The 140580-nt window shown below is 42.8% G+C and overlaps 11 protein-coding genes and 2 pseudogenes across 12 annotated transcripts; 7 read left to right on the forward strand and 6 right to left on the reverse strand.

Moving 5' to 3' along the window:
* The first annotated feature begins 7694 nt into the window (after positions 1–7694).
* On the forward strand, positions 7695–18655 carry LOC115249803 (ornithine decarboxylase-like). The gene is made up of 11 exons (XM_029835971.1): positions 7695–7742; positions 9199–9214; positions 9515–9642; positions 9717–9890; positions 9982–10154; positions 10374–10590; positions 12331–12411; positions 12512–12674; positions 17451–17619; positions 17702–17864; positions 18131–18655. The coding sequence occupies exons 2-9, from the start codon at positions 9199–9201 to the stop codon at positions 17471–17473; spliced, it is 975 nt and encodes a 324-aa protein (XP_029691831.1). The 5' UTR covers positions 7695–7742; the 3' UTR covers positions 17474–17619; positions 17702–17864; positions 18131–18655.
* A 378-nt stretch (positions 18656–19033) lies between these two features.
* LOC115249799 (cytosolic phospholipase A2 zeta-like) lies at positions 19034–24141 on the reverse strand. Its single transcript, XM_029835963.1, has 14 exons — positions 24039–24141; positions 23738–23787; positions 23331–23441; positions 22909–23051; positions 22462–22648; positions 22205–22310; positions 21843–21983; positions 21381–21443; positions 21155–21292; positions 20889–21041; positions 20721–20804; positions 19977–20131; positions 19576–19747; positions 19034–19388 (listed from the first exon to the last, which is right to left on the reverse strand). Exons 2-14 carry the CDS (start codon positions 23765–23767, stop codon positions 19144–19146), a joined length of 1728 nt encoding a protein of 575 aa, XP_029691823.1. The 5' UTR covers positions 23768–23787; positions 24039–24141; the 3' UTR covers positions 19034–19143.
* Positions 24142–28855: 4714 nt separating this feature from the next.
* LOC105419602 (ornithine decarboxylase-like) lies at positions 28856–39483 on the forward strand. Its single transcript, XM_029835967.1, has 10 exons — positions 28856–28917; positions 34481–34520; positions 34827–34954; positions 35029–35202; positions 35294–35466; positions 35685–35901; positions 36403–36483; positions 36584–36746; positions 37865–37965; positions 38246–39483. The coding sequence occupies exons 2-10, from the start codon at positions 34505–34507 to the stop codon at positions 38486–38488; spliced, it is 1296 nt and encodes a 431-aa protein (XP_029691827.1). The 5' UTR covers positions 28856–28917; positions 34481–34504; the 3' UTR covers positions 38489–39483.
* A 2889-nt stretch (positions 39484–42372) lies between these two features.
* On the forward strand, positions 42373–48453 carry LOC105419254 (leucine-rich repeat-containing protein 15). Its single transcript, XM_029836623.1, has 6 exons — positions 42373–42401; positions 43281–43449; positions 43532–43689; positions 47481–47649; positions 47732–47894; positions 48161–48453. The coding sequence occupies exons 1-6, from the start codon at positions 42373–42375 to the stop codon at positions 48451–48453; spliced, it is 981 nt and encodes a 326-aa protein (XP_029692483.1).
* A 336-nt stretch (positions 48454–48789) lies between these two features.
* LOC101073653 (cytosolic phospholipase A2 gamma-like) lies at positions 48790–54168 on the reverse strand. Its single transcript, XM_029835962.1, has 14 exons — positions 54073–54168; positions 53772–53821; positions 53364–53474; positions 52942–53084; positions 52495–52681; positions 52236–52341; positions 51874–52014; positions 51412–51474; positions 51186–51323; positions 50920–51072; positions 50752–50835; positions 50007–50161; positions 49606–49777; positions 48790–49418 (listed from the first exon to the last, which is right to left on the reverse strand). The coding sequence occupies exons 2-14, from the start codon at positions 53799–53801 to the stop codon at positions 49174–49176; spliced, it is 1728 nt and encodes a 575-aa protein (XP_029691822.1). The 5' UTR covers positions 53802–53821; positions 54073–54168; the 3' UTR covers positions 48790–49173.
* Positions 54169–58529: 4361 nt separating this feature from the next.
* On the forward strand, positions 58530–64713 carry LOC115249800 (ornithine decarboxylase-like; annotated as a pseudogene).
* A 646-nt stretch (positions 64714–65359) lies between these two features.
* On the reverse strand, positions 65360–71514 carry LOC115249801 (ornithine decarboxylase-like). Its single transcript, XM_029835966.1, has 10 exons — positions 71379–71514; positions 70519–70558; positions 69545–69672; positions 69297–69470; positions 69033–69205; positions 67814–68030; positions 67213–67293; positions 66951–67113; positions 66260–66375; positions 65360–66066 (listed from the first exon to the last, which is right to left on the reverse strand). Exons 2-10 carry the CDS (start codon positions 70532–70534, stop codon positions 65824–65826), a joined length of 1311 nt encoding a protein of 436 aa, XP_029691826.1. The 5' UTR covers positions 70535–70558; positions 71379–71514; the 3' UTR covers positions 65360–65823.
* A 5439-nt stretch (positions 71515–76953) lies between these two features.
* On the reverse strand, positions 76954–78866 carry LOC115249804 (ornithine decarboxylase-like; annotated as a pseudogene).
* A 2164-nt stretch (positions 78867–81030) lies between these two features.
* LOC115249802 (ornithine decarboxylase-like) lies at positions 81031–87496 on the forward strand. Of its 2 annotated transcripts, none has more exons than XM_029835969.1 (10): positions 81031–81129; positions 81780–81819; positions 82124–82246; positions 82321–82494; positions 82586–82758; positions 82978–83194; positions 84863–84943; positions 85043–85205; positions 86327–86427; positions 86708–87496. In XM_029835969.1, the coding sequence occupies exons 3-10, from the start codon at positions 82154–82156 to the stop codon at positions 86948–86950; spliced, it is 1245 nt and encodes a 414-aa protein (XP_029691829.1). In that variant the 5' UTR covers positions 81031–81129; positions 81780–81819; positions 82124–82153; the 3' UTR covers positions 86951–87496. The 2 variants fall into 2 exon arrangements, with proteins under 2 accessions (XP_029691829.1, XP_029691830.1); XM_029835970.1 differs by having other exon boundaries at positions 85043–85118.
* Positions 87497–93719: 6223 nt separating this feature from the next.
* On the reverse strand, positions 93720–103591 carry LOC105419362 (cytosolic phospholipase A2 gamma-like). The gene is made up of 12 exons (XM_029835973.1): positions 103533–103591; positions 96956–97005; positions 96548–96658; positions 96125–96267; positions 95677–95863; positions 95398–95503; positions 95036–95176; positions 94694–94756; positions 94468–94605; positions 94271–94354; positions 94018–94189; positions 93720–93830 (listed from the first exon to the last, which is right to left on the reverse strand). The coding sequence occupies exons 2-11, from the start codon at positions 96983–96985 to the stop codon at positions 94128–94130; spliced, it is 1065 nt and encodes a 354-aa protein (XP_029691833.1). The 5' UTR covers positions 96986–97005; positions 103533–103591; the 3' UTR covers positions 93720–93830; positions 94018–94127.
* A 9784-nt stretch (positions 103592–113375) lies between these two features.
* Positions 113376–132595, forward strand: LOC101065967 (ornithine decarboxylase-like). Its single transcript, XM_029835974.1, has 6 exons — positions 113376–113474; positions 113566–113737; positions 113957–114173; positions 115665–115745; positions 115845–116007; positions 132448–132595. Exons 2-6 carry the CDS (start codon positions 113679–113681, stop codon positions 132468–132470), a joined length of 543 nt encoding a protein of 180 aa, XP_029691834.1. The 5' UTR covers positions 113376–113474; positions 113566–113678; the 3' UTR covers positions 132471–132595.
* A 22-nt stretch (positions 132596–132617) lies between these two features.
* LOC115249936 (leucine-rich repeat-containing protein 24-like) lies at positions 132618–133400 on the forward strand. The gene is made up of 2 exons (XM_029836624.1): positions 132618–132801; positions 133108–133400. Exons 1-2 carry the CDS (start codon positions 132618–132620, stop codon positions 133398–133400), a joined length of 477 nt encoding a protein of 158 aa, XP_029692484.1.
* A 564-nt stretch (positions 133401–133964) lies between these two features.
* Positions 133965–138931, reverse strand: LOC101070784 (cytosolic phospholipase A2 zeta-like). Its single transcript, XM_029835964.1, has 14 exons — positions 138840–138931; positions 138539–138588; positions 138131–138241; positions 137708–137850; positions 137260–137446; positions 136981–137086; positions 136619–136759; positions 136277–136339; positions 136051–136188; positions 135785–135937; positions 135617–135700; positions 134956–135110; positions 134557–134728; positions 133965–134367 (listed from the first exon to the last, which is right to left on the reverse strand). The coding sequence occupies exons 2-14, from the start codon at positions 138566–138568 to the stop codon at positions 134123–134125; spliced, it is 1728 nt and encodes a 575-aa protein (XP_029691824.1). The 5' UTR covers positions 138569–138588; positions 138840–138931; the 3' UTR covers positions 133965–134122.
* Between the last annotated feature and the right edge of the window lie 1649 nt (positions 138932–140580).

Consider the following 140580-nt stretch of genomic DNA (forward strand, 5'->3'; position numbering starts at 1 on the left):
CAGGAAATATCTTTACTGAAATCTGCAGCATACCAGAGCTTTATAGTAAAAAACCTGCTGGGAAAGTTCAAGCCATCAAGGGTCTTGGGCCTCAGTATCTTCTTCGTTTTTTTTTTTTGTTGTAATTGGTGCTATTGCAACTATTATTGAAATCTTAACTGTGAAGCTGACCTTTGATTTTAAATTGTAAATAGTGTTTAACTGTTGCATAGATGTACTGTAAAGTGTCCTTGGGTGTCTTGAAAGGCGCTTTGAAATAAAATCTATTATTATTATTATTATTATTATTATGCTAAACTGCTACACTAAATGATGATGAAGTACTTGGAACACATCATGAAATCAAATTGTGCATGTCAGGTTTTCTGCTTACAATAATTGTGTAAGAAAAGATAAAATCCTGACATGACAACAGCATTCATCACCGGTGTCAGAGTCCTCAGTAAAAGGGAATTTATGAGGTCATTGTGGAAGAGTGAGATAAATAAACTGATAATTCAGTGTGCAGTTATCATGGAGGACACACAATGTTTCAGCAACGGACTGACACAACAGGTGCATCACATTTTATTGATTTAAAACAGCATTAGTAATGAAAAACCATATAGTCTGTGTCTACCGAAGGCTGATAGGAGGTACCTGCGGTGTCCTCCATTCGATATCGTTGTCTTCTGCTTAATGTGTGTGTGTGTGTGTGTGTGTGTGTGAGACCTGCTTACAGTGGCTGTGGTCCAGGTGAGACTAGGGATGTTACAACATTTGAGTAGTTTTGATTTAAGTTTTGCATTTTCTCAACTCCCCCTCCTGACTGTAACTGATACTCTTTCTCACAGCTGTCTCATTTCCAAAGTGCCTGCCAATATCCAAAGATATTGCTTTTATGGAATTCTCCATCTGGGAATGAGTTCTGTTGGAAAATCATTTGCCCCTTTTGAAGAGGTGGCGTATTTTGTGATGGCGGTGGTAGCTCAGTCTGTTGGCAGCTGTGCTGAGAAGTAGAGGGGTCCCAGTTCAAGCCCCAGTGCAGACAAAACATGGACAGTGTTCTGCTAGTAGGGGAACATGCCAGAACACTTTCAGAGCACTGCCAAGGTACTCTTGAGCAAGGTACCGAACCCACAAATTCTCACATAGACTCCTACCTTCGCCCATCATGTATTCTCCCCATGACTCCGAAAGAAGATCAAGCAGTTAAAAAGATGAGGAGGCATGGTTGGTAGGGAAAAGCTCCAAAACAATTATATAACATGTCAACAATTGCCAGGCAGGACCTCTTCCCTTCACTGGGAGTTAGCTAAATGAAATTCATCATGACATGTTGAAAAGGTCTGTGTGGAGGTGTATTTGCAGAAGGTTCACATTTGTTTAGGTAAATACTGAAAATGGTTTTGTGAACCAATTTTGTAGAACTAAACACAATCCTTCTTTTGGCGGATGGTTCAACCCATGGGTCATCTTAGCAAAATAAGGGAAAATGCACATGGCAGACAAGGATTGGTATGAGGGTCATACCAGACATTATGAGAACAACCCAAAGTTTTCCATCAGAGGGAGAAGACAGAGGAGAGATTAAAAAGAGGGGCAGGAGGGGAAAGAGGAATGGAAGGGTTAGGAATGGTATGTTTAGGGAGAGCTAAGAGAGGGGGAAGGAGGGCAAGCAGCTGCTTTATCCGCAACATTCAGCTTTGTGTTGCCCTGAGAAACAGACGCACAAGAGGAAGCGGGAACTGGACACTTACAAACATCAACCTGAGAAGTGAGAATGGTGTCAAGTAGGGCGACTTACTTGTTGCAATAGAGGATGCGTTTGCGGTCAGATTTTAGGAAGTTTTAGTCCATCTAATGGGAACCAAAATCATCAATCTCACCTCCGCCATAACTTTAATTGAAACAGGAGTCACTTTCAAAATTCTCAGAAATTCTCCATGGTGATAAATAAATTGTGCAATTGTGTTCTTAACTTAGCATGACCTCAAAGGCTTGAATTGTCTCAGCAGTGTGACGTGTTGGATATGGACCCAATAGCAGTACACTTGAGCTCAGGATCAATTGGTAAAGTCTTTATTAGAATACAGCAAACACAGTAGCAAACTCGGATTTGATCGACGACTTCAGGAAACAGCCCTTTCTTCAGACCAGTGGCCCAAAAGGAGTCTCTGGGTTTAGGATTTGGGGAAGGGAATGGGCTTACTCTTGGTGGAACGGTCGAGGGGAGGGGTCCAGAACCGGACGGCAAGGCAGAGGAACCGATGAGGGGCAAGCGGCAGGCGTGGTCAGAGACAAGAAGCAGGTAGGTTTTCCGGGGAACAGGTGAGGGCAGAACAAAGGCAGGGTCGGAAACAGGAAATCAGGCAGGAAAATAATGCTGGAAAGTATTGCATTGTAGCTGAAGAACAATCTGGCAAGGAGTGTGAGTGGCAGGTAAAGTGGAAAACTACTGAGGGCAGGAGGGAAACGGGTGGAGGGAGCTGTGACAAGCAGGTTTGTTTCTTTTTAACCTGGTAGGCTCTCAGAAAGTTTCCACTGAATTTCGACACTAAATGACTTCTACATTTGTAAATTACTTCTACAAGCCAGCGAATGAGAATCGCTCCAAATGTGAGGTACCAACTGTTTTCAGAGTAAGAGCAACCAACTCATGTCCACATGCAGCCACCAAACCTGCTACTCAACTTCTGTAAATCGGTTACTAGGAGACGACAGTGTAAGTTAGTTTCTTCCTTGTCCTCTACTTTTGGCTGGTTTAATCTGGTGCTGAAATGCAAAACAACTTCTGTCTTAGGGAACACAGAGATTTTAAGTCACACATAAAGGCAGTCGCGATAGTTAGCGATTTACAGTGTTGTGCAGCGCACAGAATTGGTGAGCAGGGACATGAGTTACTTTGATGATAGAAAGAAACACAGCATTATGTCATCTGAATAATTGACTTGTCACTACATAGCTTACTTCTCCAATTTTAGCCATGTCTCATCTCCATATTTATGGTAGGTGTAAGTTAGCTCCCCTGTACGTCAGTCCGTATGTCTGAAGAACCCCTGAAGATCTCCTTTGGGCCAATATTCAAGTGAACAGACATTATTTGTCTAGAAAGTTCAATAAAGTAATAAAGTTTTCTTTATATATCACCGCCATGATAAGGGGAGCACTAGTTTTTTCCACTTAAAGTACTTTAATAACCCCTCCTGAGACACGTGGTAAAACTGACTCAGTGAACAGATACCCAATAAGATAAAACCCAATGAGATCAGGATCTCTTTCACAAGAGTGACCTGGCCAAGAGGTCAGCAGCACATGTCATAGGGACAGTTACAAGAAAGTGATAATATAGGTTAAAACATACATATTAGATCATAGAAAGCAATATATAATGCAGAAGAAAGAGTCAGTAAAGTGTCTCGAGAAAAATGCAGAGAATGAATACTGAGAGATGAAGAACACTGATCTTGTTCAAGGCACTCTGAGACTGCTGAACTGAGTTCACTTCCTCATTCTTTGGACCTCTCATTACCTCATTGTCACAGACAAAAAGAAATGACACTTAACTGGAAGTACAGCACTTCCTGAGACCATGATTGGTAAGAAGACAACCAATGAATAATTGTTGATCAGTTCAAGGAATATGGCCTAAAAGCTCGAGGGGCCTGTAGCACCTCTGACTGGAAGTCCCTGCAGAGGGTGGTGAGGACAGCGGAGAAAATCATCGGGACTTCACTTCCTCCCATCCAGGACACTGCTAAAAAAGGCTGTCTGACAGGGCCAAAAACTTCACCAGAGACTCCTTCCACTTCCACCATGGACAGTTCTCACTGCTGGCCTCCGGGAGGAGGTTAAGCAGCCTACAGAGCAGAACAGCCAGGTTCAAAAACGGTTTGTTCACATATGCCATAAGATTCCTCAACACAGCCTAACATTCCTAACTTTCCCCCACTCCTCACCACACACACCTAAACACAGGACTGCTCTTATTAGGACCTCTGTGCCTAATTGTCGTTATATGTATATTCATACTTTTGTAAATACTATTGTCATTATTCCTGTTGTGCACTGAGCCATTGTATCGTACTTTCATTTTGATGTAAATCTTAATGGCAAATAAAGTCTGTCTATGTCTATATCAATTGTTGTTTTCTAGGAACTCGATTCATTCCCTCTTCCTCTTCAGTGATGTTTACATCGAATGAAAAGGTCAAACAAAACATCCACAGTAGATTTGCAGAATTACAAAATAGAGAACTGATACACAAAACCACAATAAATGACCATCTGCTACCTGGAAACTTTCACAGCAGCATTTGTAGAGATTACTTTCACATTTACATGTAGAATGTGTATAATTTTACTTGGGTGTGTTGTTGTTAAGATGCTGAGCAATCGTGCAAGTCACCTGGTTCCAATAATCTGCTGGTTGGCAGATTTCTTTAGCAGAATGTTCAGCTCTCCTTTCAGCTCCACATTGATTGTCCATCAAAAACATACACACTTGAATAAATTTGAAGCCAGTATCAATTAGAATGTTCTAGAATGTTTGTTGGACCAACCAGCCTTCCTTAAAGGCAGCAGAGGCTTCAAGATCTCACTGAAGACACCACACATAGTAAGCTCATTGATGGTGGCAGAAAACCTTGAACATGATGCCAGTTTGTTACATTCTATGAGAAACTTCCTGGATTTAATGATGTTTGCTGAACATGGATCACAGGTAGCTTCCACAGATAGAGAGAGAGTGAATCATCAGTGGCCTCTCCACACACAGAGGCAAAAACAAACAGCAACACTAGTTGTCGCTGATCTGTAGCGCCCCCTTCTGGATGAGATGACTTGTGAAAATGTTCAACATGTTCACATTTAGGAAGAAGTGGTAGATAATGGATGAATGCTCACATTCCTTCTCTTGCAAGAGCATTGTGGTCAAGTGTCAACTAAGTGCCACTTCTCAAAAATGTGTATTTAATGTTTTTATAGTTTGTGAAATGATCACGTGGATAAAAGACATGACCTGCTGGCTGGCCACTGCTGAGCTTAGCAAATGTTTGGAGGTGAGAAAGCACTACAGTCCTCTATGGCCAGTTTCTGCCGCCTGGTGCCTCCACAGCAGAGAAATGGTACAATTAAAAATGAAGTCTTTTTTTTAAAGTGTTGTTTCTAGTTGACATTGTCGCTGGATACACATCAGATGGAGAATTGGCAATGTTTTTCGGATATCTTCCAATCATGTTTTCCGTCATGTTTCCAATCATTTGTTCCTTATTTGGATAGAACACACTTTTCTTCTTATCCTTGCAGCGATTATGTCAAGTTGGCACAGTGGCAACTTTTTCCATTTTATGGATATTAGAATGGTGGGCGTCTTTCTAAGCATTCTGTTTTTTTCTTAACAATATCAGCATCTATTGCTTTTTGATCATGATGTAAAGCTTTATCACACCCTTGAGTGACTTTAATCACTTTCAACAAAATTAAATGTAATATAATAATCATATGCTGTTGAACCCTGCTGTCTTACAGCTGTATATATTGGCATATATTTATTGATTTTAATTCAGTTTGTTTGTGATGTGCTTGAAAACTCTGTCTCATGGATCTGTCACTACCTGCTCTTCTGCTGAGGTGGAGAATTCCACTCACTCTGCTACGCCCCTCCACCACCCCCATCTGATCAGCTTTCATCATTTTTACCTGTTTCTCCCTTTTAGGCCTAATTAAGCAACTTCTGGACATTCATGCCTTGCCAGATTGTTATTGCTCTATGCCTGACTCTCCAGCACTTTGTTTGATCGGACTTATTAGTTTTGACCCTGCCTGCCTTGGACTTTTCCACCACGTCTCTGCCCTGGTAAATCTGACAACCTTCTGTCCCCGATTAAGGGTTAGGGTTAGGGTTAGGGTTAGGGTTAGGGTTAGGGTTAGGATTAACCTAACCCTAAGTGTGGACTTTTGCACACTTTTGTTCCCTTTGCTGGTCCCTCCTCCAGCCTCCACCCACTCTGCTGATTGTCTGTCTTGACTCTCTCACCTGCTCTCATCTTCATTCTGCTTCATGTCTTCGTGGCCTGACAAGGCAAAATAAGACTCCTGGAGCCATGATGTTCTACACTGTAAGTGTTGCTTTTTTGGGGAAGGGAGATGGCAAATCATAACATTGTTTTTGCTCATATTTAAGAGTGTAATTTTAGAATGATGGCAATATAGCAATGCCAGGATGGACAAAACAGCCATAATATTTTGTTTTCCCTCTGTTAGCAACTTATAGACACACTTCAGAATTCAGAAATGTTTACATATCAGTTTCAGCCAAAAATAACTCAGAAACAATATACTGCAGGTAATATTTTAGTGTCAGATTGACTAGGACCTAGGATGACATGACTTCTTCCTGTGGAGAAAGTTCAAGTACTGTTCTTCTGGGAAATCTTGGTTCCTGTCAGTCATATGGAAGTTCCTGTCACGTTCCTGTCAAAAATCGACGGTGCGCCTTATAATATGGAGCGCCTTGTGTGTGGACTGAGTTCCAAATCTGCTGTGTGCCTTTGGTGGGTGCACTACGGTAAACGCTCTGCCAATTGATTAGCGGCACACCTACGCGTAAGGATCCCCTAAAATGGCGCCGGTCAAGCGAGACACGTATGACTGAGGCTGAAAATGGCAATCGAGCAATCTTAGTGTTTTCGCTTTATGAGGAGGCGGCATCTCTCCATACGCGCGAGGACAACTGTTGCGCAGCGGCTGCCCGCGGATTACCAGGAGAGGGCGGCCATCTTCCCTAACCCTAACCAGGAGAGGGTGGCCATCTTCCGCACCTACTGCTGCGACAAGATAACCGCGCCCAGCCACATCTCCAACATGGATGAGATCCCTCTGACTTTTAACATCCCTTTGACCCACAAAGTGGAGAAAAAGGGACCGGCACGGTGGCGATACGCACAACAGGGCACGAGAAGGTGTCATTCACCGTGGTTCTCGGCTGCCACGGAAACGGACAGAGCGCTGGATGACGGAAGGCGAACACTCCTTCACAAAGACTATGAGGCAGCGGCGGGCAGGTTATGCCACCATATGTGAGTGGATTGTAGACGCGTGGGCTATGATACCGTCTTCATGTATTGTAAGAGCTTTCACAAAATCAACGCTGAAGCGGAACCGGTCGGTGAGTCCGATTCAGATGATTAAGAAGAGGAATTCGGGATGTTGGACATTGAAATAGTGCAGCTGTTTAATTCAGATACAGAAGATGAAAACTTTGATGGTTTTGTGGCGGAAGAATAAATATTTTGTTCAATAAATGTGTCGAAACTCACTGTTTTACTTCCGCTGTCATTTTTTACTGTATGTTTCAGCATGCGCCTAATAATACGGTGCGCCTTGTGTATGTTTTAAATACAGCAATAGCACCCATAACTGAGACTGCGCCTTTTGATACAGTGCGCCTTATGGTCGTGAAAATACGGTAGGCTTAAAATGACAAAGTCAACTCCATCAGGTTGTGCTTGCCTGGTAATCCATTGTTGCTTTTAACAGTCCTATATATAGATACAATTTTTATGGATACAAACTTCCACTTAGTTTGTAAAAATATAAACAGTTGAGTGAGCATTTTGGTCCAAATATAATATAAATATAAATATAATAGATTTAAGTTTCTTTCTTTCTTTCTTTCTTTCTTTCTTTCTTTCTTTCTTTCTTTCTTCTTCAAGAGTCATTAACTCTTGGTGTTGCAGGAGGAAAACTGTCCCATTGCAGAAATGCAGTCCCTGTCCCCAAGAAGCCACGGATCACTGGGCTTAACGACTACAGACCTGTGGCGCTCACCTCTGTAGTCATGAAGTCCTTAGAGCGCCTGATCCTGCCACACCTCAAGTCCATCACCACCCCCCTCCTGGATCCACTGCAGTTCGCCTACAGAGCTAACAGATCTGTGGACGACGCGGTCAACCTGGCCCTTCACTCCATCTTGCAGCACCTGGACTCCCCGGGAACCTACGCGAGGATCCTGTTCGTGGACTTCAGCTCTGCGTTCAACACCATCCGCCCCGCTCTGCTACAGGACAAGCTGTCCCAGCTTAGTGTGCCTGCCTCCCTCTGCAGGTGGATCACTCACTTCCTGACGGATCGGAGGCAGTATGTGCGGCTGGGGAAGACTGTCTCGGACTCTGTCACCATCAGCCCTGGATCACCCCAGGGCTGTGTACTTTCCCCCCTGCTCTTCTCCCTGTACACAAACTGCTGCACCTCAAGCCACCAGTCTGCCAAGCTGATCAAGTTTGCGGATGACACCACCCTCATCGGGCTCATCTCCAATGGCGACGAGACTGCCTACAGGAGGGAGGTGGCTCGACTGGTGTCCTGGTGCGGACACAACAACCTGCAGCTGAACGCTCAGAAGACAGTGGAGATGATTGTGGACTTCAGGAAAGTCACAGCCCCTTTGCCCCCCCTTGCCCTCATGGACTCCCCCATCACCATCGTGGACTCGTTCCGCTTCCTGGGCACCACCATCACCCGGGACCTTAAGTGGGAGCCAACCATCAGCTCCCTCATCAAGAAGGCCCAGCAAAGGATGTTCTTCCTACGGCAGCTGAGGAAGCTCAAACTGCCTCCCAGGATGTTGGCGCAGTTTTATACGGCCATCATGGAGTCCATCCTCACCTCCTCCATCACCGTGTGGTACGCTGGCGCCACCGCCAGGGACAGACTGAGGCTGCAGTGCGTCGTGCGCGCTGCCGAGAAAGTGATCGGCTGCAGGCTTCCATCCATCCGGGACCTGTATATCTCCAGGACCCGGAGGCGTGCAGGTCGGATCACGGCCGACCCTTCCCACCCTGGTCACGGACTGTTTTCCCCCCTCCCCTCAGGCAGGAGACTACGGTCCATTCGGACCAAAACCTCCCGCTACATGGACAGCTTCTTCCCCTCTGCCATCAGGCTACTGAACACCAAGTGACTTATCACTTAAGCACCATGTACAGCAGCCAGTCGGACTCACGAACATCACATTTCTCCTGCATTGACCTGCACTATTTCTTACTATTTATATATATACTGTACATATGTCTTATTTTATTTATCTTATTCTAATGTTGTCTTTTTTATTTTGAATGTCGCAGCGTCACACCAGGACAAATTCCTAGCTTGTGTAATACTGTGTATTACATGAACAATGGCAATAAACCTGATTCTAATTCTAATTCTAATTATAAAATGCAGCATCAGTTGGGTGAGTATGGAACAGAGGCCAGTACCCCCTGCAGGTGCAATGCCTGAATAAATGTTAATCTCTCCCGTTTGTTCCATTTTCACAACAATGAATGAAGGAAATTTGAATGTACTGGGCACATTTTTGAATTCTGAATTACCAGTTAATCAACAGCTGCCCCTTGATTAAGTTTTTCAAGATGTAAAAAGAATGGAATACCTTCCTTTTTCTATCTTAGAGCACAGCTGTGAACACAATTTTTTTTTAATGTAAACTGTGACTTAATCTACTTATGTGTGTTTTGTTTTTCTTCTTTTGCAGCACAATTAATGTCAAAGAGACCAACCATGAATGACGTTTGGCCTGATAAGTGTGGTGTTTACATTTTAGACAATGAAAGTACTGCCACACGATTCATAGACAAGAAAATTAAAGAGCTTGACTCAATGGTGAGTGAATCTCTAGATTGAAGTTTAATATTAAAATGCAGTTTTCAAATGTAGGCTTTGCTTTACCAATTTAGGACAGTGAAGAACCTTTCCAGGTGCTGAATTTAGACACTCTGATCCAGATGCACCTGAAGTGGCTCTCCTACTTGCCTCGAGTCAAGCCTTTCTATGCTGTCAAGTGCAACAGCACAGAAACAGTCCTGAGGACGCTGAACGCTCTGGGAACTGGCTTTGACTGTGCAAGCAAGGTTCCCGAAAATATTTTCCACAATTAAATGCTCTCTCCATTTGTCAATGTTTCTTTTCAGTTTGCTGACCTGAAATATGTTTTCTTAACAGGGTGAGATCAGTCAGGTTCTGTCCCTTGGAGTAAAACCTGAAAACATCATCTATGCACATACAACAAAACCGCAGTCACACATTAAATATGCCTGCGCTCAGGGAGTTAATTTAATGACTTTTGACGATGAAGAGGAATTACGAAAAGTTTCCCGTTGTCACCCCAAGGCCAAGTAAGTGAAATAAATTGTCCAAAAACATTGTATGACAACCCTTTTTATTTACATGTATTCAGATGATCTATTCACCTTTATTTACTGCAAGAATGGTTATTCTTTCATGATACTAAGCTACATGTTTTTTTATGGCCAAGTCTAAGCAAAAGGTTTAATATGTCACAATTGATAAATTGAATACACACAGGAAATGGAGTTTTGAATATATCATTCCAGACTAGTACTCCGAATTGCAGTGGATGACTCGTCATCCTTCTACAGACTTAGCTCAAAGTTTGGAGCAGGACTCAGCACAACTGGTAGGCTGCTGGAATGTGCTGCAGAGCTGGGCCTAGAAGTTGTTGGCGTGAGTTTTCATATTGGCTCTAAATGCAGTCAAAGTTTGGCTTTCAGACAAGCCATTGCTGATGCCCGAAGCGTTTTTGACACAGCGGTAAGTGATGTCAAGTTTTAAGTCATAATTTATCACATGAGTTCCATTATGTATGAAATACAAGTGAAAGTGGGTAATTTGGTCTGGAGGTAGTATAAGGTATATTTGAATTTAATGTTAATCTATGTAAGAGGACATAGTCGAAACGAATTAAACCTTAAAACTAAACTAGGTCAAAGTAGGACTACTATAGGAGACCCATAGTTACGTGCATATCTTACATTCTGCATTGCACTTAACCTGTGGCAAATCCCAAGTCTTGAGCTGCTAGTGAGTTCAGGAGAAGGCTCGGTGGATCCTGCTATGAGAAGCAGTTTTGTCTGAGATGATATGTTTTGACCCTATTTTTTAAAGTAGTGGTATTTTGTTGAGGCAAAAATGGGTTGTAGTGGCTCCTATTGTCCACAAGGAATATAAGATGTCTATTGGCTCACTGATCTATTCATCTGTTCTTCTCATGATAGAAATACATCATCTGAATGTTTGTCCAGCACTTTTTGACTGCAACTTCATGATTAAACATTAAACTGTGGACAGTTACATTAAACTTGTTTCACCTTTAACATGAAGCATTTGTCTTTTGCTAGTTCTTGTGAAATGTATTCACCATTCCACTGCATGTACAGTAAACTTTTACTATAAAGTAATATTTCCAGAAAGTCAGGCTAACTGCACAGACTATGTTATGTAAAAGGGTCAAAGGTTCAAACTGCCTTTATTTGTGACCCTTGACATCGACATGGGTCGGTATGTTTTTGTCTGTCTCTCGACAGGCTTGGTCTGAAATTGACATGTCATTTGTGTCACTGTAAGGGCCTCATTAACCTAATGTTAGGCTTTTAGGGACACTGTCCTATCCCCTACATTTACTGACTCTCTTTGTAAAAAAAATAAGTGTAAAGTAATCTGGACTCCAGGAAGCATTAGTTCATTTCAAAACATATATCATATTTTTATTAATTTATCAAAAAGCCCACTTAACAACACAACTTATGATTATAATATAATCAAGATGGGTGTAAGTGGGTGTAACACACACACACACACAGATAAACAGATATGAATTCTCGTTCATAGTGAAGACTTCGTAGCTGTACAAATTAGAGTTGTATTCATAAGAATTTGGACTCACTGTATAGACTTTTATAGATTCAGACTCACATATAAGCAATCCTCTTCTCTCCTGTTTACTTCTCTTTATTCACATTTTAATGCTTATTCATGGACTTGAAATACAAACATTAAGATTAGGAATTTATTAATTTTATGGAAACAGATTTGCAAGTCACCGTACATCATACATTCCTTATTGACAACACAAGCCAATCAATCTCAATTTTGGTCTCAAAAAATAACCACTATACCATTAATACGACAGTTTAAGGTTTCTTCCCAATCTAGATGGACTTCAAATATCTGAGGAAACTGTTTAACCCACGGTTTAACCCACACAGCTTTATCTGCATATTACTTAATGCACATATAGTAATGATCAGTACTTTAGTCAAAGGTAACATAATTCTTTTAAGGCCTTTCATCCAAGAAGGGTTTTTCTAAAAACTAATGAGGACAATTAAAGAGTAAAGCTAATGCCATGTATTGTGTTCAAGGAAAAATATTGCTTGAATTGGTTTATATTTATTTAACATCACTTTTAAGATGTGTTATTCTTTATGAAATTGGAACAAGTCCATTGGAGTTTCACTGAAAGCTGTTGTAAGATGATGACATTTCCTTCAGAAACTGTTGGGCTTCCAGTTCAGTCTGTTGGACATTGGTGGAGGTTTCTCAGGGAAAGACTTTCCAGCGACTCTTCAAGAGGTACAGAAAGATCCTGTTGATGTAGCTGGACATGGTCTTGGTCCTCGTGTCCAGGACATCTGATGAAATACCTGAAATATTTGGTGTTTTACCTTTCTAGTTTTCAGAAGTCATCAATGGAGCACTTGATGAATATTTCCCATTTGAAAGTGGAGTGCAGATTATTGCAGAACCAGGTCGGTACTATGCGGAAACAACCTTCACACTTGCAGCCAACGTCATTGCTAAAAGGGTCATCATGGAGGATATGAGAAAAGAGGGAGGTATGTTTTTAGTTGGCCTTTGAGCCAACCTAAACACGCTGCACATCATTATAATTGACTATACAAGTCTTCTTTTTTCTTTGCATTAGAATACAGTATATTTGTGCAGTTTAAGTTGGTCTTGTTGAATTGGCTTGCATTAAAGCCTTTATCAGTCACAAAACTATTCCCACTGTTCAGAAACATACAGTTATTGCCGCCGCATTAAAAAAGAGCCCCAATCAAGCGCTTAGACTTCAACAGCTCAGTGGGTTTTACTCTGGATATTTTCTCATCCCAAATAAAGGTGACAGTCTGCTTCCAATCTTGGACTTAGGGTGGATAAATATGTTTTTGAAGGTTCTGCTGTTCAAGGTGTTAAATACCCAGCAGGTTCGGACGACTATGGGTTAGCAGGCACGATGATCCTGTGTCTAAGCAATGTCTGGCACACTGGGTAGTTGACACCATTTCTCAGGCCTATGCTGGCTTTAGTCTCCAAATTCCAGATGATATGGCAACACACTCCATCAGTAGTGTTACCTCATGGGCTGCATTGAGAGGTTTCTGTGCAACTTCCTTTTGGGCTACATCATGCATGTCTGCACAATCCTACAGGGTCACTGTAGCACCACAAGCCCCCATGAGCTCAGGAGTACTCTCTGTGGCCGGCGGTGTTTAAGATAGTAGGCCCTTTGTCCCTTGCGACACTGATGGTGTGACTCATCTAAGGTGCAGACCGTGTTGATGGTCTGAACAAGGTTGAAATAGATCAGCAGTTAAAATTGTGGATCTATGAGACCAAATGATGATCATCACCATATTTTGTTGCTCTGAACAGGCTGAGGTATTCCATGCAAGAGGAGGCGGCTTGGTCACATTGGTGCTTATGTACACAGAGGGCAAAGTCCTGTCACCAGGCACATGACTATGTTGCCATAGGTCTTGGGGATAGGCAGAAAGATGGCATCGTTCAAGGTGTAGACCATAGTGACGGTCATTATTCGATCTCAAAGACCTATAGTTATGTGCATAACTTACATTCATTGCACTTTGTTACGAGCGGTTGTATCAGGACCCGAAAGCAGGCAGGACACAGTGGCGTATCGTTCCGAGAAGCTTTATTAAAGTTTATAGAACTCAAAAAGAGGCGTGGAGACCACGACTCGGTTCTTAATCAAAACAGGGAATGTAAACCTACGACAAAAATCCCGAGCGGGGCCGAAAGCAGTCCATGAAGGATTAAGACAAAACAATAATCCGATAACGGGTTCAAAAGTTATCCACGAAGGAAAAAGTCTCACAAAAGTCCAGGAGGGTATAGCCGGGGTTTTCCGAAAAAGACAAAACACGCACCATAAATAGGTGGCTTGATTACGATAGTCTGCAGGTGCACCAGTCCCCGGCACCACCTGCGGCTGAGGCATGGCTCCACCACGCCCCCCGCAGGAGAAACCCTGCAAAAGAGTTCCCAGAAACTGGGAACCTGACACACTTACCTGTGGCAAATTCCAAACATGCTTGGAATGTATACGTGGAAAACAATGTTTAAGATATTTATTGGATTCTCCCAAAAAAAGAAGTTCCTGAGAGACTGATGATGTACTACCTGAGTGACGGTGTGTATGGCTCCCTAAATTTTCTTCTAATAAATGGGCAAGTTTCACCCTACCTTCACAGAGTAAGACTAAATCATTTCTCTATGTAAAGAGTAACCACATTTGTTATCTTGTTTAATAATATTGCCTTTAATGATGCCTAAATACATGCCAGTTGTGCCAAAATTTATTTAATTATTTCATTTAGGATTACACTTTTACCTCTTGAAAAAAGTACTTTTGTGTGGGTGACTCTTAAAACCCATCTATCATTCCTTGCAAGTTCTTAAAACAACACGAAACAGCTAAATTATCACATGATTCCCTTTTTATGTCTTTGATGTGAGCAGGCTGTGGAGAGCAGTGAGAAGAGATACAGGTCAGTCATCTGGGGTCCGACCTGCGATTGCGTTGACAAAATCGTTGACAACTACTTGATTCCTGAGCAATTAATATATTGTACCTTTTAATTCTACATCTCTACATCTGGGAGAAGGTTTTCTTATCCTTAAAATGCGTGATGGTTTTAGACTCTTTTTTTACTTAGACTGGAGGTAATCACTATGTGTGGGTTAATCCAACAGTTTTTCCAGATATGTTTGATGGCAAACATATATGATGTCTGTTGGATGACAGAGCTATTCATCTGTTCTTCACATGATAGAAATACATCATCTGAACGTTTGTCCGGCACTTTTTGACAGCAACTTCATGATTCAACATTTAACTGTGAACAGAATCAGAATCAGATTTATTTATTGCCATTGTTCATGTAGTATTACACAAGCTAGGAATTTGTCTCGGTGTGACGCTGCAACATTCAACAGAGAAGACAATAAACACTAGAATAAGATAAATAAGATAAGACATATATATATATATATATATATATATATATATATATATATATATATATATAAATAGTAAGGAATAGGTAGTGTGTATTCCTATAATGTGCAAGAGCAGCAGTTAAGTTAAGGTTAGAAGTCCACAGTGCAGGTCAATGCAAAAGTAGTGTATTGTTCATGAGTCCGACTGGCTGCTGTACATGGTGCTTAAGTGATAGGCAGTCTCGTCTCCATTGGAGATGAGCCCGATGAGGGTGGTGTCATCCGCAAACTTGATCAGTTTGACAGACTGGTGGCTTGAGGTGCAGCAGTTTGTGTACAGGGAGAAGAGCAGGGGGGAAAGTACACAGCCCTGGGGTGATCCAGGCTTCTTGGGGACAGGGACGATGATTGAAGTTTTGAGGCAGGCTGGCACCTGGCACGACTCCAGGGAGGAGTTGAAGATGTCTGTAAAGACAGGAGTCAGCTCCTCTGCGCGGTGCCTCAGGGTGGAAGGAGACACGCCGTCCGGGCCAGGGGCCTTGCGCGGGTTCAACCTGGCGAACTGCCTGCGACATCCTGTTCACTGATGGTGAGTGGAGGGGGGGGGGGGGGGGGGGAGGGGACTGCCTTTGATGGAGTGAGGTCCATGGGGGCAGTGGCACTGGGGGGAGGGGAGGTGTTGGGCATGGCTGACGAGGTATCAAAGCGGGCATAGTGGAGGGACAGACTCTGACAAAGGGCTTTGTCGTCCTGACCCTTTGAAGCCTGAGGCCTGTAGTCGGTGATCTGCCTCAGGCCTCTCCACACAGAAGCAGAGTCGTTAGCAGTAAACTGCTGCTGAAGTTTCTCCGAATACACAGATTTAGCTCTCCTCAGTTCCTTGCTAAACCGGTATTTGGCCTCTCTGTAGCAGTCTCTGTCTCCACTTTTCAGCGCTGCTTCCTTTTCTTTCCTGATCTGTCTGAGTCTCGGTGTGAACCAGGGCTTGTCATTGGAATAACTCACCCTAGTGCGCATTGGTAGAATGCACTCCTCACAAAAGTGGATATATGAGGTCACAGTGTCCGTGTACTCATCCAGATCATGTGTGGCCCCTTTAAACATGTCCCAGTCAGTTGTGTCCAAGCACGTGCGCAGCTCCTCCACAGCCTCACTGGTCCATCTCTTCGTGGTGCTCACGGCTGGCTTTGTTAGTTTCAGTTTCTGTCTGTATGTGGGGATCAGGTGGACCATCACGTGATCAGACAGTCCTAGCGCAGCACGGGGGACGGCCCGATACGCGTCCTTCACTGTGGTGTAGCAGTGATCCAGCGTGTTCTCTGCTCTGGTGGGGCATTTGATAAACTGTTTGTACCTGGGGAGCTCGTATCTCAGGTTGCTCTGATTAAAGTCACCAAGCACGATAACCAGAGCGTCGGGATGGGTCCGCTCCACTTGTTGAATACAGTCCGCGAGCGTGCGCTGAGCCTCGCGCGCGTCCGCGTCTGGCGAGATGTAAACAGTGGCCAGAATGAATGAAGCGAACTCACGCGGAGAATAGAAGGGTCTGCAGTTGATGAAGAGGTATTCCACAGCAGGAGAACAGTGCTGGGAGATCACAGTCACATCAGTGCACCAGTCGCTGTTGATGTAGAAGCAGACTCCACCGCCTGCTCTCTCCCCAGAGAGCGCCAGGTCGCGGTCGGCACGGAACAGCTGGAATCCCTCGAGGAGGAGCGCGCTGTCCGGTGTCTCTTTCCTGAACCAGGTTTCAGTGAAGCAGAGAACACACGAGGTGGAGAAATCTTTAATCCGCATCAGCAACTTCAGATCGTCCATTTTGTTACAAAGTGAGTTGGCGTTGGACAGAAATATCCCAGGCAGCGCCGTGCGCGAGCCTCTCCTGCGTAATCTCGCCAGGGCACCGGCCCGTCTTCCTCTCCTCCGCCGTCTCACCTTTTGGACCAAAAAGTGAACCAGGTCTGGAAGTAAGTCCGTGGGGGTGAGAGTCCTGATGTTTAATAGCTCTTCACGGGTGTAAGAGCAGGCAGACACACAATTAACAAACAAAAATAGACAAACAAGAACGCAGCGAGACGCCAAGGCGACCGCTCTGGGCGCCAGCAGCAGCAGTAGCAGAAGCAGTAGCAGCAGTAGTAGCAGTAGTAGTAGTAGTAATAGCAGTAGTAATAACAGTAGTAGTAGTAGTAATAGCAGTAGTAGTAGCAGTAGTAGTAGTAGTAATAGCAGTAGCAGCAGTAGTAGTAGCAATAGTAGCAGCAGTAGTAGCAGTAGTAGTAGTAGTAGTAGTAGTAGTAATAGCAGCAGTATTAGTAGTAATAGTTCTAGTGATTACATTTCCGTTTCTCCTTCCTCTGTCTTCTTCCCAGTCTGGAGCATCTGGACAGCATAGAGAAGCTGGACCTCAGCTGGAACCAGCTCTTGTGGGTTGGCTCTGGCGTATTCAGAGGCCTCTCTCGGCTCAGACAGCTTTACCTACACAACAACAGACTGTCTGTGGTGCAGCAGGGGAGTCTGGATCTGTTGCCTGGCTTAGAGGTATGTGACGGAAAGACAGCTATACGTATATTTACAGTGCTTCTGTCCCTCCATCCCTCTGATGTTCTGTCCATCTGGGCAGGTGCTAAACTTGAGTAACAACAACATCTCCTGGATAGACGGCGAGGCTCTAGCGCCTCTCTACAGCCTTGCTATCCTCGCTCTGGAGGGAAACAACCTGCATCATCTCAAGTTCAAGACATTCCTCAGCCTTCATACAACGGCCACACACATCACGCTGTCAGGTTTCCAAAAATCAACTATGCTCTCGCTGAAGAAAGTCTTGAGCTGTTTCAACGCTTAGTGCTAATCTAAAACTGTAACATAAAGGAACAGCATATAATGTTGTTTTAGCTAACAATAGTTATTCCACAATTTCCTCATAGCTTAAATAAAAGTTTGCTGTTCAATTGTCTCCAGCTTTTCAAAATAAATGTAGTTTTCTCGGGTGTGAAACCAACAAAGCATCCTGTACACAGTCACAGTTCTACCTCTCCACATGCTCCACCAGCCAACCCCTGGAACTGTGACTGCGAACTTCACCGCGTCTTCAGCAAGATCCTCTACGTCCGCCACCTCCACGTCGACGACTATCGCAACGTGACCTGTCGGGACCCGCCGCAGCTGGCCGGGTCATCGCTGTCGTGGGTTGACAGCCAGCTCTGCTTGGCGGAAACAGTCACGGTGCTTGTGATCACAGTGACTGTCATGGTGACGGTCGTGGCAGCTGTAGTGATGGCGGAGCGGAACAGGAAGAGGAACAGTGGAAAGAAGTGGGATGCTGAGTCACAGACACAAACATAGAGCCCAGAACTGACGAGTCGTCATTAGAGTGACAAGGTTGCAGCACTCTGACTGATATTAAGCAATTATTTATTTATTCTTTTTATGATCTCTATTAATTTTATGTATTCATCCAAACTAAACAACCATAAGCTGCTGTTGTTTATGTCTAATTTACAGCTCCTCTGGGTACCAGCCCATGGCGTTCCCGTGGAAATGTGCTAAATAATGTATATTAAATCTACCAACCTCAAGTTTCTGGTAATCAATGATAAGTCAGATCTCCCAAAACTCTGATGCTCATGCACCCTTTAATTGGACTTAATTTGTCTTTTTGCATCTGCGCCTATGTAAAAAGTTGGAGGTAGGGTCATGTGATGCAGGCGGCGAGGAAAGGCTGTTCAGAAAGCAAAGTGAGTGCCGTTTGTTGTGCGTGGAGCTGCGGTACCACAGAGCCAGCTGACCCAGTCCACCACTGAACGACGGGCACACAAGCATAGGAAGTGGAACACTATGGGAAGGGGAGTTCATGTTTTATGGTCATATATCCACATATGCCTCAATAACAAAGAAGAGGTGATTCTGGAACAGATTTAATAGATTTTATTGATCTTTAAACTCCACCTGACAGCATCAGCATCTATTCTTGAGTATAATGATAATTAAAGAGGAAATTGTGATTAATTCCAAACAGACATGATTTTGAGCACCAAAAAGAAAAGATAAAGAAATGTGTGAGGATTAAATCACAGTTGCATCCATCACTTTTAGAAACACGTTTGCCACGAGTGACATTTCTACTCTGATATGTGTGGAGCTGCGGCGGCTTCTGCGCTGAATGGCCTTTTCCATCTCTTGCACCAGGATCGTCTTGTTCCTCTTGATGTTGTCCCTCGCGATGTCCAACAACTCGTTCATCATGTCGTTGTTGTAGGGAAATTGCAAGGTGCAGAACTTCTTCATCTTTGCCTGCAATTCTTTTGCATCTATAGGAAACAGTCAAAAACTGCTTAGTTTTCTGAATATGGAGATTAAAATCTCATTGTTTTGAAGCCTGGACACACGGCAATCAGAAATATAGGACAATAAAGGACAAATTCAAAGGGAAAACTGTTCAGGGAATCAGGCCCACGGCAGCAAAACAGGACTGTCATGGAGGGAAGGGAAACAAACCTCTGCAGTTGGCTCTGTTGAAGAGCGGCATGTAAACGATGGTTGGCTCCTTCTCCTTCCCCTCAAACACGTAACAATCTTTGGGCCAGTCTTTCTCCTTCTTGATTTGGTCATCTATCTTTGGAAAAGGCTTCCCTTTGTCCAGTGCATATTTCTTTGCAAGAGTCAGGGTCTGGAAAGCAGAAACAAAAAAAAACAACAACCGTGAGGTGAACATGATGTTTGTAGGAGATGAATGAAGTTCGATTTCACCTCGGGGAGCACAGGGAAAACCTGATTGTGTTTCCGGATTATTGGAAGGACTGATCGGTATCAGGAAAAAGAGAGCTGCTGTACAAATGACTGAGCTAACGGAGATGTTTTTGATCAGACAACTGCTGTTTGAATGCATTTAACTGCACCTCAAATACTTCTCCAGCACTGAAGTCTGGTGCTATGATGAGGTCAATGTCTCTTTTCGCTCCAAGAAATGGAGGGTAGGGTACGTTCATCCACAGCCCAGCATCGATCAGGTAGAAGATCTCTTTGGAACAGAGGGGAGATGGAATGTTGGCATCTGTCAAAAAGAGAAAACAAACATGTGTTTGTACTTTATTTTCTTTATCTTTGGCTTTCTGGTAAATTCCTGTACAACATTTTCATGAGTGAAACATTTCCATATAGATGCTTTTAGGATTTTAAGGTTTTAGATGAAGCCCAGCTCACATGTCAGGTGTAGGCTTATTAAAAATGGAATTGCACCAATTTCACTTCAATCAATTAATCCCTTTTTTCTGATTTACTTTATGAAATCTTTCCAGCTGTGCAAAGCAAACACATAAAAACTCACATTAAATATTAAAAATCACCTAACCATGAAACTCATATGTTACTGTTGAAGGTTTAATTAAGTGGCTCTTGTCAGAAACGAAACCGTTAATGTATGTCCGTATAAAAACCTTAAAAGCTGTGGCTCGTATAGACTTTGAGGCTGCTGCTACTGTCACAATCATGATCAAGGTGAATTTCTGCCATCTCTACTTAAAGTGTGTTTTGGATTTTGGTAACATTGGAATTTGTTAGTTTTTTGCTTTGTTTTTGTCAATTAAGTTGGTATTTAAAAAATTTAAAAAAACAACATATTAAAAAAAAAAGCTCCGTCTCACCATGTGAACAGTAGAGGAAGTTGTTGGTATTTCCCCATTCCCATTTTTTAAGTAGAGGTGGGAGTAACTTCAAAAGCTTCCACACTAAAAGGGAAGCAGGTGCAGAAAAAGGATAAATTACTTTGGCAGGTTTGATCTCTGTTTGAGCAGTTAGGATGTAAATCTTACAAAGGTAACATTTGCTGTGATTTACAGACTGCAAATTTTCACAACAAAGCTCCAGCTCTTCGATCAGCAGTGTGTTGTTTTCCTGGCAGACAGTTTTTCCCTCCTCCAAAGAACTTGTTTTCAGCAGATTAATGTGACCAGATTCTATGATTTCTGCAAAAAAGAAGAGCATCAATTTAAAGGTATCCCAGCTAAAGGGAATCTAAGGGGTTGATGTGACTATATAAACGCGTCCAGCTTCACTTTACTGGGTGCATCTTCATCACCTTTTAGCTTTTCCTGAAGTTTCTCCAGGATAGCCAGAAGCTCAGGATCCGTAGTGGTGCGTTTGATCAGGTTTAAAATGTGATCAATGGCCACATAAATAAGGTGGGCTTGAGTAGGAATGTCTCCAAATTCAGCCCCTGCAAAACGTGCACACACACAAAAGCAGAATGTAACCTCAACAGGAGCTGTATCCTTGCAGCATTTAATATGAAAACATCAAACTACCTCTGAGACGGAGCAAGTGATGGATGATTGTCTGCCCGTCCGCCAATGCGCTGCCACAAATACCTGCCGTGAGCCACATGAATGATGAAAAGCGTGATTCAGGCGAATAAATAAGTGCCCGTGTTGAACTCCTGCAGCGTTTCACTGTGTTCTTCTTGCTGACTTTGCAGGTTTTCTTAAAAAGGTTGATGTCTTGTGCTATATATCAAAAAATGTCAGTGGACCAAGCAGTCACTGCCTACTTTAATTTTACAAGAGTTTCATCTGAAACTTTATTTCACTGTTCGCTGTCTAAACAAATCCCAGTCCAGCATTTGTCCAGTGCTCACTCTGATTTTTAGGGTTTTTCCTCATGTTAAAGTAAAACAGACATTTAAATGGACATTTCAATCTGACAAACAAGAGTTTTTAATCTGGGCGTGACAATGATTCCTTTTACTTCAACAATTTGCAAACAGTCACCTTGAAGTTTGAGCACGTCCATCTCTGGCTTCTCCTCAACCAGCTTTCCAGCACAGAACCTGCTCCCCAGATGAGCCGTTTTAATGAACCAGTCCATGTCAGTCAAACCAGACTCATGGGGACTTATTTCAAACCAGTGCCCTGAAAGTTAGAGACTCAGTGAATCACTTGACCGAAAGGACTGGGTCAGCAATTGACAGATTATGGTCTTGAGCATGTAATAAATGTGACTTCACCTATTTAATAATGTGAGCGTATATTTAATCCATCTACCAGTAAAATCTGGCCCTACCCTGACACATCAGAGGTAGTACACCCTCCTCTGTGTGCCACAGATACCAGGGAAGTGCATGTGATGGTACCGTTTTCAGGCTTGTCTGATGTACATTCCCTCTCTACAGTGGAGTAAATGGGATACGGGTTGGTGGCACTTCTGTTGGCATCCCCTGAAAGATGTCGAAGTTCCAGCTGGAGAGATGCAAAACATTACATTGTGAGGAACTGCATTATACTCTGTTTGATGGTGTTTCATTTAAAAAACTAAATTTACGCACACACACACACACACACACACACAAACACAGGGGAAACTGTATGTTTTTGCATGTTGTGGTGGCACCTGTTTCATTATTTGAGTGGAGATTAATACAGCCCAGATGTCAGTAAGAGAAAATGTCGTTTCCTCTGTCCTGTCATCCAGCCAGGCCACAATCTCGTCCAGTGGGACTCCAGGACCCTGCATTGTAGCAATTATTTGGTCCACACCAGTCCGAAGATCTTCTCTGCTGTAGAGGGAGGCCATGGCCCTTTTAGAGTGCAATAAAAGACATAGAGTTAAAATAGAAATAGTGTTGAGAAGAGAACTTTTTGGGATAGATTTATTACAGAATTGACATCTAGAGTATCACAATTCTATGAAAATCATTCTAGTTTGTTCTTTTTAATGAACCAGTCCATCAGACAATGTCTCAACTATTTTCTTTGACAGATAGTTCTTCTAACCCTCCGGTTTCTGTGCTTTGACTTGCATCTCTTATCAACCACTCATAAGCATGAGTACTGTTACCATGTCGACCCAGAGATTCCTCCAATGTAGAGCAGTGTGTCGAACAGACCCTCTTTCACCAGTTGCTGGATGGAGCCCAACATTGCCACGAGTGCCCTCTCTCCTCCACCCGAGCCCAACAGAGCGATGTGAGGGACAGAGTCCTGGTTGGGAAACCCATATGAGCGACGGCCGGTCGATGTTGACAAACCCATCGAAGGAGAAACGAGGATGAAAAGTGTCAAACCAACAAAAATTTAAATTTAGAACTTCTTTGCTAAACGAACTTAGTACTATTAAGTATATTAATGTTTGAAACACATGAGTGTGTTTCAGAGTAATATTTGTCATGTTTTCACTCATTTCACTTGATGTACTTTATCTGCTGGCGAATCATTGCTTCTGGGGCTTATAAATGTTAAATATCTGTCATGCATTCTTACCTCAGTACAGTCTAAACCCAGCCTTGAAAATGACTTCTGAATTCTTTTTTTCCTTTCAGAAACACAATTCTGTTCCCCAGGACATAGGGAGTCAGAATGATGATTGACATTCTGGAAAAAATGAAGGAAAATCTCAGAATTTGAATCAACACAAAGCAACAGCCATGTTCTGGCAGCTCAATCAAAAAATCAATGTATATGTGCTTTAATGTTGTGCTTTATATTCTTCTTCTGTTGAAATAAAATAAATACAGCAGTGGATTTCATTTTGATGTGGTTCTGTAAAAGAAGAATTTAGTGAACTGAAATGTGTCAGAGATTAAACAGACTCATAGTATTTTAGTACCTCTTAGTCTATAAAACTCATATTAAATCAGCAAAACAAGTCCAGGTATCTGACCACTTACCTCACAAGCACTGGCAGCAGTTTTCTTCATCTTGTTCTTGGTTTGGGCTCCTAAAGTACAAAAGAAAGTCAAAGAGAAGACAAGTGAGTGCCAACAAGACTTGACCTCAGATTTCATTTTTATCATCACAAATCATATGTAGCTATTTTGATTTACTCGTTGTTCCAAAAAGGTTTTGCATTAGGTAATATTTCACATAAATATTTCCAAAAATTAAACCTTCGTTAATTACGTTTAGCAATGATCTCTTAATCTGTAGGAAATAAGGACGTTCATTAAAACATTTATTAAAATGACGCACCGCTAATGCTCAGGTCTGGTCGTTGGCGTGGAGAGTGCAGTAAATGCTTGTGATCAGCAAACGTGTGGAGTTTCCTTTTATAGTACAGAATGAAGAGGGTATGGTTTTCTCAAGAAAAATACCAGAACCTGTTTACTGGGTGTGTTAACATCGCAACAGTAATTCCCAAGAAAACAGTAACAGCTTATCTGATACGTCCACAATATCTGCCTTGGATTTGCTACACATTAATGGTTAACAGCCATATCAAAGTTTACTGCTTTCGGTGATGTTTTAACAGGAAGTATTGGTGCTATGGATCGCTTGTAACATCATTCTGATTAGACAAAAAGGAACTTTATTTATACTTACAGAGGTGTCATAACGCCTCACAATGCATAAAACAGCACAGTAAAGCAGGAAATATCTTCTTTCTTGAAAAACATCTTAACCTCTGAGTTTAGGGTGATACGGTTCCTCTTCTGCTCTGTCTATAGGGAACAGTTATTCTCATCTCTCACACCAGACTGGGCCATCGCTAACTGGCTCAATAAAATCCAGCACAATTAGAAGGGTTAGAAGTTTATGCATTTCAAAGTGGCCTTAATGGGAGATAAGTGAAATTGCTGTAATCTTCAGATCTTCTACAGGACCTTGACGTCCTAAGACCTTCTTGTAATTGAGAGAAGAAGATGGCCTCTAACCCCCACCTGAAGCCAATAGAGCAATGTGTGGACCTCCATGCTGATTATGTGATGTAGAAATGATGAAGACATTATGGTTTAACACAAATGAGCATGCAGGTGCTTGACTCACTGTAAAACTCACTGGCGCTGATACGATTCAGCTCCCCATATTATGTAATTATTAAAAGGGTATCAGTGATTCTTGTTGTTCTGTGGAAACTTTCTGGCAGCATACCAGAGCTTTATAGTAAAAAACCTGCTGGGAAAGTTCAAGCCATCAAGGGTCTTGGGCCTCAATATCTTCTATGCTAAACTGCTACACTAAATGATGATGAAGTACTTGGAACACATCATGAAATCAAATTGTGCATGTCAGGTTTTCTGCTTACAATAATTGTGTAAGAAAAGATAAAATCCTGACATGACAACAGCATTCATCATCGGTGTCAGAGTCCTCAGTAAAAGGGAATTTATGAGGTTATTGTGGAAGAGTGAGAGAAATAAACTGATAATTCAGTGTGCAGGTGCATCACATTTTATTGATTTAAAACAGCAGTAGTAATGAAAAACCATATAGTCTGTGTCTACAGAAGGCTGATAGGAGGTACCTGCGGTGTCCTCCATTCGATATCGTTGTCTTCTGCTTAATATGTGTGTGTGAGTGAGTGAGTGAGTGAGTGTGTGTGTGTGTGTGTGTGTGTGTGTGTGTGTGTGTGTGTGAGACCTGCTTACAGTGGCTGTGGTCCAGGTGAGACTAGGGATGTTACAACATTTGAGAAGTTTTGATTTAAGTTTTGCATTTTCTCAACTCCCCCTCCTGACTGCAAGTCTTTCTCTGCTCTTTCTCACAGCTGTCTCATTTCTAAAGTGCCTGCCAATATCCAAAGATATTGCTTTTATGGAATTCTCCATCTGGGAATGAGTTCTGTTGGAAAATCATTTGCCCCTTTTGAAGAGGTGGCGTATTTTGTGATGGCGGTGGTAGCTCAGTCTGTTGGCAGCTGGGCTGAGAAGCAGAGGGTTCCCAGTTCAAGCCCCAGTGCAGACAAAACATAGACAGTGTTCTGCTAGTAGGGGAACGTGCCCGAACACTTTCAGAGCACTGCCAAGGTACTCTTGAGCAAGGCACCGAACCCACAAATTCTCACATAGACTCCTACCTTCGCCCATCATGTATTCTCCCCATGACTCCGAAAGAAGATAAAGCAGTTAAAAAGATGAGAGGAGGCACGGTTGGTAGGGAAAAGCTCCAAGCCATTTAGAAAATATGTCAGCAATTGCCAGGCAGGACCTCTTCCCTTCACTGGGAGTTAGCTAAATGAAATTCATCATGACATGTTGAAAAGGTCTGTGTGGAGGTGTATTTGCAGAAGGTTTACATTTGTTTTGGTAAATACTGAAAATGGTTTTGTGAACCAATTTTGTAGTACCAAACACCATCCTTCTTTTGGCGGATGGTTCAACCCATGGGTCATCTTAGCAAAATAAGGGAAAATGCACATGGCAGACAAGGATTGGTATGAGGGTCATACCAGACATTATGAGACAACCCAAAGTTTTCCATCAGAGGGAGAAGACAGAGGAGAGATTAAAAAGAGGGCAGGAGGGGAAAGAGGAATGGAAGGGTTAGGAATGGTATGTGTAGGGAGAGCTAAGAGAGGGGGAAGGAGGGCAAGCAGCTGCTTTATCCGCAACATTCAGCTTTGTGTTGCCCTGAGAAACAGACGCACAAGAGGAAGCGGGAACTGGACACTTACAAACATCAACCTGAGAAGTGAGAATGGTTGTCAAGTAAGGCGACTTACTTGTTGCAATAGAGGATGCGTTTACGGTCAGATTTTAGGAAGTTTTAGTCCATCTAATGGGAACCAAAATCATCAATCTCACCTCCGCCATAACTTTAATCGAAACAGGAGTCACTTTCAAAGTTCTCAGAAATTCTCCAAGGTGATAAAAAAAAGTGCATAGGATTTGTAACCACTTTCAGGAGATTTGATCAGGATTTGGACATCTCAAAAATGTCCTGGAGGATCAGTGGTCAGCTTGAGATCCCATATCTAATCAAATAAAGATGTTCAGAGGGTCAAAGTCTAAGTTACTGTTGTGAGTTTTATTCAAACTTTTGCATTCAAAGTGGGGTACAGAAAAAACACTCAGAAACCTGCAGAACAACATGAACAGCAATTCAGAGTAGATGCTATTGAGGCCCAATAACTGATCTCCCTCACATGAATTCTTCATTTTGTTCTTTTCTTAACTTAGTGTGGCAGGGCGTGGCCTGCCCTCCGAACAGGTGCCATATGGAGGTAGTGCCTTAATTGGTGGGTGGGGAGAAAAGTAGTTTAGTTGTTTTCCCCCTTCGACGGTACGGCGGGGTTGCGGATTATCTGGGCGGTTCGACCAACAGAATCTGTTTCACAGAGCGAGCATGCTGTCTGGCAGCGCCAAGAAGGTTGGTGCTTCCTCCCGCCTCGAACGCTTTGCCGTAAGGGCACGCGCGCTAGTTTGCACTGGGCAGGTAAGGCGCAGCAATGCGCGTCACTGACTTCCCCCACTCGGTTGATAAATGTTAATGGGGCTGTTCTTGTTGCAGTTGGCTGCCGGCTGACGTCAGTGGGTCGCGTTGCCCCAGCGGGAACCCTTCACGGAGTGGTGGCGCCACCAAACACAGTGGGCACGGACTACCTCGCGTACTGGACCCACTGCTGCTTTGGCTCAGTCCGGCTTTCGGGACTCCCTCCTGTTCTCTCGCGCGCTCTCTCTCCCGCTCCCCTTCGCTCGGAGGAACGGCGCTGAGACGTAGTGGGGGCCGCCGAGGCGGAGCTATTGCCTTCATTTTAGACTCTTAACAGTGTGTGTAAATTGTATCAACTGATATTTACTCCTTTTAGGTTTTGTTTGTTCGTTTCTTGTTTGATGTTGTGTTCTTTTTGGTCACAATTTATTTGCCTGTCTGTGTGAGGTGTCCGTGCGGGTGTGCTCGTCGCTTCTAATTGTTACCGCTGGAAATTTAATTGTTCTCTTTTCTTGTGGACAGGTGCTGCGGGCCACGGCGGGGACCCAACCCCTGGTGGAGGGCGTTTTCATCACCCATCGTGTGTAGTTTTGTTTGCAGTAGCACGGGTGTTTTTAGTTTGTTTATCTCCCCTAATTGAGTTTTACCTGCCGGTGGGGCCCCAGCCCTGTCCACCCCTTTTGTTTAACTTTTATACAGCCGAGTTATATTTTGTTGAGTATTGGATTTAATAAAATTGTAGCGCATAACCCTCAATCCTGTCTCTGCCTCTGGAATAGAACTTTATCTGCGTGTGCCTGTTCTCCGGTTAATTCCTGGGGTGAAATTCCCCAGGTGGCGTTGTCGTCAACCGATACACCTCTCTCCACCCTGCCACATTAGCATGACCTCAAAGGCTTGAATTGTCTCAGCAGTGTGACGTGTTGGATATGGACCCAATAGCAGTACACTTGAGCTCAGGATCAATTGGTAAAGTCTTTATTAGAATACAGCAAACACAGTAGCAAACTCGGATTTGATCGAGGACTTCAGGAAACAGCCCTTTCTTCAGACCAGTGGGCCCCAAAGGAGTCTCTGGGTTTAGGATTTGGGGAAGGGAATGGGCTTACTCTTGGTGGAACGGTCAAGGGGAGGGGTCCAGAACCGGACGGCAAGGCAGAGGAACCGATGAGGGGCAAGCGGCAGGCCGTGGTCGGAGACAAGAAGCAGGTAGGTTTTCCGGGGGAACAGGTGGAGGGCAGAACAAAGACTGGCAGGGTCGGTAACAGGAAATCAGGCAGGAAAATAATGCTGGAAAGTATTGCATTGAAGCTGAAGAACAATCTGGCAAGGAGTGTGAGTGGCAGGTAAGTGGAAAACTACTGAGGGCAGGAGGGAAACGGGTCGAGGGATCATTTTTTTAACCTGGTAGGCTCCCAGAAAGTTTCCACTGAATTTCTACACTAAAGGACTTCTACATTTGTAAATTACTTCTACAAGCCAGCGAATGAGAATCGCTCCAAATGTGAGGTACCAAACTGTTTTCAGGGTAAGAGCAACCACTCATGTCCACTTCTCTCAGTAATTTCAAATCTTTAATGCACAACCTTTAATAATAACTAATCACTAATGGTTTATAATTTATATCTTAAGTGAAAGCAGATGCAGCCACCAAACCTGCTACTCAACTTCTGTAAATCGGTTACTGGGAGATGACAGTGTAAGTTAGTTTCTTCCTTGTCCTCTACTTTTGGCTGGTTTAATCTGGTGCTGAAATGCAAAACAACTTCTGTCTTAGGGAACACAGAGATTTTAAGTCACACATAAAGGCAGTCGCGATAGTTAGCGATTTACAGTGTTGTGCAGCGCACAGAATTGGTGAGCAGGGACATGAGTTACTTTGATGATAGAAAGAAACGCAGCATTATGTCATCTGAATAATTGACTTGTCACCTACATAGCTTACTTCTCCAATTTTAGCCATGTCTCATCTCCATATTTATGGTAGGTGTAAGTTAGCTCCCCTGTACGTCAGTCCGTATGTCTGAAGAACCCCTGAAGATCTCCTTTGGGCCAATATCCAAGTGAACAGACATTATTTGTATAGAAAGTTCAATAAAGTAATAAAGTTCTTTATATATCACCGCCATGATAAGGGGAGCAGTAGTTTTTTTCCACTTAAAGTACTTTAATAACCCCTCCTGAGACATGTGGTAAAACTGACTCAGTGAACAGATACCCAATAAAAAAGCCATGAAGAAAAAACAAACACATTTTATTGCATGTCTTCAGAAAATCCAAAGAGCAAAGAAATAAATATGTACAGACGCATGCACATAAGCCCATACACGCTCATACCTGTGCATCTTTGAAGTTTATGACACATGTATAAAGGGAACATAATAAATGGTGAAGGATTTCTGTGAAGCCACAATCTGAAGTCTGAAGATAAAACCCAATGAGATCAGGATCTCTTTCACAAGGGTGACCTGGCCAAGAGGTCAGCAGCACATGTCATAGGGACAGTTACAAGAAAGTGATAATATAGGTTAAAACATACATATTAGATCATAGAAAGCAATATATAATGCAGAAGAAAGAGTCAGTAAAGTGTCTCGAGAAAAATGCAGAGAATAAATATTGAGAGATGAAGAACACTGATCTTGTTCAAGACACTCTGAAACTGCTGAACTGAGTTCACTTCCTCATTCTTTGGACCTCTCATTACCTCATTGTCACAGACAAAAATAAATGACACTTAACTGGAAGTACAGCACTTCATGAGACCACAATTGGTAAGAAGACAACCAATGAATAATTGTTGATCAGTTCAAGGAATATGGCCTAAAGGCTCGAGGGGCCTGTAGCACCTCTAACTGGAAGTCCCTGCAGAGGGTGGTGAGGACAGCGGAGAAAATCATCGGGACTTCACTTCCTCCCATCCAGGACACTGCTAAAAAATGCTGTCTGACAAGGGCCAGAAACTTCACCAGAGACTCCTTCCACTCCCACCATGGACAGTTCTCACTGCTGGCCTCCAGGAGGAGGTTAAGCAGCCTACAGAGCAGAACAGCCAGGTTCAAAAACGATTTGTTCACATATGCCATAAGATTCCTCAACACAGCCTAACATTCCTAACATTCCCCCACTCCTCACCACACACACCTAAACACAGGACTGCTCTTATTAGGACCTCTGTGCCTAATTGTCTTTATATGTATATTTTTACTTAAAAAAATACTATTGTCATTATTCCTGTTGTGCACTGAGCCATTGTATCGTACTTTCATTTTGATGCAAATCTTAATGGCAAATAAAGTCTGTCTATGTCTATATCAATTGTTGTTTTCTAGGAACTCGATTCATTCCCTCTTCCTCTTCAGTGATGTTTACATCGAATGAAAAGGTCAAACAAAACATCCACAGTAGATTTGCAGAATTACAAAATAGAGAACTGATACACAAAACCACAATAAATGACCATCTGCTACCTGGAAACTTTCACTGCAGCATTTGTACAGATTACTTTCACATTTACATGTAGAATGTGTATAATTTTACTTGGGTGTGTTGTTGTTAAGATACTGAGCCATCGTGCAACTCACCTGGTTCCAATAATCTGCAGGTTGGCAGATTTCTTTAGCAGAATGTTCAGCTCTCCTTTCAGCTCCACATTGAGTGTCCATCAAAAACATACACACTTGAATAAGTTTGAAGCCAGTATCAACTAGAATGTTCTAGAATGTTTGTTGGACCAACCAGCCTTCCTTAAAGGCAGCAGAGGCTTCAAGATCTCACTGAAGACACCACACATAGTAAGCTCATTGATGGTGGCAGAAAACCTTGAACATGATGCCAGTTTGTTACATTCTATGAGAAACTTCCTGGATTTAACACTAGAAGTCCCAGCATTTTTCTGTCTACGTAGAAGACCCACACAGAGGCCATTTGGCCTGACCACTTTTCCCGAATACACTAATCACTCATTTGTTATGGGAATGAGGCTGTTAGTGCAGTGTGTGGGGTGAGGGGGTCACACCTTACAGAGAATGAGGAATAAAAACACATTCACTCAGAACTGAAGAAGCCTTCTGGATAGAAGGCGAAATGTCTTCAAGAGAAGAAACCCAGTCCAGTTGACAGAGAAAACTACAATGATACAATGACCTGGATGATTGAGAATCTACACAGACAAAAACACATTCTATTCTAAATTGTGGACCTGTGAATGTCCCATGTGACCATAACGACTCATCGACTGCAACCAGACAATTGTTTGATGGATAAATACCTCAGTGCACATGGACTATCGCTTCAGCAGCTCTTCTCAGCAGCATGCACAGCATGATTCAGACACAGGATACCACCAAAAAGAAGCCAAACACCATCACACTCTACAACACAACAAAGTGCGGCGTCGATGTCATGGACCAGGTGGTGCGAGAGTACACTGTCCGCGCAGGAACACGGCGCTGGCCAGTAGCAGTGTTCTATAACATGATAGACATGGCAGAACTGAATGCACACGTGCTCTATCAGTTATGCACCGGGAGGCAGGAGAGACGGGTGGATTTCCTGCTGGAGCTTGCAAGAGAGTTGGCTCAAACCCACTTGGGTCAGAAAAAGGCCCAAAAGGAACAATTATTTCGGCAACAACCCTCCACATCACAACTAGGAAAAAGAGCCAAGTGTCAGGCTAAAATTAAATGTAGGGACAATCATGCAACTGTGCGCTGTGTTGACTGCTACCGATTTACATGTGGGAAATGCCGAAAGGAGCAATGGCAGTGCCAGGATTGTGAGTGACTGCTCAAATGTATTTCACTCATAATGCATGGCTTTTCATTCTTTGTAAATATGCTTGGGTTTCTTTTTCTTTTTTACTATTTTTAGCACAAAAATAACAATTACTTCTGCAACAACCCTCCACACCAAAACTGGGAAAAAGTTGCTTTTTCATTCTTTGTAAATATGTTTTGTTTTTTTAACAATAAATGTCAGTGTGTTGATCCCTTCCTTCCTGTTGATCCTTTCCACTGCATACAGCTCATAGTCCAGTTTAAGTCTCTATGGCTATGTTCACTGAGGTATTTATCCATCTCACAACTAAAGCTTGCTCTCAAAAGAACCTCCTGAGCTGTAAGGTATGTCCCCTCCCCCACACAGGTTCAAGTGGCTCCGGCCGTGTGCCACTAACAGCCACATTTCCATAACAAAATGAGTGTCCACAGGGGGGACTTGGGGCCAATTGGCCGTCTTGTGGGTTTTCTAGGTAAAAAGGCCAAATGGCCGCTCTCTGGGACTTCTAGTGTTAATGATGTTTGCTGAACATGGATCACAGGTAGCCTCCACAGATAGAGAGAGAGTGATTCACCAGTGGACTCTCCACACACAGAGGCAAAAACAAACAGCAACACTAGTTGTCGCTGATCTGTAGCGCCCCCTTCTGGATGAGATGACTTGTGAAAATGTTCAACATGTTCACATTTAGGAAGAAGTGGTAGATAATGGATGAATGCTCACATTCCTTCTCTTGCAAGAGCATTGTGGTCAAGTGTCAACTAAGTGCCACTTCTCAAAAATGTGTATTTAATGTTTTTATAGTTTGTAAAATAATCATGTGGATAAAAGACATGACCTGCTGGCTGGCCACTGCTGAGCTTAGCAAATGTTTGGAGGTGAGAAAGCACTACAGTCCTCTATGGCCAGTTTCTGCCTGGTGCCTCCACAGCAGAGAAATGGTACAATTAAAAATGAAGTGTTTCTAGTTGACATTGTCGCTGGATACACATCAGATGGAGAATTGGCAATGTTTTTCGGATATCTTCCCATCATGTTTTCTGTCATGTTTCCAATCATTTTTTCCTTATTCGGATAGAACACACTTTTCTTCTTATCCTTGCAGCGATTATGTCAAGTTTGCACAGTGGCAACTTTTTCCATTTTATGGGTATTAGAATGGTGGGCTTCTTTCTAAGCATTCTGTTTTTTTCTTAACAATATCAGCATCTATTGCTTTTTGATCATGATATAAAGTTTTATCACACCCTTGAGTGACTTTAATCACTTTCAACAAAATAAAATGTAATATAATAATCATATGCTGTTGAGCCCTGCTGTCTTACAGCTGTATATATTGGCATATATTTATTGATTTTAATTCAATTTGTTTGTGATGTGCTTGAAAACTCTGTCTCATGGATCTGTCACTGCCTGCTCTTCTGCTCTCGTGCTGAGGTGGAGAATTCCACTCACTCTGCCACGCCCCTCCACCACCCCCATCTGATCAGCTTTCATCATTTTTACCTGTTTCTCCCTTTTAGGCCTAATTAAGCAATTTCTGGACATTCATGCCTTGCCAGATTGTTATTGCTCCATGCCTGACTCTCCAGCACTTTGTTTGATCGGACTTATCAGTTTTGACCCTGCCTGCCTTGGACTTTTCCACCACGTCTCTGGCCTGGTAAATCTGACAACCTTCTGTCCCCGATTAAGAGTTTTGCCATGTGTGGACTTTTGCACACTTTTGTTCCCTTTGCTGGTCCCTCCTCCAGCCTCCACCCACTCTGCTGATTGTCTGTCTTGACTCTCTCACCTGCTCTTATCTTCATTCTGGTTCATGCCTTCGTGGCCTGACAAGGCAAAATAAGACTCCTGGAGCCACGACGTTCTACACTGTAAGTGTTGCTTTTTTGGGGAAGGGAGATGGCAAATCATAACATTGTTTTTGCTCATATTTAAGAGTGTAATTTTAGAATGATGGCAATATAGCAATGCAAGGATGGACAAAACAGCCACAATATTTTGTTTTCCCTCTGTTACCAACTTATAGACACACTTCAGAATTCAGAAATGTTTACATATCAGTTTCAGCCAAAAATAACTCAGAAACAATATACTGCAGGTAATATTTTAGTGTCAGATTGACTAGGACCTAGGATGACATGACTTCTTCCTGTGGAGAAAGTTCAAGCGGTACTGTTCTTCTGGGAAATCTTGGTTCCTGTCAGTCATATGGAAGTTCCTGGCACATTGCTTCTTGCTATTCTTTTAAATGTATTTCTGCATGTATTAAGGGAGAAGCAATTATAGGCCAATAAAATTAGGCTTAAAATTACAACCAAAGTCAACTCCATCTGGTTGTGCTTGCTTGGTAATCCGTTGTTGCTTTTAACAGTCCTATAGTTTGTAAAAATATAAACAGTTGAGTGAGCATTTCCATCCAAAAATATATTTAATTTTCTTTCTTTCTTTCTTTTTTAGTCATTAACTTGGTGTTGCAGGAGGAAAACTGTCCCATTGCAGAAATGCAGCATCAGTTGGGTGAGTATGGAACAGAGGCCAGTACCCCCCTGCAGGTGCAATGTCTGAATAAATGTTAATCTCTCCCGTTTGTCATTTTCCATTTTCACGACAATGAATAAAGGAAATTTGAATGTACTGGGCACATTTTTGAATTCTGAATTACCAGTTACCAGTTACTGCCCCTTGATTAATCTTTTTCAAGGTGTAAAAAGAATGGAATACCTTCCTTTTTCTATCTTAGAGCACAGCTGTGAACACAATTTTTTTTAATGTAAACTGTGACTTAATCTACTTATTTGTGTTTGTGTTTTTCTTCTTTTGCAGCACAATTAATGTCAAAGAGACCAACCATGAATGACGTTTGGCCTGATAAGTGTGGTGTTTACATTTTAGACAATGAAAGTACTGCCACACGATTCATAGACAAGAAAATTAAAGAGCTTGACTCAATGGTGAGTGAATCTCTAGATTTAAGTTTAATATTAAAATGCAGTTTTCAAATGTGGGCTTTGCTTTACCAATTTAGGACAGTGAAGAACCTTTCCAGGTGCTGAATTTAGACACTCTGATCCAGATGCACCTGAAGTGGCTCTCCTACTTGCCTCGAGTCAAGCCTTTCTATGCTGTCAAGTGCAACAGCACAGAAACAGTCCTGAGGACGCTGAACGCTCTGGGAACTGGCTTTGACTGTGCAAGCAAGGTTCCCGAAAATATTTTACGCATATAAATGCTCTCTCCATTTGTCAACATTTCTTTTCAGTTTGCTTACCTGAAATATGTTTTCTTAACAGGGTGAGATCAGTCAGGTTCTGTCCCTTGGAGTAAAACCTGAAAACATCATCTATGCACATACAACAAAACCGCAGTCACACATTAAATATGCCTGCGCTCAGGGAGTTAATTTAATGACTTTTGACGATGAAGAAGAATTACGAAAAGTTTCCCGTTGTCACCCCAAGGCCAAGTAAGTGAAATAAATTGTCCAAAAACATTGTATGACAACCCTTTTTATTTACATGTATTCAGATGATCTATTCGCCTTTATTTACTGCAAGAATGGTTATTCTTTCATGATACTAAGCTACATGTTTTTTTATGGCCAAGTCTAAGCAAAAGGTGTAATATGTCGCAATTGATAAATTGAATACACACAGTAAAGGGGTTTTGAATATATCATTCCAGACTAGTACTCCGGATTGCAGTGGATGACTCGTCATCCTTCCACAGACTTAGCTCAAAGTTTGGAGCAGGACTCAGCACAACTGGTAGGCTGCTGGAATGTGCTGCAGAGCTGGGCGTAGAAGTTGTTGGCGTGAGTTTTCATATTGGCTCGAAATGCAGTCAAAGTTTGGCTTTCAGACAAGCCATCGCTGATGCCCGAAGCGTTTTTGACACAGCGGTAAGTGATGTCAAGTTTTAAGTCATAATTTCTCACATAATGAGTTCTATTATGTATGAAATACAAGTGAAAGTGGGTAATTTGGTCTGGAGGTAGTATAAGGTATATTTGTATTTAATGTTAATCTATGTAAGAGGACATAATCGAAATGAATTAAACTCTTGCAACTACACTAGGTCATCTTATAGATAAAAATTGCTCTTCATTACTACTGGCATCTTCTGTGTTACTTCCTTTTCTCTGTGTTCTCGAACAGAGTAGGAGTACTTTAGTCAAAGGTAACAATTCAAGTCCTTTCAACAAGAAGGGTTTTTCTCAAAACTAATGAGGATAATTAAAGAGTAAAGCTAATGCCATGTATTGTGTTCAAGGAAAAAAATTGCTTGAATTGGTTTATATTTATTTAACATCACTTTTAAGATGTGTTATTCTTTATGAAATTGGAATGAGTCCATTGGAGTTTCACTGAAAGCTGTTGTAAGATGATGACATTTCCTTCAGAAACTGTTGGGCTTCCAGTTCAGTCTGTTGGACATTGGTGGAGGTTTCTCAGGGAAAGACTTTCCAGTGACTCTTCAAGAGGTACAGAAAGATCCTGTTGATGCAGCTGGACATGATCTTGGTCCTCGTGTCCAGGACATCTGATGAAATACCTGAAATATTTGGTGTTTTACCTTTCTAGTTTTCAGAAGTCATCAATGGAGCACTTGATGAATATTTCCCATTTGAAAGTGGAGTGCAGGTTATTGCAGAACCAGGTCGGTACTATGTGGAATCAACCTTCACACTTGCAGCCAACGTCATTGCTAAAAGGGTCATCATGGAGGATATGAGAACAGAGGGAGGTATGTTTTTAGTTGGCCTTTGAGCCAAACCAAACACGCTGCACATCATTATAATTGACTATACGAGTCTTCTTTTTTCTTTGCATTAGAATACAGTATATTTGTGCAGTTTAATTTGGTCTTGTTGAATTGGCTTGCATTAAAGCCTTTATCAGTCACAAAACTATTCCCACTGTTCAGAAACATACAGTTATTGCCGCCGCATTAAAAAAGAGCCCCAATCAAGCGCTTAGACTTCAACAGCTCAGTGGGTTTTACTCTGGATATTTTCTCATCCCAAATAAAGGTGACAGTCTGCTTCCAATCTTGGACTTAGGCTGGATGAATGTGTTTTTGAAGGTTCTGCTGTTCAAGATGTTAAATACCCAGCAGGTTCAGAATACTATGGGTTAGCAGGCACGATGATCCTGTGTCTAAGCAATGTCTGGCACACTGGGTAGTTGACACCATTTCTCAGGCCTATGCTGGCTTTAGTCTCCAAATTCCAGATGATCTGGCAACACACTCCATCAGTAGTGTTACCTCATGGGCTGCATTGAGAGGTTTCTGTGCAGCTTCCTTTTGGGCTACATCATGCATGTTTGCACAATTCTACAGGGTCACTGTAGCACCACAAGCCCCCATGAGCTCAGGAGTACTCTCTGTGGCTGGCGGTGTTTAAGATAGTAGGCCCTTTGTCCCTTGCGACACTGATGGTGTGACTCATCTAAGGTGCAGACCGTGTTGATGGTCTGAACAAGGTTGAAATAGATCAGGAGTTATAATTGTGGATCTATGAGACCAAATGATGATCATCACCATATTTTGTTGCTCTGAACAGGCTGAGGTATTCCATGCAAGAGGAGGTGGCTTGGTCACATTGGTGCTTATGTACACAGAGGGCAAAGTCCTGTCACCAGGCACATGACTATGTTGCCATAGGTCTTGGGGATAGGCAGAAAGATGGCATCGTTCAAGGTGTAGACCATAGTGACGGTCTTTATTCGATCTCAAAGACCTATAGCTATGTGCATAACTTACATTCATTGCACTAACCTGTGGCAAATGACAAAAACATGCTTGGAATGTATACGTGGAAAACAATGTTTAAAATATTTATTGGTTTCTCCCAAAAAAAGAAGTTCCTGAGAGACTGATGATGTACTACCTGAGTGACGGTGTGTATGGCTCCCTAAATTTTCTTCTAATAGATGGGCAAGTTTCACCCTACCTTCACAGAGTAAGACTAAATAATTTCTCTATTTAAAGAGTAACCACATTTGTTATCTTGTTTAATAATATTGCCTTTAATGATAACTAAATACATGCCAGTTGTGCCAAAATTGATTTAATTATTTCATTTAGGATTACACTTTTACCTCTTGAAAAAAGTCAGTTGTGATAGTACTTTTGTGTTGGTGACTCTTAAAACCCATCTATCATTCCTTGCAAGTTCTTAAAACAACACTAAAAAGCTAAATTATCACATGATTCCCTTTTTATTTCTTTGATGTGAGCAGGCTGTGGAGAGCAGTGAGAAGAGATACAGGTCAGTCATCTGGGGTCCGACCTGCGATTGCATTGACAAAATCGTTGACAACTACTTGGTTCCTGAGCTACATGTTGGAGACTGGCTTCTTATTGACAACGTAGGTGCTTACGGCATTTCCGTAAGCACTGAATTCAATGGATTTAAAAGATCAAGTATTTACTCTGTTGTCACAAATGAGACTTGGCACACCCTCAACCTTTCCTCACAGTAACAGTTCATTGCTACAGTATCCTAAAAATGTTTCTATCGACATATTAATATAGCTATTTTCCAGATGATTTATTAATATCTATAGCATTTAGTATATTGTAACTTCATCTCTCCCCCTAAGGGCTGGTGTGGGGAGTCTCATCCTTGTCTTGATGTTTGATTCTTGATGTTTCAGATTCTTCACACTAACCTCCATCTTTTTCTTTTTTAACTGAAGTACTGATAGATAATACTTGGATAAAAATGTGTGTGGGTTAACCCTCCTTAACAGTTCACAAATAAGACTTGGCACACCGTCATCCTTTCCTCACAGTAACAGCTCATTGCTACAGTATCCTAAAAAATTTCTATCAATATCTTAACACAGCTATGAAGGCTTTTAATTTACAGCAATTAATATATTGTACCTTTTAATTCTACTTCTCAACATCTGGGAGAAAGTTTTCTAACCTATATAAATGCGTGATGGTTTCAGACTCTTGTAAACATCTTGTTTGTTTTTTTACTTAGACTGGTGGTAATCACTATGTGTGGGTTAATCCAAAACTTTTTCCAGATATGTTTGATGGCAAATATATATGATGTCTGTTGGCTGACAGAGCTATTCATCTGTTCTTCACATGATAGAAATACATCATCTGAAAGTTTGTCCGGCTCTTTTTGACTGCAACTTCATGATTCAACATTTAACTGTGAACAGACAGTTACATTAAACTTGTTTCACCTTTAACATGAAGCGTTTGTCTATTGCTAGTTCTGGTGAAATGTATTCACGTTTCCACTGTATATACAATAAACTTTGAATATAAAGTAACGTTTCCAGAAACTCAGGCTAACTGCACAGACTTCCTCTGATTTCTTTGTAATGTAAAAGGGTCAAACTGCCTTTATTTGTGTCCCTTGACATCGACATTGGTTGGTATGTTTTTGTCTATCTATGATTAAACATTAAACTGTGGACAGTTACATTAAACTTGTTTCACCTTTAACATGAAAGCATTTGTCTTTTGCTAGTTCTTGTGAAATGTATTCACCATTCCACTGCATGTACAGGAAACTTTTACTATAAAGTAATATTTCAAGAAAGTCAGGCTAACTGCACAGACTTTGTAATGTAAAAGGGTCAAACTGCCTTTATTTGTGACCCTTGACATCGACATTGGTTGGTATGTTTTTGTCTGTCTCTCGACAGGCTTGGTCTGAAATTGACGTGCTATTTGTGTCACTGTAAGGGCCTCATTAACCTAATGTTAGGCTTTTAGGGACACTGTCCTATCCCCTACATTTACTGACTGTCTTTGTAAAAAAAAAAAGGTGTAAAGTAATCTGGACTCCAGGAAGCATTTGTCTGTTTCAAAACATATGTCATATTTTTATTAATTTATCAAAAAGCCCACTTAACAACACAACTTATGATGATAATATAACCAAGATGAGTGAGTGGGTGTAACACATATATACACTTTTTTGCATGTACCCACAAACCTGAATTCTTGTTCATAGTGAAGACTTCGTAGAAAATTAGAGTTGCATTCATAAGAATTTGCACTCACTTTATAGACTTTTTTAGATACAGACTCACATATAAGCAAACCTAATGGGAACAATTTCTCAGACTAGTGTATATGATACGATATATATCTCAGGAAAATCAAAGTCTGCACGATGGTCCTTTTAATGTGAGCCTGGTCCTGCTGAAAGTTTCTTCTCTCCCGTTTAAGATTAAGATTAAGATGTACTTTATTCATCCCCGTGGGGAAATTGAATTGTAGTAGCAACCTATACAAAGTATAGAAACAGAATAAATAAATACAGATAAGATTAGAACCTTATAAGCATATATATAATATATACATAATATAATATATACATGTTATAAGCATTATAAGCATATATACATAAATATAGAACAAAATAGAAATAAAATTACAACATAAACATTACACAGTTATTGTTATTGGCTGGGTTAGGATGAGTTATACAGTTTGATGGCAGACGGCAGGAATGACTTCCTGTCCCGTTCCTTGGAGCAGCGAGGCTGCAGGAGTCTGTTGCTGAAGCTGCTCCTCAGTTTGTCCACTGTGTTATGGAGGGGGTGGGAGGGACTGTCCATGATTGTCCGCAGTTTCAGCACCATCTTGTCCCTCACCACCTCGTCTAAGTTATCAAGTCTACAGCCAACAACAGACCCTGCCTTTTTGATGAGTTTGTTAAGTCTGTTGGCATCCTTTGCTTTAATGCCTGCACCCCAGCACACCACAGCAAAGAAGATGGTGCTAGCCATGACAGACTGATAGAACATGTGGAGCATCCTGCTGCAAACACTGAAGGACCTGAGTCTCCTGAGGAAATAGAGTCTGCTCATGGCCTTCTTGTAGACAGCATCGGTGTTTGTGGACCACTTCAGTTTATTGTCCAGCTGAACACCCAGGAACCTGTAAGATGAGACTATTTCCACATCTTTCCTACTAATGCAGACTGGGGAGGGAGGGGACTTGCTTTTTCTGAAATCCACCACCATCTCCTTCGTCTTGGTCACATTGAGCTGCAGAAGGTTCTCCCTGCTCCACCTAACAAAACTCTCCACAAGGTCCCTGTATTCATCCTCTTGTCCATTCTCCACACACCCGACTATGACTGTGTCATCCGAGTACTTCTGGAGGTGACATGTCTCAGAGTGGTACTGGAAGTCAGCTGTGTAGGTGGTGAACAAAAATGGGGAGAGCACAGTTCCTTGAGGAGCTCCTGTGTTGCTCATCAGGGGGTCGGACACTCAGCTCCGCAGTCTCACAAACTGTGGTCGACCTGTCAGGTAGTCCTCGATCCAAGAAACAAGGGGAGCATCCATCTGCATGTTCTCCAACTTAGCCCTCAGCAGTCTTGGCTGGATGGTGTTGAAGGCAGAAGAGAAGTCGAAGAACATGACCCGCACTGTGGTGTTTAGTCTGTCCAAGGAGGAGTAAGCCCTCTGTAGCAAGTATATCACTGCGTCATCAACCCCCACCTTGGGCTCATAGGCAAACTGCAGAGGGTCCTGAAAGGGGCTCACCAGAGGTCTGAGGTGTGACAGCACCAGCCGCTCCATGACCTTCATAATGTGGGAGGTCAGTGCTATTGGATGGGTCTTCTTCGGCACCGGGACCAGGCAGGATGTCTTCCAAAGCACTGGGATCCTCTGAAGATGAAGGCTCTGGTTGAACAGGTGCTGCAGTATTCCACACAGCTGCCTGGAGCAGTTCTTCAGCACTCGTGGGCTGATGCCGTCCGGTCCAGCAGCCTTCCTCTGGTTGAGCCTCTCCAGCTCTCTCCTCACCTGGCCAGACGTGAAGGATAGTCCTGTCGGGGGGATGGGTGACATGTTGGAATTTATGTGGGGTGTCAGCAGGGGGAGGGGGAAGAAGTTGGCAGAGGTGTTAGGGGCTCTGGGAGGTGTGAAGGGGACCCATTGTTATCCAGAGGAATATTGGGACCGCTGGGGGAGGGGGAGCTAGAATCAAACCTGTTGAAAAACTGGTTCAACTCATTAGCTTGGTCCACGTTCCCATCAGCTGAGCGTATTCCTTTCTTCTGGAAGCCAGTGATTGTTCTCATCCCACTCCAAACATCCCTGGTCTGGTTCCTCTCCAGTCTCTCCTCCAGCTTCTTCCTATAGGCATCCTTGCTCTCCTTCAGTCTGCGTTTCAGTTCCTTCTGTACACTCCTGAGCTCAGCCGGGTCCCCAGCAGTGAAGGCCCTCTTCTTCTTGTTCAAAAGGGCCTTCAGGTCACTTGTCACCCATGGTTTGTTGTTTGGGTAACAGCGTACCTTCTTGGTGGGGACGGAGTTCTCAGTGCAGAACTTGATGTAGTCAGAAACACAGTCTGTCAGTCCATCCAGGTCCTCACCATGTGGTTCACATTGCTGTTGAACTACAGGTGTGTATGATGGGGAGAGCAGCACGAGATTATGATCAGACTTGCCTAGTGGAGGGAGTGCAGTGGAGGTGTATGCACTGGTGACATTAGCATACAGTAAATCCAAAGTCTTCCTGTCTCTCGTGCTGCACTGGACATACTGATGGAATGTAGGGAGAGTGGGCTTAAGGGAGGCATGACTGAAGTCACCTGTGATGAGGAAAAAGGCTCCGGGATGTTTAGTCTGCAGGTCAGCCGTGACAGAGTGAATAACATCACAGGCCGTGTTCGCTTTACCGGTCGGAGGAATATAAACCGTGATGGCGATGACATTAGTAAACTCCCGTGGCAAATAGTATGGACGGAGTCCGATAGCAATAAGTTCCATGTCGGGACTGCACACGCGCTCCTTGACGTGAATATGCTCCGGGTTGCACCACCACAGTAGCAGTAGCAGAAGTAGTAGGAGCAGCAGCAGCAGCAGTAGTAGTAGTAGTGGCAGTGGTAGCAGTAGTAGCAGCAGCAGTAGCAGAAGTAGGAGCAGCAGTAGTAGCAGTAGTAGTAGTAGTAATAGCAGCAGCAGTAGTAGTAGTAATAGTAGCAGCAGTATCAGCAGTAGTAGTAGCAGCAGTAGCAGCAGTAGTAGCAGCAGTGGTAGCAGTAGTAGCAGTAGCAGCAGTAGTAGCAGCAGTAGTAGCAGTAATAGCAGCAGTAGTAGTAGTAGTAATAGTAGCAGCAGTAGCAGCAGTAGCAGAAGTAGTAGCAGCAGTGGTAGCAGTAGTAGTAGCAGCAGGGGCAGCAGTAGTAGCAGTAGTAGTAGTAGTAGTAATAGCAGCAGTATTAGTAGTAATAGTACTCGTGATTACATTCCCGTTTCTCCTTCCTCTGTCTTCTTCCCAGTCTGGAGCATCTGGACAGCATAGAGAAGCTGGACCTCAGCTGGAACCAGCTCTTGTGGGTTGGCTCTGGCGTATTCACAGGCCTCTCTCGGCTCAGACAGCTTTACCTACACAACAACAGACTGTCTGTGGTGCAGCAGGGGAGTCTGGATCTGTTGCCTGGCTTAGAGGTATGTGACGGAAAGACAGCTATACGTATATTTACAGTGCTTCTGTCCCTCCATCCCTTTGATGTTCTGTCCATCTGGGCAGGTGCTAAACTTGAGTAACAACAACATCTCCTGGATAGACGGCGAGGCTCTAGCGCCTCTCTACAGCCTTGCTATCCTCGCTCTGGAGGGAAACAACCTGCATCATCTCAAGTTCAAGACATTCCTCAGCCTTCATACATCGGCCACACACATCACGCTGTCAGGTTTCCAAAAATCAACTATGCTCTCGCTAAAGAGTCTCGAGCTGTTTCAACGCTTAGTGCTAATCTAAAACTGTAACATAAAGGAACAGCATATAATGTTTTTTTTAGCTAAACACTACACCATACACACGATAATGGTAACATCATGGTGGAATAGTGATTCCACAATTTCCTCATAGCTTAAATAAAAGTTTGCTGTTCAATTGTCTTCAGCATTTCAAAATAAATGTAGTTTTCTCAGGTGTGAAACCAACAAAGCATCCTGTACACAGTCACAGTTCTACCTCTCCCCATGCTCCACCAGCCAACCCCTGGAACTGTGACTGCGAACTTCACCGCGTCTTCAGCAAGATCCTCTACGTCCGCCACCTCCACATCAGAATCAGAATCAGAAACAGAATCAGATTTATTTATTGCCATTGTTCATGTAGTACACAGTATTACACAAGCTAGGAATTTGTCTCGGTGTGACGCTGCAACATTCAACATAGAGAAGACAATAAACACTAGAATAAGATAAATAAGATAAGACATATATATATATAAATAGTAAGGAATAGGTAGTGTGTATTCCTATAATGTGCAAGAGCAGCAGTTAAGGTTAGAAGTCCACAGTGCAGGTCAATGCAAAAGTAGTGTATTGTTCATGAGTCCAACTGGCTGCTGTACATGCTGCTTCAGTGATAAGTCACTTGGTGTTCAGCAGCCTGATGGCAGAGGGGAAGAAGCTGTTCGTGTAGCGGGAGGTTTTGGTCCGAATGGACCGTAGTCTCCTGCCTGAGGGGAGGGGGGAAAACAGTCCGTGACCAGGGTGGGAAGGGTCGGCCGTGATTCGACCTGCACACCTCCGGGTCCTGGAGATATACAGGTCCTGGATGGATGGAAGCCTGCAGCCGATCACCTTCTCGGCAGCGCGCACGACGCGCTGCAGCCTCAGTCTGTCCCTGACGGTGGCGCCAGCAAACCACACGGTGATGGAGGAGGTGAGTGGCTCCCACTTAAGGTCCCGGGTGATGGTGGTGCCCAGGAAGCGGAAGGAGTTCACAATGGTGATGGGGGAGTCCATGAGGGCAAGGGGGGCAAAGGGGCTGTGACTTTCCTGAAGTCCACAATCATCTCCACTGTTTTCTGAGCGTTCAGCTGCAGGTTGTTGTGTCCGCACCAGGACACCAGTCGAGCCACCTCCCTCCTGTAGGCAGGCTCGTCGCCATTGGAGATGAGCCCGATGAGGGTGGTGTCATCCGCAAACTTGATCAGTTTGATAGACTGGTGGCTTGAGATGCAGCAGTTTGTGTACAGGGAGAAGAGCAGGGGGGAAAGTACACAGCCCTGGGGTGATCCAGTGCTGATGGTGACAGAGTCCGAGACAGTCTTCCCCAGCCGCACATACTGCCTCCGATCCGTCAGGAAGTGAGTGATCCACCTGCAGAGGGAGTCAGGCACACTAAGCTGGGACAGCTTGTCCTGTAGCAGAGCGGGGCGGATAGTGTTGAATGCAGAGCCGAAGTCCACGAACAGGATCCTCACGTAGGTTCCCGGGGAGTCCAGGTGCTGCAGGGTGGAATGAAGGGCCAGGTTGACCGCGTCGTCCACAGATCTGTTAGCTCTGTAGGCGAACTGCAGTGGATCCAGGAGGGGGGTGGTGATAAACTTGAGGTGTGGCAGGATCAGGCGCTGTAAGGACTTCATGACTACAGAGGTGAGCGCCACAGGTCTGTAGTCGTTAAGCCCGGTGATCCGTGGCTTCTTGGGGACAGAGACGATGATTGAAGTTTTGAGGCAGGCTGGCACCTGGCACGACTCCAGGGAGGAGTTGAAGATGTCTGTGAAGACAGGAGTCAGCTCCTCTGCGCAGTGCCTCAGGGTGGAAGGAGACACGCCGTCCGGGCCAGGGGCCTTGCGCGGGTTCAACCTGGCGAACTGCCTGCGACATCCTGTTCACTGATGGTGAATGAAGGGGGGGAGGAGGGGGGAACTGGTGGTAAGTGATGGGGGGGGGGGGACTGATGGTGAGTGATGGTGAGTGGAGGGGGGGAGGAGGAGGGGACTGCCTTTGATGGAGTGAGGTCCATGGGGGCAGTGACACTGGGGGGAGGGGAGGTGTTGGGCATGGCTGACGAGGTGTCAAAGCGGGCATAGTGGAGGGACAGACTCTGACAAAGGGCTTTGTCGTCCTGACCCTTTGAAGCCTGAGGCCTGTAGTCGGTGATCTGCCTCAGGCCTCTCCACACAGAAGCAGAGTCGTTAGCAGTAAACTGCTGCTGAAGTTTCTCCGAATACACAGATTTAGCTCTCCTCAGTTCCTTGCTAAACCGGTATTTGGCCTCTCTGTAGCAGTCTCTGTCTCCACTTTTCAGCGCTGCTTCCTTTTCTTTCCTGATCTGTCTGAGTCTCGGTGTGAACCAGGGCTTGTCATTGGAATAACTCACCCTAGTGCGCATTGGTAGAATGCACTCCTCACAAAAGTGGATATATGAGGTCACAGTGTCCGTGTACTCATCCAGATCATGTGTGGCCCCTTTAAACATGTCCCAGTCAGTTGTGTCCAAGCACGTGCGCAGCTCCTCCACAGCCTCACTGGTCCATCTCTTCGTGGTGCTCACGGCTGGCTTTGTTAGTTTCAGTTTCTGTCTGTATGTGGGGATCAGGTGGACCATCACGTGATCAGACAGTCCTAGCGCAGCACGGGGGACGGCCCGATACGCGTCCTTCACTGTGGTGTAGCAGTGATCCAGCGTGTTCTCTGCTCTGGTGGGGCATTTGATAAACTGTTTGTACCTGGGGAGCTCGTATCTCAGGTTGCTCTGATTAAAGTCACCAAGCACGATAACCAGAGCGTCGGGATGGGTCCGCTCCACTTGTTGAATACAGTCCGCGAGCGTGCGCTGAGCCTCGCGCGCGTCCGCGTCTGGCGAGATGTAAACAGTGGCCAGAATGAATGAAGCGAACTCACGCGGAGAATAGAAGGGTCTGCAGTTGATGAAGAGGTATTCCACAGCAGGAGAACAGTGCTGGGAGATCACAGTCACATCAGTGCACCAGTCGCTGTTGATGTAGAAGCAGACTCCACCGCCTGCTCTCTCGCCAGGTCGCGGTCGGCACGGAACAGCTGGAATCCCTCGAGGAGGAGCGCGCTGTCCGGTGTCTCTTTCCTGAACCAGGTTTCAGTGAAGCAGAGAACACACGAGGTGGAGAAATCTTTAATCCGCATCAGCAACTTCAGATCGTCCATTTTGTTACAAAGTGAGTTGGCGTTGGACAGAAATATCCCAGGCAGCGCCGTGCGCGAGCCTCTCCTGCGTAATCTCGCCAGGGCACCGGCCCGTCTTCCTCTCCTCCGCCGTCTCACCTTTTGGACCAAAAAGTGAACCAGGTCTGGAAGTAAGTCCGTGGGGGTGAGAGTCCTGATGTTTAATAGCTCTTCACGGGTGTAAGAGCAGGCAGACACACAATTAACAAACAAAAATAGACAAACAAGAACGCAGCGAGACGCCAAGGCGACCGCTCTGGGCGCCAGCAGCAGCAGTAGCAGAAGCAGTAGCAGCAGTAGTAGCAGTAGTAGTAGTAGTAATAGCAGTAGTAATAACAGTAGTAGTAGTAGTAATAGCAGTAGTAGTAGCAGTAGTAGTAGTAGTAATAGCAGTAGCAGCAGTAGTAGTAGCAATAGTAGCAGCAGTAGTAGCAGTAGTAGTAGTAGTAGTAGTAGTAGTAGTAATAGCAGCAGTATTAGTAGTAATAGTTCTAGTGATTACATTTCCGTTTCTCCTTCCTCTGTCTTCTTCCCAGTCTGGAGCATCTGGACAGCATAGAGAAGCTGGACCTCAGCTGGAACCAGCTCTTGTGGGTTGGCTCTGGCGTATTCAGAGGCCTCTCTCGGCTCAGACAGCTTTACCTACACAACAACAGACTGTCTGTGGTGCAGCAGGGGAGTCTGGATCTGTTGCCTGGCTTAGAGGTATGTGACGGAAAGACAGCTATACGTATATTTACAGTGCTTCTGTCCCTCCATCCCTCTGATGTTCTGTCCATCTGGGCAGGTGCTAAACTTGAGTAACAACAACATCTCCTGGATAGACGGCGAGGCTCTAGCGCCTCTCTACAGCCTTGCTATCCTCGCTCTGGAGGGAAACAACCTGCATCATCTCAAGTTCAAGACATTCCTCAGCCTTCATACAACGGCCACACACATCACGCTGTCAGGTTTCCAAAAATCAACTATGCTCTCGCTAAAGAAAGTCTCGAGCTGTTTCAACGCTTAGTGCTAATCTAAAACTGTAACATAAAGGAACAGCATATAATGTTGTTTTAGCTAACAATAGTTATTCCACAATTTCCTCATAGCTTAAATAAAAGTTTGCTGTTCAATTGTCTCCAGCTTTTCAAAATAAATGTAGTTTTCTCGGGTGTGAAACCAACAAGGCATCCTGTACACAGTCACAGTTCTACCTCTCCACATGCTCCACCAGCCAACCCCTGGAACTGTGACTGCGAACTTCACCGCGTCTTCAGCAAGATCCTCTACGTCCGCCACCTCCACGTCGACGACTATCGCAACGTGACCTGTCGGGACCCGCCGCAGCTGGCCGGGTCATCGCTGTCGTGGGTTGACAGCCAGCTCTGCTTGGCGGAAACAGTCACGGTGCTTGTGATCACAGTGACTGTCATGGTGACGGTCGTGGCAGCTGTAGTGATGGCGGAGCGGAACAGGAAGAGGAACAGTGGAAAGAAGTGGGATGCTGAGTCACAGACACAAACATAGAGCCCAGAACTGACGAGTCGTCATTAGAGTGACAAGGTTGCAGCACTCTGACTGATATTAAGCAATTATTTATTTATTCTTTTTATGATCTCTATTAATTTTATGTATTCATCCAAACTAAACAACCATAAGCTGCTGTTGTTTATGTCTAATTTACAGCTCCTCTGGGTACCAGCCCATGGCGTTCCCGTGGAAATGTGCTAAATAATGTATATTAAATCTACCAACCTCAAGTTTCTGGTAATCAATGATAAGTCAGATCTCCCAAAACTCTGATGCTCATGCACCCTTTAATTGGACTTAATTTGTCTTTTTGCATCTGCGCCTATGTAAAAAGTTGGAGGTAGGGTCATGTGATGCAGGCGGCGAGGAAAGGCTGTTCAGAAAGCAAAGTGAGTGCCGTTTGTTGTGCGTGGAGCTGCGGTACCACAGAGCCAGCTGACCCAGTCCACCACTGAACGACGGGCACACAAGCATAGGAAGTGGAACACTATGGGAAGGGGAGTTCATGTTTTATGGTCATATATCCACATATGCCTCAATAACAAAGAAGAGGTGATTCTGGAACAGATTTAATAGATTTTATTGATCTTTAAACTCCACCTGACAGCATCAGCATCTATTCTTGAGTATAATGATAATTAAAGAGGAAATTGTGATTAATTCCAAACAGACATGATTTTGAGCACCAAAAAGAAAAGATAAAGAAATGTGTGAGGATTAAATCACAGTTGCATCCATCACTTTTAGAAACACGTTTGCCACGAGTGACATTTCTACTCTGATATGTGTGGAGCTGCGGCGGCTTCTGCGCTGAATGGCCTTTTCCATCTCTTGCACCAGGATCGTCTTGTTCCTCTTGATGTTGTCCCTCGCGATGTCCAACAACTCGTTCATCATGTCGTTGTTGTAGGGAAATTGCAAGGTGCAGAACTTCTTCATCTTTGCCTGCAATTCTTTTGCATCTATAGGAAACAGTCAAAAACTGCTTAGTTTTCTGAATATGGAGATTAAAATCTCATTGTTTTGAAGCCTGGACACACGGCAATCAGAAATATAGGACAATAAAGGACAAATTCAAAGGGAAAACTGTTCAGGGAATCAGGCCCACGGCAGCAAAACAGGACTGTCATGGAGGGAAGGGAAACAAACCTCTGCAGTTGGCTCTGTTGAAGAGCGGCATGTAAACGATGGTTGGCTCCTTCTCCTTCCCCTCAAACACGTAACAATCTTTGGGCCAGTCTTTCTCCTTCTTGATTTGGTCATCTATCTTTGGAAAAGGCTTCCCTTTGTCCAGTGCATATTTCTTTGCAAGAGTCAGGGTCTGGAAAGCAGAAACAAAAAAAAACAACAACCGTGAGGTGAACATGATGTTTGTAGGAGATGAATGAAGTTCGATTTCACCTCGGGGAGCACAGGGAAAACCTGATTGTGTTTCCGGATTATTGGAAGGACTGATCGGTATCAGGAAAAAGAGAGCTGCTGTACAAATGACTGAGCTAACGGAGATGTTTTTGATCAGACAACTGCTGTTTGAATGCATTTAACTGCACCTCAAATACTTCTCCAGCACTGAAGTCTGGTGCTATGATGAGGTCAATGTCTCTTTTCGCTCCAAGAAATGGAGGGTAGGGTACGTTCATCCACAGCCCAGCATCGATCAGGTAGAAGATCTCTTTGGAACAGAGGGGAGATGGAATGTTGGCATCTGTCAAAAAGAGAAAACAAACATGTGTTTGTACTTTATTTTCTTTATCTTTGGCTTTCTGGTAAATTCCTGTACAACATTTTCATGAGTGAAACATTTCCATATAGATGCTTTTAGGATTTTAAGGTTTTAGATGAAGCCCAGCTCACATGTCAGGTGTAGGCTTATTAAAAATGGAATTGCACCAATTTCACTTCAATCAATTAATCCCTTTTTTCTGATTTACTTTATGAAATCTTTCCAGCTGTGCAAAGCCAACACATAAAAACTCACATTAAATATTAAAAATCAACCTAACCATGAAACTCATATGTTACTGTTGAAGGTTTAATTAAGTGGCTCTTGTCAGAAACGAAACCGTTAATGTATGTCCGTATAAAAACCTTAAAAGCTGTGGCTCGTATAGACTTTGAGGCTGCTGCTACTGTCACAATCATGATCAAGGTGAATTTCTGCCATCTCTACTTAAAGTGTGTTTTGGATTTTGGTAACATTGGAATTTGTTAGTTTTTTGCTTTGTTTTTGTCAATTAAGTTGGTATTTAAAAAATTTAAAAAAACAACATATTAAAAAAAAAAGCTCCGTCTCACCATGTGAACAGTAGAGGAAGTTGTTGGTATTTCCCCATTCCCATTTTTTAAGTAGAGGTGGGAGTAACTTCAAAAGCTTCCACACTAAAAGGGAAGCAGGTGCAGAAAAAGGATAAATTACTTTGGCAGGTTTGATCTCTGTTTGAGCAGTTAGGATGTAAATCTTACAAAGGTAACATTTGCTGTGATTTACAGACTGCAAATTTTCACAACAAAGCTCCAGCTCTTCGATCAGCAGTGTGTTGTTTTCCTGGCAGACAGTTTTTCCCTCCTCCAAAGAACTTGTTTTCAGCAGATTAATGTGACCAGATTCTATGATTTCTGCAAAAAAGAAGAGCATCAATTTAAAGGTATCCCAGCTAAAGGGAATCTAAGGGGTTGATGTGACTATATAAACGCGTCCAGCTTCACTTTACTGGGTGCATCTTCATCACCTTTTAGCTTTTCCTGAAGTTTCTCCAGGATAGCCAGAAGCTCAGGATCCGTAGTGGTGCGTTTGATCAGGTTTAAAATGTGATCAATGGCCACATAAATAAGGTGGGCTTGAGTAGGAATGTCTCCAAATTCAGCCCCTGCAAAATGTGCACACACACAAAAGCAGAATGTAACCTCAACAGGAGCTGTATCCTTGCAGCATTTAATATGAAAACATCAAACTACCTCTGAGACGGAGCAAGTGATGGATGATTGTCTGCCCGTCCGCCAATGCGCTGCCACAAATACCTGCCGTGAGCCACATGAATGATGAAAAGCGTGATTCAGGCGAATAAATAAGTGCCCGTGTTGAACTCCTGCAGCGTTTCACTGTGTTCTTCTTGCTGACTTTGCAGGTTTTCTTAAAAAGGTTGATGTCTTGTGCTATATATCAAAAAATGTCAGTGGACCAAGCAGTCACTGCCTACTTTAATTTTACAAGAGTTTCATCTGAAACTTTATTTCACTGTTCGCTGTCTAAACAAATCCCAGTCCAGCATTTGTCCAGTGCTCACTCTGATTTTTAGGGTTTTTCCTCATGTTAAAGTAAAACAGACATTTAAATGGACATTTCAATCTGACAAACAAGAGTTTTTAATCTGGGCGTGACAATGATTCCTTTTACTTCAACAATTTGCAAACAGTCACCTTGAAGTTTGAGCACGTCCATCTCTGGCTTCTCCTCAACCAGCTTTCCAGCACAGAACCTGCTCCCCAGATGAGCCGTTTTAATGAACCAGTCCATGTCAGTCAAACCAGACTCATGGGGACTTATTTCAAACCAGTGCCCTGAAAGTTAGAGACTCAGTGAATCACTTGACCGAAAGGACTGGGTCAGCAATTGACAGATTATGGTCTTGAGCATGTAATAAATGTGACTTCACCTATTTAATAATGTGAGCGTATATTTAATCCATCTACCAGTAAAATCTGGCCCTACCCTGACACATCAGAGGTAGTACACCCTCCTCTGTGTGCCACAGATACCAGGGAAGTGCATGTGATGGTACCGTTTTCAGGCTTGTCTGATGTACATTCCCTCTCTACAGTGGAGTAAATGGGATACGGGTTGGTGGCACTTCTGTTGGCATCCCCTGAAAGATGTCGAAGATCCAGCTGGAGAGATGCAAAACATTACATTGTGAGGAACTGCATTATACTCTGTTTGATGGTGTTTCATTTAAAAAACTAAATTTACGCACACACACACACACACACACACACACAAACACAGGGGAAACTGTATGTTTTTGCATGTTGTGGTGGCACCTGTTTCATTATTTGAGTGGAGATTAATACAGCCCAGATGTCAGTAAGAGAAAATGTCGTTTCCTCTGTCCTGTCATCCAGCCAGGCCACAATCTTGTCCAGTGGGACTCCAGGACCCTGCATTGTAGCAATTATTTGGTCCACACCAGTCCGAAGATCTTCTCCGCTGTAGAGGGAGGCCATGGCCCTTTTAGAGTGCAATAAAAGACATAGAGTTAAAATAGAAATAGTGTTGAGAAGAGAACTTTTTGGGATAGATTTATTACAGAATTGACATCTAGAGTATCACAATTCTATGAAAATCATTCTAGTTTGTTCTTTTTAATGAACCAGTCCATCAGACAATGTCTCAACTATTTTCTTTGACAGATAGTTCTTCTAACCCTCCGGTTTCTGTGCTTTGACTTGCATCTCTTATCAACCACTCATAAGCATGAGTACTGTTACCATGTCGACCCAGAGATTCCTCCAATGTAGAGCAGTGTGTCGAACAGACCCTCTTTCACCAGTTGCTGGATGGAGCCCAACATTGCCACGAGTGCCCTCTCTCCTCCACCCGAGCCCAACAGAGCGATGTGAGGGACAGAGTCCTGGTTGGGAAACCCATATGAGCGACGGCCGGTCGATGTTGACAAACCCATCGAAGGAGAAACGAGGATGAAAAGTGTCAAACCAACAAAAATTTAAATTTAGAACTTCTTTGCTAAACGAACTTAGTACTATTAAGTATATTAATGTTTGAAACACATGAGTGTGTTTCAGAGTAATATTTGTCATGTTTTCACTCATTTCACTTGATGTACTTTATCTGCTGGCGAATCATTGCTTCTGGGGCTTATAAATGTTAAATATCTGTCATGCATTCTTACCTCAGTACAGTCTAAACCCAGCCTTGAAAATGACTTCTGAATTCTTTTTTTCCTTTCAGAAACACAATTCTGTTCCCCAGGACATAGGGAGTCAGAATGATGATTGACATTCTGGAAAAAATGAAGGAAAATCTCAGAATTTGAATCAACACAAAGCAACAGCCATGTTCTGGCAGCTCAATCAAAAAATCAATGTATATGTGCTTTAATGTTGTGCTTTATATTCTTCTTCTGTTGAAATAAAATAAATACAGCAGTGGATTTCATTTTGATGTGGTTCTGTAAAAGAAGAATTTAGTGAACTGAAAATGTGTCAGAGATTAAACAGACTCATAGTATTTTAGTACCTCTTAGTCTATAAAACTCATATTAAATCAGCAAAACAAGTCCAGGTATCTGACCACTTACCTCACAAGCACTGGCAGCAGTTTTCTTCATCTTGTTCTTGGTTTGGGCTCCTAAAGTACAAAAGAAAGTCAAAGAGAAGACAAGTGAGTGCCAACAAGACTTGACCTCAGATTTCATTTTTATCATCACAAATCATATGTAGCTATTTTGATTTACTCGTTGTTCCAAAAAGGTTTTGCATTAGGTAATATTTCACATAAATATTTCCAAAAATTAAACCTTCGTTAATTACGTTTAGCAATGATCTCTTAATCTGTAGGAAATAAGGACGTTCATTAAAACATTTATTAAAATGACGCACCGCTAATGCTCAGGTCTGGTCGTTGGCGTGGAGAATGCAGTAAATGCTTGTGATCAGCAAACGTGTGGAGTTTCCTTTTATAGTACAGAATGAAGAGGGTATGGTTTTCTCAAGAAAAATACCAGATTCTGTTTAATGGGTGTGTTAACATCGCAACAGTAATTCCCAAGAAAACAGTAACAGCTTATCTGATACGTCCACAATATCTGCCTTGGATTTGCTACACATTAATGGTTAACAGCCATATCAAAGTTTACTGCTTTCGGTGATGTTTTAACAGGAAGTATTGGTGCTATGGATCGCTTGTAACATCATTCTGATTAGACAAAAAGGAACTTTATTTATACTTACAGAGGTGTCATAACGCCTCACAATGCATAAAACAGCACAGTAAAGCAGGCAATATCTTCTTTCTTGAAAAACATCTTAACCTCTGAGTTAGGGTGATACGGTTCCTCTTCTGCTCTGTCTATAGGGAACAGTTATTCTCATCTCTCACACCAGACTGGGCCATCGCTAACTGGCTCAATAAAATCCAGCACAATTAAGAAGGGTTAGAAGTTTATGCATTTCAAAGTGGCCTTAATGGGAGATAAGTGAAATTGCTGTAATCTTCAGATCTTCTACAGGACCTTGACGTCCTAAGACCTTCTTGTAATTGAGAGAAGAAGATGGCCTCTAACCCCCACCTGAAGCCAATAGAGCAATGTGTGGACCTCCATGCTGATTATGTGATGTAGAAATGATGAAGACATTATGGTTTAACACAAATGAGCATGCAGGTGCTTGACTCACTGTAAAACTCACTGGCGCTGATACGATTCAGCTCCCCATATTATGTAATTATTAAAAGGGTATCAGTGATTCTTGTTGTTCTGTGGAAACTTTCTGGCAGCATACCAGAGCTTTATAGTAAAAAACCTGCTGGGAAAGTTCAAGCCATCAAGGGTCTTGGGCCTCAATATCTTCTATGCTAAACTGCTACACTAAATGATGATGAAGTACTTGGAACACATCATGAAATCAAATTGTGCATGTCAGGTTTTCTGCTTACAATAATTGTGTAAGAAAAGATAAAATCCTGACATGACAACAGCATTCATCATCGGTGTCAGAGTCCTCAGTAAAAGGGAATTTATGAGGTTATTGTGGAAGAGTGAGAGAAATAAACTGATAATTCAGTGTGCAGGTGCATCACATTTTATTGATTTAAAACAGCAGTAGTAATGAAAAACCATATAGTCTGTGTCTACAGAAGGCTGATAGGAGGTACCTGCGGTGTCCTCCATTCGATATCGTTGTCTTCTGCTTAATATGTGTGTGTGAGTGAGTGAGTGAGTGAGTGTGTGTGTGTGTGTGTGTGTGTGTGTGTGTGTGTGTGTGTGTGTGTGTGTGTGTGAGACCTGCTTACAGTGGCTGTGGTCCAGGTGAGACTAGGGATGTTACAACATTTGAGAAGTTTTGATTTAAGTTTTGCATTTTCTCAACTCCCCCTCCTGACTGCAAGTCTTTCTCTGCTCTTTCTCACAGCTGTCTCATTTCCAAAGTGCCTGCCAATATCCAAAGATATTGCTTTTATGGAATTCTCCATCTGGGAATGAGTTCTGTTGGAAAATCATTTGCCCCTTTTGAAGAGGTGGCATATTTTGTGATGGCGGTGGTAGCTCAGTCTGTTGGCAGCTGGGCTGAGAAGCAGAGGGTTCCCAGTTCAAGCCCCAGTGCAGACAAAACATGGACAGTGTTCTGCTAGTAGGGGAACGTGCCCGAACACTTTCAGAGCACTGCCAAGGTACTCTTGAGCAAGGCACCGAACCCACAAATTCTCACATAGACTCCTACCTTCGCCCATCATGTATTCTCCCCATGACTCCGAAAGAAGATAAAGCAGTTAAAAAGATGAGAGGAGGCACGGTTGGTAGGGAAAAGCTCCAAACCATTTAGAAAACATGTCAGCAATTGCCAGGCAGGACCTCTTCCCTTCACTGGGAGTTAGCTAAATGAAATTCATCATGACATGTTGAAAAGGTCTGTGTGGAGGTGTATTTGCAGAAGGTTTACATTTGTTTTGGTAAATACTGAAAATGGTTTTGTGAACCAATTTTGTAGTACCAAACACCATCCTTCTTTTGGCGGATGGTTCAACCCATGGGTCATCTTAGCAAAATAAGGGAAAATGCACATGGCAGACAAGGATTGGTATGAGGGTCATACCAGACATTATGAGAACAACCCAAAGTTTTCCATCAGAAGGAGAAGACAGAGGAGAGATTAAAAAGAGGGGCAGGAGGGGAAAGAGGAATGGAAGGGTTAGGAATGGTATGTGTAGGGAGAGCTAAGAGAGGGGGAAGGAGGGCAAGCAGCTGCTTTATCCGCAACATTCAGCTTTGTGTTGCCCTGAGAAACAGACGCACAAGAGGAAGCGGGAACTGGACACTTACAAACATCAACCTGAGAAGTGAGAATGGTGTCAAGTAAGGCGACTTACTTGTTGCAATAGAGGATGCGTTTACGGTCAGATTTTAGGAAGTTTTAGTCCATCTAATGGGAACCAAAATCATCAATCTCACCTCCGCCATAACTTTAATCGAAACAGGAGTCACTTTCAAAGTTCTCAGAAATTCTCCAAGGTGATAAAAAAAAGTGCATAGGATTTGTAACCACTTTCAGGAGATTTGATCAGGATTTGGACATCTCAAAAATGTCCTGGAGGATCAGTGGTCAGCTTGAGATCCCATATCTAATCAAATAAAGATGTTCAGAGGGTCAAAGTCTAAGTTACTGTTGTGAGTTTTATTCAAACTTTTGCATTCAAAGTGGGTACAGAAAAACACTCAGAAACCTGCAGAACAACATGAACAGCAATTCAGAGTAGATGCTATTGAGGCCCAATAACTGATCTCCCTCACATGAATTCTTCATTTTGTTCTTTTCTTAACTTAGTGTGGCAGGGCGTGGCCTGCCCTCCGAACAGGTGCCATATGGAGGTAGTGCCTTAATTGGTGGGTGGGGAGAAAAGTAGTTTAGTTGTTTTCCCCCTTCGACGGTACGGCGGGGTTGCGGATTATCTGGGCGGTTCGACCAACAGAATCTGTTTCACAGAGCGAGCTGTCTGGCAGCGCCAAGAAGGTTGGTGCTTCCTCCCGCCTCGAACGCTTTGCCGTAAGGGCACGCGCGCTAGTTTGCACTGGGCAGGTAAGGCGCAGCAATGCGCGTCACTGACTTCCCCCACTCGGTTGATAAATGTTAATGGGGCTGTTCTTGTTGCAGTTGGCTGCCGGCTGACGTCAGTGGGTCGCGTTGCCCCAGCGGGAACCCTTCACGGAGTGGTGGCGCCACCAAACACAGTGGGCACGGACTACCTCGCGTACTGGACCCACTGCTGCTTTGGCTCAGTCCGGCTTTCGGGACTCCCTCCTGTTCTCTCGCGCGCTCTCTCTCCCGCTCCCCTTCGCTCGGAGGAACGGCGCTGAGACGTAGTGGGGCCGCCGAGGCGGAGCTATTGCCTTCATTTTAGACTCTTAACAGTGTGTGTAAATTGTATCAACTGATATTTACTCCTTTTAGGTTTTGTTTGTTCGTTTCTTGTTTGATGTTGTGTTCTTTTTGGTCACAATTTATTTGCCTGTCTGTGTGAGGTGTCCGTGCGGGTGTGCTCGTCGCTTCTAATTGTTACCGCTGGAAATTTAATTGTTCTCTTTTCTTTGTGGACAGGTGCTGCGGGCCACGGCGGGGACCCAACCCCTGGTGGAGGGCGTTTTCATCACCCATCGTGTGTAGTTTTGTTTGCAGTAGCACGGGTGTTTTTAGTTTGTTTATCTCCCCTAATTGAGTTTTACCTGCCGGTGGGGCCCCAGCCCTGTCCACCCCTTTTGTTTAACTTTTATACAGCCGAGTTATATTTTGTTGAGTATTGGATTTAATAAAATTGTAGCGCATAACCCTCAATCCTGTCTCTGCCTCTGGAATAGAACTTTATCTGCGTGTGCCTGTTCTCCGGTTAATTCCTGGGGTGAAATTCCCCAGGTGGCGTTGTCGTCAACCGATACACCTCTCTCCACCCTGCCACATTAGCATGACCTCAAAGGCTTGAATTGTCTCAGCAGTGTGACGTGTTGGATATGGACCCAATAGCAGTACACTTGAGCTCAGGATCAATTGGTAAAGTCTTTATTAGAATACAGCAAACACAGTAGCAAACTCGGATTTGATCGAGGACTTCAGGAAACAGCCCTTTCTTCAGACCAGTGGCCCCAAAGGAGTCTCTGGGTTTAGGATTTGGGGAAGGGAATGGGCTTACTCTTGGTGGAACGGTCAAGGGGAGGGGTCCAGAACCGGACGGCAAGGCAGAGGAACCGATGAGGGGCAAGCGGCAGGCGTGGTCGGAGACAAGAAGCAGGTAGGTTTTCCGGGGAACAGGTGAGGGCAGAACAAAGACTGGCAGGGTCGGTAACAGGAAATCAGGCAGGAAAATAATGCTGGAAAGTATTGCATTGAAGCTGAAGAACAATCTGGCAAGGAGTGTGAGTGGCAGGTAAAGTGGAAAACTACTGAGGGCAGGAGGGAAACGGGTCGAGGGATCATTTTTTTAACCTGGTAGGCTCCCAGAAAGTTTCCACTGAATTTCTACACTAAAGGACTTCTACATTTGTAAATTACTTCTACAAGCCAGCGAATGAGAATCGCTCCAAATGTGAGGTACCAACTGTTTTCAGGGTAAGAGCAACCAACTCATGTCCACTTCTCTCAGTAATTTCAAATCTTTAATGCACAACCTTTAATAATAACTAATCACTAATGGTTTATTAATTTTATATCTTAAGTGAAAGCAGATGCAGCCACCAAACCTGCTACTCAACTTCTGTAAATCGGTTACTGGGAGATGACAGTGTAAGTTAGTTTCTTCCTTGTCCTCTACTTTTGGCTGGTTTAATCTGGTGCTGAAATGCAAAACAACTTCTGTCTTAGGGAACACAGAGATTTTAAGTCACACATAAAGGCAGTCGCGATAGTTAGCGATTTACAGTGTTGTGCAGCGCACAGAATTGGTGAGCAGGGACATGAGTTACTTTGATGATAGAAACGCAGCATTATGTCATCTGAATAATTGACTTGTCACCTACATAGCTTACTTCTCCAATTTTAGCCATGTCTCATCTCCATATTTATGGTAGGTGTAAGTTAGCTCCCCTGTACGTCAGTCCGTATGTCTGAAGAACCCCTGAAGATCTCCTTTGGGCCAATATCCAAGTGAACAGACATTATTTGTATAGAAAGTTCAATAAAGTAATAAAGTTCTTTATATATCACCGCCATGATAAGGGGAGCAGTAGTTTTTTCCACTTAAAGTACTTTAATAACCCCTCCTGAGACACGTGGTAAAACTGACTCAGTGAACAGATACCCAATAAAAAAGCCATAAAGAAAAAACAAACACATTTTATTGCATTTCTTCAGAAAATCCAAAGAGCAAAAAAATAAATATGTACAGACGCATGCACATAAGCCCATACACGCTCATACCTGTGCATCTTTGAAGTTTATGACATGTATAAAGGGAACATAATAAATGGTGAAGGATTTCTGTGAAGCCACAATCTGCAGTCTGAAGATAAAACCCAATGAGATCAGGATCTCTTTCACAAGAGTGACCTGGCCACATTGCTTCTTGCTATTCTTTCAAATGGATTTCTATATGTATTTAGGGAGAAGTACTTATAGGCCAATAAAATTAGGCTTAAAATTACAACCAAAGTCAACTCCATCTGGTTGTGCTTGCTTGGTAATCCATTGTTGCTTTTAACAGGCCTATATATAAATACAATTTTTATGGATACAAATTTCCACTTAGTTTGTAAAAATATAAACAGTTGAGTGAGCATTTTGGTCCAAAAATATATTTAACTTTCTTTCTTTCTTTCTTTACTGTCATGAACTCTTGGTGTTGCAGGAGGAAAACTGTCCCATTGCAGAAATGCAGCATCAGTTGGGTGAGTATGGAACAGAGGCCAGTACCCCCTGCAGGTGCAATGTCTGAATAAATATTAATCTCTCCCTTCTGTCATTTTCCATTTTCACAACAATGAATAAAAGAAAATTTGAATGTACTGGGCACATTTTTGAATTCTGAATTACCAGTTAATCAACAACTGCCCCTTGATTAATCTTTTTCAAGTAAAAAGAATGGAATACCTTCCTTTTTCTATCTTAGAGCGCAGCTGTGAAGACAATTTTTTTAAATGTAAACTGTGACTTAATCTACTTATTTGTGTTTGTGTTTTTCTTCTTTTGCAGCACAATTAATGTCAAAGAGACCAACCATGAATGACGTTTGGCCTGATAAGTGTGGTGTTTACATTTTAGACAAAGAAAGTACTGCCACACGATTCATAGACAAGAAAATTAAAGAGCTTGACTCAATGGTGAGTGAATCTCTAGATTTAAGTTTAATATTAAAATGCAGTTTTCAAATGTGGGCTTTGCTTTACCAATTTAGGACAGTGAAGAACCTTTCCAGGTGCTGAATTTAGACACTCTGATCCAGATGCACCTGAAGTGGCTCTCCTACTTGCCTCGAGTCAAGCCTTTCTATGCTGTCAAGTGCAACAGCACAGAAACAGTCCTGAGGACGCTGAACGCTCTGGGAACTGGCTTTGACTGTGCAAGCAAGGTTCCCGAAAATATTTTACGCATATAAATGCTCTCTCTAACAGGGTGAGATCAGTCAGTTTCTGTCCCCTGGAGTAAAACCTGAAAACATCATCTATGCACATACAACAAAACCGCAGTCACACATTAAATATGCCTGCGCTCAGGGAGTTAATTTAATGACTTTTGACGATGAAGAGGAATTATGAAAAGTTTCCCGTTGTCACCCCAAGGCCAAGTAAGTGAAATAAATTGTCCAAAAACATTGTATGACAACCCTTTTTATTTACATGTATTCAGATGATCTATTCGCCTTTATTTACTGCAAGAATGGTTATTCTTTCATGATACTAAGCTACATGTTTTTTTTATGGCCAAGTCTAAGCAAAAGGTGTAATATGTCACAATTGATAAATTGAATACACACAGGAAATGGAGTTTTGAATATATCATTCCAGACTAGTACTCCGAATTGCAGTGGATGACTCGTCATCCTTCCACAGACTTAGCTCAAAGTTTGGAGCAGGACTCAGCACAACTGGTAGGCTGCTGGAATGTGCTGCAGAGCTGGGCCTAGAAGTTGTTGGCGTGAGTTTTCATATTGGCTCTAAATGCAGTCAAAGTTTGGCTTTCAGACAAGCCATTGCTGATGCCCGAAGCATTTTTGACACAGTGGTAAGTGATGTCAAGTTTTAAGTCATAATTTCTCACATAATGAGTTCCATTATGTATGAAATACAAGTGAAAGTGGGTAATTTGGTCTGGAGGTAGTATAAGGTATATTTGTATTTAATGTTAATCTATGTAAGAGGACATAATCGAAATGAATTAAACTCTTGCAACTACACTAGGTCATCTTATAGATAAAAATTGCTCTTTATTACTACTGGCATCTTCTGTGTTACTTCCTTTTCTCTGTGTTCTCGAACAGAGTAGGAGTACTTTAGTCCAAGGTAACAATTCTTTCAAGTCCTTTCAACAAGAAGGGTTTTTCTCAAAACTAATGAGGACAATTAAAGAGTAAAGCTAATGCCATGTATTGTGTTCAAGGAAAAAAATTGCTTGAATTGGTTTATAGTTATTTAACATCACTTTTAAGATGTGTTATTCTTTATGAAATTGGAACAAGTCCATTGGAGTTTCACTGAAAGCTGTTGTAAGATGATGACATTTCCTCCAGAAACTGTTGGGCTTCCAGTTCAGTCTGTTGGACATTGGTGGAGGTTTCTCAGGGAAAGACTTTCCAGTGACTCTTCAAGAGGTACAGAAAGATCCTGTTGATGTAGCTGGACATGGTCTTGGTCCTCGTGTCCAGGACATCTGATGAAATACTGAAATATTTGGTGTTTTACCTTTCTAGTTTTCAAAAGTAATCAATGGAGCACTTGATGAATATTTCCCATTTGAAAGTGGAGTGCAGATTATTGCAGAACCAGGTCGGTACTATGCGGAATCAACCTTCACACTTGCAGCCAACGTCATTGCTAAAAGGGTCATCATGGAGGATATGAGAAAAGAGGGAGGTATGTTTTTAGTTGGCCTTTGAGCCAACCTAAACACGCTGCACATCATTATAATTGATTATATGAGTCTTCTTTTTTCTTTGCATTAGAATACAGTATATTTGTGCAGTTTAAGTTGGTTTTGTTGAATTGGCTTGCATTAAAGCCTTTATCAGTCACAAAACTATTCCCACTGTTCAGAAACATACAGTTATTGCCGCCGCATTAAAAAAGAGCCCCAATCAAGCGCTTAGACTTCAACAGCTCAGTGGGTTTTACTCTGGATATTTTCTCATCCCAAATAAAGGTGACAGTCTGCTTCCAATCTTGGACTTAGGATGGATAAATGTGTTTTTGAAGGTTCTGCTGTTCAAGGTGTTAAATACCCAGCAGGTTCAGAATACTATGGGTTAGCAGGCACGATGATCCTGTGTCTAAGCAATGTCTGGCACACTGGGTAGTTGACACCATTTCTCAGGCCTATGCTGGCTTTAGTCTCCAAATTCCAGATGATCTGGCAACACACTCCATCAGTAGTGTTACCTCATGGGCTGCATTGAGAGGTTTCTCTGCAGCTTCCTTTTGGGCTACATCATGCATGTCTGCACAATTCTACAGGGTCACTGATGCACCACAAGCCCCCATGAGCTCAGGAGTACTCTCTGTGGCTGGCGGTGTTTAAGATAGTAGGCCCTTTGTCCCTTGCGACACTGATGGTGTGACTCATCTAAGGTGCAGACCGTGTTGATGGTCTGAACAAGGTTGAAATAGATCAGGAGTTATAATTGTGGATCTATGAGACCGAATGATGATCATCACCATATGTTGTTGCTCTGAACAGGCTGAGGTATTCCATGCAAGAGGAGGTGGCTTGGTCACATTGGTGCTTATGTACACAGAGGGCAAAGTCCTGTCACCAGGCACATGACTATGTTGCCATAGGTCTTGGGGATAGGCAGAAAGATGGCATCGTTCAAGGTGTAAACCATAGTGACGGTCATTATTCGATCTCAAAGACCTATAGCTATGTGCATAACTTACATTCATTGCACTAACCTGTGGCAAATGACAAAAACATGCTTGGAATGTATACGTGGAAAACAATGTTTAAAATATTTATTGGTTTCTCCCAAAAAAAGAAGTTCCTGAGAGACTGATGATGTACTACCTGAGTGACGGTGTGTATGGCTCCCTAAATTTTCTTCTAACAGATGGGCAAGTTTCACCCTACCTTCACAGAGTAAGACTAAATAATTTCTCTATGTAAAGAGTGACCACATTTGTTATCTTGTTTAATAATATTGCCTTTAATGATAACTAAATACATGCCAGTTGTGCCAAAATTGATTTAATTATTTCATTTAGGATTACACTTTTACCTCTTGAAAAAAGTACTTTTGTGTTGGTGACTCTTAAAACCCATCTATCATTCCTTGCAAGTTCTTAAAACAACACGAAACAGCTAAATTATCACATGATTCCCTTTTTATTTCTTTGATGTGAGCAGGCTGTGGAGAGCAGTGAGAAGAGATACAGGTCAGTCATCTGGGGTCCGACCTGCGACTACATTGACAAAATCGTTGACAACTACTTGATTCCTGAGCTACATGTTGGAGACTGGCTTCTTTTTGACAACATAGGTGCTTACGGCATTTCCATGAGCACTGAATTCAATGGATTTAAAAGATCAAGTATTTACTCTGTTGTCACGAATGAGACTTGGCACACCCTCAACCTTTCCTCACAGTAACAGCTCATTGCTACAGTATCCTAAAAATCTTTCTATTGACATATTAATATAGCTATTTTCCAGATGATTTATTAATATCTATTTTGACAGATTATAGCAGTTAGTATATTGTAACTTCATCTCTCCCCAAAAGGGCTGGTGTGGGGAGTCTCATCCTTGTCTTGATGTTTGATTCTTGATGTTTCAGATTCTTCACACTAACCTCCATCTTTTTCTTTTTTAACTAAAGTACTGATAAATAATGCTTGGATAAAAATGTGTGTGGGTTAACCCTCCTCAACAGTTCACAAATGAGACTTGGCACACCGTCATCCTTTCCTCACAGTAACTGCTCATTGCTACAGTATCCTAAAAATTTTCTATCAATATCTTAACACAGCTATGAAGGCTTTTCATTTACAGCAATTAATATAATGTACCTTTTAATTCTACATCTCTACATCTGGGAGAAGGTTTTCTTATCATTATATAAATGCGTGATGGTTTCAGACTCTTGTAAACATCTTGTTTGTTTTTTTACTTAGACTGGTGGTAATCACTATGTGTGGGTTAATCCAAATGTTTTTCCAGATATGTTTGATGGCAAACATATATGATGTCTGTTGGCTGACAGAGCTATTCATCTGTTCTTCACATGATAGAAATACATCATCTGAACGTTTGTCCGGCTCTTTTTGACTGTAACTTCATGATTCAACATTTAACTGTGAACAGACAGTTACATTAAACTTGTTTCACCTTTAACATAAAGCGTTTGTCTATTGCTAGTTCTGGTGAAATGTATTCACGTTTCCACTGTATATACAATAAACTTTGAATATAAAGTAACGTTTCCAGAAACTCAGGCTAACTGCACAGACTTCCTTTGATTTCTTTGTAATGTAAAAGGGTTAAACTGCCTTTATTTGTGTCCCTTGACATCGACATTGGTTGGTATGTTTTTGTCTGTCTCTCGACAGGCTTGGTACTGCCACACGATTCATAGACAAGAAAATGAAAGCCCACTTCACAACACAACTTATGATGATAATATAACCAAGATGGGTGAGTGGGTGTAACACATATATACACTTTTTTGCATGTACCCACAAACCTGAATTCTTGTTCATAGTGAAGACTTCATAGCTGTACAAATTAGAGTTGCATTCATAAGAATTTGGACTCACTTTATAGACTTTTTTAGATACAGACTCACATATAAGCAAACCTAATGGGAACAATTTCTCAGACTAGTGTATATGATAGGATATATATCTCAGGAAAATCAAAGTCTGCACGATGGTCTTTTTAATGTGAGCCTGGTCCTACTGAAGGTTTCTTCTCTCCTGTTCACTTCTCTTCATTCACATTTTAATGCTTATTCATGGACTTGAAACACAAACATTGAGATTAGGAATTTATTTATTGTATAGGAACAGATTTGCAAGTCACTGTACATCATACATTCCTTATTGACAACACAAGCCAATCAATCTCAATTTTGGTCTAAAAAAACCCCCCACTACTATTTCATTAATAGTACAGTTTAAGGTTTCTTCCCAATCTACATGGACTTTAAATATCCGAGGAAACTGTTAAGGAGGGTTAACCCAGACACATTTTTATCCAAGCATTATTTATCAGTACTTTAGTTAAAAAAGAAAAAGATGGAGGTTAGTGTGAAGAATCTGAAACATCAAGGATCAAACATCAAGACAAGGATGAGACTCCCCACACCAGCCCTTAGGGGGAGAGATGAAGTTACAATATACTAACTGCTATAATCTGTCAAAATAGATATTAATAAATCATCTGGAAAATAGCTATATTAATATGTCGATAGAAAGATTTTTAGGATACTGTAGCAATGAGCTGTTACTGTGAGGAAAGGTTGAGGGTGTGCCAAGTCTCATTTGTGACAACAGAGTAAATACTTGATCTTTTAAATCCATTGAATTCAGTGCTTATGGAAATGCCGTAAGCACCTATGTTGTCAATAAGAAGCCAGTCTCCAACATGTAGCTCGGTAATCAAGTAGTTGTCAACGATTTTGTCAATGTTGTGGCAGGTCGGACCCCAGATGACTGACCTGTATCTCTTCTCATCGTTGTCCACAGCCTGCTCACGTCACCAAAAACAAAAAAGTACTCTCACAAATTATTTTTCTCAGGTGGCAATACTGTAATACTAAATAAAATCCTAAATTAAGTTCGCCGGAACTAAGTCACGCATTGTTATACTTTTAAAAGCACTAATATCAAAGACAACAAATTTGAATATTTTTTACTTAGTGATTTTTTGTTATACTTACCCTGTGAAGGTAGGGTGTAACTTCATTCTTGTCTGTAAATTTCAGCACAGAATTTAGGGAGCCAAACACACCATCACTCAGGTAGTACATCATCAGTTTCTCAGGACTTTCTTTCTCTGGAAGACACCAATACATCTCTTAAAAATCATTTTCCACCCGTAGATTCCAAGTATGTTTGGACCACGTCACAGGTCAGTGCAAAACAAAACAAAATTCTCTGACATTTCCATTTTGCTGACAATGTTAGACAGTTTGTACTCAGAAATTAGGATTGCACTTATACTAGGCCTGTTCAAAGGTTTCTTATATTTAAATCTGCCATACATGTACAGTGGTGGACAAGAGAATTGGAAGATATAAAATAAGGATGAAAATATAAACCTTTTTGCATCCAAAACATGATTTCATGTCATGATGTTCATGAAATCTGCAGATGTTTGCTCTAAAGATGAAATATGTCCAATGCAAGAATGTTTTTGATAATGGCAAAGTCAACAAAATGAAACCGTTTGTATACACTTTATTCTAATTTAATAATACAGTAATGCATATAAAAACACAATTCAACAAGACCAACTTAAACTGCACAAATATACTGTATTCTAATGCAAAAAAAAAAGAAGACTTGTATAGTCAATTATAATGATGTGCAGCGTGTTTAGGTTGGCTCAAAGGCCAACTAAAAACATACCTCCCTCTGTTCTCATATCCTCCATGATGACCCTTTTAGCAATGACGTTGGCTGCAAGTGTGAAGGTTGATTCCGCATAGTACCGGCCTGGTTCTGCAATAACCTGCACTCCACTTTCAAATGGGAAATATTCATCAAGTGCTCCATTGATGACTTCTGAAAACTAAAAAGGTAAAACACCAAATATTTCAGTATTTCATCAGATATCCTGGACACGAGGACCAAGACCATGTCCAGCTACATCAACAGGATCTTTCTGTACCTCTTGAAGAGTCACTGGAAAGTCTTTCCCTGAGAAACCTCCACCAATGTCCAACAGACTGAACTGGAAGCCCAACAGTTTCTGAAGGAAATGTCATCATCTTACAACAGCTTTCAGTGAAACTCCAATGGACTTGTTCCAATTTCATAAAGAATAACACATCTTAAAAGTGATGTTAAATAAATATAAACCAATTAAATAAATATAAACCAATTCAAGCAATTTTTTTCCTTGAACACAATACATGGCATTAGCTTTACTCTTTAATTGTCCTCATTAGTTTTTAGAAAAACCCTTCTTGTTGAAAGGACTTGAATTGTTACATTTGACTAAAGTACTCCTACTCTGTTCGAGAACACAGAGAAAAGGAAGTAACACAGAAGATGCCAGTAGTAATGAAGAGCAATTTTTATTTATAAGATGACCTAGTGTTGTTGCAAGAGTTTAATTCATTTCGATCATGTCCTCTTACATAGATTAACATTAAATACAAATATACCTTATACTACCTCCAGACCAAATTACCCACTTTCACTTGTATTTCATACATAATGGAACTCATTATGTGAGAAATTAAGACTTAAAACTTGACATCACTTACCGCTGTGTCAAAAACGCTTCGGGCATCAGCAATGGCTTGTCTGAAAGCCAAACTTTGACTGCATTTCGAGCCAATATGAAAACTCACGCCAACAACTTCTAGGCCCAGCTCTGCAGCACATTCCAGCAGCCTACCAGTTGTGCTGAGTCCTGCTCCAAACTTTGAGCTAAGTCTGTAGAAGGATGACGAGTCATCCACTGCAATTCGGAGTACTAGTCTGGAATGATATATTCAAAACTCCATTTCCTGTGTGTTTTCAATTTATCAATTGTGACATATTACACCTTTTGCTTAGACTTGGCCATAAAAAACATGTAGCTTAGTATCATGAAAGAATAACCATTCTTGCAGAAATTTAAGGTGAAGAAATCATCTGAATCTATACATATGTGTAAATAAAAAATGCCACTCTTAGTAGACACAATTTGGGACTCCCAAAGTAGACACATTGAAACTATTTCAAATGCATGCATGGGATGGGACATTCCTGTATCTTCCCTAGTGTCTCCCAAACTCTACTCTGGACCTCAGCGAAAAAGAAATAAAGAAATTATTTTGTGAAGCAGCTCATCCTTTCAATTTCAAAGAACAGTAAACTTACCTCCAGGTAGTTTATCACAAGAGAAATGTGTGTGTGTGTGTGTGTGTGTGTGTGTGTGTGTGTGTGTGTGTGTGTGTGTGTGTGTGTGTGTGTGTAACCCAGAAGGTGTAGCCCATGCTAGAGCCAGGTCAGCCCCAACAATAGAAACTCTTCCCTCATCCAGCAGCATAGGCCTCACCCCTTGAGTGTCGACAAATTTGCAAATGCAACTTTTGAAACAAAATTTTTTGTTGTTATTTTAGTTATTTTACTGATAGAAAATGTTCTTATCACCTGATATACTGGGCTTAATTTGGTACTTTGTTCTGTAGATGAAAAGATCAAGCCGGGAGATTTAGATTTACCATTTGCATTTAGATTTAATATTTATGTGGAAAATTTAATATTTACATGTAAGAATTAACTAATATATTTTTAACATGGGAAATTATATTATAATTGTTATAATTGTCAAATAAGTAACTTAAAGTAACTTAACAAATTCACACTGCTGTTTTGAAATTGTTTTGAGGCTAAATGTGACAAAATGCTGCTCTTATTTCTTGAATGAGCCACTTTACAAATGGCACCCTGTATGTTGTTTAACAACGTTTATAGACTACACTTTATTTCACTTACTTGGCCTTGGGGTGACAACGGGAAACTTTTTGTAATTCCTCTTCATCGTCAAAAGTCATTAAATTAACTCCCTGAGCGCAGGCATATTTAATGTGTGACTGCGGTTTTGTTGTATGTGCATAGATGATGTTTTCAGGTTTTACTCCAAGGGACAGAACCTGACTGATCTCACCCTGTTAAGAAAACATATTTCAGGTAAGCAAACTGAAAAGAAATGTTGACAAATGGAGAGAGCATTTATTTGTGTAAAATATTTTCGGGAACCTTGCTTGCACAGTCAAAGCCAGTTCCCAGAGCGTTCAGCGTCCTCAGGACTGTTTCTGTGCTGTTGCACTTGACAGCATAGAAAGGCTTGACTCGAGGCAAGTAGGAGAGCCACTTCAGGTGCATCTGGATCAGAGTGTCTAAATTCAGCACCTGGAAAGGTTCTTCACTGTCCTAAATTGGTAAAGCAAAGCCCACATTTGAAAACTGCATTTTAATATTAAACTTCAATCTAGAGATTCACTCACCATTGAGTCAAGCTCTTTAATTTTCTTGTCTATGAATCGTGTGGCAGTACTTTCATTGTCTAAAATGTAAACACCACACTTATCAGGCCAAACGTCATTCATGGTTGGTCTCTTTGACATTAATTGTGCTGCAAAAGAAGAAAAACAAAACACACATAAGTAGATTAAGTCACAGTTTACATTGGAAAAAAAAACTGTGTTCACAGCTGTGCTCTAAAATAGAAAAAGGAAGGTATTCCATTCTTTTTACATCTTGAAAAAGATTAATCAAGGGGCAGCTGTTGATTAACTGTGAATTCAGAATTCAAAAATGTGCCCAGTACATTCAGATTTCCCTTATTCAGTGTTGTGAAAATCGAAAATGACAAAAGGGAGAGATTAACATTTATCCAGGTACTGCACTTGAAGTTGATGCTCTGACTAAGTACACACTATGTACTTTTTATTTCTTGATTCTTTGTTTTTCTTGAACTCAAAGCCATCAAATGTGCCAGTAGGTTCTTCTTGGTTTTTTTCTACACATGTTCAGCTCCACTGTGCTACAACACTGATAAATATAGTAGTGCTAGAAATCATCCTGTGTTAATGTATTCCTTTTGACATTCCAGAATTTGAGCAAGTGCACATTTGTGTTTGTGCACTGGATACCCCCAAACCACTGGGTTGTTGGTGTGAGTCTCTTATTCATCTCTATCCCTTTTTATTGTCTGATTGAAAGAAGTTCCAAACTATAAACCCTCTCATCATATTTGATGGCCTGATTTTAAAACACCATGTTGGACAATGAGATTGACACTCTGCACATCTGCCATAGTGCACGTGAACCAGTGGTGCTCCACTTAAAATTGAACATGCATCTGCTTATAACAAGCTGGGGCATAATCCTTCACCAGTTGACCATTTAAAGGAGCAATGCAGCCAACAATGTCGTGCAATTCACTCATCAGGGGTACTGGCCTCTGTTCCATACTCACCCAAATGATGCTGCATGTCTGCAGTGGGACAGTTTCCCTCCTGCAACACAGAAAGTTAATGACTCAATAAAAAAGAGAGTCAAGAGTTAAAAGGACTGTAAAAAACAAAGCAAGCCTTTAACTCAATGGATTGCCCTTGGCTGTATTCTTAGCCTTATGTATATTGGGCTATGATAGGACATAAACCTCAATTTTCAGAACCATGCTATCGTTTTACCCATTTTGACTTTGCTGTCTCATTCTGTTTGTATACAAAAAGGAAATATTATTTCATAAAGAAATTCATTGTCATGCAATCGCCAGAAATAAAAGCAAAAAAATGTGATACCTCTGATGAGGCATATTATGTGTGTTGGGTTGAAGATGGGATATGGCAGTAAGCAAATGGGATAAACCAGTCAGCTCACGCTCTCTCTCTTCGCTGTTGCTAAACTACCAACATAGTGTCCTAAGAACCAAGTGACAAAGGATGAACGCACAAGCACAGGTGGGCCAACAAAAAATGTGTATGAATAGGTTAAACCACGGCACACTAAAAGATCTTAATGAAGCTAGGTCTGTGTTTACATGAATGGGGATGAATGAACTGTGTGTTATTCAGACCTATATGTGAACACTTTGTGCATATAGAAAAGGTGTACATATTTTCTTGTGCAGAATTTTTTTCTTTGTCCAGATTAAGCACATGATAACATCAGTTTCTAGTTACCACCAGCCTATTACTGCTTTACACCGAATCACTGTGTTTAAGAGCAAAGATTTACGAATAGCAGAAACACATTCAGTGTGGAAAAATACGATGACTCCTTGACCACAGCTTAGCTAAGTTTAAACCACACAGGCGCTGGAGGTATTCTTACTTGGATGGAGTTGAGGTGGGCAAACACGTTGGAAGGCTTATGATGTCTTGAGGCGTTGAGCAACGTGGTCGCTGGGACAGGAGTAGCGTTGTTAAGGCAGTGATGCGGGGTCACGGCGTCGCCAGGTCCTGGTCTGAGCTCTGCTCACTCTCTTGGTCTTTATTTCCCAAACCCTCCACCAGGCTGCAGTGTCATGTACCTGGTGCATTTCCATTGGTTGCGCCTCCCAAGGGGCATCAGGTTAACATGTGATTGGTCATGGGTAACACATGAGTTTGAGGTCCAAGTCTCTCATATGTGACTTTAGTAACAGATGGGTAACTCTCTCTAGTCACTGGAATAGGAACAGAATGCTCTTGAAATTGCAAGCAGACATTACAGCACCCATTACACAAATGATTCTCTCCCTCAGGAGGTGAGAATAGATGTCATAAACCCGTTCTCCTCTTCCCTAGAAAGATGGTCAATTAATTAATTTTGAAAAAGGAAAATTATGCAAGTTTAGGAATATGGAACGTCACCCACCTGGAAGCAGCTGTTTATTTGTCCAATATCAATATTTCATAAAAATTTTATGAAAATGCATTTCAAGTTATTATGCAAAAAAGCCTGACAAACAGCCACCAGCTGTCACATGACTTCCTCCCTTGGCGGAGGTAACAAGCCTTTTCATGTATTCTTAGGCTGATGTTTGCTGGTATTTATGACAACTTTTGCCTTAAATGCCTCCAGCAGCAGAAGCCCAGTGAGGAAGCAATCCAATCAGGAACATAACAGAGTGATGTGACAGCCCATAAGCAGGTCGCTGGCATAGTTTACAAGAATGGCAAAAACCACAAAATGGGGTAGTGTGAGATTTTTGAAATTTTTTTTACCAATTGTTTTTACTTGTTTACTCAAATCTGGTTTTGTGGCAGGGCACATTTTCCTGCTAAAATCCTAATTTTATTTCATCTATCCTGCCATTGCTGTCCTGGCATGGGGGAGCCCACATATGACCATAATTCTAAAACCACACATTTAAATGCTTTTAAAACATGATTCACCAGCTTCCTTTCCAACAAAGCAAGACATCATGACCCAAGTTTTATAAACTTATTTTGCCTTTTTTTTTTTTTTTTTATCTCCAATTGATGTGATATTGCCATGAAAAAGTTATGGTACATCCATGAACCAGCATGGATGCTAAAATAGAGAGTCAAATAAACACACACCAACAGGTATGAAGAGACAGTTTTTATGAATACAACACACACTCATCCAACAGCAACTTCATCACCTTGAGTTAAATACTTCATACTACATGCACCACCTGCATGACATTGAAAGGAACAACAATATGTTCTTATGAATCTTCTTAGATTGAAGTTGTTATTAAGAAGTTTCTTAAGAAAACCCTACGTCAGATTCATCAACGCGTTCGTAAGCCCCAGAATTGTTCGCAGCTGTGTTCTTAGATTGATGAATGCCATCTGTTCGTAAGTTGAAAGCGCGTGCCAGGTGAGTTTAATTAACATACGATTAGCATAAGTCACCGCCCACTAATGCCCATAAAAGGAACTGCAGCAGGACCCTGTAGACAGAGCAAAATGCAGCAAAATGCCCAAAGCGAAATGCCCAAAGTTTGCCTCTCCACGCCTGATTTCTGACGCCATGTTGAACAATCAAGAAAGGATGGCTAACACGCTTGATAAAATTGCCTCAACCCTGATGACTATAGCCAACACGCTTAAAGAAATAAACGAGAATGTAAAAAAAATAAACGTGTAAAAGCTGAAACCGGTCTCTCTTATTTTTTTCTTTTTGAAGTGAATCAAGACTGTTAGACTGAAATTGTGACAATAATGCATTTTATTCACAAACGGGCAATTAATCGCGCTCGAACGTGAACCGCGTGCCTGCAGTCTGGCCCCATCATTGCGTCAGTCCTCTTGCGCACTGAAATGTGCGCAAGAGGACTCCCAAGTGTTCGTAGGATTTGTTCTTACCTACGCATAAATCCAGGATAAGAAGAAATTGGTGAATGCCACAATGGGCCCGATTCACCAATATGTTCTTACGAATCTTCTTAGATTCTTTCTTAAGTTGTCCTTAAGAAGTTTTTTAAGAAAACCCTACGTCGGATTCATCAACGCGTTCGTAAGCCCCAGAATTGTTCGCAGCTGTGTTCTTAGATTGATGAATGCCATCTGTTCGTAAGTTGTAAGCGCGTGCCAGGTGAGTCTAATTAACATACGATTAGCATAAGTCACCGCCCACTAATGCCCATAAAAGGAACTGCAGCAGGACCCTGTAGACAGAGCAAAAAGCAGCCAAATGCCCAAAGCGAAATGCCCAAAGCGAAATGCCCAAAGCTTGCCTCTCCACGCCTGATTTCTGACGCCGTGTTGCACAATCAAGAAAGGATGGCTAACACGCTTGATAAAATTGCCTCAACCCTGATGACTATAGCCAACACGCTTAAAGAAATCAACGAGAATGTAAAAAAATAAGAATGTAAAAAAAAAAATAAACGTGTAAAAGCTGTGCTCGGATTGTGACAATAATGCATTTTATTCACAAACGGGCAATTAATCGCGCTCGAACGTGAACCGCGTGCCTGCAGTCTGGCCCCATCATTGCGTCAGGACACACATCCTCACGGGGTTGTGGCTCTGTGTCCAAACACATCCAGCGCCCCTTTAACATGCCGATGGTGCGTTCAATGGTGGAGCGACTGCGCGCATGCATCTGATTGAATAAAACTCCTGTGGAGTCTGAGGGTTGGTCAGTGGTGTCAACAACCAGGGCATATCCTCGATCCCCTAATAAAATAATCAAGATAAAATCAAATAAAAAGACAGTTTTGGCATGGTTTCCAATTTGGTTGATTAATGTTAAGTCATTGGCACATTTACGTAATTTTAAAATTCTCCGTAAATCACCAAAATAGGAAATAAACAAATAAATATGACAGAATTATCATTGTAATATTGAATTTTATTGAACTGCACAAGAGAAGAAAACCCAACCATACCAACATGTCGGCACTGAAATGTGCGCAAGAGTACTCCTGAGTGTTCGTAGGATTTGTTCTTACCTACGAATAAATCCAGGATAAGAAGAAATTGGTGAATGCCACAATCTTCGTAAACTGTTCGTAAGTGGGACTTAAGAACAAATTTGTTCGTAAGAACGTTTCGTGAATCTGGCCCAAAGTCTGCACGATGGTCCTTTTAATGTGAGCCTGGTCCTGCTGAAGGTTTCTTCTCTCCTGTTCACTTCTCTTCATTCACATTTTAATGCTTATTCATGGACTTGAAACACAAACATTGAGATTAGGAATTTATTTATTGTATGGGAACAGATTTGCAAGTCACTGTACATCATACATTCCTTATTGACAACACAAGCCAATCAATCTCAATTTTGGTCTAAAAAAAACCCCCACTACTATTTCATTAATAGTACAGTTTAAGGTTTCTTCCCAATCTACATGGACTTTAAATATCCGAAGGAAACTGTTAAGGAGGGTTAACCCACACACATTTTTATCCAAGCATTATTTATCAGTACTTTAGTTAAAAAAGAAAAAGATGGAGGTTAGTGTGAAGAATCTGAAACATCAAGGATCAAACATCAAGACAAGGATGAGACTCCCCACACCAGCCCTAGGGGGAGAGATGAAGTTACTAATATACTAACTGCAATAATCTGTCAAAATAGATATTAATAATCATCTGGAAAATAGCTATATTAATATGTCGATAGAAACATTTTAGGATACTGTAGCAATGAGCTGTTACTGTGAGGAAAGGTTGAGAGTGTGCCAAGTCTCATTTGTGACAACAGAGTAAATACTTGATCTTTTAAATCCATTGAATTCAGTGCTTATGGAAATGCCGTAAGCACCTATGTTGTCAAAAAGAAGCCAGTCTCCAAGCATGTAGCTCAGGTAATCATGTAGTTGTCAACGATTTTGTCAATGTTGTGGCAGGTCGGACCCCAGATGACTGACCTGTATCTCTTCTCATCGTTGTCCACAGCCTGCTCACGTCACCAAAAACAAAAAGTACTCTCACAAATTATTTTTCTCAGGTGGCAATACTGTAATACTAAATAAAATCCTAAATTAAGTTCGCCGGAACTAAGTCACGCATTGTTATACTTTTAAAAGCACTAATATCAAAGACAACAAATTTGAATATTTTTTACTTAGTGATTTTTTGTTTATACTTACCCTGTGAAGGTAGGGTGTAACTTCATTCTTGTCTGTAAATTTCAGCACAGAATTTAGGGAGCCAAACACACCATCACTCAGGTAGTACATCATCAGTTTCTCAGGACTTTCTTCTCTGGAAGACACCAATACATCTCTTAAAAATCATTTTCCACCCGTAGATTCCAAGTATGTTTGGACCACGTCACAGGTCAGTGCAAAACAAAACAAAATTCTCTGAACCTATTTCCATTTTGCTGACAATGTTAGACAGTTTGTACTCAGAAATTAGGATTGCACTTATACTAGGCCTGTTCAAAGGTTTCTTATATTTAAATCTGCCATACATGTACAGTGGTGGACAAGAGAATTGGAAGATATAAAATAAGGATGAAAATATAAACCTTTTGCATCCAAAACATGATTTCATGTCATGATGTTCATGAAATCTGCAGATGTTTGCTCTAAAGATGAAATATGTCCAATGCAAGAATGTTTTGATAATGGCAAAGTCAACAAAATGAAACCGTTTGTATACACTTTATTCTAATTTAATAATACAGTAATGCATATAAAAACACAATTCAACAAGACCAACTTAAACTGCACAAATATACTGTATTCTAATGCAAAAAAAAAAGAAGACTTGTATAGTCAATTATAATGATGTGCAGCGTGTTTAGGTTGGCTCAAAGGCCAACTAAAAACATACCTCCCTCTGTTCTCATATCCTCCATGATGACCCTTTTAGCAATGACGTTGGCTGCAAGTGTGAAGGTTGATTCCGCATAGTACCGGCCTGGTTCTGCAATAACCTGCACTCCACTTTCAAATGGGAAATATTCATCAAGTGCTCCATTGATGACTTCTGAAAACTAAAAAGGTAAAACACCAAATATTTCAGTATTTCATCAGATATCCTGGACACGAGGACCCAAGACCATGTCCAGCTTACATCAACAGGATCTTTCTGTACCTCTTGAAGAGTCACTGGAAAGTCTTTCCCTGAGAAACCTCCACCAATGTCCAACAGACTGAACTGGAAGCCCAACAGTTTTCTGAAGGAAATGTCATCATCTTACAACAGCTTTCAGTGAAACTCCAATGGACTTGTTCCAATTTCATAAAGAATAACACATCTTAAAAGTGATGTTAAATAAATATAAACCAATTAAATAAATATAAACCAATTCAAGCAATTTTTTTCCTTGAACACAATACATTGGCATTAGCTTTACTCTTTAATTGTCCTCATAGTTTTTAGAAAAACCCTTCTTGTTGAAAGGACTTGAATTGTTACATTTGACTAAAGTACTCCTACTCTGTTCGAGAACACAGAGAAAAGGAAGTAACACAGAAGATGCCAGTAGTAATGAAGAGCAATTTTTATTTATAAGATGACCTAGTGTTGTTGCAAGAGTTTAATTCATTTCGATCATGTCCTCTTACATAGATTAACATTAAATACAAATATACCTTATACTACCTCCAGACCAAATTACCCACTTTCACTTGTATTTCATACATAATGGAACTCATTATGTGAGAAATTAAGACTTAAAACTTGACATCACTTACCGCTGTGTCAAAAACGCTTCGGGCATCAGCAATGGCTTGTCTGAAAGCCAAACTTTGACTGCATTTCGAGCCAATATGAAAACTCACGCCAACAACTTCTAGGCCCAGCTCTGCAGCACATTCCAGCAGCCTACCAGTTGTGCTGAGTCCTGCTCCAAACTTTGAGCTAAGTCTGTAGAAGGATGACGAGTCATCCACTGCAATTCGGAGTACTAGTCTGGAATGATATATTCAAAACTCCATTTCCTGTGTGTTTTCAATTTATCAATTGTGACATATTACACCTTTTGCTTAGACTTGGCCATAAAAAAACATGTAGCTTAGTATCATGAAAGAATAACCATTCTTGCAGAAATTTAAGGTGAAGAAATCATCTGAATCTATACATATGTGTAAATAAAAAATGCCACTCTTAGTAGACACAATTTGGGACTCCCAAAGTAGACACATTGAAACTATTTCAAATGCATGCATGGGATGGGACATTCCTGTATCTTCCCTAGTGTCTCCCAAACTCTACTCTGGACCTCAGCGAAAAAGAAATAAAGAAATTATTTTGTGAAGCAGCTCATCCTTTCAATTTCAAAGAACAGTAAACTTACCTCCAGGTAGTTTATCACAAGAGAAATGTGTGTGTGTGTGTGTGTGTGTGTGTGTGTGTGTGTGTAACCCAGAAGGTGTAGCCCATGCTAGAGCCAGGTCAGCCCCAACAATAGAAACTCTTCCCTCATCCAGCAGCATAGGCCTCACCCCTTGAGTGTCGACAAATTTGCAAATGCAACTTTTGAAACAAAATTTTTTGTTGTTATTTTAGTTATTTTACTGATAGAAAATGTTCTTATCACCTGATATACTGGGCTTAATTTGGTACTTTGTTCTGTAGATGAAAAGATCAAGCCGGGAGATTTAGATTTACCATTTGCATTTAGATTAATATTTATGTGGAAAATTTAATATTACATGTAAGAATTAACTAATATATTTTTAACATGGGAAATTATATTATAATTGTCAAATAAGTAACTTAAAGTAACTTAACAAATTCACACTGCTGTTTTGAAATTGTTTTGAGGCTAAATGTGACAAAATGCTGCTCTTATTTCTTGAATGAGCCACTTTACAAATGGCACCCTGTATGTTGTTTAACAACGTTTATAGACTACACTTTATTTCACTTACTTGGCCTTGGGGTGACAACGGGAAACTTTTTGTAATTCCTCTTCATCGTCAAAAGTCATTAAATTAACTCCCCTGAGCGCAGGCATATTTAATGTGTGACTGCGGTTTTGTTGTATGTGCATAGATGATGTTTTCAGGTTTTACTCCAAGGGACAGAACCTGACTGATCTCACCCTGTTAAGAAAACATATTTCAGGTAAGCAAACTGAAAGAAAATGTTGACAAATGGAGAGAGCATTATTTGTGTAAAATATTTTCGGGAACCTTGCTTGCACAGTCAAAGCCAGTTCCAGAGCGTTCAGCGTCCTCAGGACTGTTTCTGTGCTGTTGCACTTGACAGCATAGAAAGGCTTGACTCGAGGCAAGTAGGAGAGCCACTTCAGGTGCATCTGGATCAGAGTGTCTAAATTCAGCACCTGGAAAGGTTCTTCACTGTCCTAAATTGGTAAAGCAAAGCCCACATTTGAAAACTGCATTTAATATTAAACTTCAATCTAGAGATTCACCTCACCATTGAGTCAAGCTCTTTAATTTTCTTGATACACAATACATGGCATTAGCTTTTACTCTTTAATTGGTTTTTTTTCAAAACTAATGAGGACATTCTGGATGAAAGGACTTGAAAGAATTGTACCTTGACTAAAGTACTCCTACTCTGTTCGAGAACACAGAAAAAGGAAGTAATACAGAAGATGCCAGTAGTAAAGACGAGGAATTTATCTATAAGATGACCTAGTGTAGTTCACAGCTTTTGCTCTAAAATAGAAAAAGGAAGGTATTCCATTATTTTTACATCTTGAAAAAGATTAATCAAGGGGCAGATGTTGATTACCTGGTAATTCAGAATTCAAAAATGTGCCCAGTACATTCAAATTTCCTTTATTCAGTGTTGTGAAAATCGAAAATGACAAAAGGGAGAGATTAACATTTATCCAGGTACTGCACTTGAAGTTGATGCTCTGACTAAGTACACACTATGTACTTTTTATTTCTTGATTCTTTGCTTTTCTTGAACTCAAAGCCATCCAATGTGCCAGTAAGTTCTTCTTGGGGATTTTTTCTACACATGTTCAGCTCCACTGTGCTACAACACTGATAAATATAGTAGTGCCAGAACTCATCCTGTGTTAATGTATTCCCTTTGACATCCCAGAATTTGAGCAAGTGCATATTTGTGTTTGTGTGCTGGATACCCCCAAACCACTGGGCTGTTGGTGTTAGTCTCTCATTCATCTCTATCCCTTTTTATTGTCTGATTGAAAGAGGTTCTAAACTATAAACCCTCTCATCATATTTGATGGCCTGATTTTAAAACACCATGTTGGACAATGAGATTGACACTCTGCACATCTGCCATAGTGCACGTGAACCAGTGGTGCTCCACTTAAAATTGAACATGCATCTGCTTATAACATGGTGGGGGCATAATCCTTTGCCAGTTGACCATTTAAAGGAGCAATGCAGCCAACAATGTCATGCAATTCACTCATCAGGGGTACTGGCCTCTGTTCCATACTCACCCAAATGATGCTGCGTGTCTGCAATGGGACAGTTTCCCTCCTGCAACACAGAAAGTTAATGACTCAATAAAGAGAATCAAGAGTTAACAGGACTGTAAAAAACCAAAGCAAGCCTTTAACTCAATGGATTGCCAAGCAAGTAGAACTAGATGGAGTTGCCTTTGGCTCTATTCTTAGTCTTATGTATATTGGGTTATGATAGGACATAAACCTCAATGGCCGACAAAAAACAGAATCAGATGCAGCTCATTTACTGAAGGTTGTCAGTGTAAAATTCACAAAATAGAAAAGTCCACAGCAAGGTTGGAAATAGGCTGGGTGAGACAGGCAGGATCAGGTGACAGAGTTAAGATCTTCAAACAAAGACCAGGCAAAATGAGCACAAGATACAAGAACAGGAATTGCTGAACATTTTCTGTGCTTCATGCTATAGTTTTACCCATGTTGAATTTGCTGTCTCATTCTGTTTGTATACAGAGAAGGAAATATTATTTCATTGTCATGCAATCGCCAGAAATAAAAGCAAAAAAGATGTGATACCTCTGATGTGGCATATTATGTGTGTTGGGTTGAAGATGGGACATGGCAGTAAGCAAATGGGATAAACCAATCAGCTCACGCTCTCTCTTTCGCTGTTGCTAAACTACCAACATAGTGTCCTAAGAACAGAGTGACAAAGGATGAACGCACAAGCACAGTTAGGACAACAAAAAACGTGCATGAATAGGTTAAACCACGGCACACTAAAAGCTCTTAATAATCATTTGAACCTGTTTCTCCCTTTTAGGCCTAATTAAGCAACTTCTGGACATTCATGCCTTGCCAGATTGTGATTGCTCTATGCCTGACTCTCCAGCACTTTGTTTGATCGGACTTATTAGTTTTGACCCTGCCTGCCTTGGACTTTTCCTCCACGTCTCTGCCCTGGTAAATCTGACAACCTTCTGTCCCCGATTAAGAGTTTTGCCACGTGTGGACTTTTGCACACCCATGGCTACGCGGTGTTTTCCGTATTCCCTGAAAGCCTGTAATCACATCTGTGCTGTTACCTGCAAGTAGTTAATAAAGCCGTTTGTTAAACTGAACTGCTGTGTTGCAAGTGGATTCCACCACACCCGTGTCAGGATGTTCCCTTTGCTGGTCCCTCCTCCAGCCTCCACCCACTCTGCTGATTGCTTGTCTTGACTCTCTCACCTGCTCTCATCTTCATTCTGCTTCATGTCTTCGTGGCCTGACAAGGCAAAATAAGACTCCTGGAGCCACGACGTTCTACACTGTAAGTGTTGCTTTTTTGGGGAAGGGAGATGGCAAATCATAACATTGTTTTTGCTCATATTTAAGAGTGTAATTTTAGAATGATGGCAATATAGCAATGCCAGGATGGACAAAACAGCCATAATGTTTTGTTTTCCCTCTGTTAGCAACTTATAGACACACTTCAGAATTCAGAAATGTTTACATATCAGTTTCAGCCAAAAATAACTCAGAAACAATATACTGCAGCAAATATTTTAGTGTCAGATTGACTAGGTCCTAGGATGACATGACTTCTTCCTGTGGAAAAAGTTCAAGCGGTACTGTTCTTCTGGGGAATTCTTGGTTCCTGTCAGTCACATGGAAGTTCCTGTCACATTGCTTCTTGCTATTCTTTCAAATGGATTTCTGCATGTATTAAGGGAGAAGCAATTACAGGACAATAAAATTAGGCTTAAAATTACAACCAAAGTCAAGTCCATCAGGTTGTGCTTGCTAGGTAATCCATTGTTGCTTTTAACAGTCCTATATATAAATACAATTTTTATGGATACAAACTTCCACTTAGTTTGTAAAAATATAAACAGATGAGTGAGCATTTTCATCCAAAAATATATTTAATTTTCTTTCTTTCTTTCTTTTTTACTGAGTCATTAACTCTTGGTGTTGCAGGAGGAAAACTGTCCCATTGCAGAAATGCAGCATCAGTTGGGTGAGTGTGGAACAGAGGCCAGTACCCCCTGCAGGTGCAATGCCTGAATAAATGTTAATCTCTCCCGTTTGTCATTTTCCATTTTCACAACAATGAATAAAGGAAATTTGAATGTACTGGGCACATTTTTGAATTCTGAATTACCAGTTAATCAACAGCTGCCCTTTGATTAATCTTTTTCAAGATGTAAAAAGAATGGAATACCTTCCTTTTTCTATCTTAGACCGCAGCTGTGAACACAACTTTTTTAATGTAAACTGTGACTTAATCTACTTATGTGTGTTTTGTTTTTCTTCTTTTGCAGCACAATTAATGTCAAAGAGGCCAACCATGAATGACGTTTGATAAGTGTGGTGTTTACATTTTAGACAATGAAAGTACTGCCACACGATTCATAGACAAGAAAATTAAAGAGCTTGACTCAATGGTGAGTGAATCTCTAGATTTAAATTTAAGATTAAAATGCAGTTTTCAAATGTGTGCTTTGCTTTACCAATTTAGGACAGTGAAGAACCTTTCCAGGTGCTGAATTTAGACACTCTGATCCAGATGCACCTGAAGTGGCTCTCCTACTTGCCTCGAATCAAGCCTTTCTATGCTGTCAAGTGCAACAGCACAGAAACAGTCCTGAGGACGCTGAACGCTCTGGGAACTGGCTTTGACTGTGCAAGCAAGGTTCCCGAAAATATTTGAGACAAATAAATTATCTCTCCATTTGTCAACATTTCTTTTCAGTTTGCTTTCCTGAAATATGTTTTCTTAACAGGGTGAGATCAGTCAGGTTCTCTCCCTTGGAGTAAAACCTGAAAACATCATCTATGCACATACAACAAAACCGCAGTCACACATTAAATATGCCTGCGCTCAGGGAGTTAATTTAATGACTTTTGACGATGAAGAAGAATTACGAAAAGTTTCCCGTTGTCACCCCAAGGCCAAGTAAGTGAAATAAATTGTCCAAAAACATTGTATGACAACCCTTTTTATTTGCATGTATTCAGATGATCTATTCACCTTTATTTACTGCAAGAATGGTTATTCTTTCATGATACTAAGCTACATGTTTTTTTATGGCCAAGTCTAAGCAAAAGGTGTAATATGTCACAATTGATAAATTGAATACACACAGGAAATGGAGTTTTGAATATATCATTCCAGACTAGTACTCCGAATTGCAGTGGATGACTCGTCATCCTTCTACAGACTTAGCTCAAAGTTTGGAGCAGGACTCAACTCAACTGGTAGGCTGCTGGAATGTGCTGCAGAGCTGGGCCTAGAAGTTGTTGGCGTGAGTTTTCATATTGGCTCTAAATGCACTCAAAGTTTGGCTTTCAGACAAGCCATTGCTGATGCCCGAAGCGTTTTTGACACAGCGGTAAGTGATGTCAAGTTTTAAGTCTTAATTTCTCACATAATGAGTTCTATTATGTATGAAATACAAGTGAAAGTGGGTAATTTGGTCTGGAGGCAGTATAAGGTATATTTGTATTTAATGTTAATCTATGTAAGAGGACATAATCGAAACGAATTAAACCTTTAAACCAAACTAGGTCAAAGTAGGACTACTATAGGAGACCCATAGTTACGTGCATATCTTACATTCTGTATTGCACTTAACCTGTGAAAAATCCCAAGTCTTGAGCTGCTAGTGAGTTCAGGAGAAGGCTTAAACTGGGTGGATCCTGCTATGAGAAGATGATATGTTTTGACCCTATTTTTTAAAGTAGTGATATTTTGTTGAGGCAAAAATGGGTTGTAGTGGCTATTATTGTTCACAAGGAATATATGATGTCTATTGGCTCACTGGTCTATTCATCTGTTCTGCTCATGATAGAAATACATCATCTGAATGTTTGTCCAGCACTTTTTGACTGCAACTTCATGATTAAACATTAAACTGTGGACAGTTACATTAAACTTGTTTCACCTTTAACATGAAGCATTTGTCTTTTGCTAGTTCTTGTGAAATGTATTCACCATTCCACTGCATGTACAGTAAACTTTTACTATAAAGTAATATTTCCAGAAAGTCAGGCTAACTGCACAGACTTTGTAATGTAAAAGGGTCAAACTGCCTTTATTTGTGACCTTTGACATCAACATGGGTCGGTATGTTTTTGTCTGTCTCTTGACAGGCTTGGCCTGAAATTGACGTGTCATTTGTGTCACTGTAAGGGCCTCATTAACCTAATGTTAGGCTTTTAGGGACACTGTCCTATCCCCTACATTTACTGACTCTCTTTGTAAAAAAAACTTAACAACACAACTTATGATGATAATATAACCAAAATGGGTGCGAGTGGGTGTAACACACACACACACACACACACACACACACACACACACACACAGATAGACAGATATAAATTCTCGTTCATAGTAAAGACTTTGTAGCTGTACAAATTAGAGTTGCATTCATAAGAATTTGCACTCACTGTATAGACTTTAATAGATTCAGACTCACATATAAGCAATCCTCTTCTCTCCTGTTTACTTCTCTTTACTCACATTTTAATGCTTATTCATGGATTTGAAATACAAACATTAAGATCAGGAATTTAATAATTTTATGGAAACAGATTTGCAAGTCACCGTACATCATACACTCCTTATCGACAACAGAAGCCAATCAATCTCAATTTTGGTCTCAAAAAATAACCACTATTTCATTAATAGTACAGTTTAAGGTTTCTTCCCAATTTAAATGGACTTCAAATACCTGAGGAAACTGTTTAACCCACGGTTTAACCCACACAGCTTTATCTGCATATTACTTATTGCACATACAGTAATGATCAGTACTTTAGTCAAAGGTAACATAATTCTTTCATGGCCTTTCATCCAAGAAGCGTTTTTCTAAAAACGAATGAGGACAATTAAAGAGTAAAGCTAATGCCATGTATTGTGTTCAAGGAAAAATATTGCTTGAATTGGTTTATATTTATTTAACATCACTTTTAAGATGTGTTATTCTTTATGAAATTGGAACAAGTCCATTGGAGTTTCACTGAAAGCTGTTGTAAGATGATGACATTTCCTTCAGAAACTGTTGGGCTTCCAGTTCAGTCTGTTGGACATTGGTGGAGGTTTCTCAGGGATAGACGTTCCAGTGACACTTCAAGAGGTACAGAAAGATCCTGTTGATGTAGCTGGACATGGTCTTGGTCCTCGTGTCCAGGACATCTGATGAAATACTGAAATATTTGGTGTTTTACCTTTCTAGTTTTCAGAAGTCATCAATGGAGCACTTGATGAATATTTCCCATTTGAAAGTGGAGTGCAGGTTATTGCAGAACCAGGTTGGTACTATGCGGAATCACCCTTCACACTTGCAGCCAACGTCATTGCTAAAAGGCTCATCATGGAGGATATGAGAAAAGAGGGAGGTATGTTTTTAGTTGGCCTTTGAGCCAAACCAAACACGCTGCACATCATTATAATTGACTATACAAGTCTTCTTTTTTCTTTGCATTAGAATACAGTATATTTGTGCAGTTTAATTGAGTGCAGTTCGTTGAATTGGCTTGCATTAAAGCCTTTATCAGTCACAAAACTATTCCCACTGTTCAGAAACATACAGTTATTGCCGCCGCATTAAAAAAGAGCCCCAATCAAGCGCTTAGACTTCAACAGCTCAGTGGGTTTTACTCTGGATATTTTCTCATCCCAAATAAAGGTGACAGTCTGCTTCCAATCTTGGACTTAGGGTGGATGAATGTGTTTTTGAAGGTTCTGCTGTTCAAGGTGTTAAATACCCAGCAGGTTCAGAATACTATGGGTTAGCAGGCACGATGATCCTGTGTCTAAGCAATGTCTGGCACACTGGGTAGTTGACACCATTTCTCAGGCCTATGCTGGCTTTAGTCTCCAAATTCCAGATGATCTGGCAACACACTCCATCAGTAGTGTTACCTCATGGGCTGCATTGAGAGGTTTCTCTGCAGCTTCCTTTTGGGCTACATCATGCATGTCTGCACAATCCTACAGGGTCACTGTAGCACCACAAGCCCCCATGAGCTCAGGAGTACTCTCTGTGGCTGGCGGTGTTTAATGATAGTAGGCCCTTTGTCCCTTACGACACTGATGGTGTGACTCATCTAAGGTGCAGATCGTGTTGATGGTCTGAACAAGGTTCAAATAGATCAGGAGTTATAATTGTGGATCTATGAGACCGAATGATGATCATCACCATATTTTGTTGCTCTGAACAGGCTGAGGTATTCCATGCAAGAGGAGGTGGCTTGGTCACATTGGTGCTTATGTACACAGAGGGCAAAGTCCTGTCACCGGGCACATGACTATGTTGCCATAGGTCTTGGGGATAGGCAGAAAGATGGCATCGTTCAAGGTGTAGACCATAGTGACGGTCATTATTCGATCTCAAAGACCTATAGTTATGTGCATAACTTACATTCATTGAACTAACCTGTGGCAAATTCCAAACATGCTAGGAATGTATACGTGGAAAACAATGTTTAAGATATTTGTTGGTTTCTCCCAAAAAAAGAAGTTCCTGAGAGACTGATGATGTACTACCTGAATGACGGTGTGTATGGCTCCCTAAATTTTCTTCTAAGAGATGTCCAAGTTTCACCCTACCTTCACAGAGTAAGACTAAATAATTTCTCTATGCAAAGAGTAACCACATTTGTTATCTTCTTTCATAATATTGCCTTTAATGATACCTAAATACATGCCAGTAGTGCCAAAATTGATTTAATTATTTCATTTAGGATTACACTTTTACCTCTTGAAAAAAGTCAGTTGTGATAGTATTTTTGTGTTGGTGACTCTTAAAACCCATCTATCATTCCTTGCTTGTTCTTAAAACAAAACGAAACAGCTAAATTATCACATGATTCCCATTTTATGTCTTTGATGTGAGCAGGCTGTGGAGAGCAGTGAGAAGAGATACAGGTCAGTCATCTGGGGTCCGACCTGCGACTGCATTGACAAAATCGTTGACAACTACTTGATTCCTGAGCTACATGTTGGAGACTGGCTTCTTATTGACAACATAGGTGCTTATGGCATTTCCATGAGCACTGAATTCAATGGATTTAAAAGATCAAATATTTACTCTGTTGTCACAAATGAAACTTGGCACACCCTCAAACTTTCTGCACAGTAACTGCTCATTGCTACAGTATCCTAAAAAAAAATCAATGTTAACACAGCTATGAAGGCTTTTAATTTACAGCAATTAATATATTGTACCTTTTAATTCTACATCTCTACATCTGGGAGGTTTTCTTATCCTTATATAAATGTGTGATGGTTTCAGACTCTTGTAAACATCTTGTTTGTTTTTTTACTTAGACTGGTGGTAATCTATGTGTGGGTTAATCCAACAGTTTTTCCAGATATGTTTGATGGCAAACATATATGATGTCTGTTGGCTGACAGAGCTATTCATCTGTTCTTCACATGATAGAAATACATCATCTGAACGTTTGTACGGCTCTTTTTGACTGCAACTTTATGATTCAAACTTCAAATATAAAGTAATGTTTCGAGAAACTCAGGCTAACTGCACAGACTTCCTTTGATTTCTTTGTAATGTATAAGGGTTAAACTGCCTTTATTTGTGTCCCTTGACATCGACATTGGTTGGTATGTTTTTGTCTATCTATGATTAAACAAACTGTGGACAGTTACATTAAACTTGTTTCACCTTTAACATGAAGCATTTGTCTTTTGCTAGTTCTTGTGAAATGTATTCACCATTCCACTGCATGTACAGTAAACTTTTACTATAAAGTAATATTTCCAGAAAGTCAGGCTAACTGCACAGACTTTGTACTGTAAAAGGGTCAAACTGCCTTTATTTGTGTCCCTTGACATCGACATGGGTCGGTATGTTTTTGTCTGTCTCTCGACAGGCTTGGTCTGAAATTGACGTGTCATTTGTGTCACTGTAAGGGCCTCATTAACCTAATGTTAGGCTTTTAGGGACACTGTCCTATCCCCTACATTTACTGACTCTCTTTGTAAAAAAAGGTTTAAAGTAATCTGGACTCCAGGAAGCATTAGTTCATTTCAAAACATATCATATTTTTATTAATTTATCAAAAAGCCCACTTAACAACACAACTTATGATAATATAACCAAGATGGGTGAGTGGGTGTAACACATATACACTTTTTTGCATGTACCCACAAACCAGAATTCTTGTTCATAGTGAAGACTTCGTACCTGTACAAATTAGAGTTGCATTCATAAGAATTTGCACTCACTTTATAGACTTTTCTAGATAGACTCACATATAAGCAAACCTAATGGGAACAATTTCTCAGACTAGTGTATATGATATGATATTTAAGATGTACTGTTACGAGTGGTTGTATCAGGACCCGAAAGCAGGCAGGACACAGTGGCGTATCGTTCCGAGAAGCTTTATTAAAGTTTATAGAACTCAAGAGAGGCGTGGAGACCACGACTCGGTGCTTAATCAAAACAGGGAATGTAAACTTACGACAAAAAATCCCGAGCGGGGCCGAAAGCAGTCCATGAAGGATTAAGACAAAACAATAATCCGATAATGGGTTCAAAAGTTATCCACAAAGGAAACAGTCTCACAAAAGTCCAGGAGGGTATAGCCGGGGTTTTCCGAAAACGACAAAACACGCCAACGCTGGCCAACCGTGAGAACAGTCCATAAATAGGTGGCTTGATTACGATAGTCTGCAGGTGCACCAGTCCCGGCACCACCTGTGGCTGAGGCATGGCTCCACCACGCCCCCCGCAGGAGAAACCCTTCAAAAGAGTTCCCAGAAACTGGGAACCTGACATGTACGTTATTCATCCCCGTGGGGAAATTGAATTGTAGTAGCAACCTATACAAAGTATAGAAACAGAATAAATAAATACAGATAAGATTAGAATGTTATAAACATATATACAGCATATATTATAAGCACATATATATAATATATACATAATATAATATATACATATTATGAGCATTATAAGCATATATACATAAATATAGAACAAAATAGAAATAAAATTACAACATAAACATCAAACCATTATTATTATTGAATGGGTTAGGATGAATTATACAGTCTGATGGCAGATGGCATGAATGACTTCCTGTCCCGTTCCTTAGAGCAGCGAGGCTGCTGGAGTCTGCTGCTGAAGCTGCTTCTCAGTTTGTCCACTGTGTTATGGAGGGGTGGGAGGGACTGTCCATGATTGTCCGCAGTTTCAACACCATCTTGTCCCTCACCACCTCGTCCAAGTTTGCCAGTCTACAGCCAACAACAGACCCTGCCTTTTTAATGAGTTTGTTAAGTCTGTTGGCATCCTTAGCTTTAATGCTTGCACCCCAGCACACTACAGCAAAGAAGATGGTGCTAGCCATGACAGACTGGTAGAACATCTGGAGCATCCTGCTGCAAACACTGAAGGGCCTGAGTCTCCTGAGGAAGCAGAGTCTGCTCATGGCCTTCTTGTAGACAGCATTGGTGTTTGTGGACCACTCCAGTTTATTGTCCAGCTGAACACCCAGGAACCTGTAAGATGGGACTATTTCCACATCTTTCCTACTAATGCAGACTGGGGAGGGTGGGGACTTGCTTTTTCTGAAATCCACCACCATCTCCTTCGTCTTGGTCACATTGAGCTGCAGAAAGTTCTCCCTGCTCCACCTAACAAAACTCTCCAGAAGGTCCCTGTATTCATCCTCCTGTCCATTCTCCACACACCCGACTATGACTGTGTCATCCGAGTACTTCTGGAGATGACATGTCTCAGAGTGGTACTGGAAGTCAGCTGTGTAGGTGGTGAACAGGAATGGGGAGAGCACAGTTCCTGGGGGAGCTCCTGTGTTGCTCATCAGGGGGTCGGACACACAGCTCCACAGTCTCACAAACTGTGGTCGACCTGTCAGGTAGTCCTCGATCCAAGAAACAAGGGGAGCATCCATCTGCATGTTCTCCAACTTAGCCCTCAGCAGTCTTGGCTGGATGGTGTTGAAGGTAGAAGAGAAGTCAAAGACCATGACCCACACTGTGGTGTTTAGTCTGTCCAAGGAGGAGTAAGCCCTCTGCAGCAGGTATATCACTGCGTCATCAACCCCCACCTTGGGCTGATAGGCAAACTGCAGAGGGTCCTGAAAGGGCCTCACCAGAGGTCTGAGGTGTGACAGCACCAGCTGCTCCATGACCTTCATAATGTGGGAGGTCAGTGCTATTGGATGGGTCTTCTTTGGCACCGGGACCAGGCAGGATGTCTTCCAAAGCACTGGGATCCTCTGAGGATGAAGGCTCTGGTTGAACAGGTGCTGCAGTATTCCACACAGCTGCCTGGAGCAGTTCTTCAGCACTCGTGGGCTGATGCCGTCCGGTCCAGCAGCCTTTCTCTGGTTGAGCCTCTCCAGCTCTCTCCTCACCTGGCTAGACATGAAGGATAGTCCCGTCGGGGGGATGGGTGACATGTTGGAATCTATGTAGGGTGTTAGCAGGGGGGAGGGGGAAGAAGTTGGCAGAGGTGTTAGGGGCTCTGGGAGGTGTGAAGGGGACCCATTGTTATCCAGAGGAATATTGGGACCGCTGGGGGAGGGGGAGCTAGAATCAAACCTGTTGAAAAACTGGTTCAACTCATTAGCTTGGTCCACATTCCCATCAGCTGAGCGTATTCCTTTCTTCTGGAAGCCAGTGATTGTTCTCATCCCACTCCAAACATCCCTGGTCTGGTTCCTCTCCAGTCTCTCCTCCAGCTTCTTCCTATAGGCGTCCTTGCTCTCCTTCAGACTGTGTTTCAGTTCCTTCTGTACACTCCTGAGCTCAGCCGGGTCCCCAGCAGTGAAGGCCCTCTTCTTCTTATTCAAAAGGGCCTTCAGGTCACTTGTCACCCATGGTTTGTTGTTTGGGTAACAGCGTGCCTTCTTGGTGGGGACGGAGTTCTCAGTGCAGAACTTGATGTTGTCAGAAACACAGTCTGTCAGTCCATCCAGGTCCTCACCAGAGAGCAGACCAGTTGGTGGTCTCCAGGGCATCCCGCAGACAGTCCATGGCACTATCTGACCATTTCCTAACAGTCCTCACAGTGACTGGTTGCTGCTGAACTACAGGTGTGTATGATGGGGAGAGCAGCACGAGATTATGGTCAGACTTGCCTAGTGGAGGGAGTGCAGTGGAGGTGTATGCACTGGTGACATTAGCATACAGTAAATCCAAAGTCTTCCTGTCTCTCGTGCTGCACTGGACGTACTGATGGAATGTAGGGAGAGTGGACTTAAGGGAGGCATGATTGAAGTCACCTGTGATGAGGATAAAGGCTCCGGTGTTGTGGCTCGGGTTTCTCGCCTCCTCCCCCACCTGCAGGATCGGCAGGCAGGGGCGGGCCGAACTGTGATGAGCGCTGAGCCTCTGGCGCACCTGCAGCGCATTACCGTAATTCGGCGGCTACTTAAACTCCTCTCTCTTTGCCTCCGGTGCCGGGTTGTTGTTTCGCCAGCGTCTAGCGCCCACCCTCTGTGATCTCCAGTTTTTCGCCTCCTGTTTTCCGTGGTTACTTCCAACGTGTGAGTTTGTTCCAGTGCCTCGTCACTGCGTTTTCGTTTGTACTTTTTCTCAATGTTTTTTTTTTTTCCCTGTATGGTGATTTTTAGTTCGTAGATTTTCAGTTGTTACTTTTCTAGTTTTGTTTCTGTTGCTACTTTTCTTGATTCTTTCGTATTGCACCTTTTTGTTTTCAATAAAGAGCCGTGTCTTTTACTCTGCATCTGGGTCCAGGCCTCCTTGACTTTCCATAACATCCGGGATGTTTAGTCTGCAGGTCAGCCGTGACAGAGTGAATAACGTCACAGGCCGTGTGTTTTACCGGTCGGAGGAATATAAACAGTGATGGCGATGACATTAGTAAACTTCCGTGGCAAATAGTATGGACGGAGTCCGATAGCAAAAAGTTCCACGTCGGGACTGCAGACGCGCTCCTTGACGTGAATATGCTCCGGGTTGCACCACCACAGTAGCAGTAGCAGAAGTAGTAGGAGCAGCAGTAGTAGTAATAGCAGCAGTATTAGTAGTAATAGTACTAGTGATTACATTTCCATTTCTCCTTCCTCTGTCTTCTTCCCAGTCTGGAGCATCTGGACAGCATAGAGAAGCTGGACCTCAGCTGGAACCAGCTCTTGTGGGTTGGCTCTGGCGTATTCAGAGGCCTCTCTCGGCTCAGACAGCTTTACCTACACAACAACAAACTGTCTGTGGTGCAGCAGGGGAGTCTGGATCTGTTGCCTGGCTTAGAGGTATGTGACGGAAAGACAGCTATACGTATATTTACAGTGCTTCTGTCCCTCCATCCCTCTGATGTTCTGTCCATCTGGGCAGGTGCTAAACTTGAGTAACAACAACATCTCCTGGATAGACGGCGAGGCTCTAGCGCCTCTCTACAGCCTTGCTATCCTCGCTCTGGAGGGAAACAACCTGCATCACCTCAAGTTCAAGACATTCCTCAGCCTTCATACATCGGACACCCACATCACGCTGTCAGGTTTCCAAAAATCAACTATGCTCTCGCTAAAGAAAGTCTCGAGCTGTTTCAACGCTTAGTGCTAATCTAAAACTGTAACATAAAGGAACAGCATATGTTTTAGCTAACAATGGTTATTCCACAATTTCCTCATAGCTTAAATAAAAGTTTGCTGTTCAATCGTCTTCAGCATTTCAAAATAAATGTAGTTTTTTCGGGTGTGAAACCAACAAAGCATCCTGTACACAGTCACAGTTCTACCTCTCCCCATGCTCCACCAGCCAACCCCTGGAACTGTGACTGCGAACTTCACCGCGTCTTCAGCAAGATCCTCTACGTCCGCCACCTCCACGTCGACGACTATCGCAACGTGACCTGTCGGGACCCGCCGCAGCTGGCCGGGTCATCGCTGTCGTGGGTTGACAGCCAGCTCTGCTTGGCGGAAACAGTCACGGTGCTTGTGATCACAGTGACTGTCATGGTGACGGTCGTGGCAGCTGTAGTGATGGCGGGGCGGAACAGGAAGAGGAACAGTGGAAAGAAGTGGGATGCTGAGTCACAGACACAAACATAGAGCCCAGAACTGACGAGTCGTCATTAGAGTGACAAGGTTGCAGCACTCTGACTGATATTAAGCAATTATTTATTTATTCTTTTTATGATCTCTATTAATTTTATGTATTCATCCAAACTAAACAACCATAAGCTGCTGTTGTTTATGTCTAATTTACAGCTCCTCTGGGTACCAGCCCATGGCGTTCCTGTGGAAATGTGCTAAATAATGTATATTAAATCTACCAACCTCAAGTTTCTGGTAATCAATGATAAGTCAGATCTCCCAAAACTCTGATGCTCATGCACCCTTTAATTGGACTTAATTTGTCTTTTTGCATCTGCGCCTATGTAAAAAGTTGGAGGTAGGGTCATGTGATGCAGGCGGCGAGGAAAGGCTGTTCAGAAAGCAAAGTGAGTGCCGTTTGTTGTGCGTGGAGCTGCGGTACCACAGAGCCAGCTGACCCAGTCCACCACTGAACGACAGGCACACAAGCATAGGAACTGGAACACTATGGGAAGGGGAGTTCATGTTTTATGGTCATATATCCACATATGCCTCAATAACAAAGAAGAGGTGATTCTGGAACAGATTTAATAGATTTTATTGATCTTTAAACTCCACCTGACAGCATCAGCATCTATTCTTGAGTATAATGATAATTAAAGAGGAAATTGTGATTAATTCCAAACAGACATGATTTTGAGCACCAAAAAGATAAAGAAATGTGTGAGGATTAAATCACAGTTGCATCCATCACTTTTAGAAACACGTTTGCCACGAGTGACATTTCTACTCTGATATGTGTGGAGCTGCGGCGGCTTCTGCGCTGAATGGCCTTTTCCATCTCTTGCACCAGGATCGTCTTGTTCCTCTTGATGTTGTCCCTCGCGATGTCCAACAACTCGTTCATGTCGTTGTTGTAGGGAAATTGCAAGGTGCAGAACTTCTTCATCTTTGCCTGCAATTCTTTTGCATCTATAGGAAACAGTCAAAAACTGCTTAGTTTTCTGAATATGGAGATTAAAATCTCATTGTTTTGAAGCCTGGACACACGGCAATCAGAAATATAGGACAATAAAGGACAAATTCAAAGGGAAAACTGTTCAGGGAATCAGGCCCACGGCAGCAAAACAGGACTGTCATGGAGGGAAGGGAAACAAACCTCTGCAGTTGGCTCTGTTGAAGAGCGGCATGTAAACGATGGTTGGCTCCTTCTCCTTCCCCTCAAACACGTAACAATCTTTGGGCCAGTCTTTCTCCTTCTTGATTTGGTCATCTATCTTTGGAAAAGGCTTCCCTTTGTCCAGTGCATATTTCTTTGCAAGAGTCAGGGTCTGGAAAGCAGAAACAAAAAAAAAACAACAACCGTGAGGTGAACATGATGTTTGTAGGAGATGAATGAAGTTCGATTTCACCTCGGGGAGCACAGGGAAAACCTGATTGTGTTTCCGGATTATTGGAAGGACTGATCGGATTAATGTGACCAGATTCTATGATTTCTGCAAAAAAGAAGAACATCAATTTAAAGGTATCCCAGCCAAAGGGAATCTAAGGGGTTGATGTGACTATATAAACGTGTCCAGCTTCACTTTACTGGGTGCATCTTCATCACCTTTTAGCTTTTCCTGAAGTTTCTCCAGGATAGCCAGAAGCTCAGGATCCGTAGTGGTGCATTTGATCAGGTTTAAAATGTGATCAATGGCCACATAAATACGGTGGGCTTGAGTAGGAATGTCTCCAAATTCAGCCCCTGTAAAACGTGCACACACACAAACGCAGAATGTAACCTCAACAGGAGCTGTATCCTTGCAGCATTTAATATGAAAGCATCAAACTACCTCTGAGAGGGAACAAGTGATGGATGATTGTCTGCCAGTCCGCCAATGGGCTGCTACAAATACCTGCCGTGAGCCACATGAATGATCAAAAGCGTGATTCAGGCGAATAAATAAGTGCCCGTGTTGAACTCCTGCAGCGTTTCACTGTGTTCTTCTTGCTGACTTTGCAGGTTTTCTTAAAAAGGTTGATGTCTTGTGCTATATATCAAAAAATGTCACCAAACAGTGGACCAAGCACTCACTGCCTACTTTAATTTTACAAGAGTTTCATCTGACAAACAAGAGTTTTTAATCTGGGCGTGACAATGATTCCTTTTACTTCAACAATTTGCAAACAGTCACCTTGAAGTTTGAGCACGTCCATCTCTGGCTTCTTCTCAACCAGCTGTCCAGCACAGAACCTGCTCCCCAGAAGAGCCGTTTTAATGAACCAGTCCATGTCAGTCAAACCAGACTCATGGGGACTTATTTCAAACCAGTGCCCTGAAAGTTAGAGACTCAGTGAATCACTTGACCGAAAGGACTGGGTCAGCAATTGACAGATTATGGTCTTGAGCATGTAATAAATGTGACTTCACCTATTTAATAATGTGAGCGTATATTTAATCCATCTACTTGTAAAATCTGGCCCTACCCTGACACATCAGAGGTAGTACACCCTCCTCTGTGTGCCACAGATACCAGGGAAGTGCATGTGATGGTACCGTTTTCAGGCTTGTCTGATGTACATTCCCTCTCTACAGTGGAGTAAATGGGATACGGGTTGGTGGCACTTCTGTTGGCATCCCCTGAAAGCTGTAGAAGATCCCGCTGGAGAGATGCAAAACATTACATTGTGAGGAACTGCATGATACTCTTTTTGATGGTGTTTCATTTAAAAAACTAAATTTACACACACACACACACACACACACACACTCACGCACGCACGCACACACACACACACACAGGGGAAACTATGTTTTTGCATTTTGTCTTGGCACCTGTTTCATTATTAAAGTGGAGATTAATACAGCCCAGATGTCAGAAAGAGAAAATGTCGTTTCCTCTGTCCTGTCATCCAGCCAGGCCACAATCTCGTCCAGTGGGACTCCAGGACCCTGCATTTTAGCAATTATTTGGTCCACACCAGTCCGAAGATCTTCTCCGCTGTAGAGGCAGCCCATGGCCCTTTGAGAGTGCAATAAAAGACATAGAGTTAAAATAGAAATAGTGTTGAGAAGAGAACTTTTTGGGATAGATTTATTACAGAATTGACATCTAGAGTATCACAATTCTATGAAAATCATTCTAGTTTGTTCTTTTTTAATGAACCAGTCCATCAGACAATGTCTCAACTATTTTCTTTGACAAATAGTCCTTCAAACCCTCCGGTTTCTGTGCTTTCACTTGCATCTCTTATCAACCACTCATAAGCATGAGTACTGTTACCATGTCGACCAAGAGATTCCTCCAATGTAGAGCAGTGTGTCAAACAGACCCTCTTTCACCAGTTGCTGGATGGAGCCCAACATTGCCACGACTGCCCTCTCTCCTCCACCCGAGCCCAACAGAGCGATGTGAGGGACAGAGTTCTGGTTGGGAAACCCATATGAGCGACGGCCGGTCGACGTTGACAAACCCATCGAAGGAGAAACGAGGATGAAAAGTGTCAAACCAACAAAAATGTAAATTTAGAACTTCTTTGCTAAACGAACTTAGTACTATTAAGTATATTAATGTTTGAAACACATGAGTGTGTGTTCAGAGTAATATTTGTCATGTTTTCACTCATTTCACTTGATGTACTTTATCTGCTGGCGAATCATTGCTTCTGGGGCTTATAAATGTTAAATATCTGTCATGCATTCTTACCTCAGTACAATGTAAACCCAGCCTTGAAAATGACTTCTGAATTCTTTTTTTCCTTTCAGAAACACAATTCTGTTCCCCAGGACATAGGGAGTCAGAATGATGAATGACATTCTGGAAAAAATGAAGGAAAATCTCAGAATTTGAATCAACACAAAGCAACGGCCATGTTCTGGCAGCTCAATCAAAAAATCAATGTATATGTGCTTTAATGTTGTGCTTTATATTCTTCTTCTGTTGAAATAAAATAAATACAGCAGTGGATTTCATTTTGATGTGGTTCTGTAAAAGAAGAATTTAGTGAACTGAAAATGTGTCAGAGATTAAACAGACTCATAGTATTTTAGTACCTCTTAGTCTATAAAACTCATATTAAATCAGCAAAACAAGTCCAGGTATCTGAGCACTTACCTCACAAGCACTGGCAGCAGTTTCCTCCATCTTGTTTTTGGTTTGGGCTCCTAAAGTACAAAAGAAAGTCAAAGAGAAGACAAGTGAGTGCTGTGAGGGTGATGTTTGGTCACCCGCGCTGTTCGTTTACTAGACTCAGATCAACCACACAGACAACAGGTGGCCTTGCAAGGGAGAGCTGACGAGCAGTTCAAGCTTCCTCTCTCAACTCCGTCCGTCTGCTGCTCGCTCTCCTCTTTTATTTGGTTCACACAACATTGGTATCAAAACAACTTCATGATTCCTTCTCCTCCTATCTCTACGACTTCCTCGTGTCCTTGAACATGATACCTCCCAGTGCTGGGAACATAACAGCTACAATACTTGAGTCAAACACTCATACATTCCTTTTGATTAAACATTCTAAATCTACTTACTATACTTACTATAGCATTGAAACGATAATAGTAATAACAACAATAATTCTTCTCACATTTCCCTCCTGTTTATCGTTAAATGCGTCTAGATTCTCATTGTCAGTATTACATCATTTCATTTCATGAAATTTAAATGCATTACGTCATTTTCCTAGAAACACATTTCTTACACTCAGAGTTCAACATGTGTACAGCTTAAGACATCTTAAACATTTCATTTACATCGTGCATCACATTTGTCCATTCTTCTTCTGATTCCTCTTCATCGTTGTCCAGTAGAGATCGTTCTTCCACCTGCAGCAAAGTACTAGTAACAGCTGATCCCACGAGCCGGCCAATGCAACCCCGAACAAGAGGTACTACACAGCAAGCTAGTATGGCTAATACTAGCAGCACTATCCCTATCATCATTCCTATCTTGAACAACAGTTCCCTCCACCTTGACAACATTCCTGTAAGCCAGTCTGGTGGGGGACTACCATCATCAATCATAGCTCTCTGTAGCTTAGTTAAATTTTTCAATGTGCTATCTATCAGGTGACCGTCCGCATCATTCTCTGGGATGAACGTACAACAGTAATCTCCTACCATTGCACACACTCCTCCCTGGGGGGCCGTTATGAGATCTAAGGCCATCCTATTCTGCATGGTCATCAGTCTTAGCGCTGTCATTTCTTCCTTGACTCCTGTGAGAGCAAATTAGCAAATACTTTCAACCTGTAATCAACTGTTTCCAATCTCAATATGTTCTTTCCTATTCCTAGCCACGGAAAGAGAGTCATGATCACTTTATTTCCGGTTGACCAATGCTTAAACTCTCGTGGTACATCTGTGCCCCACACTGAGTCATGTGGTTTGAACTCGTCATTCAAATCTCTCCTGGAACGCAACTGTGGTGCAGATCTAGCATTAGCAGCATAAATTATGACTGTGTGATCCTTGAGATATACTGGAGCACACACTCCTGACCAGTTTGCTGGTAGGTCTGCATACGCATTGTGTCCACATAACCACCATCCCTTATCCACTAATTGCGTGCCTTTGTCTCCTGGCGCGAAAGCGGGATAGTTACATGTACAGTTATAACCTTCTGGACACCTCTGTGTTGAATGATTCTGTGTCCAAGCTGTGAAAGTAGCATAGCGCCACCATGTATTCAAACTGTAAGTGTGTGAGGACTCTGGATTTTGTTCTAACCATGAATGTTCTAAATGGCTAACTGCGGTGCGTTTAGCGCGCGCGTAGCTCTCATCCTGTCTCAGAGCATCTTTCTGTCCCTGATTACCTCCCTCCTGTCGGAAGTTCCAAAGACCAAAACTCACAAGTCCTGCCGTCACAGCACTCACCACAATTAGGAAGAACAACTTCATTTCCTTTTAGATCCTCTTCACAGGTTCCGACGGGGTTCAGCCATTGCTGGACCTATACAGGCCGTCAGCCGTTTACGGAGAGTCCGCCACTGCTCCCTCGCCTTCACCTGGAAGAATTTTCTGTTTCTTACAATGTGAAAGGTGTATCCACGACAGTTTTCCGTCCACTCGAACTGCAGTCTTTGTGGTCAGCTGTACTTGATAAGGGCCTTCCCATCTAGGCGTGTTCCACCTCTTCCGCACAAACTTCTTCACCCACACGTAGTCGCCCGGTTGAATGGGTTCCTGGGGGGTGGAATCTGTGGAAGACACAGGACTAGGCAGAACATTTACTGTATTCACACATCGGTTAAGTAACACTTTTTTCAGATAATCTGCTATTGTTTCTTCAACATGTTTTAGCTCATTTGTTGTTGCAAAGTATGGTAGGCAATAAGGCCGCCCATATAATGCTTCAAAGGGTGTGATGCCTGTTTTCTTGTGTGGTGTTATGTGCATCCATAATTTCACCAGGTCGAGACAAAACATCCAGTTCTTTCCTGTCTCGTCCATACATTTCTTCAGTCTGTTCTTAATAGTACCGTTGACTCTTTCAACCAACCCTGCACTCTGAGGGTGGTATGCGCAGTGATTCTTCAAATCAATGCCCAAAGTTACTCCTACAGTTTTCACTATCTCATTTACAAAATGGCTTCCATTGTCGCTCCAGATGACCTTCGGGATGCCAAACCTGGGAATGATTTCTCTACATAAAACTTTTGCTACTGTCAGTGCATCTGCTTTTGCTGTGGGGAAAATTTCTACCCACCTAGTAAATCCATCTAACACTACTAGACAATATTGTTTACCTTCACATGGTGTTAGCTGAATAAAATCTAGAAAAACTGTGTGAAATGGATGATTTGGTAATGGTGTAGTGCCTGCAGGGGCCTTAAGGGCTCCCTGTGGGCTGTGTTTTACACAAATAGCACATTGTGAACAAAAATTTTTTGAGTATGTATGAAATCCTATAGTATAATAATGTTCATTAACCATCTGTACCATCCCTCCTGTTGAGACATGGCATGGCCCATGGCTCACTAATGCTGCCCATTTATGCATATTCCGGGGAAGGATTGGCTTGTTTCCTATGGTTAATAGTCCTTTATCATCCAGTTTGGCTCCTCGCTTCTTCCACGTGGCCTTTTCTTTTTCTGGAGCACTTTGTTGCATTTCTTTTAGAATATCATTATCTGCAGGTTCTAAGGTAAATGATTCTATATTATCAAGAAGTGTGTTGTTATTTGCTGCAGCCTTTGCGGCTCTGTCAGCAAAGGCATTGCCTTGTGAGACTGCGTCTGTGTTGTTAGTGTGTGCAGTGCATTTACATACAGCTATTTTACGTGGCTGCTGTACTGCTGCCAATAACTTTTTTAACAGTTCTGCATGCATGACCGGTTTGCCGGTCGACGTTTTCATCCCTCTTAAATTCCATTGTTGAGCAAACACAAACAGCGTAGAAAAAGCATATTGACTATCTGTATAAATGGTAACATCTTGTCCTTTGCTTAGTTCACAAGCACGTGTGAGTGCGACGAGTTCTGCAGCTTGAGCAGAATAGGAGGAGGGAAGTGATTTCGCCTCCACCACCTCAGTTGCTGTAACTACTGCATAGGCAGTTCTAGTGCGTCCACAGTCATCCTTTCTCGATGATCCATCCACAAATAGTGTCTGTCCTGTAGTCAACGCGACATCACTGAGATCTGGTCGCGGCAGGACCTTGGTGGAGACCTCATCCAAGCAGTTGTGCTGGTGTCCCTCTTCTGCGGTGGGTAGCAGCGTCGCTGGGTTTAAGGTCGTACAGCGTCGAATCGTCAGATTCGGCTGAGAGAGCAACACTGCCATGCAGGAAAGATGACGTGCGGGCGACAGGAATGCTATCTTACTTTGTAGCAGCAGTATTGACACTGCATGTGGAACTAGCAAAGTTAGCTCATGATATAGCACCACTCCTGCGGAGGCTTTTACTGCCTCAGATGCTGCCACCACTGCTTTAACGCATGGTGGGAGTGCACAAACTACGGAATCTAGCTTGTGGGAGTAGTAGGCCACTGGCTGCCTCTTATCTCCGTGTTTTTGCAACAAAACTGAAGTCATAAAATTACCTTTGCAATCTACGACCTGCTCAAAAGGCTTCTGATAGTCTGGCAGCTTTAACACTCCAGCACCTACAAGGGCCTGCTTTGTGTGTGTAAATGCTTTTTCAGCTTCAGGGGTCCAAGTTAACACATCAGTCATTGCTAAGGGATTATCATACATCAATGCTTGTAAAGGGGCAGTTATTTTCGCATAATCTAAGATCCATGATCTGCAAAAATTCACTAGTCCTAAGAATGACATCATCTGCTTCTCTTACCCACAGATTAACCATTCTATCTACAGACCACACTCCTTCGGCTGTGGTACGAATCATCAACTAAAGCTGAGAGATAAGATCTCTTCCTAACAGGTTTACGGGACATGTGGTGGAGATCACGAAAGGGGCTTTAAGTGTGATTCCACTTACAGGGTCACAAACATCTACAGGAACTGACATTCTTTCTTTAGTTATGAGACCATTTGCTGATCTCACAAAAATCTGTGTAGAAGTTGGCTTTAGGGCTATTGGATCTCTAATTACTGATTTACCTGCACCCGTGTCTACTAAGAATGTTAAAGAATTACCTAACACGGTCAGTTGTACTTCTGGTTTGCCTTCAGCAAACAGGAAGATGGTTTCTAAGTCTAAAACATCTTCTAAGTCATCTTTTTCAAATTGGTCAAATTTTGTGCCCTGATTTGTTTTAATTTTTGTGACATCTTTTTCCGGTTCTAGTCATTGTTGAGGTGGATTAGAACCTTGCTGCTGTCCTCTATTGTATCTCTGGTCACGTTGTTTCTTTTTGCAATCACGTTCCCAGTGTCCATAATTTTTACAATAATGACACCGATCATTTTCACGGGAATTGCCTCCTCCTCCCCTTCCGCCTCGGCCTCGCCCACGTCCGCGGCCTCGGCTTGGGAGAGGGTTGGCATTGAAAAACATGCCTGTTGATTGGTTCTTACTTTTTTGGCATTGTCTTTCAGCATGCATAGCATGTTGTTCATAGCGGTTTAGGTTACTAGTTCCGAAATCAACTAATTGTCTCTCTACCCAGGTTTTTATCTCTGATTTTGATCCCCCATGTATAGCTTGCTTTAATTGCTGTTGGTAGGGACCTTCTGGTTCTTCCGCATACGGAATTCCACTATTTTTCCGGAACACATCTTTCATTCTCATGCTATAGTCTTCAAAACTTTCGTCAGTCTTTTGTCTCGTGGCCGTAATGGCGCTGTAGTCAGCTCGTCTGGTAAAAGTAGTTCGCATGTGCTCGTACAGTCTGTCAAGTCTGTCATTTAGTTCTTGGCTGCCAGGCTGCCATGGTTGTTGAGTGGCTGGATCCACTGGGACCCAATCTCCTCTAACAGTGCCCCATTTCTTGCCATTAACGCACATGAGGACTTGCTGGGTTTCAGTATGGTAACTTCTTTTAATTTTATAATATTGCCTGGCCTGTCTAAGTTACCATCCCAATCGAACTTAGTCATCCACAGCTGAACATATGAGCATGAACCTGGATATTTGTCTTCCATGTGTTTACATGATGCTGGGATTTCGAATTCAGCACCTTTTGTGGAATGTTGGTTGCCCATGTTTGCACTTTATTTCATCAGTTTTTATGTATTTGAATGGAGACGCCTGATCTCCCGACTGAACAACCCTCAATCCATACAGGATATCTAGTTCAGCCCCCCTGCCGTGGCCTTATAGTCAATCGTTCTCGATCAGGAGAGTATACACCAGGCTTCTACCTCCGAGGAGGCGGGTGTATCTTGCCTCTGCTTCTCTCCCGATGACCAGGCAGGCAATACCGCGGTATTTTCTGTGTAGCGCTTTTTGTGTCTTATACTCACTCCGTTGTCGCTATGGTTTCTCTCTGAGTTGTTTTAGTGCCTTCCTCCCGTCACTGGAGATGGTCGCCCTGGGAGGGACGAAGACCGGCCTTCCGTCAACTCGTGATGAAAGGTCTTTCACTTCGGACGTCCTTTTGACTCCGGCTGTGCACAGACTTCGGCGTTCGGTCGTCCCACGGCGCTCCTCTCCAGGTCTTGGGATCCGGCTCGAAGGACCAATTTTTGTGAGGGTGATGTTTGGTCACCCGCGCTGTTCGTTTACTAGACTCAGATCAACCACACAGACAACAGGTGGCCTTGCAAGGGAGAGCTGACGAGCAGTTCAAGCTTCCTCTCTCAACTCCGTCCGTCTGCTGCTCGCTCTCCTCTTTTATTTGGTTCACACAACATTGGTATCAAAACAACTTCATGATTCCTTCTCCTCCTATCTCTACGACTTCCTCGTGTCCTTGAACATGATACCTCCCAGTGCTGGGAACATAACAGCTACAATACTTGAGTCAAACACTCATACATTCCTTTTGATTAAACATTCTAAATCTACTTACTATACTTACTATAGCATTGAAACGATAATAGTAATAACAACAATAATTCTTCTCACAGTGCCAACAAGACTTGACCTCGGATTTCATTTTTATCATCACAAATCATTTGTAGCTATTTTGATTTACTCGTTGTTCCAAAAAGGTTTTGCATTAGGTAATATTTCACATAAATATTTCCAAAAATTAAACCTTTGTTAATTACGTTTAGCAATGATCTCTTAATCTGTAGGAAATAAGGACGTTCATTAAAACATTTATTAAAATGACGCACCGCTAATGCTCAGGTCTGGTCGTTGGCGTGGAGAATGCAGTAAATGCTTGTGATCAGCAAACGTGTGGAGTTTCCTTTTATAGTACAGAATGAAGAGGGTATGGTTTTCTCAAGAAAAATACCAGATTCTGTTTAATGGGTGTGTTAACATCGCAACAGTAATTCCCAAGAAAACAGTAACAGCTTATCTGATACGTCCACAATATCCGCCTTGGATTTGCTACACATTAATGGTTAACAGCCATATCACATTTTACTGCTTTCGGTGATGTTTTAACAGGAAGTATTGGTGCTATGGATCGCTTGTAACATCATTCTGATTAGACAAAAAGGAACTTTATTTATACTTACAGAGGTGTCATAACGCCTCACAATGTATAAAACAGCACAGTAAAGCAGGAAATATCTTCTTTCTTGAAAAACATCTTAACCTCTGAGTTAGGGTGATACGGTTCCTCTTCTGCTCTGTCTATAGGGAACAGTTATTCTCATCTCTCACACCAGACTCGCCCATCACTAACTGGCTCAATAAAATCCAGCACAATTAAGAAGGGTTAGAAGTTTATGCATTTCAAAGTGGCCTTAATGGGAGATAAGTGAAATTGCTGTAATCTTCAGATCTTCTACAGGACCTTGACGTCCTATGACCTTCTTGTAATTGAGAGAAGAAGATGGCCTCTAACCCCCACCTGAAGCCAATAGAGCAATGTGTGGACCTCCATGCTGATTATGTGATGTAGAAATGATGAAGACATTATGGTTTAACACAAATGAGCATGCAGGTGCTTGACTCACTGTAAAACTCACTGGCACTGATCCGATTCAGCTCCCCATATTATGTAATTATTAAAAGGGTATCAGTGATTCTTGTTGTTCTGTGGAAACTTTCTGGCAGCATACCAGAGCTTTATAGTAAAAAACCTGCTGGGAAAGTTCAAGCCATCAAGGGTCTTGGGCCTCAATATCTTCTTCGTTTTTTTTTTTTTGTTGTAATTGGTGCTATTGCAACTATTATTGAAATCTTAACTGTGAAGCTGACCTTTGATTTTAAATTGTAAATAGTGTTTAACTGTTGCATAGATGTACTGTAAAGTGTCCTTGGGTGTCTTGAAAGGCGCTTTGAAATAAAATCTATTATTATTATTATTATTATGCTAAACTGCTACACTAAATGATGATGAAGTACTTGGAACACATCATGAAATCAAATTGTGCATGTCAGGTTTTCTGCTTACAATAATTGTGTAAGAAAAGATAAAATCCTGACATGACAACAGCATTCATCACCGGTGTCAGAGTCCTCAGTAAAAGGGAATTTATGAGGTCATTGTGGAAGAGTGAGATAAATAAACTGATAATTCAGTGTGCAGTTATCATGGAGGACACACAATGTTTCAGCAACGGACTGACACAACAGGTGCATCACATTTTATTGATTTAAAACAGCAGTAGTAATGACAAAGCATATAGTCTGTGTCTCCAGAAGGCTGATAGGAGGTACCTGCGGTGTCCTCCATTCGATATCGTTGTCTTCTGCTTAATGTGTGTGTGTGTGTGTATGTGAGTGTGTGTGTGTGTGTGTGTGTGAGACCTGCTTACAGTGGCTGTGGTCCAGGTGAGACTAGGGATGTTACAACATTTGAGTAGTTTTGATTTAAGTTTTGCATTTTCTCAACTCCCCTTCCTGACTGCAACTGATACTCTTTCTCACAGCTGTCTCATTTCCAAAGTGCCTGCCAATATCCAAAGATATTGCTTTTATGGAATTCTCCATCTGGGAATGAGTTCTGTTGGAAAATCATTTGCCCCTTTTGAAGAGGTGGCGTATTTTGTGATGGCGGTGGTAGCTCAGTCTGTTGGCAGCTGGGCTGAGAAGCAGAGGGTTCCCAGTTCAAGCCCCAGTGTTACGCTCGAGAGGACTGGCGGTCAAGTGTGGCGGAACCCCAAAGAAGGCAGACAGACACGGGAATTAAAAAAAATAAACTCTGAAGGCTTAATGAAGCAAAAACAACCAGGAGGGAAGAAACAAAATGAGAGAGGCCGAGACAAACTATAGGTGCGTGATGCGGCAGACGAACCAAGTTCGAGATCCAGGGGCGAGAGTCTGTGGGGGAGTCCAAGTGTCCAGAGGATAGGAGAAATCCGTCCGAGGAAGGGGAAGAGGAAGAGGTCAGAGGAAGAGGGGCTAGGAAGGTTGCAGAGGAGTCTCTGGAAGACGCAGGGAGTCGCTGGGGAGCCTGGAGAGATGCTGGGTCCACGGGACGTGTTGCCAAAAACATCAGTAAGATCAAGCACTGGCCTGAGTGCATAGGGGCCTTTTATGGGTGCAGAGTCGTTTGGGCGGATTGGGTGCAGCTGCAGGAGAGGGCCCAGGTGGTGGTGGTTGAGCTGATTGCCCAGGAGGAGGTGGGGCCAGAGTAGGAGTCACAACACCCAGTGCAGACAAAACATGGACAGTGTTCTGCTAGTAGGGGAACGTGCCAGAACACTTTCAGAGCACTGCCAAGGTACTCTTGAGCAAGGTACCGAACCCACAAATTCTCACATAGACTCCTACCTTCGCCCATCATGTATTCTCCCCATGACTCCGAAAGAAGATCAAGCAGTTAAAAAGATGAGGAGGCATGGTTGGTAGGGAAAAGCTCCAAAACAATTATATAACATGTCAACAATTGCCAGGCAGGACCTCTTCCCTTCACTGGGAGTTAGCTAAATGAAATTCATCATGACATGTTGAAAAGGTCGGTGTGGAGGTGTATTTGCAGAAGGTTCACATTTGTTTAGGTAAATACTGAAAATGGTTTTGTGAACCAATTTTGTAGAACTAAACACAATCCTTCTTTTGGCGGATGGTTCAACCCATGGGTCATCTTAGCAAAATAAGGGAAAATGCACATGGCAGACAAGGATTGGTATGAGGGTCATACCAGACATTATGAGAACAACCCAAAGTTTTCCATCAGAAGGAGAAGACAGAGGAGAGATTAAAAAGAGGGGCAGGAGGGGAAAGAGGAATGGAAGGGTTAGGAATGGTATGTTTAGGGAGAGCTAAGAGAGGGGGAAGGAGGGCAAGCAGCTGCTTTATCCGCAACATTCAGCTTTGTGTTGCCCTGAGAAACAGACGCACAAGAGGAAGCGGGAACTGGACACTTACAAACATCAACCTGAGAAGTGAGAATGGTGTCAAGTAGGGCGACTTACTTGTTGCAATAGAGGATGCGTTTGCGGTCAGATTTTAGGAAGTTTTAGTCCATCTAATGGGAACCAAAATCATCAATCTCACCTCCGCCATAACTTTAATTGAAACAGGAGTCACTTTCAAAATTCTCAGAAATTCTCCATGGTGATGAATAAATTGTGCAATTGTGTTCTTAACTTAGCATGACCTCAAAGGCTTGAATTGTCTCAGCAGTGTGACGTGTTGGATATGGACCCAATAGCAGTACACTTGAGCTCAGGATCAATTGGTAAAGTCTTTATTAGAATACAGCAAACACAGTAGCAAACTCGGATTTGATCGACGACTTCAGGAAACAGCCCTTTCTTCAGACCAGTGGCCCAAAAGGAGTCTCTGGGTTTAGGATTTGGGGAAGGGAATGGGCTTACTCTTGGTGGAACGGTCGAGGGGAGGGGTCCAGAACCGGACGGCAAGGCAGAGGAACCGATGAGGGGCAAGCGGCAGGCGTGGTCGGAGACAAGAAGCAGGTAGGTTTTCCGGGGAACAGGTGAGGGCAGAACAAAGGCAGGGTCGGTAACAGGAAATCAGGCAGGAAAATAATGCTGGAAAGTATTGCATTGTAGCTGAAGAACAATCTGGCAAGGAGTGTGAGTGGCAGGTAAAGTGGAAAACTACTGAGGGCAGGAGGGAAACGGGTGGAGGGAGCTGTGACAAGTAGGTTTGTTTCTTTTTTACCTGGTAGGCTCCCAGAAAGTTTCCACTGAATTTCGACACTAAATGACTTCTACATTTGTAAATTACTTCTACAAGCCAGCGAATGAGAATCGCTCCAAATGTGAGGTACCAACTGTTTTCAGAGTAAGAGCAACCAACTCATGTCCACATGCAGCCACCAAACCTGCTACTCAACTTCTGTAAATCGGTTACTAGGAGACGACAGTGTAAGTTAGTTTCTTCCTTGTCCTCTACTTTTGGCTGGTTTAATCTGGTGCTGAAATGCAAAACAACTTCTGTCTTAGGGAACACAGAGATTTTAAGTCACACATAAAGGCAGTCGCGATAGTTAGCGATTTACAGTGTTGTGCAGCGCACAGAATTGGTGAGCAGGGACATGAGTTACTTTGATGATAGAAAGAAACACAGCATTATGTCATCTGAATAATTGACTTGTCACTACATAGCTTACTTCTCCAATTTTAGCCATGTCTCATCTCCATATTTATGGTAGGTGTAAGTTAGCTCCCCTGTACGTCAGTCCGTATGTCTGAAGAACCCCTGAAGATCTCCTTTGGGCCAATATTCAAGTGAACAGACATTATTTGGCTAGAAAGTTCAATAAAGTAATAAAGTTTTCTTTATATATCACCGCCATGATAAGGGGAGCACTAGTTTTTTCCACTTAAAGTACTTTAATAACCCCTCCTGAGACACGTGGTAAAACTGACTCAGTGAACAGATACCCAATAAGATAAAACCCAATGAGATCAGGATCTCTTTCACAAGAGTGACCTGGCCAAGAGGTCAGCAGCACATGTCATAGGGACAGTTACAAGAAAGTGATAATATAGGTTAAAACATACATATTAGATCATAGAAAGCAATATATAATGCAGAAGAAAGAGTCAGTAAAGTGTCTCGAGAAAAATGCAGAGAATGAATATTGAGAGATGAAGAACACTGATCTTGTTCAAGACACTCTGAGACTGCTGAACTGAGTTCACTTCCTCATTCTTTGGACCTCTCATTACCTCATTGTCACAGACAAAAAGAAATGACACTTAACTGGAAGTACAGCACTTCCTGAGACCATGATTGGTAAGAAGACAACCAATGAATAATTGTTGATCAGTTCAAGGAATATGGCCTAAAGCTCGAGGGGCCTGTAGCACCTCTGACTGGAAGTCCCTGCAGAGGGTGGTGAGGACAGCGGAGAAAATCATCGGGACTTCACTTCCTCCCATCCAGGACACTGCTAAAAAAGGCTGTCTGACAGGGCCAAAAACTTCACCAGAGACTCCTTCCACTTCCACCATGGACAGTTCTCACTGCTGGCCTCCGGGAGGAGGTTAAGCAGCCTACAGAGCAGAACAGCCAGGTTCAAAAACGGTTTGTTCACATATGCCATAAGATTCCTCAACACAGCCTAACATTCCTAACTTTCCCCCACTCCTCACCACACACACCTAAACACAGGACTGCTCTTATTAGGACCTCTGTGCCTAATTGTCGTTATATGTATATTCATACTTTTGTAAATACTATTGTCATTATTCCTGTTGTGCACTGAGCCATTGTATCGTACTTTCATTTTGATGTAAATCTTAATGGCAAATAAAGTCTGTCTATGTCTATATCAATTGTTGTTTTCTAGGAACTCGATTCATTCCCTCTTCCTCTTCAGTGATGTTTACATCGAATGAAAAGGTCAAACAAAACATCCACAGTAGATTTGCAGAATTACAAAATAGAGAACTGATACACAAAACCACAATAAATGACAATCTGCTACATCGAAACTTTCACAGCAGCATTTGTACAGATTACTTTCACATTTACATGTAGAATGTGTATAATTTTACTTGGGTGTGTTGTTGTTAAGATGCTGAGCAATCGTGCAAGTCACCTGGTTCCAATAATCTGCTGGTTGGCAGATTTCTTTAGCAGAATGTTCAGCTCTCCTTTCAGCTCCACATTGAGTGTCCATCAAAAACATACACACTTGAATAAGTTTGAAGCCAGTATCAACTAGAATGTTCTAGAATGTTTGTTGGACCAACCAGCCTTCCTTAAAGGCAGCAGAGGCTTCAAGATCTCACTGAAGACACCACACATAGTAAGCTCATTGATGGTGGCAGAAAACCTTGAACATGATGCCAGTTTGTTACATTCTATGAGAAACTTCCTGGATTTAATGATGTTTGCTGAACATGGATCACAGGTAGCCTCCAAAGATAGAGAGAGAGTGAATCATCAGTGGCCTCTCCACACACAGAGGCAAAAACAAACAGCAACACTAGTTGTCGCTGATCTGTAGCGCCCCCTTCTGGATGAGATGACTTGTGAAAATGTTCAACATGTTCACATTTAGGAAGAAGTGGTAGATAATGGATGAATGCTCACATTCCTTCTCTTGCAAGAGCATTGTGGTCAAGTGTCAACTAAGTGCCACTTCTCAAAAATGTGTATTTAATGTTTTTATAGTTTGTGAAATGATCATGTGGATAAAAGACATGACCTGCTGGCTGGCCACTGCTGAGCTTAGCAAATGTTTGGAGGTGAGAAAGCACTACAGTCCTCTATGGCCAGTTTCTGCCGCCTGGTGCCTCCACAGCAAATGGTACAATTAAAAATGAAGTCTTTTTTTAAAGTGTTGTTTCTTCTAGTTGACATTGCCGCTGGATACACATCAGATGGAGAATTGGCAATGTTTTTCGGATATCTTCCAATCATGTTTTCTGTCATGTTTCCAGTCATTTTTTCCTTATTTGGATAGAACACACTTTTCTTCTTATCCTTGCAGCGATTATGTCAAGTTGGCGCAGTGGCAACTTTTTCCATTTTATGGGTATTAGAATGGTGGGCGTCTTTGTAAGCATTCTGTTTTTTTCTTAACAATATCAGCATCTATTGCTTTTTGATCATGATGTAAAGCTTTATCACACCCTTGAGTGACTTTAATCACTTTCAACAAAATAAAATATAATATGATAATCATGTGCTGTTGAGCCCTGCTGTTTTACAGCTGTATATATTGGCATATATTTATTGATTTTAATTCAATTTGTTTGTGATGTGCTTGAAAACTCTGTCAAATGGATCTGTCACTACCTGCTCTTCTGCTGAGGTGGAGAATTCCACTTACTCTGCCACGCCCCTCCACCACCCCCATCTGATCAGCTTCCATCATTTTTACCTGTTTCTCCCTTTTAGGCCTAATTAAGCAACTTCTGAACATTCATGCCTTGCCAGATTGTTATTGCTCCATGCCTGACTCTCCAGCCCTTTGTTTGATCGGACTTATTAGTTTTGACCCTGCCTGCCTTGGACTTTTCCACCACGTCTCTGCCCTGGTAAATCTGACAACCTTCTGTCCCCGATTAAGAGTTTTGCTATGTGTGGACTTTTGCACACTTTTGTTCCATTTGCTGGTCCCTCCTCCAGCCTCCACCCACTCTGCTGATTGTCTGTCTTGACTCTCTCACCTGCTCTCATCTTCATTCTGGTTCATGCCTTCGTGGCCTGACAAGGCAAAATAAGACTCCTGGAGCCATGATGTTCTACACTGTAAGTGTTGCTTTTTTGGGGAAGGGAGATGGCAAATCATAACATTGTTTTTGCTCATATTTAAGAGTGTAATTTTAGAATGATGGCAATATAGCAATGCCAGGATGGACAAAACAGCCATAATATTTTGTTTTCCCTCTGTTAGCAACTTATAGACACACTTCAGAATTCAGAAATGTTTACATATCAGTTTCAGCCAAAAATAACTCAGAAACAATATACTGCAGGTAATATTTTAGTCTCAGATTGACTAGGACCTAGGATGACATGACTTCTTCCTGTGGAGAAAGTTCAAGCGGTACTGTTCTTCTGGGAAATCTTGGTTCCTGTCAGTCATATGGAAGTTCCTGTCATGTTCCTGTCAAAAATCGATGGTGCGCCTTATAATATGGAGCGCCTTGTGTGTGGACTGAGTTCCAAATCTACTGTGTGCCTTTGGTGGGTGCACTACAGTAAACGCTCTGCCAATCGATTAGCGGCACACCTACGCGTAAGGATCCCCTAAAATGGCGCCGGTCAAGCGAGACACGTATGACTGAGGCTGAAAATGGCAATCGAGCAATCTTAGTGTTTTCGCTTTATGAGGAGGCGGCATCTCTCCATACGCGCGAGGACAACTGTTGCGCAGCGGCTGCCCGCGGATTACCAGGAGAGGGTGACCATCTTCCCTAACCCTAACCAGGAGAGGGTGGCCATCTTCCCTAACCAGGAGAGGGTGGTCATCTTCTGCACCTACTGCCGCGACAAGATAACCGCGCCCAGCCACATCACCAACATGGATGAGATCCCTCTGACTTTTGACATCCCTTTGACCCACAAAGTGGAGAAAAGGGGACCAGCACGGTAGCGACAACAATGGGGCACGAGAAGTCGTCGTTCACCGTGGTTCTTGGCTGCCACGGAAACGGACATAGCGCTGGATGACGGAAGGCGAACACTCCTTCACAAAGACTATGAGGCAGTGGCGGGCAAGTTATGCCACCATATGCGGGTGGATTGTAGACGCGTGGGCTATGATACCATCTTCATGTATTGTAAGAGCTTTCACAAAATCAACGCTGAAGCGGAACCGGTCGGTGAGTCTGATTCAGATGATTAAGAAGAGGAATTCGGGATGTTGGACATTGAAATAGTGCAGCTGTTTTATTCAGATACAGAAGATGAAAACTTTGATGGTTTTGTGGCAGAAGAATAAATATTTTGTTCAATAAATGTGTTGAAGCTCACTGTTTTACTTCCGCTGTCATTTTTTACTGTATGTTTCAGCATGCGCCTAATAATACGGTGCGCCTTGTGTATGTTTTAAATACAGAAATAGCACCCATAACTGAGACTGCGCCTTTTGATACAGTGCGCCTTAAGGTCGTGAAAATACGGTAGGCTTAATATTACAACCAAAGTCAACTCCATCAGGTTGTGCTTGCTTGGTAATCCATTGTTGCTTTTAACAGTCCTATATATAAATACAATTTTTATGGATACAAACTTCCACTTAGTTTGTAAAAATATAAACAGTTGAGTGAGCATTTTGGTCCAAATATAATATAAATATAATAGATTTAAGTTTCTTTCTTTCTTTCTTTCTTTCTTTCTTTCTTTCTTTTTTACTGAGTCATTAACTCTTGGTGTTGCAGGAGGAAAACTGTCCCATTGCAGAAATGCAGTCCCTGTCCCCAAGAATCCACGGATCACTGGGCTTAACGACTACAGGCCTGTGGTGCTCACCTCTGTAGTCATGAAGTCCTTAGAGCGCCTGATCCTGCCACACCTCAAGTCCATCTCAACCCCCCTCCTGGATCCACTGCAGTTCGCCTACAGAGCTAACAGATCTGTGGACGACGCGGTCAACCTGGCCCTTCACTCCATCTTGCAGCATCTGGACTCCCCGGGAACCTACGCGAGGATCCTGTTCGTGGACTTCGGCTATGCATTCAACACTATCCGCCCCGCTCTGCTACAGGACAAGCTGTCCCAGCTTAGTGTGCCTGCCTCCCTCTGCAGGTGGATCACTCACTCCCTGACGGATCGGAGGCAGTATGTGCGGCTGGGGAAGACTGTCTCGGACTCTGTCACCATCAGCACTGGATCACCCCAGGGCTGTGTACTTTCCCCCCTGCTCTTCTCCCTGTACACAAACTGCTGCACCTCAAGCCACCAGTCTGTCAAGCTGATCAAGTTTGCGGATGACACCACCCTCATCGGGCTCATCTCCAATGGAGACGAGACTGCCTACAGGAGGGAGGTGGCTCGACTGGTGTCCTGGTGCGGACACAACAACCTGCAGCTGAACGCTCAGAAAACAGTGGAGATGATTGTGGACTTCAGGAAAGTCACAGCCCCTTTGCCCCCCTTTGCCCTCATGGACTCCCCCATCACCATCGTGGACTCCTTCCGCTTCCTGGGCTGTCAAGTGCAGCAGCACAGAAACAGTCCTGAGGACGCTGAACGCTCTGGGAACTGGCTTTGACTGTGCAAGCAAGGTTCCCGAAAATATTTTCCACAATTAAATGCTCTCTCCATTTGTCAATGTTTCTTTTCAGTTTGCTGACCTGAAATATGTTTTCTTAACAGGGTGAGATCAGTCAGGTTCTGTCCCTTGGAGTAAAACCTGAAAACATCATCTATGCACATACAACAAAAACACAGTCACACATTAAATATGCCTGCGCTCAGGGAGTAATTTAATGACTTTTGACGATGAAGAGGAATTACGAAAAGTTTCCCGTTGTCACCCCAAGGCCAAGTAAGTGAAATAAATTGTCCAAAAACATTGTATGACAACCCTTTTTATTTACATGTATTCAGATGATCTATTCACCTTTATTTACTGCAAGAATGGTTATTCTTTCATGATACTGAGCTACATGTTTTTTTATGGCCAAGTCTAAGCAAAAGGTTTAATATGTCACAATTGATATATTGAATACACACAGGAAATGGGGTTTTGAATATATCATTCCAGACTAGTACTCCGGATTGCAGTGGATGACTCGTCATCCTTCTACAGACTTAGCTCAAAGTTTGGAGCAGGACTCAGCACAACTGGTAGGCTGCTGGAATGTGCTGCAGAGCTGGGCCTAGAAGTTGTTGGCGTGAGTTTTCATATTGGCTCTAAATGCAGTCAAAGTTTGGCTTTCAGACAAGCCATTGCTGATGCCCGAAGCATTTTTGACACAGCGGTAAGTGATGTCAAGTTTTAAGTCATAATTTCTCACATAATGAGTTCTATTATGTATGAAATACAAGTGAAAGTGGGTAATTTGGTCTGGAGGCAGTATAAGGTATATTTGAATTTAATGTTAATCTATGTAAGAGGACATAGTCGAAACGAATTAAACCTTAAAACTAAACTAGGTCAAAGTAGGACTACTATAGGAGACCCATAGTTATGTGCATATCTTACATTCTGCATTGCACTTAACCTGTGGCAAATCCCAAGTCTTGAGCTGCTAGTGAGTTCAGGAGAAGGCTTAAACTCGGTGGATCCTGCTATGAGAAGCAGTTTTGTCTGAGATGATATGTTTTGACCCTATTTTTTAAAGTAGTGGTATTTTGTTGAGGCAAAAATGGGTTGTAGTGGCTCCTATTGTCCACAAGGAATATATGATGTCGATTGGCTCACTAATCTATTCATCTGTTCTTCTCATGATAGAAATACATCATCTGAATGTTTGTCCAGCACTTTTTGACTGCAACTTCATGATTAAACATTAAACTGTGGACAGTTACATTAAACTTGGTTCACCTTTAACATGAAGCATTTGTCTTTTGCTAGTTCTTGTGAAATGTATTCACCATTCCACTGCATGTACAGTAAACTTTTACTATAAAGTAATATTTCCAGAAAGTCAGGCTAACTGCACAGACTTTGTAATGTAAAAGGGTGAAAGGGTCAAACTGCCTTTATTTGTGTCCCTTGACATCGACATCGGTCGGTATGTTTTTGTCTGTCTCTCGACAGGCTTGGTCTGAAATTTACGTGTCATTTGTGTCACTGTAAGGGCCTCATTAACCTAATGTTAGGCTTTTAGGGACACTGTCCTGCATTCATAAGAATTTGCACTCATTGTATAGACTTTTATAGATTCAGACTCACATATAAGCAATCCTCTTCTCTCCTGTTTACTTCTCTTTACTCACATTTTAATGCTTATTCATGGACTTGAAATACAAACATTAAGATTAGGAATTTATTAATTTAATGGAAACAGATTTGCAAGTCACCGTACATCATACATTCCTTATCGACAACAGAAGCCTATCAATCTCAATTTTGGTCTCAAAAAATAACCACTATGCCATAATAGTACAGTTTAAGGTTTCTTCCCAATCTAGATGGACTTCAAATATCTGAGGAAACTGTTTAACCCACGGTTTAACCCAGACAGCTTTATCTGCACATTACTTCATGCACATACAGTAATGATCAGTACTTTAGTCAAAGGTAACAATTCTTTCAAGTCCTTTCATCCAAGAAGCGTTTTTCTAAAAACTAATGAGGACAATTAAAGAGTAAAGCTAATGCCATGTATTGTGTTCAAGGAAAAATATTGCTTGAATTGGTTTATATTTATTTAACATCACTTTTTAAGATGTGTTATTCTTCAAATTGGAACAAGTCCATTGGAGTTTCACTGAAAGCTGTTGTAAGATGATGACATTTCCTTCAGAAACTGTTGGGCTTCCAGTTCAGTCTGTTGGACATTGGTGGAGGTTTCTCAGGGAAAGACTTTCCAGTGACTCTTCAAGAGGTACAGAAAGATCCTGTTGATGTAGCTGGACATGATCTTGGTCCTCGTGTCCAGGACATCTGATGAAATCCTGAAATATTTGGTGTTTTACCTTTCTAGTTTTCTGAAGTCATCAATGGAGCACTTGATGAATATTTCCCATTTGAAAGTGGAGTGCAGGTTATTGCAGAACCAGGTCGGTACTATGTGGAATCCCCCTTCACACTTGCAGCCAACGTCATTGCTAAAAGGGTCATCATGGAGGATATGAGAAAAGAGGGAGGTATGTTTTTAGTTGGCCTTTGAGCCAACCTAAACACGCTGCACATCATTATAATTGACTATACGAATCTTCTTTTTTCTTTGCATTAGAATACAATATATTTGTGCAGTTTAAGTTGGTCTTGTTGAATAGTCTTGCATTAAAGCCTTTATGAGTCACAAAACTATTCCCACTGTTCAAAAACATACAGTTATTGCCGCCGCATTAAAAAAGAGCCCCAATCAAGCGCTTAGACTTCAACAGCTCAGTGGGTTTTACTCTGGATATTTTCTCATCCCAAATAAAGGTGACAGTCTGCTTCCAATCTTGGACTTAGGGTGGATGAATGTGTTTTTGAAGGTTCTGCTGTTCAAGGTGTTAAATACCCAGCAGGTTCGGACTACTATGGGTTAGCAGGCACGATGATCCTGTGTCTAAGTGTGGCAGGGCGTGGCCTGCCCTCCGAACAGGTGCCATATGGAGGTCGTGCCTTAATTGGTGGGTGGGGAGAAAAGGTTTATATAAGGCACTGCCTCCAGCTGGCTTTAGTTGTTTTCCCTCTTCGACGGTACGGCGGGGTTGCGGCTTATCTGGGCGGTTCGACCAACAGAAACTGTTTCACAGAGCGAGCATGCTGTTTCGCAGCGCCGAGAAGGTTGGTGCTTCCTCCAGCCATTCTTCCGCCTAGAACGCTTTGCCGTAAGGGCACGTGCGCTAGTTTGCACTGGGCAGGTAAGGCGCAGCAATGCGCGTCACTGACTTCCCCCACTCAGTTGATAAATGTTAATGGGGCTGTTCTTGCTGCAGTTGGCTGCCGGCTGGCGTCAGTGGGTCGCGTTGCCCCAGCGGGAACCCTTCACGGAGTGTTGGCGCCACCAAACACAGTCAGCACGGACTACCTCGCTGACTGGACCCACTGCTGCTTTTGCTCGGTCCTTTGGTTCGGGATTCTCTCTCTCTCTCTCTCTGTGAGGAGCGTGGTGTGAGCTGGGAGCGTTCTCGTTTGAGAATTTTTCAACCTTTTTGGCTGTTTAAGCTGTGGTGTTGTTAGTTTTTGTCAGTATAGTTTTAATTAATTGTTGGTGGTGTCTTGTGTTGTTTTTTTTAGTTTAGTTTATCGGTGTTTTGGCGTGTAACCAGCCAGCGTTTGTCTGGCTGGTTGGCGTCTGACGCCATGGTGCTTGGTGGTGGTAGCGGGGATCCCTCCCGGTTAACGCGGAGATATGGCGTTAAGGTGGGGGCCAGGTCTCTGTACACCGTGGAGGAGGTGGCCCTGGCTGTCGGGGAGGTTATCGGACATGGGTCCGTGAAATCGGCCGCCCGGATGAACAGGGCCGTGGTGGTGTTCGTGGAGAAGGTGGAGCAGGTGAACCGGCTGGTGGAGGCCGGCATCAGTGTCGGCGGGAGGTTTGAGGCGGTGCTGCCTCTGAGCCAGCCGGCCACTAAGGTTACCCTGTCCAACGTGCCCCCGTTCATTACGGACGAGTTTCTGTGTCGGGAGTTGTCCAGACATGGCAAGATTGTTTCTCCTATGAGGAAAGTCATGTCTGGATGTAAATCTCCCCTACTGAAACACGTAGTCTCCCATCGCCGGCAGGTTTATATGATCGATGAGGATCTGAATGTGTGTTTTAAAGTCCGGGTGGACGATTTCGATTATATTGTGTTCGCTTCGTCGGCACATACGAAGTGTTTTGGGTGTAACGAAGCAGGACACTTGATTAAAATGTGTCCAAACGGAGCCAAATCGGCTGCGTCGGGCTCGGGGGAGTGGCCCGGAGCCGCTGCTGCGGAGCCCCGCACGGCGGAGCCCAGAGCTGCTGGTGAGCGATCAGTCGCCGGAGCCGAGGGATGATGGGGCGACGACCCCGGTGGGTAGTGACGGAAACACAGGTGAGGGTGAACAGGTGGGTGAGAAAGGTGAAGAGAGGCTGTGTGTGTGTGTGTGTGTGTGTGTGTGTGTGTGTGTGTACACAGGGGGATGAAATGGGTGAACAGGGGGATGAAATGGGGGGACAGGGGGAAGCTGGGCTTCAGGTAGGTGAGGAAGAGGAGCTGGGCTGTAATGGAGAAGCTGAAGCTGTGGAGTTGATGGCGCTGGAAGCCGGTTGGTCTCCAGCTCCATCGAGGCTCCGCAGCAGTAACAGGCCTGGTCCTGTCAAAGCTAAAAAACAGACAGGCAAGAGGAAAAATAGAAGGGCCGGGCGAGGGCTGTGCGTCTGATGATGGTGACCTCCTTCAGAAGAACCTGGGCAGTCAGGAGGACAAGTCCTATTCTGCCAAAATGATTCAAACATTTTTACAAGACACAAAAAACATGAAGGGGGTAAACATTGAAGACTACTTTCCAGACAAACGGCAGTTTTATCTTCCTGCCAGACGCCACACAAAAAATAAGGCTGAGGCAGATTTTACTGATCAGGAGGTTTTTAGACTGAAGAAACTGATTCTTAAAGTTAGGAGGGAATTAATGTAAATATGTTGGGAAATGCACCTTAGTTTTTTATTAGCTTCATCACTGTTTTATCTCTGTCTTTATCTCCCACTTTTTAATGAGTAGTTTTAAGATTGGGAGCTTAAATATAAACAGCAGCAGAGAAGAAAAGAGTGTGTATGAAACAATGATTTTGAAGATTAGTGTCATGTTTTTACAAGAAACTCGGTGACTTTTTAAATGAGGCTGATTGGTGCAGAAGATGGGAGGGGAGGGTGTTTTTAAGCCACGATACAGCCTTCAGTGCTGGGGTGGGGATCCTCTTCAAGAGTTTTAGCCCAACATCTTTTACTGTTGAACATGTTGTTCAGGGGAGGTGTCTTTTAATCACGGCCCAGTTTGACCAGTACAGTGCTGCTTTTATTAATGTGTATGCTCCCAACAGTGGTGCAGCGAGGAAGACCTTTTTAGAGACACTCAACAAACTCCGGGGGTGTGGTTCTGTCGATTATTTATTCTTGGGTGGTGATTTTAATTGCACTGAAGATGAATTTTTAGACCGGAACCACGCGGAGCCGCATCCGTCCTCGCAGCAGGTCCTGAGGCAGCTGGTCTACTCCCATGGTCTGGTGGACGTGTGGAGAAGGTCTCACACAGGCTGCAGACAGTTTACGTGGTCCCACGTTAGAGAAGATAGGGTGTCTTTAGCTCGTTTAGATCGCTTTTACTGTTTTAAACATAATTTTAATGTGTTTAAATCATCAATAATATTGTGCCTGTGGGTTTTACTGCTCATGCTTTGGTTTTATGTGCTGTTTTTATTAAGTTTACCAAGAAGCGCCTACTGGCTATTTAATTCAGTTTTAACATCTGATGTGGGTTTTAAAGATGCTCTTAGTTATTTTTGGGCTGGTTTTAGGCAGAGAAAGGGCGGTTTTAGCTGCCTAAAACAGTGGTGGGACTACGGAAAGGCACAAATCAGAATGTTGTGTCAGCAGCACACTCTCAATGTTACTCGTCACGTCACCGGATCCATCAGAGATCTGGAAACAGATTGTGGAGCTCGAACGTTTGAATGAGTCCACAGGAAACGGAGGATCTATTGGAATCCTCAAGACCAAAAAGATGGCTTTAGCCAACCTGCTAGGTGCCAGAGCACAGGGCGCCCTGGTCCGGTCCAGAATCCAGAACATATCGGAGATGGATGCACCCTCCAGTTTCTTCTTTGGCCTTGAGAGGAAGTCTGGGCAAAGGAAGCTGATCCACTCCTTGCTGTCGGACACAGGGCAGGAGCTGACCGACCCGGGGCAGATCAGGAGGAGAGCGGTGGGGTTTTATGCTTCCTTGTACAAGACCGATTTTAAAGACGACAAAGACTGTTTTAATGGTTTAAGTGCTTTTAGTCAAGGACTGCCCAGGGTCTCCAGGGAGACCAACCACCGAATGGAGCGCCCGTTGACGGCACAAGAACTGCATGTGGCCCTGCAGTCAATCCAGGACTGAAAGGCCCCGGGCATCGACGGTCTCTCAGTGGAGTTTTACAAGGCTTTCTGGGACATCCTCGCTCAAGACGTCCTAGAAGTCTTTAACGAGAGTCTCGCCACCGGTTCCCTACCACTGTCCTTCAGGAGAGCCGTCATCACCCTCCTGCTGAAGAAAGGGAACCTGCAGGACATAAGGAACTGGCGCCCTGTGTCCCTCCTCTGCATGGACTATAAGACTCTCCAAGGCCTTGGCCATCTGGCTGAGGGACACAATGGAGCAGGTCATCCATCAGGACCAGACGTACTGTGTACCTGGCAGGTCAATGGTAGACAATGTCTGCCTCGTTGTTTTCCAAGATGGCGCCCAGAGCGGTCGCCTTGGTGTCTTGCTGCGTTCTTGTTTGTCTATTTTTGTTTGTTAATTGTGTGTCTGCCTGCTCTTACACCCGTGAAGAGCTACTAAACATCAGGACTCTCACCCCCACGGACTTACTTCCAGTTTTTCTGGCTCCTGCAGCCGACCTGGTTTACTTTTTGGCCCAAAAGGTGAGACGGCGGAGGAGAGGAAGACGGGCCGGTGCCCTGGCGAGACTACGCAGGAGAGGCTCGCGCACGGCGCTGCCTGGGATCTTTCTGTCCAACGCCAACTCACTTTGTAACAAAATGGACGAGCTGAAGTTGCTGATGCGGATTAAAGATTTCTCCACCTCGTGTGTTCTCTGCTTCACTGAAACCTGGTTCAGGAAAGAGACACCGGACAGCGCGCTCCTCCTCGAGGGATTCCAGCTGTTCCGTGCCGACCGCGACCTGGCGCTCTCTGGCAAGAGAGCAGGCGGTGGAGTCTGCTTCTACATCAACAGCGACTGGTGCACTGATGTGACCGTGATCTCTCAGCACTGTTCTCCTGCTTTGGAATACCTTTTCATCAACTGCAGACCCTTCTATTCTCCGCGTGAGTTCGCTTCATTCATTCTGGCCTCCGTTTACATCTCGCCAGATGCGGACGTGCGCGAGGCTCAGCGCACGCTCGCGGACTGTATTCAACAAGTGGAGCGGACCTATCCCGACGCTCTGGTTATCGTGCTTGGTGACTTTAATCAGAGCAACCTGAGATACGAGCTCCCCTGGTACAAACAGTTTATCAAATGCCCCACCAGAGCAGAGAACACGCTGGATCACTGCTACACCACAGTGAAGGACTCGTATCGGGCCATCCCCCGTGCTGCGCTAGGACTGTGTGATCACGTGATGGTCCACCTGATCCCCACATACAGACAGAAACTCAAACTAACAAAGCCATCCGTGAGCACCACGAAGAGATGGACCAGTGAGGCTGTGGAGGAGCTGCGCACGTGCTTGGACACAACTGACTGGGACATGTTTAAAGGGGCCACACATGATCTGGATGAGTACACGGACACTGTGACCTCATATATCCACTTTTGTGAGGAGCGCATTCTACCAACGCGCACTAGGGTGAGTTACTCCAATGACAAGCCCTGGTTCACACCGAGACTCAGACAGATCAGGAAAGAAAAGGAAGCAGCGCTGAAAAGTGGAGACAGAGACTGCTACAGAGAGGCCAAATACCGGTTTAGCAAGGAACTGAGGAGAGCTAAATCTGTGTATTCGGAGAAACTTCAGCAGCAGTTTACTGCTAACGACTCTGCTTCTGTGTGGAGAGGCCTGAGGCAGATCACCGACTACAGGCCTCAGGCTCCAGAGGGTCAGGACGACAAAGCCCTTTGTCAGAGTCTGTCCCTCCACTATGCCCGCTTTGACACCTCGTCAGCCATGCCCAACACCTCCCCTCCCCCCAGTGTCACTGCCCCCATGGACCTCACTCCATCAAAGGCAGTCCCCTCCTCCTCCCCCCCCTCCACTCACCATCAGTCCCCCCCCCCCCCATCACTTACCACCAGTTCCCCCCTCCTCCCCCCCTTCATTCACCATCAGTGAGCAGGATGTGCGCAGGCAGTTCGCCAGGTTGAACCCGCGCAAGGCCCCTGGCCCGGACGGCGTGTCTCCCTCCACCCTGAGGCACTGCGCAGAGGAGCGGACTCCTGTCTTCACAGACATCTTCAACTCCTCCCTGGAGTCGTGCCAGGTGCCAGCCTGCCTCAAAACCTCAACCATCGTCCCTGTCCCCAAGAAGCCACGGATCACTGGGCTTAAGGACTACAGACCTGTGGCGCTCACCTCTGTAGTCATGAAGTCCTTAGAGCGCCTGATCCTGCCACACCTCAAGTCCATCACCACCCCCCTCCTGGATCCACTGCAGTTCGCCTACAGAGCCAACAGATCTGTGGACGACGCGGTCAACCTGGCCCTTCACTCCATCCTGCAGCATCTGGACTCCCCGGGAACCTACGCGAGGATCCTGTTCGTGGACTTCAGCTCTGCGTTCAACACCATCCGCCCCGCTCTGCTACAGGACAAGCTGTCCCAGCTTAGTGTGCCTGACTCCCTCTGCAGGTGGATCACTCACTTCCTGACGGATCGGAGGCAGTATGTGCGGCTGGGGAAGACTGTCTCCGACTCCGTCACCATCAGCACCGGATCACCCCAGGGCTGTGTACTTTCCCCCCTGCTCTTCTCCCTGTACACTAACTGCTGCACCTCAAGCCACCAGTCTGTCAAACTGATCAAGTTTGCGGATGACACCACCCTCACCGGTCTCATCTCCAATGGCGATGAGACTGCCTACAGGAGGGAGGTGGCTCGACTGGTGTCCTGGTGCGGACACAACAACCTGCAGCTGAACGCTCAGAAAACAGTGGAGATGATTGTGGACTTCAGGAAAGTTACAGCCCCTTTGCCCCCCCTTGCCCTTATGGACTCCCCCATCACCATCACGGACTCCTTCCGCTTCCTGGGCACCACCATCACCCGGGACCTTAAGTGGGAGCCAACCATCAGCTCCCTCATCAAGAAGGCCCAGCAAAGGATGTTCTTCCTACGGAAGCTGAGGAAGCTCAAACTGCCTCCCAGGATGTTGGCGCAGTTTTCTACGGCCATCATCGAGTCCATCCTCACCTCCTCCATCACCGTGTGGTATGCTGGTGCCACCGCCAGGGACAGACTGAGGCTGCAGCGCGTCATGCGCGCTGCCGAGAAGGTGATCGGCTGCAGGCTTCCATCCATCCAGGACCTGTATATCTCCAGGACCCGGAGGTGTGCAGGTCGGATCACGGCCGACCCTTCCCACCCTGGTCACGGACTGTTTTCCCCCCTCCCCTCAGGCAGGAGACTACGGTCCATTCGGACCAGAACCTCCCGCTACAGTAACAGCTTCTTCCCCTCTGCCATCAGGCTGCTGAACACCAAGTGACTTATCACTTAAGCACCATGTACAGCAGCCAGCCGGACTCATAAACAATACATTACTCCTCATGGACCTGCACTATTTCTTACCACTCACTATTTATGTATATACTGTATATAAGTCTTATTTTATTTTATTTATCTTATTCTAGTGTGGTGTTGATGTCTAGTGTTATGTTGAATGTTATGTTGATGTCTAGTGTTATGTTGAATGTCGCAGCGGCACACCATGACAAATTCCTAGTTTGTGTAATACTGTGTATTACATGAACAATGGCAATAAACCTTCTGATTCTGATTCTCATTAGGGATGTTTTGGAGGTCTCCAGTTCATTGGGATGAGTGCTGGTCTACTTTCTTTAGATCAAGAAAAGGCTTTTGACCGTGTTGAACACAACTTCCTGTGGAGAACCATGGAGAGGTTTGGGTTCAGTGCTGGTCTGATAGCCAGGATCCAGGTACTGTACAGTACATTGACCGTCACTATGGTCTACACCTTGAACGATGTCATCTTTCATTGTACATTGAGTGTCCTGAAGGTCAATGGCAGCTTGTGTGCTCCTTTTAGAGTGTGTAGAGGTGTCCGGCAGGGCTGTTCTCTGTCTGGGATGCTCTACGCGCTCTCCCTGGAACCCCTCCTCAACAAACTACGCTCTTGTCTTCAAGGTCTGTTTTTACCGGGTTTTAACAGTAATGTGGTTTTATCTGCCTATGCTGATGTTGCCATTTTTATTAAAGACCAGGCAGACATTAATGCAGTTTTAAGTGTAACCGATAAGTTCTGTGAGGGTTCGTCTGCAAGGGTTAATTGGGGGAAGAGCGAAGCCCTGGTCATCAGCGAGGGGCTTCAGGGCCTCCCGTTCTCCCTCAAGGTATGGCCTGGAGGAGGGATGGCCTTAAATATCTCGGAGTGTACCTAGGAAATAAACGCATGGTAGAAAAGAACTGGGAGAATGTTGTCAAAGATTAAAGAAATGGAGGTGGGTGCACTCCGAGATGTCATTCAGAGGAAGAGTTTTAATTACAACCTAATAGCCTCGCTGCTGTGGCAACGTTTGGCCTGTTTAGAGCCACCACCAGGCCTACTGTCTCAGATCCAGGCGAAACTGGTTAACTTCTTCTGGGGCGGCTACCACTGGGTGCCACAGTCAGTCCTGGTTTTATCCAGAGACCAAGGGGGCCAGGGCCTCATCCACCTGGCCAGTAGAACAGCCACCTTCAGGCTACGGCTTGTGCAGAGGTACCTGACGGGACCTCCTAACTTAGTGTGGAGGGATGTGGCCAGCTGCTTACTCAGACGTGTGAGCAACTTGGGACTAGATGCTGCTGTTTTTAACTGATTTCCAAAGTTTAAATTTAAGGGGTTTGCCAGCTTTTTATCGGAGTGTTTTTAAATCCTGTGCTCTTTTTAAATGGAAGAGGATCCAGGAGTCCAACTCTCTGCACTGGCTGTTGAAAGAGCCCCTGGTTCACGGTGGCAGACTGGATGTCTGCAGCAGCGCCATGCCAGGTCTGATGGTGGCGCTATGTGGCTCCAGGACTGTCACACTGAAGCAGCTAGTGGAGGCAGCTGGTCCGGCACTGGCTGACGCCCGGACCCTAAGCACTGTACTGGGGCTACGTTCGCTACGGGTGGTGGAGAGGAGCCTGGAACAGTGGAGGAGGAGGCTCTCTGTGAGAGATAGAGAGAGAGAGAGAAGTCTTCTCCTGCGGTATGGCGGAGGGAGAGCTGAGCCGGACCCCACGGAGATCTTCCCTGACTTCCAGCTGAACCCTGGATGCGAGGAGCTCAGCGGGCCTCTCCTGAAGGCCCTCTGCAAGGACAAACTGGGCTTCCACGGAACTAACAATAGGACCTTATATGTGAACATTGTAAAGACAATTAATGGACAGGGGCTACTCAATAGAGCAGCCTCTGTGTGGACAGACAAGCTGAGGGAACACATTCCACAATGGAGGGTCCTATATAACCCCCCCCCCCCCATCAAAAAGAGGACCGGGGAGGAGCTGTGGCACTAAATGTCCACCTCTCGATTGGACCCCGCAGTGTCGGACCAGTGCCCGTTCTGCCCAGGGCGAGAGACGGTGTTTCACGCGTACAGTGAGTGTGAACGACTCACTACTTTTTAATGTTTTAAAAGGTGTTTTTAATGGTTTTAATAAAACATTCTCTGTCAGAGGTTTTATCTATGGAGCAGGGTACAGGAAAACTGCTCAAAACAAATGGCAGCTACTCAATTTTATTTGTGGAGAAGCCAAGATGGCAATCTATGTCTCCAGAAAAAACAAAATCGAGAAAAACGGAGATTGTGAGGCCACCTCAGTGTGGCGTAACACCCGGTGCAGGCTGAGGTTGGAGTTTGGTTTTTATAAAATGAATGACCTCAGCCGATTTTGTGAAATATGGTGTTACAATGATGTACTCTCCACTGTGAAAGAAGACAATTTGCACAACCCCTTATGGGATAGCTGTATCGCTGCTTTATAGTATTTATTTATGATATTGTGGATTTTGTGTTCTGAACAGGGCGCTTGTGCCCCTGTGTAAACTTGTAAATAAAGTATTTTTGTAAAATCAAATCTCTCTCCTTCGCTCGGAGAAACGGCGCTGAGACGTGGTGCCACCGAGGCGACCACGGAGCTTTTGCCTAAATTTTAGACTCTTAACAGTGTGTAAATTGTATCAATTTATATTTACTTTTTTTAGGTTTTGTTGCTTTGTTTCTTGGTTGACGTTGTGTTCTTTTAGACGACCTGGTCACCATTTATTTGCCTGTGTGCTCGTCGCGTCTGATTGTTTATCATTGTAAATTTAATTTTTCCTTTTCTTTGTGGACAGGTGCTGCGGGCCAGGCCGGGGACCCAACCCCTGGTGGAGGGCGTTTTCATCACCCCCCTCGTGTGTGGTTTTGCTCGCAGTAGCACGGGTGTTTTTAGTTTGTTTATCTCCCCTAATTGAGTTTTACCTGCCGGTGGGGCCCCAGCCCTGTCCACCCCTTTTGTTAATTTAACTTTTGTATAGCTGCGTCATTTTTTTGAGTTGGATTTAATAAATTTGTAGTGCATAACCCTCAATCCTGTCTCTGCCTCTGGAATAGAACCTTATCTGTGTGTGCCTGTTCTCCGGTTAATTCCTGGGGTGAAATTCCCCAGGTGGCGTTGTTGTCAACAGATACATCTCCCACCCCGCCACATAAGCAATGTCTGGCACACTGGGTGGTTGACACCATTTCTCAGGCCTATGCTGGCTTTAGTCTCCAAATTCCAGATGATCTGGCAACACACTCCATCAGTAGTGTTACCTCATGGGCTGCATTTCGAGGTTTCTGTGCAAATTCCTTTTGGGCTACATCATGCATGTCTGCACAATTCTACAGGGTCACTGTAGCACCACAAGCCCCCATGAGCTCAGGAGTACTCTGTGGCTGGCGGTGTTTAAGATAGTAGGCCCTTTGTCCCTTGCGACACTGATGGTGTGACTCATCTAAGGTGCAGATCGTGTTGATGGTCTGAACAAGGTTGAAATAGATCAGGAGTTATAATTGTGGATCTATGAGACCAAATGATCACCATATTTTGTTGCTCTGAACAGGCTGAGGTATTCAATGCAAGAGGAGGTGGCTTGGTCACATTGGTGCTTATGTACACAGAGGGCAAAGTCCTGTCACTGGGCACATCACTATGTTGCCATAGGTCTTGGGGATAGGCAGAAAGATGACATCGTTCAAGGTGTAGACCATAGTGACGGTCATTATTTGATCTCAAAGACCTATAGTTATGTGCATAACTTACATTCATTGCACTTACCTGTGGCAAATTCCAAACATGCTTGGAATGTATACGTGGAAAACAATGTTTAAGATATTTATTGGTTTCACCCAAAAAAAGAAGTTCCTGAGAGACTGATGATGTACTACCTGAGTGACGGTGTGTTTGGCTCCCTACATTTTCTTCTAATAAATGGGCAAGTTTCACCCTACCTTCACAGAGTAAGACTAAATAATTTCTCTATGTAGAGAGTAACCACATTTGTTATCTTGTTTAATAATATTGCCTTTAATGATACCTAAATACATGCCAGTTGTGCCAAAATTGATTTAATTATTTCATTTAGGATTACACTTTTACCTCTTGAAAAAAGTCAGTTGTGATAGTATTTTTGTGTTGGTGACTCTTAAAACCCATTTATCATTCCTTTCAAGTTCTTAAAACAACACGTAACAGCTAAATTATCACATGATTCCCTTTTTATGTCTTTGATGTGAGCAGGCTGTGGAGAGCAGTGAGAAGAGATACAGGTCAGTCATCTGGGGTCCGACCTGCGACTGCATTGACAAAATCGTTGACAACTACTTGATTCCTGAGACTGGTTGGAGACTGGCTTCTTATTGACAACATAGGTGCTTACGGCATTTCCATGAGCACTGAATTCAATGGATTTGAAAGATCAAGTATTTACTCTGTTGTCACAAATGAGACTTGGCACACCCTCAACCTTTCCTCACAGTAACAGCTCATTGCTACAGTATCCTAAAAATGTTTCTATCATTATCTTAACACAGCTATGAAGGCTTTTAATTTACAGCAATTAATATATTGTAACTTTTAATTCTACATCTCTACATCTGGGAGAAGGTTTTCTTATCCTTATATAAATGCGTGATGGTTTTAGACTCTTGTAAACATCTTGTTTGTTTTTTTACTTAGACTGGAGGTAATCACTATGTGTGGGTTAATCCAACAGTTTTTCCAGATATGTTTGATGGCAAACATATATGATGTCTGTTGGCTGACAGAGCTATTCATCTGTTCTTCACATGATAGAAATACTGTACATCATCTGAACGTTTGTTCGGCACTTTTTGACAGCAACTTCAGGATTCAACATTTAACTGTGAACAGACAGTTACATTAAACTTGTTTCACCTTTAACATAAAGCGTTTGTCTATTGCTAGTTCTGGTGAAATGTATTCACGTTTCCACTGTACTGTATATACAATAAACTTTGAATATAAAGTAACGTTTCCAGAAAGTCAGGCTAACTGCACAGACTTTGTAATGTAAAAGGGTCAAACTGCCTTTATTTGTGACCCTTGACATCGACATTGGTTGGTATGTTTTTGTCTGTCTCTCAACAGGCTTGGTCTGAAATTGACATGCCATTTGTGTCACTGTAAGGGCCTCATTAACCTAATGTTAGGCTTTTAGGGACACTGTCCTATCTCCTACATTTACTGACTCTCTTTGTAAAAAAAAAAAAGGTGTAAAGTAATCTGGACTCCAGGAAGCATTTGTCTGTTTCAAAACATATGTCATATGTTTATTAATTTATCAAAAAGCCCACTTAACAACACAACTTATGATGATAATATAACCAGGATGGGTGAGTGGGTGTAACACATATATACACTTTTTTGCATGTACCCACAAACCTGAATTCTTGTTCATAGTGAAGACTTCGTAGAAAATTAGAGTTGCATTCATAAGAATTTGCACTCACTTTATAGACTTTTTTAGATACAGACTCACATATAAGCAAACCTAATGGGAACAATTTCTCAGACTAGTGTATCTGATACGATATATATCTCAGGAAAATCAAAGTCTGCACGATGTACCTTTTAATGTGAGCCTGGTCCTGCTGAAAGTTTCTTCTCTCCTGTTTAAGATTAAGATTAAGATGAAGATTAAGATGTACTTTATTCATCCCCGTGGGGAAATTGAATTGTAGTAGCAACCTATACAAAGTATAGAAAACAGAATAAATAAATACAGATAAGATTAGAACCTTATAAGCATATATATATATAAAATATACATAATATAATATATACATATTATAAGCATATGTGCATAAATATAGAATAAAATAGAAATAAAATTACAACATAAACATTACACAGTTATTGTTATTGGCTGGGTTAGGATGACTTATACAGTTTGATGGCAGATGGCAGGAATGACTTCCTGTCCCGTTCCTTAGAGCAGCGAGGCTGCAGGAGTCTGCTGCTGAAGCTGCTTCTCAGTTTATCCACTGTGTTATGGAGGGGGTGGGAGGGACTGTCCATGATTGTCCGCAGTTTCAACACCATCCTGTCCCTCACCACCTCACTCACTCTCACTCATTTTCTACCGCTTGTTCCTCCACTGAGGGTCGCGGGGGGGCTGGAGCCTATCCCAGCACAATGGGCGGAGGCAGGGTACACCCTGGACTGGATGCCAGTCAATCACAGGGCTAACACATATAGACAGACAACCATTCACTCTCACACTCACACCTACGGGCAATTTAGAGTTTCCAATAAGCCTAATCCCCAATCATGCATGTCTTTGGACTGTGGGAGGAAGCCGGAGTACCCGGAGAGAACCCACGCAGGCACAGGGAGAACATGCAAACTCCACACAGAAAGCACTGAGGCTGGGGACTTTCCCTCACCACTTTCCCTCACCACCTCTTCCAAGTTATCAAGTCTACAGCCAACAACAGACCCTGCCTTTTTAATGAGTTTGTTAAGTCTGTTGACATCCTTAGCTTTAATGCCTGTACCCCAGCACACCACAGCAGAGAAGATGGTGCTAGCCATGACAGACTGGTAGAACATGTGGAGCATCCTGCTGCAAACACTGAAGGACCTGAGTCTCCTGAGGAAACAGAGTCTGCTCATGGCCTTCTTGTAGACAGCATCGGTGTTTGTGGACCACTCCAGTTTATTGTCCAGCTGAACACCCAGGAACTTGTAAGATGGGACTATTTCCACATCTTTTCCACTAATGCAGACTGGGGAGGGAGGGGACTTGCTTTTTCTGAAATCCACCACCATCTCCTTCGTCTTGGTCACGTTGAGCTGCAGAAGGTTCTCCCTGCTCCACCTAACAAAACTCTCCACAAGGTCCCTGTATTCATCCTCCTGTCCATTTTTCACACACCCGACTATGACTGTGTCATCCGAGTACTTCTGGAGATGACATGTCTCAGAGTGGTACTGGAAGTCAGCTGTGTAGGTAGTGAACATAAAGGGGGACAGCACAGTTCCTTGTGGAGCTCCTGTGTTGCTCATCAGGGGGTCGGACACTCAGCTCCGCAGTCTCACAAACTGTGGTCGACCTGTCAGGTAGTCCTCGATCCAAGAAACAAGGGGAGCATCCATCTGCATGTTCTCCAACTTAGCCCTCAGCAGTCTTGGCTGGATGGTGTTGAAGGCAGAAGAGAAGTCGAAGAACATGACCCGCACTGTGGTGTTTAGTCTGTCCAAGGAGGAGTAAGCCCTCTGCAGCAGGTATATCACTGTGTCATCAACCCCCACCTTGGGCTGATAGGCAAACTGCAGAGGGTCCTGAAAGGGGCTCACCAGAGGTCTGAGGTGTGACAGCACCAGCCGCTCCATGACCTTCATAATGTGGGAGGTCAGTGCTATTGGCCTGTAGTCACTCGGTGCCACAGGATGGGTCTTCTTCGGCACCGGGACCAGGCAGGATGTCTTCCAAAGCACTGGGATCCTCTGAAGATGAAGGCTCTGGTTGAACAGGTGCTGCAGTATTCCACACAGCTGCCTGGAGCAGTTCTTCAGCACTCGTGGGCTGATGCCGTCCGGTCCAGCAGACTTTCTCTGGTTGAGCCTCTCCAGCTCTCTCCTCACCTGGCTAGACATAAAGGACAGTCCTGTCGGGGGGATGGGTGACATGTTGGAATCTATGTAGGGTGTTAGCAGGGGGGAGGGGGAAGAAGTTGGCAGAGGTGTTAGGGGCTCTGGGAGGTGTGAAGGGGACACATTGTTATCCAGAGGAATATTGGGACAGCTGGGGGAGGGGGAGCTAGAATCAAACCTGTTGAAAAACTGGTTCAACTCATTAGCTTGGTCCACGTCCCCATCAGCTGAGCGTATTCCTTTCTTCTGGAAGCCAGTGATTGTTCTCATCCCACTCCAAACATCCCTGGTCTGGTTCCTCTCCAGTCTCTCCTCCAGCTTCTTCCTATAGGCGTCCTTGCTCTCCTTCAGACTGTGTTTCAGTTCCTTCTGTACACTCCTGAGCTCAGCCGGGTCCCCAGCAGTGAAGGCCCTCTTCTTCTTGTTCAAAAGGGCCTTCAGGTCACTTGTCACCCATGGTTTGTTGTTTGGGTAACAGCGTACCTTCTTGGTGGGGATGGAGTTCTCAGTGCAGAACTTGATGTAGTCAGAAACACAGTCTGTCAGTCCATCCAGGTCCTCACCATGTGGTTCACATTGCTGCTGAACTACAGGTGTGTATGATGGGGAGAGCAGCACGAGATTATGATCAGACTTGCCTAGTGGAGGGAGTGCAGTGGAGGTGTATGCATTGGTGACATTAGCATACAGTAAATCCAAAGTCTTCCTGTCTCTCGTGCTGCACTGGACATACTGATGGAATGTAGGGAGAGTGGGCTTAAGGGAGGCATGACTGAAGTCACCTGTGATGAGGAAAAAGGCTCCGGGATGTTTAGTCTGCAGGTCAGCCGTGACAGAGTGAATAACGTCACAGGCCGTGTTCGCTTTTTACCGGTCGGAGGAATATAAACATTGATGGCGATGACATTAGTAAACTCCCGTGGCAAATAGTATGGACGGAGTCCGATAGCAATAAGTTCCACGTCGGGACTGCACACGCGCTCCTTGACGTGAATATGCTCCGGGTTGCACCACCACAGTAGCAGTAGCAGAAGTAGAAGGAGCAGCAGCAGCAGCAGTAGTAGTAGTAGTGGCAGTGGTAGCAGTAGTAGCAGCAGCAGTAGCAGAAGTAGTAGCAGCAGTAGTAGCAGTAGTAGTAGTAGTAATAACAGCAGCAGCAGTAGTAGTAGTAGTGGCAGTAGTAGCAGAGCAGTAGCAGAAGTAGGAGCAGCAGTAGTAGCAGTAATAACAGTAGTAATAGCAGCAGCAGTAGTAGTAGTAGTAGTAGTAATAGTAGCAGCAGTAGCAGCAGTAATAACAGTAGTAATAGCAGCAGCAGTAGTAGTAGTAATAGTAGCAGCAGTATCAGCCGTAATAGAAGTAGTAGTAGCAATAGTAGCAGCAGTAGCAGCAGTAGCAGAAGTAGTAGCAACAGTGGTAGCAGTAGTAGTAGCAACAGTGGCAGCAGTAGTAGCAGTAGTAGTAGTAGTAGTAATAGCAGCAGTGGCAGCAGTAGTAGTAATAGCAGCAGTATTAGCAGTAATAGTACTCGTGATTACATTTCCGTTTCTCCTTCCTCTGTCTTCTTCCCAGTCTGGAGCATCTGGACAGCATAGAGAAGCTGGACCTCAGCTGGAACCAGCTCTTGTGGGTTGGCTCTGGCGTATTCAGAGGCCTCTCTCGGCTCAGACAGCTTTACCTACACAACAACAGACTGTCTGTGGTGCAGCAGGGGAGTCTGGATCTGTCCCTCCATCCCTCTGATGTTCTGTCCATCTGGGCAGGTGCTAAACTTGAGTAACAACAACATCTCCTGGATAGACGGCGAGGCTCTAGCGCCTCTCTACAGCCTTGCTATCCTCGCTCTGGAGGGAAACAACCTGCATCATCTCAAGTTCAAGACATTCCTCAGCCTTCATACATTGGCCACACACATCACGCTGTCAGGTTTCCAAAAATCAACTATGCTCTCGCTAAAGAAAGTCTCGAGCTGTTTCAACGCTTAGTGCTAATCTAAAACTGTAACATAAAGGAACAGCATATAATGTTTTTTTTAGCTAAACACTACACCATACACACGATAATGGTAACATCATGGTGGAATAGTTATTTCACAATTTCCTCATAGCTTAAATAAAAGTTTGCTGTTCAATTGTCTTCAGCATTTCAAAATAAATGTAGTTTTCTCGGGTGTGAAACCAACAAAGCATCCTGTACACAGTCACAGTTCTACCTCTCCCCATGCTCCACCAGCCAACCCCTGGAACTGTGACTGCGAACTTCACCGCGTCTTCAGCAAGATCCTCTACGTCCGCCACCTCCACGTCGACGACTATCGCAACGTGACCTGTCGGGACCCGCCGCAGCTGGCCGGGTCATCGCTGTCGTGGGTTGACAGCCAGCTCTGCTTGGCAGAAACAGTCACGGTGCTTGTGATCACAGTGACTGTCATGGTGACGGTCGTGGCAGCTGCAGTGATGGCGGAGCGGAACAGGAAGAGGAACAGTGGAAAGAAGTGGGATGCTGAGTCACAGACACAAACATAGAGCCCAGAAGTGACGAGTCGTCATTAGAGTGACAAGGTTGCAGCACTCTGACTGATATTAAGCAATTATTTATTTATTCTTTTTATGATCTCTATTAATTTTATGTATTCATCCAAACTAAACAACCATAAACTGCTGTTTATGTCTAATTTACAGCTCCTCTGGGTACCAGCCCATGGCGTTCCCGTGGAAATGTGCTAAATAATGTATATTAAATCTACCAACCTCAAGTTTCTGGTAATCAATGATAAGTCAGACCTCCCAAAACTCTGATGCTCATGCACCCTTTAATTGGACTTAATTTGTCTTTTTGCATCTGCGCCTATGTAAAAAGTTGGAGGTAGGGTCATGTGATGCAGGCGGCGAGGAAAGGCTGTTCAGAAAGCAAAGTGAGTGCCGTTTGTTGTGCGTGGAGCTGCGGTACCACAGAGCCAGCTGACCCAGTCCACCACTGAATGACGGGCACACAAGCATAGGAACTGGAACACTATGGGAAGGGGAGTTCATGTTTTATGGTCATATATCCACATATGCCTCAATAACAAAGAAGAGGTGATTCTGGAACAGATTTAATAGATTTTATTGATCTTTAAACTCCACCTGACAGCATCAGCATCTATTCTTATTTTGAGTATAATGATAATTAAAGAGGAAATTGTGATTAATTCCAAACAGACATGATTTTGAGCACCAAAAAGAAAAGATAAAGAAATGTGTGAGGATTAAATCACAGTTGCATCCATCACTTTTAGAAACATGTTTGCCACGAGTGACATTTCTACTCTGATATGTGTGGAGCTGCGGCGGCTTCTGCGCTGAATGGCCTTTTTCATCTCTTGCACCAGGATCGTCTTGTTCCTCTTGATGTTGTCCCTCGCGATGTCCAACAACTCGTTCATCATGTCGTTGTTGTAGGGCCCTTGGAAGGTGCAGAACTTCTTCATCTTTGCCTGCAATTCTTTTGCATCTATAGGAAACAGTCAAAAATTGCTTAGTTTTCTGAATATGGAGATTAAAATCTCATTATTTTCAAACCTGGACACACGGCAATCAGAAATATAGGACAATAAAGGACAAATTCAAAGGGAAAACTGTTCAGGGAATCAGGCCCACTGCAGCAAAACAGGACTGTCAGATGGAGGGAAGGGAAACAAACCTCTGCAGTTGGCTCTGTTGAAGAGCGGCATGTAAACGATGGTTGGCTCCTTCTCCTTCCCCTCAAACACGTAACAATCTTTGGGCCAGTCTTTCTCCTTCTTGATTTGGTCATCTATCTCTGGAAAAGGCTTCCCTTTGTCCAGTGCATATTTCTTTGCAAGAGTCAGGGTCTGGAAAGCAGAAACAAAAAAAAACAACCCTGAGGTGAACATGATGTTTTTAGGAGATGAATGGAAGTTCAATTTCACCTCGGGGAGCACAGGGAAAACCTGATTGTGTTTCCGGATTATTGGAAGGACTGATCGGTATCAGGAAAAAGAGAGCTGCTGTACAAATGACTGAGCTAACAGAGATGTTTTTGATCAGACAACTGCTGTTTGAATGCATTTAACTGCACCTCAAATACTTCTCCAGCACTGAAGTCTGGTGCTATGATCAGGTCAATGTCTCTTTTCGCTCCAAGAAATGGAGGGTAGGGTACGTTCATCCACAGCCCAGCATTGATCAGGTAGAAGATCTCTTTGGAACAGAGAGGAGATGGAATGTTGGCATCTGTCAAAAAGAGAAAACAAACATGTGTTTGTACTTTATTTTCTTTATCTTTGGCTTTCTGGTAAATTCCTGTGCAACATTTTCATGTGTGAAACATATCCATAAAGATGCTTTTAGGATTTTAAGGTTTTAGATGAAGCCCAGCTCACATGTCAGGTGTAGGCTTATTAAAAATGGAATTGCACCAATTTCACTTCAATCAATTAATCCCTTTTTTCTGTTTTACTCTATGAAATCTTTCCAGCTGTGCAAAGCCAACACATAAAAACTCACATTAAACATTAAAAATCAACCTAACCTTGAAACTCATATGTTACTGTTGAAGGTTTAATTAAGTGGCTCTTGTCAGAAACGAAACCGTTAATGTATGTCCATATAAAAACCTTAAAAGCTGTGGCTCGTATAGACTTTAAGGCTGCTGCTACTTGTTTTTGTCAATTAAGTTGGCATTTAAAAAATTTAAAAAAACTAATAAACAACATATTAAAAAAAAAGCTCCGTCTCACCATGTGAACAGTAGAGGAAGTTGTTGGTATTTCCCCATTCCCATTTTTTAAGTAGACGTGGGAGTAACTTCAAAAGCTTCCACACTAAAAGGGAAGCAGGTGCAGAAAAAGGATAAATGACTTTGGCAGGTTTGATCTCTGTTTGAGCAGTTAGGATGTAAATCTTACAAAGTTGAAATTTGCTGTGATTTACAGACTGCAAATTTTCACAACAAAGCTCCAGCTCTTCGATCAGCAGTGTGATGTTTTCCTGGCAGACAGTTTTTCCCTCCTCCAAAGAATTTGATTTCAGCAGATTAATGTGACCAGATTCTATGATTTCTGCAAAAAAGAAGAACATCAATTTAAAGGTATCCCAGCCAAAGGGAATCTAAGGGGTTGATGTGACTATATAAACGTGTCCAGCTTCACTTTACTGGGTGCATCTTCATCACCTTTTAGCTTTTCCTGAAGTTTCTCCAGGATAGCCAGAAGCTCAGGATCCGTAGTGGTGCATTTGATCAGGTTTAAAATGTGATCAATGGCCACATAAATACGGTGGGCTTGAGTAGGAATGTCTCCAAATTCAGCCCCTGTAAAACGTGCACACACACAAACGCAGAATGTAACCTCAACAGGAGCTGTATCCTTGCAGCATTTAATATGAAAGCATCAAACTACCTCTGAGAGGGAACAAGTGATGGATGATTGTCTGCCAGTCCGCCAATGGGCTGCTACAAATACCTGCCGTGAGCCACATGAATGATCAAAAGCGTGATTCAGGCGAATAAATAAGTGCCCGTGTTGAACTCCTGCAGCGTTTCACTGTGTTCTTCTTGCTGACTTTGCAGGTTTTCTTAAAAAGGTTGATGTCTTGTGCTATATATCAAAAAATGTCACCAAACAGTGGACCAAGCACTCACTGCCTACTTTAATTTTACAAGAGTTTCATCTGACAAACAAGAGTTTTTAATCTGGACGTGACAATGATTCCTTTTACTTCAACAATTTGCAAACAGTCACCTTGAAGTTTGAGCACGTCCATCTCTGGCTTCTTCTCAACCAGCTGTCCAGCACAGAACCTGCTCCCCAGAAGAGCCGTTTTAATGAACCAGTCCATGTCAGTCAAACCAGACTCATGGGGACTTATTTCAAACCAGTGCCCTGAAAGTTAGAGACTCAGTGAATCACTTGACCGAAAGGACTGGGTCAGCAATTGACAGATTATGGTCTTGAGCATGTAATAAATGTGACTTCACCTATTTAATAATGTGAGCGTATATTTAATCCATCTACTTGTAAAATCTGGCCCTACCCTGACACATCAGAGGTAGTACACCCTCCTCTGTGTGCCACAGATACCAGGGAAGTGCATGTGATGGTACCGTTTTCAGGCTTGTCTGATGTACATTCCCTCTCTACAGTGGAGTAAATGGGATACGGGTTGGTGGCACTTCTGTTGGCATCCCCTGAAAGCTGTAGAAGATCCCGCTGGAGAGATGCAAAACATTACATTGTGAGGAACTGCATGATACTCTTTTTGATGGTGTTTCATTTAAAAAACTAAATTTACACACACACACACACACACACACACACTCACGCACGCACGCACACACACACACACACAGGGGAAACTATGTTTTTGCATTTTGTCTTGGCACCTGTTTCATTATTAAAGTGGAGATTAATACAGCCCAGATGTCAGAAAGAGAAAATGTCGTTTCCTCTGTCCTGTCATCCAGCCAGGCCACAATCTCGTCCAGTGGGACTCCAGGACCCTGCATTTTAGCAATTATTTGGTCCACACCAGTCCGAAGATCTTCTCCGCTGTAGAGGCAGCCCATGGCCCTTTGAGAGTGCAATAAAAGACATAGAGTTAAAATAGAAATAGTGTTGAGAAGAGAACTTTTTGGGATAGATTTATTACAGAATTGACATCTAGAGTATCACAATTCTATGAAAATCATTCTAGTTTGTTCTTTTTTAATGAACCAGTCCATCAGACAATGTCTCAACTATTTTCTTTGACAAATAGTCCTTCAAACCCTCCGGTTTCTGTGCTTTCACTTGCATCTCTTATCAACCACTCATAAGCATGAGTACTGTTACCATGTCGACCAAGAGATTCCTCCAATGTAGAGCAGTGTGTCAAACAGACCCTCTTTCACCAGTTGCTGGATGGAGCCCAACATTGCCACGATTGCCCTCTCTCCTCCACCCGAGCCCAACAGAGCGATGTGAGGGACAGAGTCCTGGTTGGGAAACCCATATGAGCGACGGCCGGTCGACGTTGACAAACCCATCGAAGGAGAAACGAGGATGAAAAGTGTCAAACCAACAAAAATGTAAATTTAGAACTTCTTTGCTAAACGAACTTAGTACTATTAAGTATATTAATGTTTGAAACACATGAGTGTGTGTTCAGAGTAATATTTGTCATGTTTTCACTCATTTCACTTGATGTACTTTATCTGCTGGCGAATCATTGCTTCTGGGGCTTATAAATGTTAAATATCTGTCATGCATTCTTACCTCAGTACAGTCTAAACCCAGCCTTGAAAATGACTTCTGAATTCTTTTTTTCCTTTCAGAAACACAATTCTGTTCCCCAGGACATAGGGAGTCAGAATGATGAATGACATTCTGGAAAAAATGAAGGAAAATCTCAGAATTTGAATCAACACAAAGCAACAGCCATGTTCTGGCAGTTCAATCAAAAAATCAATGTATATGTGCTTTAATGTTGTGCTTTATATTCTTCTTCTGTTGAAATAAAATAAATACAGCAGTGGATTTCATTTTGATGTGGTTCTGTAAAAGAAGAATTTAGTGAACTGAAAATGTGTCAGAGATTAAACAGACTCATAGTATTTTAGTACCTCTTAGTCTATAAAACTCATATTAAATCAACAAAACAAGTCCAGGTATCTGAGCACTTACCTCACAAGCAATGGCAGCAGTTTCCTCCATCTTGTTCTTGGTTTGGGCTCCTAAAGTACAAAAGAAAGTCAAAGAGAAGACAAGTGCGTGCCAACAAGACTTGACCTCGGATTTCATTTTTATCATCACAAATCATATGTAGCTATTTTGATTTACTCGTTGTTCCAAAAAGGTTTTGCATTAGGTAATATTTCACATAAATATTTCCAAAAATTAAACCTTCGTTAATTACGTTTAGCAATGATCTCTTAATCTGTAGGAAATAAGGACGTTCATTAAAACATTTATTAAAATGACGCACCGCTAATGCTCAGGTCTGGTCGTTGGCGTGGAGAATGCAGTAAATGCTTGTGATCAGCAAACGTGTGGAGTTTCCTTTTATAGTACAGAATGAAGAGGGTATGGTTTTCTCAAGAAAAATACCAGATTCTGTTTAATGGGTGTGTTAACATCGCAACAGTAATTCCCAAGAAAACAGTAACAGCTTATCTGATACGTCCACAATATCCGCCTTGGATTTGCTACACATTAATGGTTAACAGCCATATCAAAGTTTACTGCTTTCGGTGATGTTTTAACAGGAAGTATTGGTGCTATGGATCGCTTGTAACATCATTCTGATTAGACAAAAAGGAACTTTATTTATACTTACAGAGGTGTCATAACGCCTCACAATGCATAAAACAGCACAGTAAAGCAGGCAATATCTTCTTTCTTGAAAAACATCTTAACCTCTGAGTTAGGGTGATACGGTTCCTCTTCTGCTCTGTCTATAGGGAACAGTTATTCTCATCTCTCACACCAGACTCGCCCATCACTAACTGGCTCAATAAAATCCAGCACAATTAAGAAGGGTTAGAAGTTTATGCATTTCAAAGTGGCCTTAATGGGAGATAAGTGAAATTGCTGTAATCTTCAGATCTTCTACAGGACCTTGATGTCCTAAGACCTTCTTGTAATTGAGAGAAGAAGATGGCCTCTAACCCCCACCTGAAGCCAATAGAGCAATGTGTGGACCTCCATGCTGATTATGTGATGTAGAAATGATGAAGACATTATGGTTTAACACAAATGAGCATGCAGGTGCTTGACTCACTGTAAAACTCACTGGCGCTGATACGATTCAGCTCCCCATATTATGTAATTATTAAAAGGGTATCAGTGATTCTTGTTGTTCTGTGGAAACTTTCTGGCAGCATACCAGAGCTTTACAGTAAAAAACCTGCTAGGAAAGTTCAAGCCATCAAGGGTCTTGGGCCTCAATATCTTCTATGCTAAACTGCTACACTAAATGATGATGAAGTACTTGGAACACATCATGAAATCAAATTGTGCATGTCAGGTTTTCTGCTTACAATAATTGTGTAAGAAAAGATAAAATCCCGACATGACAACAGCATTCATCATCGGTGTCAGAGTCCTCAGTAAAAGGGAATTTATGAGGTCATTGTGGAAGAGTGAGATAAATAAACTGATAATTCAGTGTGCAGTTATCATGGAGGACACACAATGTTTCAGCAACGGACTGACACAACAGGTGCATCACATTTTATTGATTTAAAACAGCAGTAGTAATGAAAAACCATATAGTCTGTGTCTACAGAAGGCTGATAGGAGGTACCTGCGGTGTCCTCCATTCGATATCGTTGTCTTCTGCTTAATGTGTGTGTGTGTGTGTGTGAGTCTGTGTGTGAGACCTGCTTACAGTGGCTGTGGTCCAGGTGAGACTAGGGATGTTACAACATTTGAGAAGTTTTGATTTAAGTTTTGCATTTTCTCAACTCCCCCTCCTGACTGCAACTGATACTCTTTCTCACAGCTGTCTCATTTCCAAAGTGCCTGCCAATATCCAAAGATATTGCTTTTATGGAATTCTCCATCTGGGAATGAGTTCTGTTGGAAAATCATTTGCCCCTTTGAAGAGGTGGTGTGTTTTGTGATGGCGGCGGTAGCTCAGTCTGTTGGCAGCTGGGCTGAGAAGCAGAGGGTTCCCAGTTCAAGCCCCAGTGCAGACAAAACATGGACAGTGTTCTGCTAGTAGG

Source organism: Takifugu rubripes, chromosome 5, assembly GCF_901000725.2.
Source record: "Takifugu rubripes chromosome 5, fTakRub1.2, whole genome shotgun sequence".
Taxonomy (NCBI): domain Eukaryota; kingdom Metazoa; phylum Chordata; class Actinopteri; order Tetraodontiformes; family Tetraodontidae; genus Takifugu; species Takifugu rubripes.

Bases quoted from the DNA above. Each gene is read 5' to 3' on its own strand.
- LOC115249936 (XM_029836624.1), top strand. From the start codon at position 132,618: ATGTTCTGTCCATCTGGGCAGGTGCTAAACTTGAGTAACAACAACATC. The intron at 132,802-133,107 runs GTTTCCAAAAAT...ATGCTCCACCAG, and splicing joins CACACACATCACGCTGTCAG to CCAACCCCTGGAACTGTGAC.
- LOC115249801 (XM_029835966.1), bottom strand. The intron at 69,206-69,296 runs GTTCCCGAAAAT...TTTTCTTAACAG, and splicing joins GCTTTGACTGTGCAAGCAAG to GGTGAGATCAGTCAGGTTCT. The intron at 68,031-69,032 runs GTAAGTGAAATA...ATATCATTCCAG, and splicing joins CGTTGTCACCCCAAGGCCAA to ACTAGTACTCCGAATTGCAG.
- LOC101070784 (XM_029835964.1), bottom strand. From the start codon at position 138,568: ATGGAGGAAACTGCTGCCATTGCTTGTGAG. The intron at 137,851-138,130 runs GTAAGAATGCAT...TTTCCCAACCAG, and splicing joins TGGGTTTAGACTGTACTGAG to GACTCTGTCCCTCACATCGC. The intron at 135,701-135,784 runs GTAAGATTTACA...CTTCCCTTTTAG, and splicing joins TCACAGCAAATTTCAACTTT to TGTGGAAGCTTTTGAAGTTA.
- LOC101065967 (XM_029835974.1), top strand. From the start codon at position 113,679: ATGACTTTTGACGATGAAGAGGAATTACGAAAAGTTTCCCGTTGTCAC. The intron at 115,746-115,844 runs GTACAGAAAGAT...TTACCTTTCTAG, and splicing joins TTCCAGTGACTCTTCAAGAG to TTTTCTGAAGTCATCAATGG. The intron at 116,008-132,447 runs GTATGTTTTTAG...TCTTCTTCCCAG, and splicing joins GGATATGAGAAAAGAGGGAG to TCTGGAGCATCTGGACAGCA.
- LOC115249803 (XM_029835971.1), top strand. The intron at 9,891-9,981 runs GTTCCCGAAAAT...TTTTCTTAACAG, and splicing joins GCTTTGACTGTGCAAGCAAG to GGTGAGATCAGTCAGGTTCT. The intron at 10,591-12,330 runs GTAAGTGATGTC...CATTTCCTTCAG, and splicing joins GAAGCGTTTTTGACACAGCG to AAACTGTTGGGCTTCCAGTT.
- LOC105419362 (XM_029835973.1), bottom strand. From the start codon at position 96,985: ATGGAGGAAACTGCTGCCAGTGCTTGTGAG. The intron at 95,864-96,124 runs GTAACAGTACTC...GCACTCTCAAAG, and splicing joins GGAATCTCTTGGTCGACATG to GGCCATGGGCTGCCTCTACA. The intron at 95,177-95,397 runs GTACCATCACAT...TCTAACTTTCAG, and splicing joins ATCAGACAAGCCTGAAAACG to GGCACTGGTTTGAAATAAGT.
- LOC101073653 (XM_029835962.1), bottom strand. From the start codon at position 53,801: ATGAAGAAAACTGCTGCCAGTGCTTGTGAG. The intron at 52,682-52,941 runs GTAACAGTACTC...GCACTCTAAAAG, and splicing joins GGAATCTCTGGGTCGACATG to GGCCATGGCCTCCCTCTACA. The intron at 51,324-51,411 runs GTAGTTTGATGT...CACATTTTGCAG, and splicing joins TCACTTGCTCCGTCTCAGAG to GGGCTGAATTTGGAGACATT.
- LOC105419602 (XM_029835967.1), top strand. The intron at 36,484-36,583 runs GTACAGAAAGAT...TTACCTTTCTAG, and splicing joins TTCCAGTGACTCTTCAAGAG to TTTTCAGAAGTCATCAATGG. The intron at 37,966-38,245 runs GTAAGACTAAAT...TGATGTGAGCAG, and splicing joins TTTCACCCTACCTTCACAGA to GCTGTGGAGAGCAGTGAGAA.
- LOC115249802 (XM_029835969.1), top strand. From the start codon at position 82,154: ATGACGTTTGATAAGTGTGGTGTTTACATTTTAGACAATGAAAGTACT. The intron at 82,495-82,585 runs GTTCCCGAAAAT...TTTTCTTAACAG, and splicing joins GCTTTGACTGTGCAAGCAAG to GGTGAGATCAGTCAGGTTCT. The intron at 83,195-84,862 runs GTAAGTGATGTC...CATTTCCTTCAG, and splicing joins GAAGCGTTTTTGACACAGCG to AAACTGTTGGGCTTCCAGTT.
- LOC115249799 (XM_029835963.1), bottom strand. From the start codon at position 23,767: ATGAAGAAAACTGCTGCCAGTGCTTGTGAG. The intron at 23,442-23,737 runs GTAAGTGGTCAG...CATTTTTTCCAG, and splicing joins CTGCTGCCAGTGCTTGTGAG to AATGTCAATCATCATTCTGA. The intron at 23,052-23,330 runs GTAAGAATGCAT...TTTCCCAACCAG, and splicing joins TGGGTTTAGACTGTACTGAG to GACTCTGTCCCTCACATCGC.
- LOC105419254 (XM_029836623.1), top strand. From the start codon at position 42,373: ATGTGGTTCACATTGCTGTTGAACTACAG. The intron at 43,690-47,480 runs GTCAGGTTTCCA...TCTTCTTCCCAG, and splicing joins TCGGCCACACACATCACGCT to TCTGGAGCATCTGGACAGCA. The intron at 47,650-47,731 runs GTATGTGACGGA...CCATCTGGGCAG, and splicing joins ATCTGTTGCCTGGCTTAGAG to GTGCTAAACTTGAGTAACAA.